The sequence below is a fragment of the Myxine glutinosa genome, chromosome 1 (genome assembly GCF_964187855.1).
Source record: "Myxine glutinosa chromosome 1, kmMyxGlut1.1, whole genome shotgun sequence".
In the NCBI taxonomy this organism is placed as follows: Eukaryota; Metazoa; Chordata; class Myxini; order Myxiniformes; family Myxinidae; genus Myxine; species Myxine glutinosa.
This window is the reverse complement of record NC_136261.1, coordinates 444,341,390-444,485,568: the sequence shown is the minus strand read 5'-3', so window position 1 is coordinate 444,485,568 and position 144,179 is coordinate 444,341,390. Positions and strand designations below refer to the sequence as shown.

At 45.1% G+C, this 144,179-nt stretch overlaps 2 protein-coding genes across 8 annotated transcripts in view; one reads left to right on the top strand and one right to left on the bottom strand.

The window, feature by feature from the left end:
* The window catches only part of LOC137418418 (E3 ubiquitin/ISG15 ligase TRIM25-like), a 189,338-nt gene extending 162,673 nt beyond the window's left edge, over positions 1-26,665 (bottom strand). For 4 of the 7 annotated variants that reach the window (XM_078770814.1, XM_078770816.1, XM_078770817.1 and 1 more), the window contains exons 1-4: positions 26,542-26,646; positions 25,749-25,908; positions 12,750-13,427; positions 7,062-7,157 (exon numbers count right to left, since the gene is read on the bottom strand). In XM_078770814.1, coding sequence (XP_078626940.1) covers positions 7,062-7,157; positions 12,750-13,382 — 729 coding nt within the window. In that variant the 5' untranslated portion in view covers positions 13,383-13,427; positions 25,749-25,908; positions 26,542-26,646. Of the gene's footprint in view, positions 1-7,061; positions 7,158-12,749; positions 13,428-25,748; positions 25,909-26,541 lie in introns of all 7 variants that reach the window. The other 3 variants (XM_078770815.1, XM_078770818.1, XM_078770820.1) reach the window with 1 other exon arrangement.
* A 31,187-nt stretch (positions 26,666-57,852) lies between these two features.
* Positions 57,853-123,811, top strand: LOC137418565 (uncharacterized). Its single transcript, XM_078767173.1, has 6 exons — positions 57,853-57,904; positions 58,281-58,370; positions 58,858-58,870; positions 78,801-78,808; positions 97,273-97,288; positions 122,819-123,811. The coding sequence occupies exons 1-6, from the start codon at positions 57,853-57,855 to the stop codon at positions 123,585-123,587; spliced, it is 948 nt and encodes a 315-aa protein (XP_078623299.1). The 3' UTR covers positions 123,588-123,811.
* The last annotated feature ends 20,368 nt before the right edge of the window (positions 123,812-144,179 follow it).

Genomic DNA, 144,179 nt, shown 5'->3' with positions numbered 1-144,179 from the left:
CACCATTCTGCAACCGCACCACAAATGCCAATATCCAACCACAATTTACCTGCACCCTCTACCTAACACTTACACTACCCGCCCCGGGTACTCGTGAAAGGGGGTCCACTCTTCCCCCATCCACACCTTCGCACCATGCACACCACTCCGTACCACTTACTCCAACTCTCTCCACACACCTGTACCTGCACACCTGTGCTCTCACACCTGGTGCCACCTGCACCCTTCTCTCCCCAAGCGCATTCGCGCTGATCCACAACACTCACTACTCATACACTGCTCCACACACCTGTCCAGTTGCACACCTGTGCAATCACACCTGTTCAATTCTCACACACACAGCATCATCTCAGCTAACTACTCCCTTCTGAAACTTGCGCTTCCCAGTCGTCCCTTTAAACTATTGCGCTCCCACGTCATTATCATCCATACTAATCTACCTGCGTCCCCACTACAGGTATCAGTCACTAACTAAACTTAACGTTACCTAATGTCATCTTTCTAGATCCCTACAATATAACCTAACCCACCCGGGCTAGTTTTCACTGCCATACACCCCATAAACTATTGCTCCTTTGCCCCCACCTGTGAGGGATGGTGGATTTGCCATCCCACCACATCGGGGGTCTCTCACTACCAATTTTGCACATCAAATTTCAACAAATTAAAAATTTGCCAATCACTGCCCATCATCTGCCAATCACTACTGCCAATCCCTTGCCAATCATCAAATTTTGTTTTTCTCTAATTTTGGGTCCAAAACACTAACCTCATCACCCAGTCGACTCACTAATACCTCTCGGTGCGCCACTCCCTGTCCAAAGCCCGGCTTCGTGAAGCCAAGCAATGGATGCTGGTTGTTTTGTGCCAGCGGCTGGATGCATCCCGCATTCGGTGCAGGGAAGGAGGTTTACCCGGGCCGAGATCCCACGCACCATCTCGGCACGGAGCCATCCCATGGCTCGATCTCGGCCTGCCGGAATGCCTCACCAAAAAGTGGTCGCCATGACGACCCTTTCTATCGGGCTGCCCGCTCCGCCTAGTGGAGCACGGACGCGGCCGTTCAAAGCGAGGCCCAGCACGCACCGAGGGCCCGACTCGGCTATAAGTCGTTCTAAACTCTACCCCGTCTAACGTCGATGCTTCACCTGCATGCTTACATCCCGCAGCCCGTTCCTTGCTCACACATCCAGCCGTGCCCATGCTCCTCGTACCTTTCCTTACACACCCAGGTACACTCATTCCACTCACAGCCTTGGTCACACACCTGACCACCGAACATTTTGGCACACATTCGTTCGTAGCACACCTCACCAAAACACCTCTTCGCGCCCCCTCCTCGGTCACCTCCTCTGTGACAATCACAGGTGTGCCCTCATTCACACACCCAACCACGTGCCTCACCACCAACTCCAGCGTGCATTCCCACTCACGCTCGACCATTCCAGGTGTGCACCCTTCCATCCCAGGTGTACATCCTCGCTCACCTGTCACAACAAACTCACTCTCCTTGTCACTCTCACTACTCTCACCTCCATTCTTGACAGCGCACTCACCCTTACTCTCGACAGCGCACTCTTTCCTCGTGCACCTGTCCGTCACACACCTTTCTCGCGCACACTCTCCCGTTACACCCTCTGTAACACTCACCACAGGTGGACACTCTTCCTTACTTCTGACAGCGCACTCTTTCCTCATGCACCTGTCGGTCACACCCCTTTCTCGCGCACACTCTCCCGTTACACCCTCTGTAACACTCACCACAGGTGGACACTCTTCCTTACTTCTGACAGCGCACTCTTTCCTCATGCACCTGTCCGTCACACACCTTTCTCGCGCACACTCCTGCGCCCACTCTCCCGTCACACCCTCTGTAACACTCACCACACCGCGCTTCCACGTGCTCCCTCGCACACGCGCTACGACCGACTCACTCTCGCCAGCACACTCACTCCTTGGCACGCACTTTTTCCTCACACACCCCAGAGTCGGACTTTCTCGCACACCTCCTCTTTCGCACACCAGACCTGTCGCACACTTCACCAACGGCCTCTCACGAACACCCGGGTCCATCTCGACCCCCAAGCTTCTTAAATCCCCTGGCGCATCATACGCACGACCATATTGGTCACCACTTACACCGGGTCCTCTTCCTCTTCGCTTCTCCTCCATCACCTGCGAATCCCTCATCCGGTTAATGAGCACATCATCACGATCCAAACACAGACTTTGGACCAATTCTTTTATCTCCTCTTTTATCTCTTTCTTATCCCCTCTCCGTCGCTTCTTAATTTCGCTCATCCCTTCTTCCACTTCTTCTAATTTGTGCTTCACCTCTTTTATTCCCCGGTACGTCTCCTCAAGCTCATCCTCTAAGGCTACCTTGACCGTTTCCAGGTGCGTCCTCACCTGCCGGTCCTTCGTCTCCATTACCTCTATCACCTCGTCCAACCTCATTGTCAGTCCCTCACGTACCATCTGACATTCCCTCTTTGTCGCTATCAAGTCGTTTTTTATGTCGTTTTGTGTCGCTTTCAACCCTCCTAATACCGCAGTGTTCCTTTGAACCTGCTCCACTAACTCCGTTTGTCCCACCGTCAGCTGCTCCACCTCCTGCGTCAGGTCCTCTATGCCCCCTTGTAACTTTACAGTCCCCTTTCTCACCTCCTTCTCCATGTGCTCCCTACAGTGCCTCACCTCCTCGCGCACTCCTCCGACCTCCTCACTCACTCCTCTTCTGATCTCCTCTCCCATCACTTGCATCTCCTGCCCAGATGCCACCCTCATCTGCTCCATTTCCTCCCTGTGAGCATCCAGTTTGGTTTCTACCCCCATTCTGACCCCCTCTATCTGCTGCTCCATTTGGTTAACTTCCCTTTCCGCTTGGTCCCTCATGTCCCTCAATTTGCCTTCCATACTGTTTTCTAACCCCTCTAACCCATTTTTCACTCCCTCTATTTGATTCTCTTGAGCGGCCATTCTGTTTTCTACCCCCGTTAACCCATGTTTCACTCCCTCTATCTGATTCTCTTGAGCGGCCATTCTGTTTTCTACCCCCGTTAACCCATGTTTCACTCCCTCTATCTGATTCTCTTGAGCGGCCATTCTGTTTTCTACCCCCGTTAACCCATTCTTTACTTCTTTTATCCCGTTGTCTAACCCCTCAAATTTCTTTTCTAATCCCTCACCGGTACCCCTCATTTGGCCCTCCAATCGCTCACCCTGAGCATCCATCCGGTTTCCCAACCGCTCATTATCAGCCCTCGTTTCCTCCCTCATTTTCTCGCTATTCTGGGCCATAAGGGCCTTCATTTGTATGAAAAAAAGGCCCCAATCCATCGGGGGCGCTGCCACGGTCGCTGGCGCGGTGATCAGCGAGGCGCCATTTTGCGCGCCCGCTTCTTCGTGCGTGACGGCGCTATTTTGCGAACCTGCCGCCCTCACTGCTTCGCTCTCCTCCTGTCCCTCATTTTGGTCCTGGATCGACCCTACCTCACTCTCCTTTACCGGACCCCAGCTGTCTTGATCCGCCATAGCGCGACTTTCAAAATTCGGTTTTTTTTTTTTTTTTTCGTAAAACAAATTCAAATTTCGCCGTTATAATTTCGCGCGGGAAACGCGCTCCGAATCGATTCGGTCGAGCGCCGTACGCGCTCCGGCTCGATTTTCCCTCCCAAAATTTGGGCCTAACTAATTTAGTCCCGGGTTCGAATTCCACTCCTCGACACCAATTGTTACAGACGTGGCTTGGATGTTATTTACCGAGCGGTTTTATGGTATGACCACGTCTGCACAAGTTACCCGATTGTGCCCGAACGTTGACTAGTCGCGCGATGCTGGCTCAATAAGAAAAAGAAGACACCCGGCTGGATTACAATAACACAATACGACACCAAGGTTTCGATTCTCAAGACCTCCGGAGGAGATTATATTCGTACGGAAAGGTCAGATTACAGGGGCCAGAAGTATAATCACAGAAAGACAGGCACTTAGACACACTCTTATATTAACCCCGGACAGACGACAGCCAAACGGGACAACGGCTGACTCACACGGGGGTTTGATGGCCAGGAAAGGCAGGTATCGATGGCTCCAGGTCCTCCTGGGCTCGGGGCAGGGTACAGTACGGTCCGGTCCGGTCCAAAGATGCGGGGAGGTATCGTCGCGCTGGGGGTGGCGGTGGCTTCTCTCTCCAAGCTGAGGCGCATCTGACGTCACATCCGGCGCGGGGCCGCGTATATCCGGCGGGGAGTGACACGCCCTCGGCTCGTTAGCTCCGCCCCAGATGGAATCGGCACGTTGCTTCTTATTGGGTGCGTGGGGGGGTTACTGGCTCCGCCCCTGACGAGGAGCTGACAGCCAGCCCCTTCGGGGTAACGCCGTGGAGCGCATGGTCATGGCGGGTAACCGAGCCGGTGTGAGGACGCACACTCCCCGCCCCTCTGTTGTTGTAGTCGTAGTTGTAGTTGTAATTGTTGTTGTAGTTGTTGTTTGGGGAAGAAGATGGGAGGAGGTATGGGAAAGGTCCTAAACTCACTACTGATGCCATATAATCACATTCTGGTGCAACGAAGAGTCATAATTAATGGAAACGAGGCCTTAACTGACATAGATTAAGAATAACTAGGAAGATGTCCGAAAGTTGTCTACGTGTGGTGCGGTGGACCTGGGCACGACATTTAATGGGGGAATAAGGGGAAGGTCGGCTCTACTGATTGTTATTTACATGCAATGGGACTAGGGAATGGGGGATTGGGGAAAGTTGGGGAGTATTGGAGAAAATAGGGGAATATTTACAAGCGGATATGGAGGCCAAATTCCATATTCGCAACAATATATATATATATACATATATATATATATATACATATATATATATATATACATATATATATATATACATATATATATATACATATATATATATATACATATATATATATATATATACATATATATATATATACATATATATATATATATACATATATATATATATACATATATATATATATACATATATATATATACATATATATATATATACATATATATATATACATATATATATATACATATATATATATACATATATATATATACATATATATATATATACATATATATATATATATATACATATATATATATATATACATATATATATATATACATATATATATATATATACATATATATATATATACATATATATATATACATATATATATATATACATATATATATATACACATATATATATATATACATATATATATACATACATATATATATACATACATATATATATACATACATATATATATACATACATATATACATACATATATATATACATATATATACATATATATATACATATATATATATATATATATATATATATATATATATATATATATATATATATATATATATATATATAATGAATCGGTGTTGTTTGTTATTTTAGTGCAAGCTAAAGTAACTGGTGTTGCACGAAGAAATTCAACGAAATACTCTCATAATTAAATTTGTGTTGTCAACAACAACTCACTGCAACTTCAACATACGATCTTCACAATACAAATTAATTGATCACTCCAGGGAGAAAATCCCAGGCAGTGTATAAGTACAAGACCCAATTGACGCCTGTAGGTCAATTATCGGGGGTCAACTTTTTATCCAAACATAGCCCTCGACCTTCTCTGGATGAAAGAGGCCATATAAAGTTTGGTCGCACTGATTCCTACAAGGTCAGAATCCATAAACAAACAAATAAACAAACTTTCTTTATATATTAGATATAGCAGAGTACCCTCACTCCTGGTGGGTCGAGTTTGCACATTACTTACAGGAAAAGTATCGTCTGTGTTTTTCAAGAAGTCAACAGATGTTTATGTGGTGTGTGCTTTAAAGATTCTAGATAGTCTAAAGGGTATATTCCAATCATAGTTAGTGTCTAAAGGGTCAAAAGGGTCTAATCCCTCAAGCATGCAAAAAGGGCCTAAAAAGGTCCAAGTGGTCTAAAGCTATAAATGGTCAAGGGTCCAATATGTCTAATCTGTCTGAAGGGTGTACGGGGTCCAAATGGTGTTGAAGTCCAAGTGACTTAGGGAGTTTAAAGGTCTTCAGGTTCTTGGAGTCGAAAGGGTATAAAAGGTTGAAAGGGTGAAGGAATCTAAAAGTGTTGAAAGGGTCTCAAAAGTAAAAGTATTCTTAAGGGTATTTCAGGGTCTTTGGGATCTAATTTTTCAAGCATGTAAAAAGGGTCCTTGGAGGTCTTTAAAGGCTAAGGTGGTGCATGAAAATACAATGAGGACAATCCACAGGTCGGACTTTGTCTGTGTGCCAAATTTGGTGGTTGTCGGCACAGCTGTCTTTGCAAAGAAACACCAACACACACAGATAGGACAGACAGACAGACAGACAGACAGACATCCAACGAATTTTTTTTTTCGGTTATTATTTATTATTCACATTTGGTATTATTAAAGGACCTGGTTTTTTTAAAGACAGAAGTGATTATATTTATAAAGGTGCCCACAAAGCCAAATAAATAATAACATACACCCTAATTAGGCGTTGTCTCCTCATCCTCATGGTGCCGGGTGAAAGGGAAGGATGGGAGGGGAGGAGAGAGATTTCTGGGAATGGAGGAATTATTTTGCACATTATCTGCCCATGGTACCCCGAAAACGACAAAACATGACAGGAACACAGGGCAAGTCGTTCACTCTGAAACACACATACACAAACATACATACATATGTACATACCATTGTCGGATTGTTTGTTTGTTTATTGATATAATTCGTTGACTAATTAATTGTTCCCTTGCTGCATTTTTTTTTTTTTTTTTTTTGCAGAGTTCGTTAGTTCACTTCTAAAAAAGTTATCATCGTACATTCCTTCACAAAACAAGGATGACTTATTCGAAGAGAAATAAAGGTGTGAGTGAGCACCTCCCTCGAGTGCATTCCTTTTTTAAATGGGGTACCAGGTGGGGGACATGACCCTTTCCAAGTTTCCAAGAACACCCATTTCTTGATGATTCCTACCTCTGTTTGATCTTCCTCTTCCTGAACCTGCCGTAGTTTGGATGCAACGCTCTGCATTGACTGTGACACATGAGGATACTTTGCAGCCAAAACATCCTGCACAGAATAAAGAAACAACAGAATGAAGAATCGTGAACCTGTGGTGGATTAAAAAGGAACATCCTGCACAAAATTAGATGAATACTAGCAGAGGTAACCGCACCTTGTGTGGAAGGAATTTAGAAGATACAAGATGATTTGTAATACGGGCTAACACCGGGTGGTGCTATACGATACACATTTACATAGTAAGAATTGGGGTCTTCGCCCCACCCTGAACCCCTTAACCTGAAGGATTGAAAATGTGTTCTTGCATTTCCATTTGCCAAGAGGATTGCTATGCGATATGATGGGGTTATAATTATATATATGGAGTATACATTTTTTTTTTTTTTTTTTTTTTTTTGTATACAAGATCGAGGCTCGTGAAAGAGCTAACAATAATCACAAAAAAGACAAACCGACACACAAAACACAAAAAAACAAGGGGAGCGGCAGACAAGATGGGGAGAGAGGGGGAAGGACACAAACACAACATTTGAGAGCAGGGACATCGGGAGGACTTGGGGGGAAGTGGGAGAGGAATAAAACATATGAACGCTGCAAGGACTCTGGGGTGAATTACCGGGGGTAGAAAAGATCAAGGTTTTCGATGGGGGAAGATAAGAGATGGTGGTGAACAGCTGTTTTAAAGACCTGGAGGGAGGAGTGGGATTGAATGGAGTGGGGGAGTTTGTTCCAGAGGCGGGAGAAAAGGGGAATGAAAGAGTGAAGGTGAGCAGAGAGCCTAGACTTTGGCAGTTTAACCATAAGAGGGTTGCAGGCAGATCTTGTGCGACCTGAAGGAATATTTGGGGGACAGAGCACAGAGAGAGCTGGGGGAGCAAGGCCAGAGAGGAGTCGGTAGAAGACAGAAAGACCACCAACCTGCCTGCGGTGAGTGAGTGAAAGGCCCTCGGAGTTGACTACATCGCAGGAGATTCCAATGATTCTGAACGCTTTGGCCTCAACAGCGTGAAGCCGAGCAAGGTGTGAGGCAGTAGCACCAGCCCAGAGGGGGGAACAGTATTCCATTGAGCTGCGGATGAAAGCCTTGTATGTGGTGAGGAGCTCAGGTGTGCCAAGGAAGGACTTCGCACGACGGAGGATGCCCAGTCGGCTACTGGCTATGGAGGCCAGCTTGGAAATGTGGTTTTCCCAAGAAAGATCATGGCAGATAGTGAGACCCAAAAGCTTGAGCGACAGAACTTCTTGGAGAGGATTGTTGAGAAAGTAGATGGGAGGGTTGTCCAGTCGGTCCTTTCGGAGAGACATTGTAAGAGTGTGAGATTTGTCAGGATTGAAAGACATGTTCCACTTGTTTGACCAGTCTGTGATTTTGTCCAGGTCTGCAGAGAGTGAGGAGGCTGCAGACTGCCGATCTGATGGATGAGGAATGGAGCGGCAGATAGTGGAGTCATCAGCAAAGAGATAGAGAGGATTTTCCAGAGAGTCGGAGAGGTCATTGATGAAGACCAGAAATAGCACAGGGCCCAGAACACTGCCTTGGGGAACTCCAGCCAGAACAGGAAGGGAAGATGAGAGAAATCCATTCAGGGCCACACGTTGCCTACGACCAGAGAGGAAATCCGCAAGCCATGAGTGGAGATTTCCCTGAATACCAGAGGAGGTGAGTTTGGTGAGCAGAGCTGGGTGCCAGACTGTATCGAAGGCACATGATATGTCAAGTGAGACAGCTTTGATTTCCTGTTTGGCATTGAGGACCTCCATCCATTGTTGAGACAGCAGAAGCAACATGTCCAGAGTAGAATGACCTGGTCTGAATCCAAATTGATGATCAGAGATCAAGCCATTGGAGAAGAGGAAGGATTTGATATCTGAAGCAATGATGGATTCCATGACTTTGCTGATAATTGGGAGCAGGCTGATTGGTCTGTAGTTGCAAGGATCTGTTTTTGCACCTTTATTGTGTAAAGCGGTAATGTTTGCTGATTTCCAAGATGCTGGCAGATGACCTTGTGCAAAAGAGAGGGTGAAAAGAACAGAGAGAGGGTGAGATAGAGCGGCAGAGCAGGATTTTAGGACCCGAGGGCTGATGCCATCTGGGCCAGTTGCAGAATCAGAGTCGAGGTTTGATAAAAACTTCTCCACCTTGTCAGGAGAGAAGGACACAGAGTCCAGGAGCAGTTGGGTTCGACTGGGAAAGGTGGGAACAGAGAGAGATGGGTTTGGGACACAAGATTTTGAGGCAAACACAGAGTTGAGGCATTCGGCTTTGTCACGTGCGGTGTCAACTGTGTAGCCATTTGAGGTAAGGGAGGGGATGGAGGGGGAACAAACACCAGAAACGGATTTGACCAGACGCCACCAGGATTTGGAGGAAGGAGACAGGTTTGAGAGTTCAAACTTGAGTGTGGAGAGATAGTGCTTCCTGGCACTCCTGAGGGTAGAAACACACTTGTTTCGAGCTTGGTGGAAGGAACTGAGATTGCCTTCAGTTGGAAGAAGAAGAAGCACAGTCAATGTGATGGGAGTTTTATTAAAATTTATAAATATTCTCTTCTCTTTAACTCCGGAGCTGAACGAGAAAAAGTCCCAGGACGCCATTAACCACTAAAACAGTCTCAGCTGTCTTGAAGGTCGATGTTTGGTGAAGCACTGAAGCCGTCATGATTACATCACTCTACATTTAAATAATTATATAATTATATCAGGGGTAGCTGCACTGACATTACGTCATCGTGACATGTTGGTGTGAAGGTAAAGATCGATATATTTTGTAATTTAAATTGCTGGAAAACGTTTGAAAACCTAAAATGTCCAATTACAAATATCGAACCATTTGGAAAGTTTTCTCTGGGATTGAACAGTTTTCAGGATGTGGTTTGAATGGGATTTTTATATTGTACGCTGATTTGATATAAAAATACGAATTTAATCCAAGGGATTTTTCAGATTGGGAAGAAGATGAAGATCCCCTCAATTGAGGTCTGGATGATAGATGGATCACCTGTTACCTGGGTTTGAATACCTTAGTGGTTGGTCCAAGATGTGATGCACAGGTCTTGTAATATAGGGGAAAGACCATGAAAGGTATAGAGTGTATAAGGTTATTCAAAATGAATTCTTCTTCTTCTTCTTCTTCTTTCATATGGAGCACATTTCTGCAGGTTATACCATTTGCTGGGGGTGCAGGTGTGTCACTGATTCAGTGCCCTCTGCAAGTCAGAGCGTTAATTTTTGATCCGTTCAGGGAGCTGGCGATCAGGAAAAGTTGATTTGTACCGATTTGAAATATTCCAAAGATAGTTAGTTCAGTAAGTTGTATAGTTGGGGTGCTGGAAACAACTTACCGACATCTCTCTGATTTATTTAAACACACATTTTAAATGAAAATTCTGTGATGATGAATCTTTATTTAACCTTCATTCGTCTTTAAGTCCGAGGATTGTAAGTAGCTCAGGCCGTAAACATTCTTCCTTATTCCAAAATAAACTTATTTTGGTGAACTCTGAACCCTTGTCACATCAACAAACAAACAATTTCACCTTTTATCAGATGGTCACCTGAAAAAAACTTATTCATTTCCCGTCACGTCTTGTACAGGTGAATGATCAACAACAGCACATGATAAATAATTCTGATGATAAACTCATTCCCAGAAATCTCACGCTTATGAGGAATATTCCGCTACGATGACGTAACAAGCTGTACATAAATGGATAATGGTCAATCGGAAAGTTAAAAATATTCAGACCTCCACACGAGCCTTCGTCATATAAATCTAGCCCCGTGGGGGACTGACGGTTATATCCCCATGCCCCACTCTACATATGGAAGTTGATAAAGGCGACATTAAAACAAGAAAGAGCAATCAGAGATCGCAGACCCTCGCCAAGATGTGTTTGTGAGGTGTATTTTGTGGGGTGTTTTTGTACATTCTTTCATTATTTTGTACAACCACACTTTCATCAGACATGCGTGACACATGACATCCTCTTTATAAAACTGAATTCAGTGTTGTATTTTAAATATATATTTTTTAATGAGGCTGTCCTCAGGGTCATTGGAGTTCCCAGGGTCTTTCGCATCCATGGAGTCTTTTGGGTCCTTGGGGTCTTTTTGGGTCATTGGGGTCTTTTGGATCTTCGGAGTCTTCATGGTATTTTGGGTCTTTTCCGTTCCTCGGGGTCTTTTGGGGTCCTTGGGGTCCTCTGTTTCTTCATGGTATTTAAGGGTCTTGATGGTCTTGATGGGGTCTTAAAGGTTCTTCAAAGGTCCAATGGGTCTCAGCAGTCCAAAGTGTCGAAAGGTACATTCCGATATTACATAATTAATAGACAGGATGCCACTGACTTCAAACAGAACATAATTAACAGACATATTGAAAGCTCACATGGCTGGAGAAGATAACAAAGTGGTGCTTCTTCTTCTTCAAACAATAACTTCTGGCTGTCAGACCGTAAGACCAATCATATTGAAATTTTAAACACGTGTTCTGCTTTGCGACTTCGTCATTATTTTGAAGTTTCACATCGATCAATGAAGCGGTTCTAGAGGTAGAACTTTTAAAAGATTTTTGTTCAATCCAATATGGCCACCAAACCATGTGACGTATGAATTCTTCAAGGGCAGCAGCGTATACACAAGGCACGGGGAACATATGTTTGAAGTTTCCGTTCGATCTGTTGAGCCATTCTGGAGGAGTGGCTTTTTACAGTTTTATTCTTCAAAAAATCATTGCCGCCAAACCATGTGACCTATGACGTCATGGTTGTCCTTCTGGAAGTTTCTCCCATCTCTACACAGGATCTCTGGAGCTCAGCCAGATTGACAATCGGGTTCTTGGTCACCTCTCTTATCAAGGCCCTTCTCCCACGATTGCTCAGTTTGGCCGGGCGGCCAGCTCTAGGAAGAGTCCTGGTTGTTCCAAACTTCTTCCATTTAAGAATCAAAGAGGCCACTGTGCTCTTGGGAACCTTCAATAAAGCAGAATTTTTTTTGACGGCTTCCCCAGATCTGTGCCTCGACACAATCCTGTCTGAGCTCTGCAGGCAGTTCCTTCGACCTCATGGCTTGGTGTTTGCTCTGATATGCATTGTCAGCTGTGAGACCTTATAATCTTATATAGCCAGGTGTGTGCCTCTCCAAATCATGTCCAATCAATTGAATTTACTACAGGTGGACTCCAATCAAGGTGTAGAAACATCTCAAAGATGATCAAGAGAAATGGGAGGCACCTGAGCTAAATTTCAAGTTTCATAGCAAAGGGTATGAATACTTCTGTCAATGTGATATTTCAGTTTTTTCTTTTTAATAAATTTGCAAAACTTTCTAAAATCCTGTTTTCTCCCTGTCATTTTGTCATATTTTGTTTTTTGGCTAACCCCCGCTCTAGCAGGCAAAATGGCCTTAAAATGCATGTTGTTGTTGTTGTTGTTGTTGTGTCTTTGTCATTATGGGGTATTGAGTGTAGATTGATGAAGGAAAAAATAAATTTAAACGATTTCAGCATAAGGCTGCAACATAACAAAATGTGAAAAAAGTGAAGGGGTCTGAATACTTTCTGAATGCACTGCATTTCAGCTAAATAACCAAAAATAATATGGATATAATACATACAATAACCATTTTCACTGATTTACTCACCTTCAGTTCAGCATGAGCAATCTCCAAAGCAACAACGTCGTGGTCCCGATGTTCTTCACCCATGCACATGAGGCACATCAAGCTCCCATCATCCTTACAATAGAGTAGGATTGGCTTTCCATGCTCAATGCATCTTAGTTCCTCAATCTTCACTCCCGGATCCACCAGTTTGTGCCCTTTCTGTTGATGAGGCTTCAGGTGTTTCTCACAGCAGAGGATCTCACAAGGTACACACCTCTTGGCTGCCTCTCCATTACAAACCTCACAGAAACTCTCACTGCCCCCTGATTTCATTCCTTCCTTAACATTCACATCACCATGTTCTGCATCTTCAACCTCAACCCCCAACCCAACCTTTCCCTTTTTCAACTTCATATTTTCTACCAAGTTGGCAATGATCACATTCTTCATGAGCTTTGGTTTTTGTGGAAAAACCTCACGGCAATTTGGACAAACATAACCTGCATCCTCTTCCCTTTTCTCCCAGGATTTCTCCAGGCACACACGACAAAACGAGTGGCCGCATGGCAAAGTAATGGGCTCCTTGTAGAGTTCAAAGCACACTGGGCATGTGAGTTCATTCAAAATAACTCTCACATCAGAGGAAGAAGAAGAAGAAGAAGAAAAGGCCATTTCCTTGGGGTGAGAGAAGAGCGTGAAACAGGGTTGAATTGAAACCTGCAAATGGAGATTGATAATTAGAAAATCGTAAGGCAATTAAAGAGCAAGTATATACATATATATTGTTGCAGCCACAGGTTCCGGGGCTTGCTAATAGGGGAAGATTCGGTTCCCCCCGGACCTGAGTCAATCGGGCATGGATAACTTCATGACTTGAGCAGTGCCAATCAATCTACCAGGTTCCCAAGGGTCCCCAGTCCAATTGTTGTTTACATTTGGGTCACGTCATTTTCCAACCCATTTCCAACCGGGTCTCGCACCCTCGATATACACTGCTCTTATCTTTTAAATCTTAATGAGATGCAGCTTTGCAAAATCTTCCAGTGCACATCGGACATGGACTGGAGCCAATTAATTCGTTGTGGTAGAAAACCTCCCAGGCTAACACCACAGGTGGACTGCGCTCGACCAATAGAAGAAAGGACAGGCACAGACAGATCGCGAGAACAATCAACACGAGGCGGTTTATTTATAAGGATGAGGGGGCAAGGGGGAGGATATAAGCAACAAAAGCAATTCAATGGTACAAGCAGAATCAAAATGGACAAGGGATCAATAATGCACAAGGGATTAACTAGAAAGACACTCTTCCGCATCACAACGTCGACTGATATGCCTCCAACCACATCACTACATCATTATAGATACATGTACCAAGTTTGAATTTAAATCCCTTCAGCTATTCTCAAGTTATCACATTTTACCTGACATGACCTCTGACCTTTGACCTCTTGACCACAAAATCAAATCAGTTTATCTTTGCATCGTACTATAATGATATGAAGTTTGGTGAAAATCCCATGAGTGGTTGACAAGTTAGCCTGGTAGTATAATTCTTACCTGACCGGACATCTGACATTTGACCTTTCAACTCTTGACCCCAAAATATAGTCAGTTGATCTTTACATCATTATACATACCTGTACCAAGTTTGAATTAGATCCCTTCAGCAGTTCTCAAGTGATAAACCTATTACAGACTTTGACCTTTTGACCCCCAAAATCAAATAAGTTAATCTTTGCATCATAACACATACTTGTACCAACTTTGGTCAGAATCCCATCACTGGTTCACAAGTTATCGCGGTAACATAATTTTACCTAACATGACCTCTGGCCTTTGACCTCGTTACCCCAAAATCTAATCAGTTCATCTTTACCTTATTATACATACCTGCACCAACTTTGACCGTTACCCCATCAGCCGTTCTCAAGTTATCGCGGTAATATAATCCTATCACGGACAGATGGACGGACAACCAGACGGACAACCAGAAAACATAGTGCCTCCGGCGACTTCGTCGGCGGAGGCATAAAAATGGACAAAGCACAGGGACAAAGAGCAGAGTTATCCTGATCGACATAGTTTATACTGTACATATTCACATTACAAGGGCGCCAATCAGACTCATCACGAGGAAGAGGAGATGAAGAAAACAAAGATAGAGCAGTCGCTAAGGTGAGGGGTAAAGAGGAGGACTACTTCGTTGGGATGGGTGGGGAGGAGGTGCAGGTGTGGTGCAACCAGGTGTGGTGCAAGAAAGAAAATGGAAAGAGGTGCGTATCTGGAGGGTCCCTCTAAAAAGAACGGTTGGTAACTTTGTCTTGGGCTTTTCCTTGTTGAGCTTATTGTGCATCCAGAGTGGATGTTTGAAGAGAGAAAGGTTTGGTGTATGAGGTGATAATTAATCGACCTGCCCTCCATATTGGAATGGGCCCGGTATGGTGTCTGGATTGCTCGCTTGCCCAGAGCTCCATCCTGCCAACTCCATTCCGCAGCTCTCTCCAGCTCGCACCGCTCCAACAACCCCGATCCGCCTTTCCCAGTATCATTCAGGGGGTTTTCAGCCAGGAATATTAAATTAAACTAAAGTAGTACACCGACTATGACATCACACTGATGTCATGTACATTCATTGGTTTATTATTGAGCCTAATATAGTTGCTGGATGTTGTAATATGGTTGCTGCATGTTGTAATATGGTTGCTGCATGTTGTAATAGGGTTGCTGCATGTTGTAATATGGTTGCTGCATGTTGTAATAGGGTTGTTGCATGTTGTAATATGGTTGCTGCATGTTGTAATATGGTTGCTGCATGTTGTAATATGGTTGCTGCATGTTGTAATATGGTTGCTGCATGTTGTGATATTGTTATTGTATGTTGTAATACAGTTACTGTGTGTTGAATTATGGTTGTTGTATGTTGTAATATGGTTGCTGCATGTTGCAATATGGTTGCTGCATGTTGTAATATGGTTGCTGCATGTTGTAATATGGCTGCTGTATGTTGTAATATGGTTGCTGCATGTTGCAATATGGTTGCTGCATGTTGTAATATGGTTGCTGCATGTTGTAATATGGTTGCTGTATGTTGTAATATGGCTATTGTATGTTGTAATATGGTTGCTGTAATATGTTTGTGCCCTAGTCGTGCTGTTAAATAACATCAGGTGGGTTGATTCAGCCTGTCATCCTTCTGATGTCGGCAAAATAAGAACCAGGCTAGTATAAACAGGGGGCACTGCATCAGGGGCACAGTCGGCACATCTTAACATCAGCGGCACAACTAAACATACACCAACCATACACTCCCAGCAATGATGCAAACATCCGCCATTGGCTGCTTATGGAATATAACTCTGTGTGTGTGTGTGTATGTGTATGTGTATGTGTACGTGTGTGTGTGCGTGTGCGTGTGCGTGTGTGTGTGTGTGTGTGTGTGTGTGTGTGTGTGTGTGTGTGTGTCGTTGGCTGCTGCCTCCACAGTTTAAACATGGTTGGGTTTCAAGAGATGCAACGGAGACCTCGCAGTGTCCACTTCCGTGTGTGCAGGTGCAAGTTTGTATGTGTGTCTGGATGAGTTAGATGCCTTTACCCTCCTGTTGGTGGGGGTTATGGGGTTGGTATGCCCAAGATCACCTTACCCTCCCGTTGGTGGGGGTGAGGGGGTTGGTATGCCCAAGATCACCTTACCCTCCCGTTGGTGGGGGTTAGGGGGTTGGTATGCCCAGGTTCACCTTACCCTCCTGTTCGGGGAGGCATGTTGAAGCTGCAATGCTCTCATTCCAATATGGAACGTTTTGACAAGTTTCTCCTCTCACCACTAATCCTCCCCAGGTAAAGTCTCATTTATTGAACTGTATTATTTATTGTAAATCATTCATTGGATGTAATCGATAACTTTGTATCAATTGTAATCCCGTGTGTTGTGTTGAGTTTGGTGAATCCATCATTTGACGGGATTTTCCTTGAGGATTCACTTAAAAAAAAAATCCCCGAGTATTAACATTCAGAATAATCATTCAGTGTATTAAATGAAATGACAAACTGGACAAGAAGATCATCAGAAGGACCGGGAGCCCGCACCGGGAGACTAGGAGCCCAGGGGGGGTCAGCCTCGATGGAAAGTTAACCAATTTTCATGTATATAGCAATGGTCCATGTACATGTCCATGTAAGGAAATGGACTTTCTGCCGGGCACATTCTGGTGGGTGTGGTCAGAAGGGCCATTCGAAAGGGACCCAAAAATTGAGCTCGATCAGCTCTGTGAGTTAACCTGATGAAACCTAATGGAAAATGTTCGGCATAGTCCCAAATATCATGTATGACCACTGCCAGACATTTTCAGTGGTGGGGTGTGCCTGCCAGATTACATAACCGGATGCCCAAAATTGAGCTACATCAGCTCGTGAGTTAACCGGGTAAAACTTACTGGAAAATGTTTGACAGAGTCTCAAGTACCCGGAATGGTCACTGCCAGACATTTTCAGTGGTGGGTGTGCCCGCCAGACACCCCCGAATACCTCCACCCCAAAAATTGAGCTAAATCAGCTCGTGAGTTAACCCGGTAAAACTTACTGGAAAATGTTTGACATAGTCTCAAGTACCCGGAACGATCACTGCCAGACATTTTCAGTGGTGGGTGTGCCTGCCAGACACTCCCGAATGCCCCCACACCCAAAATTGAGCAAGATCAGCTCGTGATTTAACCCGGTAAAACTTACTGGAAAATGTTTGACATAGTCTCAAGTACCCGGAACGATCACTGCCAGACATTTTCAGTGGTGGGTGTGCCTGCCAGACACCCCCGAATGCCCCCACACCCAAAATTGAGCGAGATCAACTCGTGAGTTACGCTGATGAAACCTCCTGGAAAATATTCAGCATAACTCCGTGTATCATGAATTTTCAGTGGCGGAGTGTGGCTGCCAGACACCCCAAAATGCCTGCCCTCCATTGAGCCAGACGGAATTCTGAGAAAAAGCCCAATGTATCTCTCGATTCTGTGGCATTGTAATTTACTCACAATTATCAATATAGCATGTATTTGACCAAGCCTGAACCTAGACAACATTAAGGTGCCAGGTGTGTTACTTTACATGTATTACATTTTGTGACACTTTTACCGGTATATGTGTCAGTTTTAAAATAGGAATCAAGTAGTCAAGTTCTCTTTGCACTGCAACCCAACTTATTTTATTGAGGATCAGAGTCATCAACACATCCAAGAAGATATTCGACACAGTCTGAGGTAAGTTTTGTTACTTAAATTTCTCACCCATAGATATCATGCTGCCACCTATTATCTCATTAATCAAGCTTTAAAACTTTAAAGATTTAAGAGAGGTCTCTCCTTTGTAACTATACTCAAAATCAGTGTGTTTATGGTGGTGCAAAGCGGTACATGTACATGTACATCCCTTTGAATCCATCAGGTACGGGTATGTTACCAGAATAGCGCCGAGGCCTAATCACAAACTGCATAGGATTCACCCAACCCTCACCCTCCTGCTGATGCTGTCCATCCATCATATTGAGGGCTACTTGTCCATTAATTAGGCCTACTTTATCGACTGATATAGATATTTCAATGAACCTTATGCAGCCAAGGTTACTCACACTATATACTGCAAGTGGAGCCTATATGCTTAGGTCTACGGTCATTAATTTCAAAGCGAAACAATGAATGTATACTCTTTTCTTGATTGAGGGAAATGAAGGCGTATATTTTTCGTGTCTGACTGGACCATTATGATAATTCTTGTACATGTTAATGAACCATTTCCCTCAAGGTAAGCCAATGCCCATACTACGATAAATGTCAATTTTGATTCCTCTCAATTAATATTTAATATTACTGTCGTCATTTCTTTTAATAATGGGTGTTAGCAAAAGTGTGGCTCTGGGGATTTTTTTAATACAATGCATTATTCTATTCTTTCAGCTTTGGATTATCGACGTCAGCCAGGAGGATGACTGCAGAAGAGCAAGGTTCGGAAGAATCACCCAGGAGGATGGATCCAGAAGAAATATGTGTGACTTCAGAAGAGCAATGTTTGGGAGAGTCAGCCCAAGGATCAAATCGTTCATCCACTATTGTCAATCAAGAGGTAAGGGTAATGGAACTTAATTTGCACATTCTAAAGCACTGACAAGATACCACTCACCAAGCCACCGGAGAAATCTCCTCTCAAAACGTCCACCGAGTTAGCATAATTTTGTAACTACAAGGACAGAGGAGAAATTCGGAATTCCCATAACCAAATGTCAAACGTCATTATGCCTCCGCCACAAATTTATGTTTTCGGGTTGTCTGTCCGTCCGAGTCTCGTTATCGTGATGTCTTAAGAACCGTTGAAAGGATTTTCGTCAAACTTTTTACATGTCATGTACGCACTTGGAAAAAGAGGCAACATGATTAGATTTGGGGTTATTAGATCAAAGGTTACATGTCAATTTATTTGCACAGAATATCGATTCAAACATTATGCGGTTGCCAAGCTGACAGTTATATCCACATGTGATCATATGGTCCCTGGACCATTTAATTTTTACTCCACATTAACGGATCCTATTTTCATTCCAGAACAATGACGCTGAGGGTGTTTCAAGCTGCTATATCTGTCACAAATGCACAGAAGAGGACGGCAAGCTGATAAAGTTCAGTGACAGGACATGGACAACAGTAAAGAATGCTGCTGCCTTGCGTAAAAATTTTAAATCTGACATACTTTGAGGTCACACACAAGATTCTGGTAAGCATTGATCACGAATCTACTGTCAGCTATCACCTTCCTGTCATAAGCATTACACAGCAGTGAAGCGTCCCAAAGAACCCCTGCCACCTGATGATGAACCAACCACCAAAAAGGCTTCGATCCGAACAAGACGCTGCAGTGTCCTTCCCAAGTCTGATCAGCAGGGCCTGTTGAAAGGGACTTGTATTTTCTGTGGCAAAAGCCATATGTACGGACAAAGCAAGACTCAAGATGTCAATGAAGCATGATACAACAAATTGATGCAAATGACTGGCAAAGTTGATCAGGTAATTAAGGCACGAGAAACTGAGAATACGATCATCTATCTATAATTCCAGCAATCTCTGTGTGTATGTTTGTATGTTTGTATGTTTGTATGTTTGTATGTATGTTTGTCTGTGACCGCTGTTTCTCGACAACTACCGGTCCGATATACTTGAAACTTGCCAGGTATATTGCTGGGGACCCGAGGATGTGCCTTTTCAAGGTTTCATATTAATCGGAGAAGTACTTACCGAGCTATGTCCAAAAAACGATTCAACCAATCAGAGAGCAGCGAGCTATCACGTGTGCCGAACGTGGCGAACAGACTCTGCCTCGGACGGCACATTTGAGAGCGTATTCATTTATTTCCCGTCGGCAAACTATGTTGGCGCTATGTTGGCGTTAAACTATGTTTTAAAACTAATTAAAACTAATTTGCGATTCTTTCGCTTTGCGATGCGATGCGATTTGCGATTGCGTTAAACTGGCTCGGGCGTTAAACTATGTTTTAAAACTAATTAAAACTAATTTGCGATTCATTTGCTTTCCTGCGCATTTGTGCACGCGATGGCGATTTCTTTACCAAACTCCGCAAGCCGTTAGCTTTGGACCAAACCATTTCATGTAAATAGAGGGGGGGGGGGATTGTCACCGTACTCGCAAGCCGTTCGCTTTGAACCAAACCATTTCATGTAAATAGAGGGGGGGGGATTGTCACCGTACTCGCAAGCCGTTAGCTTTGGACCAAACCATTTCATGTAAATAGAGGGGGGGGGGGGGGATTGTCACCGTACTCGCAAGCCGTTCGCTTTGAACCAAACCATTTCATGTAAATAGAGGGGGGGGGATTGTCACCGTACTCGCAAGCCGTTAGCTTTGGACCAAACCATTTCATGTAAATAGAGGGGGGGGGGGGGGATTGTCACCGTACTCGCAAGCCGTTAGCTTTGGACCAAACCATTGCATGTAAATAGAGGGGGGGGGGATATACTTTTAGATATATATATAGTACGGGCATGCCCTAGTCATTATAAAATTAGAATACCTTACAACATCTCTAATCATGCCTTTTATTGACATTCAGGAGAACCCATTAGCAAACATCAAACGGATCGACTGTGCGCTGCTGCCACCTTCTCGTCGGACCCTTGACATGAAGATTCGACGAATGCAGTATGTAACAGCATTGTGGACACATGCCGTGACAGCATCTCCTGGGGACGGTTTGTCATCAACCGATTATGGATGGTCTGTGAATGACAACATCCTGAAGACAACCTGGTTTGAAGGGCCAGCCATACCAGACAGTTTGTTTGCGAATGGCAGTAACAACGCAGAGGACATGGAGGTCGAAGGTGACAGCGAGTCGGAGTTGGAAGTAGAAAATATTGATGGATTATTGAGCGATTCAGATGGCGAAGCATGGAGTGAAGACTCAGAATCAGAGGAGGAAGACGGGGATAACTGATAGGAGACCAGCTCTACAGAATTTGAATTTGTTTGAATGAATGGCTGACATCTGCTTGTGGTCATTCATGTGGGCTATGCAGTACCATGTTATGCTCAACATTTTCAGTCACTTTCATCAGGATTGGTAACTCATGAGCTCAGATCTAGTTCTGTATTTTGGAGTTGGGGAGAGGGTTCCAGGTGTCTGGCAGGCATACTCCACCACAGAAAATGTCAAGTGGTCATTCATTATTTTAGTGGTCATTCCGTGGTCACATTTTGGACCTTGTCTGCTCTACTGGACTAATTTTGCACCATCTCTCTGGCTCCGACCTCACTCTCTCTGACCACCTAGCCATCACTCTGACCATCAACATCCCCACCCCAGCACCAAGGCATTATCGCACTATCAACTTCCGTAAGCTAAACGCTCTTTCACCTACCTCATTCTCATCGACCCTCTCTGAAAAAATGTCCACTTCTCCCTTCGTTGACATCCACACCCCTTCTGACCTCACTGACTACTACAACCACACTCTCTCCTCCTGCCTTGACCAACTTGTGCCTATAAAAACCAAAACAGTTTCTTTCACCCATTCTGCTCCCTGGTTTACCCCTGAACTCCGCCTGATGAAAACTCTTGCTCGCCAACTTGAAAGACTCCGCAATAAAACAGGTCTCACAGTTCACTCCCAGGCCTACAAGGACCACATACAACACTATAAAGATGCCCTCTCCCGCGCCCGCTCAGCCTACTACTCTCAAATTATCCACTCTGGCTCCGGAAACCCAGAAGCACTCTTCTCTACAATAAACAAACTCCTCAGCCCCCTGAACACCACCACCCAGTCATTCACAATAGACAACTGCATCTCCTTCCTTTCATTCTTCCAACGCAAAATTGAAAACATCTACAACAGCTTGACCACCGCCGCACCCGCTCCCCCTCAAACCACCTGCCCCCCCTTATCCTGCCATCCCCTGTCTAAATTCTCCCCAGTCTCCCCTACTGACCTCTCTGAACTCCTCATCAGAATGAAAACTGCCACCTGCACTCTTGACCCCATCCCCTCCAGCTTTGTCAAGGCCTCCCTTCCTGCTCTCTCTCCACTTATCATTGCAACAATAAACTCCTCCCTGTCTACAGGCATCGTCCCACCATCCCTCAAAATTGCTGCTGTTACCCCCATTCTGAAAAAACCTGGACTAAACCCTGACACCCTAAATAACTTCAGACCCATCTCCAACCTACCCTTTCTGTCAAAGGTTTTGGAATGTGCTGTAGCCACTCAACTCAAACATCACCTCTCTGCCAATAACCTGTATGAAACATTCCAATCCGGATTCCGCTCCAACCACAGTACTGAAACTGCTCTCCTCAAAATCACCAACGACCTTCTCCTCTCCTCTGACGCTGGCAACCTCAACATTCTCATCCTCCTCGACCTCAGTGCCGCCTTTGACACCATCGATCACACCATCCTCCTCACCCGACTTGAAACCACCTTTAACATTACCGGCACTGCCCTCTCTTGGATTAAATCATACCTCTCTGACAGACGTCAGTTCATCTCCATCAATAACTGCAAATCCCCTACTGCTCCCCTCCCCCAAGGTGTCCCCCAAGGTTCAGTTCTTGGCCCCCTCCTCTTCATCCTTTACCTGTCCCCCCTCGGTCACTTAATCCGCCGTCATGGTCTCCAATTCCACTGCTTCGCCGATGACATCCAGCTTTTCATCTCCACCAAGTCCATCTCCACCGCCACCCACTCTATCCTGACAAACTGCATCACTGAAATAAAATCCTGGCTTCAAATCAACTTCCTCAAACTTAACTGTGATAAATCTGAAATAATCATCATTGGCCCAAAAACGCTCACCAAGTCCACCCATAACTTTGCCCTCAACATCGACGGTTTCCCAGTATCCACCTCCCCTCACATCCGGAATCTTGGCATCATCTTTGACCAAACCCTCTCCTTCGACAAATACACTAAACAGATCACAAAGACAGCCTACTTTCACCTGAAAAACATCGCCCGTCTCCGTCCATCCCTCTCCTCCGTGGCTGCAGAAACCCTCATCCACGCCTTCATCACTTCCCGTCTGGACTACTGCAATAGCCTCCTTTATGGTTCACCCTCAACAATCACCAATAAACTCCAATACATTCAGAACTCCGCTGCCCGTCTACTAACCCATTCCCGGACCCGTGACCACATCACCCCCGTCCTTTACAAGCTTCACTGGCTCCCCATCTCCCAGAGAATCCAGTACAAAATCCTCCTCTTGACCTACAAAGCCCTCCATAACCTGGCCCCATCCTACCTGGCTGACCTCCTCTCCAGACACACTCCCACCCGCAACCTCCGCTCTGCTGGTACCAACCTCCTGACCCCCCCCCCATCCGGACCAAATTTAGATCCTGGGGGGACAGGGCCTTCTCCATCGCTGCTCCCACCCTCTGGAACGCGCTACCTCACACCATCAGAGACTCCTCCTCACTCACCACATTCAAAACAGTACTCAAGACCCACCTGTTCAACACTGCATTCAACATTTAACCCACAGCATCTAACCCCTGACTATCTCCTCTCCTTCTCCCTCCTTTGTGCTTTGAATATTTCAATATTGATTCTTCTTTTTTTGCAATTGTTTTTATGTTTTGCTATGCATTATGTTTTGCACTCTGTCAAAGCGTCTTTGGGCTTCCTGAAAAGCGCTATATAAAATAAATGCATTATTATTATTATTATTTTTTTTTTTCTTTCGTTGCCTCATTTGAAGGACTTTATTGTTTCATCATATGTAATCACATTACAAAACATAAATGTGCAGAGAAATGAAATAAAATTCTGTAGCGTAGCATGTCAAACAATCTTTCTACCTGACTTCTGTCATTTCTTTCATTTGGTTTACTGTTCAAAAAAAAATCAGTTCAGATTTCAACTCGTGCAAAAGAGCTCTGGCATGTGTTTTAGTACCACAGCTCATCTTTGTGTTTTAGTACCACAGCTCATCGTTGTTGCCAAAGACTAAATACATCAGGTTCTATCTGCTTTTTTCTCTCTACAATCAATGAGTAGAAGTGTTTTGTTTTCATGTTTAAAACATTGATAGCATCTACTGCAGTTGACATTTCTATAAATTGTTTCCCTGATTAATCCCCACCTGTTTCATAAAGTACGCAATTTATCCAACCATAATCTCGGAATTTTACGAACTTAAAGGGAAATAAATGTTTCGGCAATGTATTACATTTAACAGATAACGTCAGCGTCTTTACAACACCCACGACAAATGACGTGTTACACCTTAGAAATCCCTTCTTTTCCCATGACTTGAAATAAAACATCTGATTTTCAAAAGTTATGATGCTGTTATTCCATTGTATTTTATTCTCAATGTTATTCTCATCAGGTTAAATCACAAGCTGATCTCGCTCAATTTTGGGGTGGTGGCATTCAGGGGTGTCTGACGGGCACACCTCACCACTGAAAATGTCTGGCACTGGCCATTCATGATACCTTGGACTATGCCAAACCATTTCATGTAGGTTTCACCGGGTTAACTTACGAGCTGATCTAGCTCAATTTTGAGTGTGGGGGCATTCGGGGGTTACTGGCGGGCACATTCCACCACTGAAAATGTCTGGCACTGGCCATTCATGATACCTTGGACTATGCCAAACCATTTCATGTAGGTTTCACCGGGTTAACTTACGAGCTGATCTAGCTCAATTTTGAGTGTGGGTGCATTCGGGGGTTTCTGGCGGGCACATTCCACCACTGAAAATGTCTGGCAGGGGTTACTCGTGATACCATGGACTCTGCCGAACTATTTCCTGTAGGTTTCACCGGGTTAACTTAAGAGCTGATCTTGCTCAATTTTGGGTGTGGGGCGTTCGGGGGTTACTGGCGGGCACACCCCACCACTGAAAATGTCTGGCAGTGGTCATTCGTGATATCTGGGGCTATGCCGAACATTTTCCAGTAGGTTTCACCGGGTTAACTCACGAGCTGATCTAGCTCAATTTTGGGGTTCCGGTTATCTAATCTGGCAGGCACACCCCACCACAGAAAATGTCTGGCAGTGGCCATTCATACCCTGGACTACACCGAACATTTTCCACTAGGTTTCATCAGGTTAACTCACAGAGCTGATCTAGCTCGATTTTGAGGTCCCTTTCTAATGGCCCTTTTGACCACACCCACCATAATGTGCCCGGCAGACGTCCATTTCCTTATATGGACATGCACATGGACCATTACTATATACATGAAAAATGGTTAACTTTCCAGCTAGGCTGACCCCCCCTGGGCTCCCGGTATAATTCGGAATAATCATTCAGGGTATTAAATGAAATGACAAACTGGATAAGAAGATCATCAGAAGGTGCACTCGATCATCACAAACACAGGTAGCACAACAGAGCGCCAGGTGTCCCATGACAATGTGCTTGTGTCGACAAAAACAGAAACAGAGATTATAATGAGATTTCATGAGTGAAACATCTGATCCATCACTCAATGGGAGTTTTAGTAAAACTAAGTTCGAAAGGTTCACCTGGTATCATCACTTCCGGTTCCAGTCTCTGAGCAGTGGACGTGCGATTTTCACCTCTGCCAACTTCCTCAAAGATAAGTCTTTCCCGGTCGTTTTTGTTGTTTGCTTTGGTGTATAACTAGTATAACTAGCATAACTAGTCCCACTCCTCCCTCCAGGTCTGCAAAACAGGCGTTCACCACCATCTCTTATCATCCAAAATATCCCCATCCAAAACCTTGATCTTTTCTACCCCCGTTAACCTACCCCAATCCCACCTCCGTCAAATTCCCTGTTTTCTTTCCTGAAATCCCTGTAGCGTCCATCTTGTTTATCCCATGTACCCCGCCCCAGCGCTCTTTATCTCCCGATATCCCTGTTTTCCACTGTTGTTCTCTCACCTACATCCCTCTCACCCCCTCTCGCTCCCTTTATTATATGTTCCACATGTTAGCTCTTACATGAGACTCGACTTGGTATAAAATAAAATCGTCCGTGTCCCACAACCGGCGTCTCCACCATGTTTCGTCCGTATCCGTCCACAACTTTTCAGACATCTTGTTCACAAATAGATGAAGAGACATGAAAACAAAACCTCCATCGACCTTCGGTGGTGAAAGCAATGAACCTGGAACTCTGTGGTTCCTCTGAGGCCCTAAAACTGACGTCATCCTGCCGAACCACACGGATCTTCCCGATCGCACTCTCCACACACTCCTTCATTAGCAGAGTGAAACAAACACGATCATTGTATAACATTTCTCATTAATAACTTGATAACTCCTTAACCCGGGTACGAGTACGGACACGTTACCTCTCCTGCTGATGAAGTTTCAAACCGCGTAAGCACTTCCGCGAACTGAACTCATAGGGGTGGAGCCTCGTTCAGTGACGTCATGAACAACGTGATGACGCAGCCGCGTAGAACGAGGGCGTGTACCCCCGCACATTCGAGTCTCACAGCAGGTCACGTGGTTATTTGGAATGTCATCAACTCGATTTTCATCTTGTTTTTCACCTGAAGTTTATTTTCTTGTGAATGAATAACCGAATGAGGCAACATTCCGCGGGAGTTTAAACCCTTTCATGTATTGATAACGTTTACTTTAAACCCGTTATCTCTGATTATCCCGTTTAATAAACAAACTTGTTCTCATCTCGTTATCATTTATCAAAACAAACATCATTACCGAATCCCGATCCACGGATTTCTCCGATCGATGTTCGAGTTCAGAAAGTTCAATCGGAGCCTGAACCGAACTCATTCGGGAGAACGATCTTCAACATGTGTTTCAGGTTCAACCCTGGACGGCTGGGTTCGAATGCCGACCCAGGTATAAACTGCCGTCCAGGTGTTTCGCAGGCAGGTGATTCATCAAGGTGTTCATCTTCGTCCCTCGGATGGACGTAAAGTCGGACGTCCTATGTGCTAGCATTAGTTGGTGAACGTTAAAGATCCCACGGTGTCATTCACGAGTAGGCAAGTTATCGCCGGCATTCTGAACAAATTACACATTCCTACTGAAACCCATGAGCAGTGGCGTAGTGAAGGGGATGGGGGGAGGAGGAGGAGGATGAGGCGAAGGAGGGGCAGGAGGAGGAGGAGGGGGAGGAGGAGGGGAACGAGGAGGAGGATGAGGTGCAGGAGGAGTAGGAGGCGCAGGAGGAGGAGGAGGGGGAGGCAGTGGAGGAGGAGGGGAGGAGAATGAGGGGCAGGAGGAGGAGGGCGGAGGAGGAGGAGGAGGGGAGGCGGAGGAGGTGGGGATGAGGAGGAGAGGGGAGAAGGGGGGGATGAGGAGTAGGAGGAGAAGGAGGAGGAGGAGGAGAGGAGGAGTGGAGGAGGAGGGGAGGAGGAGGAGAGGGGAGGAGGAGGGGTAGGAGGGGAAAGTAGGGGAGGAGGAGGAGAGGGGAGGGGGAGGAGGGGATGTGGTGCCAAATTACTCCTCAAAAAACCGTTTCGATGCTCCATTTGTTTGTATTGTTTATAAATTATAACACAACAAACTCATGAGATCAGGAAAAGCAACTTTCAGAACCGCGTTTTACAGTTTAAGAGTAATCATGAAGGTAAGACTCATGAGTTTTACCCTTTACCCTTACCCTTTATCCTTCACCCGATTCAAAGTTAGGGTTGTACCATTACAAAAATGGGGGGTGTTGTGTGATTTATTTGTCGGTAAAATGCGTAATTACGCGAATGCGTAAATAGGGTAAATTATGGACGTTGGTAATCCGATTATAATCACTGGTACAATTTCAACGCTCTTCTTCTTTTCTCTTCATTTTTGCGATCTTGGTATTTCATCATTTTCTTGAGTCTTGTGCTGTTGAGGCCAATTTGGCTGGGTCCTGACACCTCAAATAGCAGTGCCTTATTTTCTTTTTTTGTACCCAAGTTTGATACCCGGGAACAATGCTTTGTTTTCTATGCTCGATGGGATCAATTAGGTTGTATCTCATCCAGGGATTACAATTCAATTCAATTCAATTCAATTCAATAACCTTTATTGTCATCCCATCCATATACAATTTAGTATAAAATGGAACGAAATGACGTTCCTCCTGGTCCTTGGTGCAATATAAACATTGAAGCAAGACTACACATAGAGCAATTGGACATGACAAGTGCAGCGCAATACCATAAATACACAGAACAATACTATAAATACACAGGATAGTATACAGTAAATACACAATGAATATCCATGGCAATATGAGTATATCCAAGACAACATAAAAAAAATTTTTTTTAACAAAAATGTATAGAGTTGAACAGTTGACTGTAGGTTACATCTGATAAGTAAAACATTTATGTTGCAACATTTTATGTATAGCAGTATATGATACATGCAGCGCAAGTGGGTGAGGGGAGAGGGGAAGGGGAGGGTGTTTAAACCCTATTAGTTAAATTAAAGTGGGTGGTGGAAGGTAAATTGGTGTTGAGGAGCCTGACAAATAGGGGGAAGAAGCTGTTATAGAGTCTGGCAGATCTGGCTCGGATGCTGCGGTGCCGTACCTTTTCCCAGACGGCAGATGGGCAAAAAGTCCATAGGATCGGTGAAAACGGTCGTCATCTATTCTGGCGGCCTTGCGTGTGCAGCGTTTGTAATAGATATCCTGCATGGAGGGGAGAGAGGCCCCAATGATGTTTTCAGCTGTCTTCACTATCCGCTGCAGAGTCTGGCGGTCCGAGACATTGCAATTCCCGTACCAAACAGTGATACAGCTGGTCAGGACGCTCTCAATGGTACCCCTGTAGAATAAGGTGAGGATGGAGAGGGGAACGCTTGCCTTCCTCATGCGTTGCAGGAAATGGAGACGCCCCTGTGCTCTCTTGGCTAGGGAAGTGGTGTTGAAGGACCATTTGAGGTCATTTGTGATGTGCACAATGTAATGAAATTGTGTCTAAGTTGAACCCAGGTGCTATGCTGCTTCTGTCCGCTGCGTGGCAGTTATAAGAACTCGGACAGTCAGCGCTACGACCATTCCTGTGACATTTATTCTGTGTAATGTTGTGCATACTTAGATGGTGCGTATTACTCTTTGTTCCAGGCTTGCTTGTACTAATTGCAAATCCATTACTGATTCCAATGATTGCTGAATATTGATATTGCTATGGTTCTCCGCCACCCTTCCTACCCTTACCAAGGGGGGATTAATCCCCTTGTTCTTGCTGGGCTTGGCGGAACCGAGACTTGAAACACACCTTCCGGGCGAGCGCAAAGTAGGGTTTCGGGACCAAGTCTCGCTCATACCTAAATACCTGAGCCGCCACGGAAACGAGGAAGCAAGCCTCGCATGAGCCATGTGTAATATGAGCACGCCGAGCGGATTGGGTACACATGGTCCGTGCAGTTACCTAGATATTGGAACCCGATTCAAGCGGTTTTCCTCGTTCCACGCTTAGTCAATGGTGGAAATCACAAGGACGATCGAATAAGGAAAAGGAAGCACACCGGTTTAATTATCAACCCCACACGTATGTACAATTTGGTAGCAGCAGAGACACAGCAAAGAACTTAAACAGTCTTATTCTTAAAGTCCAGACGCGGGCCCGCCACACTCACACAGGGACTTGCAGGCAGGTTGATGTCCCGTCCAAACGCGTCGACGTGGTTGTTCAGGAACGGCCCCATCCGGCTCTCCACAGTCCTCGTGCAGCCCATGAAGATGGAAACCAGGTGGTGGGAAGATCCTCGTAGCGCGTCACTCGTACAAAAGGGCAGCCGATTAGGTAGGAAGAAAATGCGTGTCTCTCAGCGTGGCTGGCGGTTACACAGCCATTATCACTCGTGTAACTGAAGGCACTGTACGCAGCTCGGCTTAAAGCTCAACTGAGCGTCGCTTTATACATGAGCGTGTATTCTGGTTGATGCGCATTTTCCGCTGATCGTGTATCTCTCAAAGTTCTCTTTGGCTCACCGCGCTCCTTCAATTCATCAGCCAGGCCTCACAAGTCCTTTGTTCAATGAGTCCTCCCCCGCTAGTCCTCCTCCACTAGTCCTTTGTTCAACGAGTCCTCCCACGCTAGTTCTTTTGTTCAATGCTCAAGCGCCTCTCATCAGTCCTCTCCCATCACTGGTTACTCATCAAGCTCAGCACCCATCTCATAACGTGTTCACTTGTCAAGCAACTCTCCCATAACTGGTGGGGGCTTTCGCACGACGGGTTATATCTGCCAAGCCCTAAGCCTGATCGAATGTTCCAACCACGCCCTATGATGCAGTGCTGCCACCACACACTGTAAGCCCTGATTGGTGGCTCGTGCTTACCGTCAGCTGCCCTGCCGCCCCTCATTCGGCTCCGCCCCGACCCTCCTAGGCCTGCCTCGTGTTAATTCGCCCAAAATGAACCAAAGGCAGTGCAAAGGGGCATGAGGCTAGGGAGGCTGGAAAGTCAGTAGAATTAGGACCTATTCTCCTTGCTCTAGTCAACGCAGAACTAACATAGGAAGAGGACTAAGCTCACAAATACTAATAAATAACTATACTACAAATGAGGCTACATGTTGCTTGTGTGACTAACTATGAGGGGGAAATTTTAACCTTTATTATACCAACTGTTACCAAAACTCTAAACCGCAACACTACCCCCTCTCTCTCGTCAGACTCGTCCCCAAGTCGAACCTACAACAATTGGAACGACCAGTTTTGAGAAAGATCTGGGAACTAACTTTTACTTTTACATGTGACATATAGATGTGGTTCCCCCTATTGCGTTGACTAGCTACTCTCACAGAATCACGCCCACAACTAACTGAATTGTGGAATTTTTCCAAACTAAACATAAAGCCGGTGGGCAGCATCTTGTATTTACAAACACAGGAAACTTACTTATTTACAGTTCTATGACCCAGGACCTGTCCTTTTTGGAAAGAAGATTTGAGGGGAAGAGAAAGCACAGCAAAGCTCCCTCAGTCTCTTCAATCCCACTCCTCCCTCCAGGTCTTTAAAACGGCTGTTCACCACCATCTCTTATCTTCCGCAATCCAAAACCTTGATTTTTTCTACCCCCGCTAATTTCACCCCAAATCCACTTTTTGAGGTGACTTTTGAATTCTTTCCTGGAAGTCCTTGGTGTCCTTGTGTTTTATACCTATCCTGCCTCCCCCCAGGCCCTCTCCCTCCCACACATCTCCCGATGTCCCTGCTCTCAAATGTTGTGTTTGTGTGCTTCCTCCCCTTCTCTCCCAATCTTGTCGACTGCTCCCCTTTTTATATACTTTGTTTGCTTGTTTGTTTGATTTGTTTGTTTGATAAATGTTAGCTCTTTCACGAGCCTCGACTCTGTATACAAAAAAAGAAAAGAAAAAAAAAGCACTAAAACACACTCATAAAGTCACAACACTTGCTGCTTGCTTCTTCTTCTTGCATCTTGCATCTTCTCCTTGCATATTCTGTGTGCATAAACCTTACAATTCTTCTTGCCCCTAGCACACCATCATAAAAATGTACAACAAATGTATTTATTGTTTGTCTTGGCCAAGCAGGGCCAACCTTATGTGGTCCGACTGCGTGACATTGATGCCACTCAAAACAAGTGGTCCGAAGATGCAAGGTGATGCTGCAGCAAAGTGCTACACAGCAGAGGTGTAAGGCCACAAAAGACTTGTGGTCCATAAGTGTATAATGTGTGCAGCAAAGTGTTTGTGGCAGCAAAGTGTTTGTGGCAGCAAAGTGCTGCACAGGTGCAGCAAAGTTACAACAAAGGATTTGGCAGCAAAGTGCGGTGCAGTTTGGCTGCACAGGTGTAGCAAAGTGCAGCAGGGGTGCTGCACAGATGTAGCAAAGTGCAGCAGGATGCTGCACAGGTCGCTGGTGCTGCACAACTCCTCCTCCAAAATTGGTCCTGGGGTGGGGGGAAAGACAAAGCACAACCGGCAAAGCGGAAAGGGCGCAAAGGTACACAGCAAAACAAGATGATGCAACGCGAGGGGCGTGGAGGAGCGAGCAGAGCAGACTTGTCCCTAACCGCCCATACCCCCCAACGTCGGCTTACACTACAGTAACCTAGCCCTTCCTTATATTTACAAATTCGTCTCTAAGTCTTGTCTCCCATATCCCCCTCTACTTCCAAATTCGTCTTCCAATCCCTCCCAAGAAGGAAGAGATGGAACAAACACACAATGTCACTCTAGGTCGTGATGCGTCTCACTTACTCAAACAGTTTACCAGCATCCTGGTGTGGAGCTTCGTCTCCTCGGTGAATGGCTGTGGATGGCACGAAGGGATTTCTCTTCCTAACTACTCTAGTAACATTAACTTATTTAAACTACCAGGGGTCGAGCCCTGCCAATCGGCCATCTTTAAACTATGTGGTTCTAAAAACCGAATTCCCATTGACCACCCAGCGATGCCCTACGAATTTGGGTCTCACTCCCAAATTTTTCTTTCTCTGCCTTTGCACAATTTCGGGGCTGGGTCGTGTGGCTCCACTAGCAGGTCTAACTACGTGCGCACCTCTGCCACTGAAGTCGCAACCCGAGCTTACCTGCTCCTATGACTAACTAAACTGGGGAAGGCCCCTCCTCGCTCTTCACTCCCTGATGCCCTCCTTGGCATTGGGCTACCCGGGTCCTTCCCTTGGATCCTCGGGCCCCACTCAACACTACACAACTACCCTAACTGGCTCCCAGAGCCTACCTGTGGCCTCACCTGGCCGACAAACTACCAGCATCGGAGTGCCCCAATAACCATATGCACCAATTAAACCACACGCCCAGCCATTTCACTGACTCATGCACCCTCCAAAGCACTACTTGGCCACTACCTGCACCGCAGGTGTCAATATCCAAACAATTTACCTAAACCCACTACCTAGGTTTACACTACCCCCCCCCCCCCCCGGGCATTTGTGAATGGGTCCATCTGCCCCCTTTCACTCCTTCGCACCATGCATTCCACACCTTTTATTCCCACAACAAGCATTCCACACCACTTATTTGCACACCAAATTTGCACACCTTTTTATCTCACACACCAATTATTTCCACTGACCAAATATCTTGCACACCTCTTGTGCTCGATACAATTCCTCACACAATTCCACTTATCTTCCAAACACAATTCCTCAAACAATTCCACAAACACACAGCATCATCTATCTAGCTGCTTTTCCCCTAAACCTCGTGCTTCCCCGTAATCCCTTACACTAAGCACTCCCTTCATCATTATCATCCTTCTAAGCTACATACGTCCCCACTATAGGGACAATGTCACTACTTAAATCTCATGTCCTCTACAGTCTGCTAGATCCCTACCATTATCCTAGCCCTCCCTCGGCTAGCTTTCACTGCCATCCCCCTAAACTAATGCTCATGAGCCCTGGCGTGCAATGGTGGCACCACCATTTAATTTCCCATTTCCCAATTCATTCCCATTTCCCAACAATACTCTCATCCGTTCACTACGCTTGAGCCTCTCCATGTGGAAATACATCGTCGTCACGGCTCGGCCTCGGCGGGCCGAGCGATCCATTCGGGTGGTTTGTCACCTGTATGGGATGTCCGTCCACCATTTTCGATCCAGGGGAGAAGGGATGGACGGGCCGAGGTGCTGGGGCCCATCCCTGCGTGAGGCCTCGCAGTCCCACGCACGGTGACCCAACCGACCACGGTCGGAGCACCACACTCGCCAGGGTGCCCGGCTCCGAACTCTCCTACCTCCCCTTGAACCTTGCCGATGGCCTTTGCCACCACAGCACAGCACCAACCATAGAGGGCGGGGACTGGCACGAATCGTGCTCGCCAGTCTTCGCGGGACCGACGCAGCATGGATTCCCTCCGGTCTCTGCGGCACACAACTCACCGAGGGCTCACGTACGCTACCCGTCCCACTACGCGCTAACCCCCCGGTCGGTGCTGATGCTTGAGCCGTGTTCTCACCACTTGTGACCCACTCCGCACTCGCACACCCAGGCATCCCCGCAACTCTCATACACTCCGTAAACGCACACTCTCCTCACACACAGTCTGGTGTGCATTCTTTCTCACACACCATACTCGCACCCTTCACAAACTCCGTTACACACTCCTCTTCTACGCACTCTTCTCGTGCACACTCTGTAACACCCAAGGGTGTGCACTCTCCTGGTACACACCCAATCATTGCACACTTCTCTCTCACGCACTCTCCTCGTGCCCACTCTCTTGTTCCATACTCCGTAACACCCACGGGTGTGCACTCTCCTGGTACACACCCAATCATTGCACACTTCTCTCGCACACAGTCTGGTGTGCCTTCTCCCTCGCACTCTGTAACACACTCTCCCATTACACTCTCCGTCACCACACACTCTGGTGCACACTTTCCTCACACACACTCGCGCTCCGGTGCACACTTCTCTCTCACATGCGTGCCAGTCGCCCTCGTACACCGCACAATGGACTTTCACGACCGCCCGGGTTTCATCTCTGCCCCAAGCGCGCCAAAAACCCATTCGCGCCATGCACATTCGCGCCATTATATCTCACCTTGGGGAGCTTTTTTTCCGCCAGCAGCACCTGCAAACTTTTATTGGGGTTAGCAAGCACGACATCACGATGTGAACAATAACTGTGAGTACATTTCATTACTTCCCTCGATTTAATTTCTGATTCTGCATTCTCTTCGGCCCCAATTGTTTCCTCTTCAATTTTAATTATTTCCTCGACGACCGCCGGCGCGCATAAAATTTTTCTGTCCAATTCGGTGGCCGTCGGCTTTTCTACACCCTGTGACAATTACTCTATAGCCCCAATCAACTTAGCTGTGCTCTGCCCAAACTCGCTCCACACACGTTCCCCACACTGCTTCACCTCGTCCCATCCCAATGCGACCTCGGTTTTCGGTTTCGGAACCAAGTCTCGCTCATACCTAAATACCTGCACCGCCACAGAAACGAGGAAGCAAGCCTCGCACGAGCCACGTGTAATTTGAGTATGCCGAGCGGATTGCGTACACGTGGTCTGCGCAGTTACCTAGATATTGGAACCCGATTCAAGCGGTTTTCCTCGTTCCACGCTTAGTCAATGGTGGAAATCACAAGGACGATCGAATAAGGAAAAGGAAGCACACAGGTTTAATTATCAACCCCACACGTATGTACAATTTGGTAGCAGCAGAGACACAGCACAGAACTTAAACAGTCTTATTCTTAAAGCCCAGACGCGGGCCCGCCACACTCACACAGGGACTTGCAGGCAGGTTGATGTCCCGTCCAAACGCGTCGACGTGGTTGGTCAGGAACGGCCCCGTCCGGCTCTCCACAGTCCTCGTGCATCCCGCGAAGATGGAAAGCAGGTGGTGGGAAGATCCTCGTAGCACGTCACTCATACAAAAGGGCAGCCGATGAGGTAGGAAGAAAATGCGCGTCTCTCAGCGCGGCTGGCGGTTACACAGCCATTATCACTCGCGTAACTGAAGGCACTGTACGCAGCTCGGCTTAAAGCTCAACCGAGTGTCGCTTTATATATGAGCGCGTATTCTGGTTCATGCGCATTTTCCGCCGATCGCGTATCTCTCAAAGTTCTCTTTGGCCCAACGCGCTCTTTCAATTCATCAGCCAGTCCTCACGAGTCCTTTGTTCAAAGAGTCCTCCCGCGCTAGTCCTCCTGTGCTAGTCCTTTGTTCAACGAGACCTCCTGCGGTAGTTCTTTTGTTCAACGCTCAATCGCCACTCATCAGTCCTCTCCCATCACTGATTACTCATCAAGCTCATCACCCATCTCATAACGTGTTCACTTGTCAAGCGCCTCTCCCATAACTGGTTGGGGCTTTCGCACGACGGGTTATATCTGCCACGCCCTTAGTCTGATCGAATGTGCCAACCACGCCCTATGATGCAGTGCTGCCACCACACGCTTTAAGCCCTGATTGGTGGCTCATGCTTACCGTCAGCTCCTCTGCCACCCCTCATTCATCTCCGCCCCGACCCTCCTAGGCCTGCCTCGTGTTAATTCGTCCAAAATGAACCAAAGTCAGCGCAAAGGGGCATGAGGCTAGGGAGGCTGGATAGTCAGTAGAATTAGGACCTATTCTCCTTGCTCTACTCAATGCAGAACTAACATAGGAAAATGACTAAGCTAACAAATATAAAGAAATAACTATACTACAAATGAGGCTACATGTTGCTTGTGTGACTAACTATGAGGGGGAAATTTTAACCTTTATTACACCAAATGTTACCAAAACTCAAAACCGCAACAATATATTGCTTGTTTGATTTTCTTATAGGTATTGCTAGAGATCGATTCAGAAATAAACTCACTTTCTGGGACAATGTTGTAACTCTGGTTTTTACAACACACCAAGAAACTTGTTGCTCATAATTGTCTCCACAGTGGAACCGTTGATGTACATTGGGGAGTGGTCTGCGCGGGCCTTCCTGAAATCCACAGTCATCTCTTTTGTTTTATCCACACTAAGAGACAGATTATTGTTACAACACCAGAATGCTCGCCGCTCCACCTCCTCTCTGTATGCTGACTCATCATTGTTGCTGATGAGTCCCACCACTGTCGTGTTGTCATAAACTTGATGATATCATTTGAACTGTCCTTGGCAAAACAGTCATGAGTCAGCAATGTGAACAGCAGTGGACTAAGCACACAGCCCTGTGGGGGGGGGGGGGTGGAGGGGGGGCGGGCACCGGTGCTCAGTGTGGTGATGCCGGAGATGTTATTTCCAATCCGGACTGTCTGAGGTCTCTCGGTCAGGAAGTGCAGGATCGAATTACAGAGGGAGGTGTTCAAGCCCAACAGGCCCAACTTCCCTATCAACTTCTGGGGGATAATTGTATTGAATGCTGAACTGAAATCAATGAACAGCATTCTTACATTCTTGTTTTTGTTTTCCAGGTGAGACAGGGCCAGATGAAAGACCGAGGATATGGCATCCTTAGTATACCCGTTGGGACGATATGCAAACTGGAGGGGGTCTTGTGAGTTGGGGAGTCTGGTTTTCATATGGCCCATGACTAGCCTCTCAAGGCACTTTATAATAATTGACGTGAGTGCCACAGGGCGATAGCCATTAAGGTAGGACGCTGTTGACTTCTTTGGCACTGGTATAATAGTGTTGGCCTTAAAGCATGATGGGGCAACCGCCTGGCTCAGCGAAATGTTGAAGATGTCTGTGATGACGTCTGCTAGCTGGTCTGCACATTCCCTGAGCACACGACCAGGTATAATGTCAGGTCCAGCAGCCTTGCGTGGGTTGACTCTAGATAGGGTTCGACTAACGTCAGCTGTGGGCAGACAGAGTACCTGATCATCAGGAGCAGGGGTGGTCTTCCTCGTGGGCATGTTGTTCAATGCATCAAACCGTGCATATAAGTCATTCACCACATCTGGGAGGAAGGCATCACTATCGCAGACATGTGGTGTGGTCTTGTAATCGGTAATGGCCTGAATGCCCAACCACTTGCGCCGGGTGCCTCTGATGTCTCGGGATATAGCCATGGATTTTCCGTGCATACGTGCACTTTGCCTCCCTAATGGTGCAGGACAGGTTGGCCCAGGGCTGCCTTGTCACCTGATTTGAAGGCAGCATCACGGGTTTTCAGCAGCGCATGGACCTCTGTAATCATCCATGGCTTCTGGTTGGCTCGTGTAATGATGGACTTGGAGACAGTGACGTCATCAATGTACTTACTGATGTAACCATTCACAGATGCTGCACACTCCTCCAAATTAGTAAGATGACCATAGGTAGCAGCCTCCTTGAACAAACTCCAATCTGTGTGGTCGAAACAGTCCTGTAAGCTGAGGTAGCTCCTACTGGCCACACTCTGATCTGTTTCATAAACCGGCTTGGAATGTTTAAGCAACGGTCTTTACGCTGGGATTAGCATAACAGAGATGTGGTCTGAGTAGCCAAGGTGCGGACAGGGTACAGCCTTGTGTGCATCGTGAATGTTCGTGTAAACTAGGTCCAATGTATTCACCCCTCAAGTTGCAAAGTTAACATATTGATAGAATTTATGGAGAACCGACTTGAGATTTGCGTGGTTAAAATCCCCAGCGGCAATAAAAAAAAAGCCGTTGGGGTGTGCAGTCTGCAGTTTGCTGATGGCTCCATGGAGTACACACAGTGCCTCCTTAGCATTGGTGCTGGGAGGGATTCACACAGCCATGGTATCAATGGTGGCAAATTCCCTTGGCAGATAGTCGGGCCGACAATTAACCATCAAGAACTCCACCAGCGATGAGCAGTAGCTCGAGACTACCACAGCGTTTTCGCACCAATCTTTCTTAATATAAACACACAAACCACCTCCATGGGTCTTACCGGACATTGAAACTTTCCTGCCTGCATGGAAGGAGGTTTAGACCGTTCAATTGAATGCCCACATCAGGAATGTTGTCATGGAGCCAAGTTTCTGTAAAAATAAAAACACATCAGTCCTTCATCTCACCCTGGGTAGTTCGTTGTAATCTGAGGTAGTCCAGTTTGTTATCCAAGGAACGAACATTGGAGAGTAGAATGGATGGGAGAGCCGGTCTGTTGGAGTTAGCCTTTAGCCAAGCATGGATTCCAGCTCGCTTGCCGCGCTGCCGTTTTCTCTTGCACCGCTTGTGGCACCTTCTCATTCAGGCCGCTGCGACAGGCGGCGCCGCGGTCTCAGGGCCTGGTTCACGTAGCAAGCCAAGGCGACACAGCTTCTCCGTCAGAACAGTTAGCTGGTAAGACGAGCATTGTTTTCTGATTTCCAACAAGATCTGGCGGTCGTAGACACGTGCACGGGTGTTCCTGATGCACTTATATCTCGAAAAAACATTTGACCGAGAGACAACATTTAGCACCGTTTCTTCCGGACCCAGAGAGGTCGATGCGTCGATGCGCGCCGCCATTTCTCCGCCAATGATTACTTCATTGGTTTCAGTTGTTGCTTTTGGATCATGTTTCCAGGGGCGCCGCCGGGGATTTTGGGCCCCATGAAAAGATATCACAATGGGCCCCTATGAAGCACACGCGCACATTTTTCCCCCGACATTTTTGCCAGGAAGTTGAAACAATGCTTATATTTCTGCATACAGTATGGAATTCACTATTTGATGCAAGACTGATACCCACACAAGAAATGTGCTAAAGGCCATCTTTTACAGTCTAAATGTAATTTTAATGGTAAGAATTACAACATACATTAACCTCTTCAATTAAAATAAATTAACATTATCATCTGAAGAATGATATAACAAACAAAATAATAAAATCAGCAGCAGAGTATACATACAAGTATACATACAAAGTGTAGTGATCCAATATCCATAGCCATGCCATTTAGTTATCACTGGTCTATTAAAGATGATAGGTTAATAATTTCATATTGAGAATTTTTACCTAATGTTATAATAATTTTTAGGGCCCCTGTCAGTGCAGGGCCTTTGGAATCATCCAAACATTTCCCTCCCTTTCAGCGCCCCTGCATGTTTCCATGAGTTTTCTGGAACTGTAATGTTGAGACTATTGCGGATGGGTTCGTGGATTACTCCACATTCCTTGTTGTGTTCTTTGGTGTCGCCCAAACAGCATTTTTGTCTGTTGGTTGTTTTCTCGTGTAGTTGTGGTCTTTCCTCAAATGGTGCAATCTCATCTCCCCTATTTTGTTTGCCAGCTTTTATTCCAGTCCTCGCTATTCCTCATCATCCTTTTACTCCTTCAAGGCCCTGTTCCTTCTATCCTTCTGTGTGTTATCATCCACTGTTCTCATTTTCATGCCATTCAATTGTGTTGGTGTTTTCACTTGTTCCACAATTGTATGTGGGGTCTGTTTCCCCTCCCTGTTAGGGTGGTACTTTGTCTCCTTCACCTCTGTCTCACCACGCCTTCGCCGGTCCCTAGTGACGCTCTGCATTCCAAACCATTGCTTCATTGCGCAGTCCCTCCCCATGATATTGTGGCCACTTTTCCACCTCTCCTCTGTCCATCCCTGGCGAGTGCGTGGCTCTCATCCTCCTCATTTCATCTGCTTGTTTTCTTGTCTTCACCGTTATCTATTTTATTTAATTTTTATTTCAGGATTTAATGTGCCGTGTGTTTTTTTTGGAGGGGTGGAGGGCGCTGCAATCCATACACACCTCGTATCGGGCTTCGTCTCTCCTCCTTGATTATCCTCTCTCTCCCTCTCAAGTTACCAGCCACCTCATCCTAGAATCTCCCATCGACACTCAGGGAGCCTCACGGTTCTCCCGATTCACGAACCGCCTCGGAGTGTCGACTGTGGGATGGAGGGGAGGAGGAGGGATCGTGGGTTTGCAATTTACACGCGCCTCGTATCGAGCTTCATCACCAATCCTTAAATAACTCTCTCTGTCCCACTCACATCACCAGCCCTCTCTCAACTGCAGCTCCTTCCTTTCCTTCCCTTCGTCACCAGGGTCCTGGCTTCGGGACTGCCATCGGCGGGTCTAAGCCGTGCGTCTAAGTGAGATGGTGTGACGAGATTATGTGGCAGCTTCTTTGATGCCATCTTGTGTGTGTACATCATGGTGTATCCATGTCCTGGCTCATCAATGAGGTTTGTCTGTGTCTGTCCACTAACTTTTTTTGTACCATTTGAGCTTTGTCATCAAGTTTTCAACATAAATTTATTGTGAGAATATTGAGAAGACAAATTAATAATTTGGTGAAAAGGTCATGAAGGTAAATGTAAAATCGTAAAATCGTCAAGTTTTATCCAATTGACCTGAAATTTAAAAAATATGCATACTGGATCACTGCATTGGTTCACCAGTCAAAAGCTAGAAGCCCATTGTTTTTTTTTTGTTTTTTTTACAACAAACGGTCAAGGTTGCATAAAATCAACAATTTTCATCCAATTGACGTGAAATTTGAGCAGGGTTTGCATATTGGGTTGCTGAAGCCGATTGCCTTTGTAGTCAAAAGGTAAAGTTTGCCCAAAATTTTCAATTTTTTGGTATTTTCTGTTTGATATTTTCATCATGTTTCGCATATGGAAGACGAATAAGAAGTCTGAATGCAAAGTGCATGCAGATGGGCTTTACATTTTCAGATGTTTTCTCGTTTTTAAAAGTGATTCTTAACTTTTGAGATAAGCCCGGTGTTACTTAGCGGTTAATTTGGCTAGTTTCAGATCTTAGGGTCTTGAGTTTGAGCCCCAGCCATGCTGTTACATAACAGCAGGTTGGTTTATTCAACCTGTCATCTTTGGGTTAATGTCAAATGATGCCTGTCTTCCATGATGCCTGTCAAAATGAGTGCCAGCTTATTGGAAACAGGTGATTTGTAACCATTGAGAGGGAACAAATGGGGCCAAAAATGATGTATAGAGGTATATTTTCAAAAAGTTGTGGATGGATTGTGACAAAACTTGCTGGATTATTTGGGTAGGTGCCGAGAACAAGCCGATTAGATTTTGCTTTGACCTGATCTGCATCCGGATCTCATCAATGGGATACAAAAATGTAAACTGTTCAGCCTGGATGTCATTTGTTACATCAGCTCGTCAGGGGTGTTTTCTGGCCACCACACTTTCAGCGCTTGAATCGACTGGATTATTGGGATCATGTCGGAGAGATCTAGCTGTGCTGCATCGTTTGAAAATGTAAAGGTCTCTGACCTTTATTGCGCAGATGATCCAGTCATCTTTGTGCAGACTGGACATCCTTATGGGGTCGGTCCTTCAAGGTGATGATTGAGGAGTCGGGGCTTTTTTTTTTTTTTTTGTATACTGAATCGAGGCTCGTGAAAGAGCTAACATTTATTTCACAAACAAATCAACCAGACAAGCAAAATATACAAAAGAGGGAGCGGAAGCCAAGATGGGGAGAGAAGGGGAAGCACACAACCACAACATTTGAGAGCAGGGAGAAGTGTGGGAGGGAGAGGGCTTGGGGGCAGGAGGCGTGGGAAGGGGGGGGTGGGGGGGGGGGAGAGGTATAAAACACATGGGGACCGAAATTAGCAGGGGTAGAAAAGATCAAGGTTTTGGATGGGGGAGGATAAGAGATGGTGGTGAACAGCTGTTTTAAAGACCTGGAGGGTAGAGTGGGATTGAAGAGAGTGAGGGAGTTTGTTCCAGAGGCGGGAGAAAAGAGGAATGAAGGAGTGAAGGTGAGCAGAAAGTCTTGATTTTGGCAGTTTAAGCATAAGAGGGTTGCAGGCAGATCTTGTGCGAACTGTAGGAATATTTGGGGGACAGAGCCCAGAGAGGGCTGGGGGGGCAAGGCCAGAGAGGAGTTGGTAGAAGACGGAAAGACCACCAACCTGCCTGCGGTGAGTGAGTGAAAGGCCCTTGGAGTTAGCTTCATCGCGGGAGATTCCAATGATTCTGAACGCTTTGGTTTCAACAGCGTGAAGACGGGCTAGGTGTGAGGCAGGAGCACCAGACCAGAGGGGAGAGCAGTATTCCATAGAGCTGCGGATGAAAGCCTTGTGTGTGGTGAGGAGCTCAGGTGTGCCAAGGAAGGACTTCACACGATGGAGGATGCCCAGTCGGCGACTGGCTTTGGAGGTCAGATTTGAAATGTGGTTTTCCCAGGAAAGATCATGGCAAATAGTGAGACCCAAAAGCTTGAGTGACAGAACTTCTTGGAGAGGATTTTTCAGAAAGTGGATGGGAGGGTTTTCCAGTCGGTCTTTTCAGAGAGACATCGTAAGAGTGTGAGATTGATCAGGATTGAAAGACATGTTCCATTTGTTTGCCCAGTCTGTGATTTTGTCCAGGTCTGCAGAGAGTGAGGAGGCTGCAGACTGCTGATCTGAGGGATGAGGAATGGAGCGACAGAGAGTAGAGTCGTCAGCAAAGAGATAGAGAGGATTTTCAAGAGAGTCAGAGAGATCATTGATGAAGACCAGAAAAAGCACAGGGCCCAGAACACTACCTTGGGGAACTCCAGCCTGAACAGGAAGAGGAGATGAGAGAAACCCATTCAGGGCCTCACGTTGACTACGACCAGAGAGGAAGTCCGCCAGCCATGCGTGGAGATTTCCATGGATACCAAAGGAGGAGAGTTTGGTGAGCAGAGCAGGGTGCCAGACCGTATCGAAGGCATGTGAAATGTCAAGGGAGACAGCTCTAATTTCCTGTTTGGCGTTGAGGACCTCCATCCACTGTTGAGAAAGCAGAAGCAGCATGTCCAGAGTAGAGTGACCAGGTCTGAAACCAAATTGATGATCAGAGAACAAGCCATTGGAGAAGAGGAAAGATTTCATATCTGAAGCAATGATGGATTCCATGACTTTGCTGATAATTGGGAGAAGGCTGATTGGTCTGTAGTTGCTGGGATCTGTTTTTGCACCTTTTTTGTGCAAAGCGGTGATGTTGGCTGATTTCCAAGCAGATGGCAGATGACCTTGAGCAAAAGAGAGGGTGAAGAGAACAGAAAGAGGGAGTGAAAGAGCGGCAGAACATGATTTTAGGACCCGTGGGCTGATGCCGTCAGGACCAGTTGCAGAATCAGAGTCGAGGGTTGACAGAAACTTTTCCACCTTGTCAGGAGGAAAGGACACAGAGTCCAGGAGCAGCTGGGTATGACTGGGTATGGTGGGTACAGAGAGGGATGGGTTTGGGGCACAAGATTTAGAGGCAAACACAGAGTTGAGGCATTCAGCTTTTTCACGTGCGGAGTCAGCCGTTAAGCCGTTTGAGGTGAGGGAGGGGATGGAGGGGGAACAAACACCAGAAACAGATTTGACCAGACGCCACCAGGATTTGGAAGAGGGAGACAGACAAGAGAGTTCGGTCTTGAGAACGGTGAGATATTGTTTCCTGGCTCTCCTGAGGGTGGACACACACTTGTTTCGGGCTTTGTGAAAGGAAATGAGATTTCCCTCCATTGGATTTGCTTTCCAGGAGACGAAAGCAAGTTGTTTAAGGGCAACAGCCTCACCACAAGATTCCGTGTACCATGGACGGGAGGAAGGGTATGACAACTGAAGACGAGATGGGATAAATCTGTGCATGAGAGAGAGCAATTTACTTTGAAAGAATTCCCAGGATGAGTTGATGTTAGAGGCGGTAGAGATGGGAGACCAGTCCAGATGATTGATGGCTGCTTGAAGACCGTGCCAGTTGGCCTGAGTGAAATGCCAGACTCGTCGACGCTGAGGAGGCTCTCTGAGAATGGTCAGAGAGATGTCCACTTTGACAAGCACATGATCAGATGAGCCGATTGGAGCAGAAGAAGAGCAGCAGACATTTGCAGGGAAGTTTGTCATAATCAAGTCTAGAAGAGAAGATACTCCGTTGACTGAGATCTGGGTCGGGAAATTGACAGATTGTGTCAGTCCCAGTGAGTCGCAGAAGTCCTTTGCTGAAGAGCCGTGGCTGGTGAGAGAGGTACCCACACCCAGCCAACTGGCATGGTGACAATTGAAATCACCACATATGAGGAAGAGAGAGTTGGGATGGGTAGATAGAAGTTGGTCCATATTATCAGACAGCGAGATGTAGATGGAGTCATCGCTGTTTGGTGGACGGTACAACACACATATGAACAAAAGGTGGGAGCGAAGGGGAAGCCGGAGCCAAAGGTATTCCTGGGGGTGAGGTGGAGAGAGGGCAATGGAGGGCGAGTGAGGAAGAGAGTTTTTTATAAAGATAGCAACCCCACCTCCAGGACGAGGCTCAGGTCTATCATACCGGAGGAGGGAGTAACCTGGGAGATATACCAAGGCATCAGAGACATCATGAAGGAGGAAAGTTTCTGTTAAGCAGATCACATCTGGTTTGTCAGAAGCAACCTGTATGGAGAGATCAGTCAAGTTTGAGCGGAGGCCCCGGATGTTTGAGGTCCATACCGTTAATGAAGAGGAAGGGGGAGCATCGGGTCCAGAATGGGGGGGGGAGGGGTAGGGTAAGATGTGGAAGAGGAGGAAGAGGTAGGGAGAGCTGTTGAAGGTGTGTCAAAGATTTCAGAGATTTCAGAATAGCTTGGAGAAAGGGAAGAATGGGGCGGACAAAAGGTTTGATGGAGCTTGGGTGAGGCACAGTGAGGTGTTATTTGAGGAGGGGGAAGAGCGAGGCAGAAGGTTGGGGGAGATGAAGGCGAAAGTTGGAAGGGGGAAGAAGCAGGGAGGATGCTTTGAGGAGGGGTGAGAGGGGAGACTAGGAGGGGAGGAGCGAGGGAGAGTCTCGGAGGGGAGGGGTGTGGCGGGAGTTTAGGAGGGAGGGGAGGGAAGGGGCAAGGGGAAGATTTGAAAGGGATGGGTGATGGGGAAGATTTGGAGGGGAGGGGCAAGGGGGAATATTTGAAAGAGATGGGTGATGTGGAAGATATGGAGGGGAGGGGCAAGGGGGTGGATTTGGAGGGGAGGGGTGATGGGCAAGTTTTGAAGGGGAGGGATGATGGGGAAGTTTTTGAGGGAAGGGGTGATGGGGAAGTTTTGGAGGGAAGGGGTGATGGGGAAGATGTGGAGGGGAGGGGTGAGATTGGATTTTAGAAAGTGTACGATTCATGGGAAACGAACATTTTTTGCAAAATGAGTTTGAGACCTTCGAGTCAAAAATACGTCTGAGGACACTGAAGGAGGGGTGGAGTTCTGGATAGTTTAGGAAATGTAGAAAGGAGGAACTGTACGAGATGGTATTATATATATTTTTTGGAATGAATAGATTTGATGAGCAAGACGAAAGCATCCTTTTGTAGGAAAAGAAGAAAAGGGTGTTATAATATATGAGAGAAAATAGTTGTTCAGGGGAGAGATTATACATTTCTAATCACGTGATCGCATACGAAGAACGAACGAACATATAAGAACAACAAATAAACGAATAAGACCTGGGAAGGAAATATTTTTTTGGGGCTTTTTTTTTTTTTTTTGAGTAGAGATATTAAACAAGGACGTACGGGGTGAACGACTGGGACGAAACAGAGAACGAAAATAATTGCAGCGGATTCGACGAATCGCTGAGAGAAAAACAAAACCACAAGGTCGGAGACGGTACGGTAGCCAAGCCTACGAGTACTAGGCCGCAGAATACTCGATACGCATTCACCGACGATTGTGTATACATGTACGAAAAATTAGCACCGAAAATTTTCCAAAAGATACGCTATAGGTACATACACCGAAAGATAGATACAGTCTCGACAAAAACACAATTGAGAAAAATCACTTCGCTTCGAAAGCGTGAGCGCATGGGACAGCTTCGAAAAGACGTGACCTCGCCGTGATCTCCTCGATCACGGGCAACTGCGATTATGGGACTCCAGGGTCAATAGTAAGATCCAGTCTTTCAGTGACATCGTCGATGCTACCATCCGGTCCGTATCTCTCTGTGGCGAGGATGTTGAGATCACTTTGAGATTCACTTACCTTGGTAGTGATATTAATGTTTCCACATGTCGTGAATGAGATGTTTGAGCCCGAGGGCCGACCACATGCCTCGTCGTTGCAGTAGGTTGTTCGGTATCTCAAGGACATAGGAATGCGCTGCGCATCGTGCTGTTTGGGGGATGGCAGCATGGAGTACTGGTAGAAAGTGGGTGTGGCGATGGGCTTAGATGTTACTCGTATATTTTGAACACGAATTGGAACTTGAACCAGTAAACAAACCTGTTGTTTAACAGGACTTTGACTGAATTTTTACCGACTACACATGCGGAGAGAAGAGCGAGATAATATTGTGATGGTTGTGAAACCTCCCCCCAGTGCAAGAACATCTACAAACATGTAGAACTCTCTAGAACCGTGTTTCCCAAACTGGGGGCCATGGTGTATTTCTCGGGGGCATGGGGGCCATCACATAAAAAAAGGTTGGGAATCCCTGCTCGAGAACCAGTTATGCTGTTGGTTTACGTGCACAGATAGACCTCCATCCGTTGTCCAGAGGGAAATGGGACAAATGTGTTGGGTGGGTTTGTTAGGTTTTCCTCTTCTCTCCAATTCTCTTACATGATGCTCTTGCATCTTTCCAACACAACGACATTGCAGACAAAAACACTTCACTCACTCAAAAGTGCTGGGAGGGAAAGGTCGTTGGCCGTATGGGGAAAACCATGCCAAGAGTAACGGCCGACCCTGCGGACGAGCCGGACATTCGGAATGATTGTTGTTCCGGGAGTGTCAGCTGGTACATGCTGCGCCGAGTTAAAGCCCACACCACGACCTCTCCTTCCAGGAACTCCACCTCCCATGCCAATTGAAAGAGCTATCAACGATTGGCCTCTTGGTCCCTCTGTTCGAGGTTTGCATTCGCACGTGACACTCTTCTTCTAAAGTTTAAAGCTTACACTGCACACACTGTTCTCATTCGCACTCACTACATTCTCCTCTCATTACCCCTCCCTTTTTCCTTGTTTGGTTTCCCATTGCAGGATTGACACACGTCTGTCGATGCGTGCCGAGGGTGAGTCGGAGGTCTACCATATAATTTGCCCTCCATATTTAGCCTTTTTACCTCCTTTCTATATTTTTTCCTTAATGGTTCAGTTGGAGCCATGTCTTGTGTATAAATAAATGAAGTAAGAATGCCTGAGGGGGAAATAAGTGCCATGGGTAAGATCCGCTCTTTTGTGCCTTTCTGGATGTTTGGTTATTGTTTGATGTGCTTGTAAACACACTACATGGCCAAAAGTATGTAGACTCTCGAACATCACACCCATATGTGCTCGTCAAACATCTCGTTCCAAAATCATGGGCCTTAATATGGAGTTGGTCCTCCCTTTGATGCTATAACACTATAACAGCCTCCACTCTTCAGGAAAGGCTTTCCACTCGATGTTGGAACATTGCTCCAGGAATTTGCTTCCATTCAGCCACAAAAGCAGCATTGGTGAGGTGATGAGGCCTGGCTTGCAGTCGGCATTCCAATTCATCCCAAATGTATTTGATGGGGTTGCAGTCAGGGCTCTGTGTAGGCCAGTCAAGTTCTTCCACACCAATCTCGACACACCATTTCTGTATGGACTTCTCTTTGTGCACAGGGAAATTGTCATGCTGAAACAGAAAAGAGCCTTCCCCCAAACTGTTTGCACAAAATTAGAAGCACACACTCGTCTAGAATGTAATTCTATGCTGTGGCGTTGACACTTCCCTTCACTGGAACTAAGAGGCCCAGCCCGAATCATGAAAAACAGCCGCAGACAATTATTACTCCTCCACCAAACTTTACAGTTGGCACTATGCATTTGGGCAGGTAGCGTTCTCCTGGCATCCACCGAACCCAGATTTGTCCATGGGACTACCAGTGGGTGAAGTGTGATTAATCACTCCAGAGAACACACTTCCACTGCTCCAGAGTCCAATGCCGGCGAGCTTTACACAACTCCAGCGGACTCCTGGCATTGCGCATGGTAATCTTCGGCTTGTGTGTGGTTGCTTGGCCATGGAAACCCATTTCATGAAGCTACCGACAAACAGTTGTTGTGCTGACATTGCTTCCAGAGGCAGTTTGGAAGTCGGTAGTGAGTGTTGCATCCGAGGACAGATGATATTTACGCGCTACGTACTTCAGCGCTCTATTGTCCCATTCTGTGAGCTTGTGTGGCCTAACACTTTTCCACTGTGCTGTTGTTGCTCGTAGACGTTTCCAGTTCACAATAACAGCACTTACAGTTGACTGGGGCAGCTCTAGCAGTGCAGAAATTTGACGAACTGACTTGTTGTAAAGGTCGCATCCTACGACTGTGCCACATTGAAAGTCACTGAGCTCTTCAGTACGGCCAATTCTACTGCCAATGTTTGTCTTTGGAGATTGTATGGCTGTGTGCTTGATTATATATATCCCTGTCAGCAATGTGTGTGGCTGAAACAGCTGAATCCACTAATGAGAAGGGATGTCCGCATACTTTTGGCCATGTGGTGTATGTGCCCATTATTATTTAATATTGTGTGCTTGCAAATCCATGACTTTTCTTTGGTATATGTTTTTCCATCCTGCCTGTTTTTCTCATTTCCTTTAGTGGCTTGATTTACTGTGTACAAATAGATAGACAGGACCTTGTGCCTCACAGATCGCTCATGCCACTAGTCATCGTGCACTTACAGTTACACTCAACCGTATATAATAAATAGATATATTGGTTCTCTCACATAGTTCATTCTCACAGCACAGATCCTCCTGGTGTCAGTGCATTTAACTTTGCCATGTCACATTTCATCTCAGCAACGACTTGAATTCCTGAACGAGTTACTGAAAACAGGTATCTTTACTTCCACCACCAAAGGTGGATGGACGTTATGTTTTCACCACTTTCTGTCTGTCCGTTTGTTTGATTGTGAACAAAATATCTCAAAAAGTTGTGGACGGATTCGGACGAAATTTGGAAGAGATGTAGCGTATGTGACAAGGACGAAATGATTCGATTGTTGATCACTCCAGTTTGTGTTTATCCGCTCACTTATACTTGTGTACAGGAAACCATTTTAAACCGATCTTCGTGAAACTTCGCCAAACCATAGAGTTGGTGGTTCGAAAGAATCCTATTTATTTTTGATGTCAAAAGGTCATCATAAGCCAAAGTTCAACCGCTTATCTCAATTTTCTAAAATCCTCAATTTTCATCCGATTTATTTGAAATTTGAATGTAATTTTCATATCAGCTGATTAAATTCAACCACAAACAATTTTTGAAGTCGTAAGGATGTGTTACTGAGTCGCATTCTACTCTTTTTTTTTTTTTTGTTGTATGCAAAGTCAAGACCAAACTAACAGCGAATACATAAAACTCAAAATCAAGCAGAGACAAATTAAACATAAGGTAAAGGGAGCAGGAGACAAGAGGGGGAGAGAGTGGGAAGCACACAAGCACCATAGAGACCAGGGACATCGGTCGATCTGTGCAAGGGAGGGGTTTGTAGAAGGGGTGAGTTTAACGGCATTAAACATAGAGAGAAATAGACACTACCTGGGCTTTCAGGAAAGACATCGGAATTTGAAATAGGTGGATTTTGGGTGTATTAACGGGGAGTCGAAAAGATCAAGGTTTTGGATGGGGGAAGATAAGAGATTGTGGTGAACAGCTGTTTTAAAGACCGGAATGGAGGAGTGGGATTGAATAGAGGGTGGGAGTTCGTTCAAATGTGAGAGAAAAAAGGAATAAAAGAGTGAAGGTGAGCCGAGAGTCTTGATTTTGGAAGTTTCACCTCAAGAGGGTTGTTGACAGATCTTGTGCATCCTGCAGGAATATTGGGGGACAGAGCACAGAGAGAGCTGGAGGAGCAAGGCCAGAGAGGAGTCGGTAGAAGACAGAAAAACCACCAACCTGGTTGCGGTGAGAGAGAGTGAAAGGCCCTCAGAATCGGCATCATCGCAGGAGATACCAATGATTCTAAAAACTTTAGTTTATACAGCATGAAGCTGATCTGGGTGTGAGGCAGGTGCATCAGCCCAGAGGGGAGAGCAGGACTCCATCATGCTGTGGATGAAAGGTTTGCATGTGGTGAGAAGCTCAGTATTGCCAATAAAGGACTTCACACGATGGAGGATGCCCAGTCGGCGACTGCCTTTGGAGGCCAACATTGAAATCTGGTATTCCCAAGAAAGATCCATGGCAGGTAGTGAGACCCAAAATCTTGAGTGACAGAGGGTTTTCCAGATGGTATTTACGAAGATAAGTAGTGAGGGTGTGAGATTTGTCAGGATTGAATGACATACGTTCCACTTGTTTGACCAGTTTGTGATTTTATCCAGTCTGCAGAGAGCTAAGAGGCTGCTGCCTGTCGAACTCAGGGTTGAGATGTGGAGCGGCAGAGGGTGGAGTCATCAGCAAACAGATAGAGAGGATTTTCCGGAGAGATGGATAGATCATTAATGCAGACCATAAAAGGCACAGTGTCCAGAACACTGCCTCGAGTAACTCGAGCCTGGACAGGAAGGGGAGATGAGAGAATTTCATTCAGTGCCACACGTTGACTGCGACCGGTGAGGAAGTCCGCATGCCATGCGTGGAGATTTCCATTGATACCATAACAGGAGAGTTTGGTGAGCAGAGCGGGGTGCCAGACCATATAGAAGGTACGCAATAAATAAAGGGAGACGGCTCTCATTTTCCTGTTTAGCATTGAGGACCTCCATCTATTCGTAAGACAGCAGAGGCAGAATGTCCATATTGGAGTGGCGTTGTCGGAATCCAAAATGATGATCAGTGATCAAGTCATTGGAGAAGAGGAAAGATCTAACATCAGAAGCGATAATGGATTCCATGACCTTGCTGATTATTGGGAGCAGGCTGATTGGTCTGTTGTTGCAGAGATCTGTTTTTGCACCTTTTTGTGTAAAGCTGTAATGTTGGCTGATTTCCAAGCAGATGGATGACCTTGAGCAAAAGAGGAGTGAAGAGAACAGAGAGAGGTTTATAGCGCGGCAGAGCAAGATTTCGGACCCTTGGGCGGATGCCATCTGGTCCAGTTGCGGAATCATAGTTGAGGATTGACAGAAACTTCTCCAACTTGTGGGGAGACAAGGATACAGAGTCCGGGAGCAGCTGGGTATGACTGGTTAAGGTGGGTACAGAAAGCGATGGGTTTAAAATTTTGAGCCAAACATGGAGTTGACAATCAGCTTTTTCACATGCATTGTCAGGTGTGTGGCCGTTTGAGGTAAGGGAGGGGATGGAGGGGAACAAACACCAGAAACATATTTCACCAGACGCCACCAGGACTTGGAGGAGAGAGACAGGTTTGAGAGTTCAGTCTTGAGAGCAGAGATATTAGTTACTGGCTCTCCTCAAGGTAGACACACACTTGTTCCGAGCTTTGTGAAAGGAAATTTTGGGAAATTTATAACGCCATTAAATTTCAGATTTTTTTTTAGATGAATTCTGCAATCTTCATTTCATTGAAATGAAATTAAATACTTGAACACTGTTGAACACAAATGGCCTTCTTGTTACTTCCAATAACCTCCAGTTTAGCAGTACTTGGACATGTTAAATATGGCTGTGAATAAGGCTGATGTAGAAGACTGCTTCAATAATGCTTCACATCCGGAATTTTTCTTTTTAACAATCTTTAACTTCATTATTATCTTTAAATTAAAGTATATATTCCGTGATGTATCATGTTCTGTGAATTCTTAAGATGGTTCTCAATCTCATTTCCTGGATCGCGCCATTGACCGAGTGGTTCGCACCAACCGGAGATGTTTTCGGATGACGTGCTGATGTCCCTGGACTTCGCGCCAGGCTCTGGGCCGATCGAGCCGACGTGGTGTGTGGTGCTGATATTTTGAGAGGCTTGATTTAATACCCCCAACCTCTTAACCCCACCTCCTTTTCTGCTACCCCACCGTTATTATCTGCTAGTATTTTTAGTGAAAGCCCACAATATATCATATCCTTATATATATGTGCACATTATACATATGTGCTTATATATATGGACCCCCGCTTCCAGTGCGCTCGAGCAAGGAGGCTTGCTTCGATCTCTCCACACCATCGAAGTCCTTTCCCAGGGTGTGGTGCTGACCGGGCCGCCGTGGTGTGGTGCTGACTGGGCTGACATGGTGTGGTGCTGACAGGGCTGACGTGGTGTGGTGCTGACCGGGCCGACGTGGTGTGGTGCTGACCGGGCCGAAGTGGTGTGGTGCTGACCGAGCCTACGTGGTGTGGTGCTGACCGGGCCGACGTGGTGCGGTGCTGACCGGGCCGACGTGGTCTGGTGCTGACCGGGCCGCCGTGGTGTGGTGCTGACTGGGCCGCCGTGGTGTGGTGCTGACCAGGCCGCCATGGTGTGGTGCTGATGGGGCTGATGTGGTGTGGTGCTGACCGGGCCGACGTGGTGTGGTGCTGACGGGGCCGCCGTGGTGTGGTGCTGACGGGGCCCCCGCAGCCGTGATGCCCCCCCACACCCCCTCACCACTGCCCCCCCCCCCCGGTTTAATTTCCATGTTTTAAACGTTTCCCAGTGTGTACCCTGGATTAGAATAGGTACACCCTATCCCTGCATGTCGTAAGAGACGACGAAGAGGGTTGGCGTCAGGAAGGGCATCCGGCCATGAAAACATTGCCTCAAAAAGAGAACCATGACAATTACAACTACATATGGGTGGGGTACAGCCCGAAGTGGAGATCGGTTTCTGAGGTTTGGGACGTGGAATGTAGGGACAATGACAGGGAGATCAGGAGAAGTGGTGGAAGTATTGGTCAGAAGAAGAGTGGACATATGTTGTGTGCAAGAGACTAGATGGAAGGGAAGTGGTGTGAGAATGGTGAAGGGTAAGCAAGGACAGAAATACAAGTTTGTGTGGCAAGGGTGCCTGGGAGGGTGTGAATGGTGTTGGTGTCCTGTTTTCTGAGGAGTTTGTAGACAGTGTGGTGAGTGTGACTAGAGTGAGTGATAGGTTGATGATGGTGAAAATGATGATTGGAAAGCTCTTGGTGAACGTCATCTCGGGATATGCTCCGCAGGTTGGGCGGAGCGATGAAGAGAAGGACAAGTTCTGGTGTGCGATAGAGAAGCTGATGGAAAACGTGAAAGATGAGGAAGTTGTTGTGGTAGGAGGAGACCTAAATGGACATGTGGGAAGGAGTATGGATGGTTTTGAGGGAGTTCATGGGGGTTACGGATATGGTTTGAGAAATGGAAAAGGTGAAAGGATTTTGGAGTTTGCTGATGGAGCTGATTTGTTGATTTGTAAGACTCAGTTCCAGAAAGAGGATAATAAGCTTGTTACATACACGTCAGGTGGGTCGACGACAACTGTTGACTACCTGATGGTGCGTAGGTGAGATAGGGGGCACCTCCGGGACACAAAGGTGATCCCGGGTGAGGAGGCTGTTTCACAGCACCACTTGGTTGTCTGCGACATAAGGGTGAAAGGTGCAAGGAGAGCTCGGCGGGTGAAGTACCAACCGAGAATGAAGGTGTGGAGGTTGAAAGAGGTGACAGTAAGGGAGGCATTAAAAGAGAGGCTGAGTAGGGTAGAGGATGATGTGGTTGAGCTTGAAAGTGGTTGGATATCAATGAAAGCTAATCTGTTGGGAGCTGTTGGTGAGGTATGTGGATGGACAAAAGGACCACCGATGCACTCGGAAACATGGTGGTGGGATGATGAAGTTGGAAAGAGGATTGACGAGAAGAGGAAGAAGTTCAAGGAGTGGCAGAAAGCGAAGGGTACAGGAGCAGAAACAGCAGAGCATGAAAGTTATAATGCAGCCAGGAAGGCTGCAAAGAAAGAGGTAGCAAAGGCGCTGGAGGCATGTAGGAAAATGTTTGGAGAATGCTTGGATTCGGAAGAGGGTCAGAGAGCAGTATTCAGGATTGCAAAGCAGATAGCGAAAGAGAGGTGTGATATGATGGGGGTGAGTTGCTTGAAGGATGAAGTGGGACAAATCGTTGTGGACCCAGATGGAATTAAAGGAAGATGGAAAAGATATATGGAAATGCTGTTGAATACAGAGAATGAATGGGATGGCAACATAGAGAGTAAACCAGTTTTAGGACCGGCAGAGAAGATAACTGAGAAGGAAGTTGAGGAATCGATAAAAACAATGAAGAGTAGAAAAGCGGGAGGGCCGACGGGAGTTGTGGGAGATATGTTGAAGGCAGCAGGAAGTTGGGGTGTGAAGAGAATGACAGAGATCTGTAATCTGGTGGTGAAAGAAGGCCGCATTCCAGTGAATTGGGAACTGAGTACCCTCGTCCCTCTATACAAGGGGAAAGGTGACCCTCTATAGTGTGGCTCATACCGAGCGATAAAGTTATTGGAGCATGGAATGAAGGTATTGGAAAGGGTGTTGGAGAGGAGGATAAGGAAGAAAGTGAAGATCGACAAAATGCAGTTTGGATTTATGCCAGAAAAAGGAACGACAGACGCGCTTTTTATTGTGAGGCAGTTGCAGGAGAAGTACATGGAGAAGAGGAAGAAGTTGTTTTTTGGGTTTGTTGATCTGGAGAAAGCATTCGATAGGGTTCCACGCAAAGTATTGACATGGGCAATGAGGAAGTTAGGAGTGGAGGAATGGTTGATAAGAGTAGTGATGGCAATGCACAAAAGAGCGCGCAGAGCTGTAAGGACGAAGGACGGGAACAGTGGTGAGTTTGAGGTGAAGGTGGGAGTGCATCAGGGGTCAGTACTAAGACAACTACTATTTGCAGCTGTGATGGAGGTGCTGGCTCAGAACGTAAAGGAGTGTTTACCGTGGGGGTTGTTGTATGCAGATGATCTGGTGTTGATTGCGGAAAGTATGGGTGGACTGAAGGAAAAGATGAACAAGTGGAAGGAATGTATGGAGACAAAAGGTCTGAAGGTGAATATCGAAAAGACGAAGGTGATGGCAAGTGGTAAAGCATGTGGTGAGGTGGAAAGAACTGGGAAGTAGCCCTGTGCTGTGTGCAGGAAGGGTGTCGGAGTGAACTCCCTTCAATGTACAATGTGTGCTGAGTGGGTTCATCAAAAATGTAGTGGTCTGAGAGGGTCATTAACCAGTGTGGCAGCTACATTCAAATGTAAGGTGTGCACAGAGGGAGCTGCAGATGGAGGAAATGTTGAGTTGGATCTTGGAGACGGCGTGAAACTGGAAGGTGTGAAAATATTTTGCTACCTCGGAGACATGCTGAATGGAGAAGGTGGATCAGACTCGGCAACGGTTGCTCGAGTGAGATGTGCATGGAAGAAGTTTCGGGAACTGAGTGGCGTGCTGATGAGGAGGGGAGTGTCGTTGAAGCTGAAGGGAAAGGTGTATGCTGCATGTGTGAGCAGTGTTATGATTTATCGGAGTGAGACATGGTAATGAACGTAGAGCAGCAACGAAGGTTGGAAAGGGTGGAAATGCGAATGGTTCGGTGGATGTGCGGAGTATCGTTGAGAGCGAGGAAGACAAATGATGAATTGCGAAAAATGATGGGAATAGAGCCTGTGATTGATGCTGTGAAGAGGAACAGGTTGAGATGGTTTGGTCATCTGTTGAGGAAGGATGAAAGTGACTGGTTGAGAAGCATGATGGAAATGTATGTAGAAGGAAGTATAGGACAGGGAAGACCGAGAAAGACTTGGCTAAAGATGGTGGAAGAAGAAATGCAGGCAAGGGGTTTAACAAGGACAGAAGCAGAAATAGGGCAAGATGGAGAAGATTGTCATGGGGACCGCAAGGCTAACCCCCGCTCTAGCAGGGAAAAATGGCCTTAAAATGCATGTTGTTGTTGTGTTGTTGTTCTCAATCTCATTTCCCTGCAAATGGCTGATGCTGATTTGTACACAGGTGATGTCTGTCCCACAAATGTGGAAGGCAGACAACAAACACAACAATGATTCATCTGGCACAGAAGATTCAAAATGTGCTTCTGCAAAGGAAAGTTCAAATGATTCAAAGTTCAAAATTCAATCAATGATCAAAAGTTCAAAAACTGCACAAATGACAAACGGAAGTGCTTCCTGTTTTTCAACTGGTGAGTGGAAATGTACAAAATTAACGTTCAGCACAAAATGTTGTGTTGAGAAAATATATAATTTTCGGAAATTTGTTTTGCATTTTGATTTTGACATGACAAACGGAAGTGCTTCCTGTTTTTCAACTGGTGAGTGGAAATGTACAAAATTAACGTTCAGCACAAAATGTTGTGTTGAGAAAATATATAATTTTCGGAAATTTGTTTTGCATTTTGATTTTGAGCAAAAAAAATAAATGTTGTGTTCTTTATTTCTGTAGACCAATCCAGAAGCAATATGGGACAAATAAGGTCCAGTTGCAGCTTGACAGTGAAGAAGAAGCCCTGTTTGAAGAAATGATCACGACATCAAGATTCACTTCCTATTAAATACAAGTTCATGTCTGGGCCTCACAACACCAAGATTGATATGAAATTAAACAAACACAAAAAGGTTTTAGAAAGGCGAATACGTATTAAGTGTAATGTGTGCAGAATGGATTTTGCTTCAACAAGTTACATCAAAATACACATGAGGATCCACACTGGAAAATGCCCCCACAAGTACTCTGTCTGTGATAAACGTTTCTCTCGTAACAGCCATTTGAAAAAAACATATGAGGATCCATACAGGAGAGAGACTGCACAAATGCTTATTATGTGATGAAGGTTTCTATCGAAAAAGCAGTTTGAAAGTACTGTTGCGGCTCTCGAGCCCGTCGACGTACAGAGGGGGGTTAAACCCTTTTTCCCCTCTAGCTTCGAGTCCATGAGGCCGAGCCGTCACTCCCGTAGCGAGCGTGCGGAAGGGTATCGGGTCGAATCCCCTCGTACCTTCTATGCACACGCCGCCACGAGAACGGGGACTGCACCTCGCACAAATCACGCTGATCTGATACGCCCGAGCGGTTTGCATGTCACATGACTCGTGCTGTTAATCCTTATTGAACCCGATTGAGCGGTTTTATTCATGCAATGCGAAGCCAATGGGGCGAAATGACGTGGACGGCCAAATGGAAAGAAGAACACAGGTTTATTATACAATTTATACAATGATCAGGGTAAAGAGACACAGTGCAGATACTTAATCGGTCTTATCTTAAATTCCGGACAAGGGCCCACTCACTCACGTGGGGAAAAGAAGGAAGGAAAAGTACACGCTCCAATCGCTTCCTTGGTGCCATTCGCTCCGGTCAGCTCGCTGGGCGTGTCCCTCGAGGTGTTCGCGGCACATGTGCAGGGAGCTCGTTGGCGTCTGTGGCCCTGGGAGGGATCGTCCTCGCAAGTGCTAATAACAGGCAGTAGAGCGCGGGGCACAGGGAGAGTTCGTGCTATTCCTCGATCACACCTCTCTACGTCAGAGGGAGCTTAGCATGGGGGAGATCGTTCGGGGGCTGCGAGCAAGAGCGAGACCCTTCACAGAGAGTTCGTTCACACACCTCTTAGATAGAAACTCTGACTTGACCACACCTCTCTCCTTTCCTCTCTGGTTTGGGGAGCCCGGGGCAGGTCTTATAGCCCCTCCCAGAGTCCCATTAGAATGTTCCACGCCCCTCTCCCGGGTGCCGTTGTTAGTAACTCCCCTTGAGCGTTCATTGGCTGCCTGACACTTACTGGCCACTCCCCTGCAGCTCCTCCCAGACTTGTTCTGGGCATAGCACATGGCATTCTAGCCCAAATGAGGCCTACACTTACTGGCCTGCTCAACGCATATTAACACAGGAAAGGAGACGATGCTTACATTTAATAAGAAATAACTGAACTAAGCAAGGCTACATGTTGTGGTGCAAATAATTATGAGGGGGGTTATCCTTTATTCTCAAAACTGCAACAGTACATTTGATGATCCATATGGGAGAGCGACCTTACAAATGCTCGAAATGTGATCAAGGTTCCTCTCACAACAGCAGTTTGAAATCACACATGAAGATCCATACAGCAGAGCTGAAATCTGAAATACCAGGAAATGAAAAATGAGGTTAAGATTATTTCAAAATAGAAGAAACATCAAATTGTACCAGTGATAGTTGGAGCAAGAGGGAAGCCGGATGATCAAGAAAACCCGAACTGAATACTTAAGAAGCATTCCGTGGAATATCACCACAAACAATCTACAGGTGGAGGCTGTCAGAGTTTCAGTGAGGATTCTAAAACGAGCCCTCAGGAGAAAGCTATGAGAATGAAGTTTCACAAACTGGTTCATAAATAATAATCCTTGGAGGTGGAAATTTTGAGTTCTGGGCGAGCTTTCGACCACCTCCTAAAACCCGCGGATGGAGATAACAACCAAAGATAGCATCCTTACAAATGTTGTATTTGTTTCAAGGATTTCATTTCTAAATGGAGCTTGAACTTCCTTTGTGTAATCCACGTTGGAGTGTTCGCACAAAAGTGCCCTGACTGAAGGAAAAGTTTTGCTGATAAAGGTTTGTTAAATTCACATAGCATTACCCATACCGGGTGTACATGCCCCACTTGTAAGCGATCCTCAGCAATCGGCAAGGTATTCAGTTAACCAGAAGTAGAAAGCTATCGTGAAAGCGTACAGCCCTTTGGACATCTACCTTGTCAGCACAACGTCTCAGAGTACCATTTGTATCCCGTGGCAACCAGCCGGCACCCCGAACCCCTTGATGAAGCCACACATTTGGCTGTCACCAGAATGTCCACAACAATGACTGCAAACTGGTGTCAGAAGGCAACAATAATCTCAAAATGCTAACCCCTTCTGCGTCCTCAAAATAAGTTTAAAGAAAGTGACATCTTATTTAAAAAATGTAAAATTTATTAATTTGGTTCTCCATATTCTCATAATAGAGGATAGTTTTTAAAATGATTCCAAAATCTCAAATGGTAACAGAACTTCATCTCTCAATCTAATCTTGGATCTCATTGTGCTTCTTTCCGGTCTTCTTTAGGTTGCCAGTTTGTAATTCCTGTCTCTGTCCTTGCGATGTATCCAGCCAAGTTCCATTTGAGTTTTTTGATTGTGACCAGTGTTTAGGAATTTTGTTTTCTATCTAATTTCGTTGTTTTTCTTGTCCCTTTTTGTTTTTGCTCAGATGGTATCTTTCCATGGCAGTTTGAACATCAATTTTTACTCGTTCTAAGTTGCTGTCATCCTTGTTTTATTGCCATGTGTGATATGGGGAGAACACCCTTGTTGTAAAATTGTTTAACACAAGAAGACTTCTGCTTATGTTTTTCATGATACTTGAATTTGTGAAGGGTTTCTCAATAAAGAGAGGTGCTCGAAGTACAAATGCACTGTCTGTGGATCAAATTCAAATTTGATCAAATAAAAAAATGTTCAAAAACAGAAGAGTTGGCTTGCAACATGTTGACTGTGCAGGGTAGGTATTCTATGAATACCATCTAGTTGTGAATATGTAATGGCACATTATGATCAATTATAATTATCAGTGAGTGGTGAGTTTGTAGTTGTCCATATCCCGGTAAGTAATCCTGATCAAACCGAGTGATGACATCCCCACACCTCCTCCCCCTCTCCCTCCCCTCACCCATCTCCTCAAAATCCCCCTTCAACCATCACCCTAGCTAACAATACCTGTGACAACCCCACACCACACACCACTCTCTTTCCTCCTCTCTACCATCCTCTCCTAATCCCCTATCAACCATCACCCTAACTAACAATACCCACACCCATCTCTCTGTTCAACTTTGGTGGCCTTGGTTTTTGAGGCATCCCAATTTTCCAAAAACAAACAAACAAACAAACCATCAACCATCACCCTAGCTAACAGGACCCACAACCAACCTCCACCCTTCTCTCCCCCCCCCCCCTTACTCCTCCTTTTCCTCCCCCTTACTCTCCACCATGCCCTCGCAATCCCTCTACAACCATCACCCTAGCCAACAATATGCATGAATACCCCACATCATCCCCCAGCAAACATCACCCTAGCTAACAATACCAACGACGAACCCAAACACCCCTCCCCTCCAACATCCCCAATCATTATCGGAATCCAAGTAGCTTGGAATGCACTGTCTCTATGTACTGTCGCCAGCAGGATCACAGTGAGTTCACAATGTGATGTCACTGGCATATTCAAAAATCGACACTCTATGGCTTTTTCAGCACTTTATGATTCACAAATAAAATAAAATAAAACCCCCTTCAAATTAGACTGATTAATGATTGTAAATGGTTTTCCGAAGAAAAAAAAATTGCATTTGGGTTTCCCTGCAAGGGTATTTTGGGTCTTCGGTGTCTTTTCAGTCTTTTTGGTCTTTTTTATATTTTGAGTGTTTTTGTCTTTGGGATCTTTAAGGATATTTTGGGTCTTTGGGGTCCATTGGGTCTCTGGGGTCTTTTCGGTGTTCGGGTATTTTGGGTATTCAGGGTCTTTTTTTTTTTTTTTTTTTTTTTGTATACTGAATCGAGGCTCGTGAAAGAGCTAACATTTATTTCACAAACAAATCAACCAGACAAACAAAATATACAAAAGAGGGAGCGGAAGACAAGATGGGGAGAGAAGGGGAAGCACACAACCACAACATTTGAGAGCAGGGAGAAGTGTGGGAGGGAGAGGGCATGGGGGCAGGAGGTGTGGGAAGGGGAGGGGGGGGGGGAAGAGGTATAAAACACATGGGGACCGAAATTAGCGGGGGTAGAAAAGATCAAGGTTTTGGATGGGGGAGGATAAGAGATGGTGGTGAACAGCTGTTTTAAAGACCTGGAGGGTGGAGTGGGATTGAAGAGAGTGAGGGAGTTTGTTCCAGAGGCGGGAGAAAAGAGGAATGAAGGAGTGAAGGTGAGCAGAAAGTCTTGATTTTGGCAGTTTAACCATAAGAGGGTTGCAGGCAGATCTTGTGCGACCTGTAGGAATATTTGGGGGACAGAGCACAGACAGAGCAGGGGGAGCAAGGCCGGAGAGGAGTCGGTAGAAGACAGAAAGACCACCAAGCTGCCTGCGGTGAGAGAGTGAAAGGCCCTTGGAGTTAGCTTCATCGCGGGAGATTCCAATGATTCTGAACGCTTTGGTTTCAACAGCGTGAAGACGGGCTCGGTGTGAGGCAGGAGCACCAGACCAGAGGGGAGAGCAGTATTCCATAGAGCTGCGGATGAAAGCCTTGTATGTGGTGAGGAGCTCAGGTGTGCCAAGGAAGGACTTCACACGATGGAGGATGCCCAGTCGGCGACTGGCTTTGGAGGCCAGATTTGAAACGTGGTTTTCCCAGGAAAGATCATGGCAAATAGTGAGACCCAAAAGCTTGAGTGACAGAACTTCTTGGAGAGGATTATTCAGAAAGTGGATGGGAGGGTTTTCCAGTCGGTCTTTTCGGAGAGACATCGTAAGAGTGTGAGATTTATCAGGATTGAAAGACATGTTCCATTTGTTTGCCCAGTCTGTGATTTTGTCCAGGTCTGCAGTGAGTGAGGAGGCTGCAGACGGCCGATCTGAGGGATGAGGAATGGAGCAACAGAGAGTATAGTCGTCAGCAAAGAGATAGAGAGGATTTTCAAGAGAGTCAGAGAGATCATTGGTGAAGACCAGAAAAAGCACAGGGCCCAGAACACTACCTTGGGGAACTCCAGCCTGAACAGGAAGAGGAGATGAGAGAAATCCATTCAGGGCCACACGTTGACTATGACCAGAGAGGAAGTCCGCCAGCCATGCGTGGAGATTTCCATGGATACCAAAGGAGGAGAGTTTGGTGAGCAGAGCAGGGTGCCAGACCGTATCGAAGGCACGTGAAATGTCAAGGGAGACAGCTCTAATTTCCCGTTTGGCGTTGAGGACCTCCATCCATTGTTGAGAAAGCAGAAGCAGCATGTCCAGAGTAGAGTGACCAGGTCTGAAACCAAATTGATGATCAGAGATCAAGCCATTGGAGAAGAGGAAAGATTTCATATCTGAAGCAATGATGGATTCCATGACTTTGCTGATAATTGGGAGAAGGCTGATTGGTCTCTAGTTGCTAGGATCTGTTTTTGCACCTTTTTTTGTGGAAGGCGGTGATGTTGGCTGATTTCCAAGCAGATGGCAGATGACCTTGAGCAAAAGAGAGGGTGAAGAGAACAGAGAGAGGGAGTGAATGAGTGGAAGAAAAGGATTTTAGGACCCGTGGGCTGATGCCGTCGGGTCCAGTTGCAGAATCAGAGTCGAGGGTTGACAGAAACTTTTCCACCTTGTCATGAGGAAAGGACACAGAGTCCAGGAGCAGCTGGGCACGACTGGGTACGGTGGGTACAGAGAGGGATGGGTTTGGGACACAAGATTTAGAGGCAAACACAGAGTTGACATATTCAGCTTTTTCACATGCGGAGTCAGCTGTGTAGCCATTTGAGGGGTTAATGGAGGGGATGGAGGAGGATCAAACACCAGAAACAGATTTGACCAGACGCCACCAGGATTTGGAAGAGGGAGACAGATAAGAGAGTTGGGTCTTGAGAACGGAGAGATATTGTTTCCTGGCTCTCCTGAGGGTGGACACACACTTGTTTCGGGCTTTGTGAAAGGAAATGAGATATCCTTCCATTGGATTTGCTTTCCAGGAGACAAAGGCAAGTTGTTCCTGGGCAACAGCCTCACCACAAGATTCCATGTAACATGGATGGGAGGAAGAGTATGACAACTGAAGACGAGATGGGATAAATCTGTGCATGAGAGAGAGAGCAATTTACTTTGGAAGAATTCCCTGGATGAGTTGATGTCAGAGGCGGTGGAGATGGGAGACCAGTCCAGATGATTGATGGCTGCTTGAAGACCGTGCCAGTTGGCCTGAGTGAAATGCCAGACTTGTCGATGCTGAGGGGGCTCCCTGAGAATGGTCAGAGAGATGCCCACTTTAACAAGCACATGATCAGATTAGCCCATTGGAGCAGAAGAAGAGCAGCAGACATTTTCAGGGAAGTTAGTCATAACCAAGTCCAGAAGATAAGATGCTCCGTTGACTGAGATCCGGGTCGGGAAATTGACAGATTGTGTCAGTCCCATTGAGTCGCAGAAGTCCTTTGCTGAGGAGCCATGGCTGGTGAGAGAGGAACCCACACCCAACCAACTGGCATGGTGACAATTGAAATCACCACATATGAGGAAGAGAGAGTTGGGATGAGTAGATAGAAGTTGGTCCATATTATCAGACAGTGAGATGTAGATGGAGTCATCACTGTTTGGTGGACGGTACAACACACATATGAACAAGAGTTGGGAGCCAAGGGGAAGCCATAGCCAGAGGTATTCCTGGGGGTGTGGTGGAGAGAGGGCAGTGCAGGGTGAGTGCAAGGCGAGTGCAGGTTTTAAAAAGTTGACCTCAAGGTGACCATTGACCTAAAAAATCAATAGGTTTCTCAGTTGTGACTGCCTCTACAACTTGATAACGTTTCATGACTATCAGGTTGGAATTGTAACTTGTGGGCAATTCAAAAACAGAAACAAGAAATCTGTCATGCATGGAACGATAATTGGGAAATCCCTGAAATAGGTTGTTGGCCTTTGGCTGATGTTGACCTTTTGGCATATGTTGACATAGAAAATAGGTGGCTGAATTCATTCTCCTGGTATGCAAATCTTCTTTAAATTTCAAGTGAATCGGATAAAAATTGAGGATTTTTAGAAATCTGCTAATATTGTTGATCTTTGGCCTATCCTGACCTTTTGACCTCAAAATCAATGGGTTTGTTTTTCCTCATGGCCAACTCTATGATTTGGTGAGGTTTTGTAAAGATCAGTGGTTTGTGCCCAGGGTTTGTGCCCAGTGCCCCAAAAAATGTAAATCCACCTCTGCCTGACTGACCACACACTGACTGACTGACTCACTCACATATCCACTCATTCACTGTGAATCACTCACTCACCCACTGACTAAGTGACAACTCACTCACACAACAACTCATACTCACTGACACACTGACTGACTTCATCACATACTGTCTGACTGTCTCACTTACAGTCACGTGAAAAAGTAAGTACACCCCACGTAAAGTTTTGACTTTTTCAACATATTTCAACATACAGCTATTTCTTCTTCATTTCCACAATATTGATAGATAAAGGTGATATAATATAACAACTATCATGAAACATTTACGTTTTGTAGTCCATTGTATAATTTAAATAAACATAAATGCAAATTTCGCATGTGGAAAAAGAAAGTACACCCCTACATTTATCACTACTTCAAATACCTAAAATTAGAATCAGGTGCACCAGCTCAGGTGCAAATGATAAAAACATCGTCAGAGAGGATCTTGGAGGAACCTGTCTTATTTAAAACTCAGACATTTAGTTTGGTTTTCTCTTTGTTGTTGAAGTGTGCGGCATCACCATGCCCAGATCAAAAGAGCTCTCTGATGCCTTCAGAAAGAAGGTTATAGATGCCTACGAGTCTGCGAAGGGATTAAAAAAGATCTCCAAACAATTTGAAATCAATCATTCGACTGTCCAGAAGATCATCGACAAGTAGAGAAGATTCCAAACAACTGCCAACTTGTTCAGGCCAGGCCGACCCAGCAAGTTCAGCCCGAGAGCAGACCGCAAGATGCTGAAAGAAGTCTCTAAGAACCCCAGAATGTCATCAGGTAGCTCTTGCCACTGTTGATGTCAAAGTGCACGAGTCTACCATCAGAAAGAAGCTGCACAAATTTGATCTACATGGGAGGTGTGCCAGGAGGAAACCTTTACTGTCCAGAAAGAACATCAGGGCAAGACTAAAGTTTGCAAATGAACACCTCGGCAAAGACCAGCACTTCTGGAACAATGTGCTCTGGACAGATGAGTCAAAGGTAGAGCTATTTGGCCACAGTACCAGAAGACATGTTTGGCGAAAACCAAAGACAGCATTTGACCACAAGAACCTGATACCAACTGTAAAGCATGGTGGTGGAAATATTATGGTTTGGGGCAGCTTTGCTGCATCAGGGCCTGGGCAGCTCACCATCATATAATCCACTATGAATTCTTCATTGTACCAGAGGGTGCTTGAGGAGAATGTGAGGCCATCTGTCGGAAAGTTGAAGCTCAACCGAAGGTGGACCTTGCAACATGACAATGACCCTAAACATACCAGTAAATCCACCAAGGAATGGCTGAAAAGAAAGAAATGGAGGATTCTGGAATGGCCAAGTCAAAGCCCGGATCTAAATCCCATCGAGATGTTGTGGGGGGATTTGAAACGAGCTGTGCATGCAAGAAACCGCTCAAACATCGCACAGCTGAAAGAATTCTGCATGGAGGAGTGGGCAAAAATTTCTCCCAGTCGATGTCAGAGACTGGTAGACAGTTATAACAAACGCCTACTTGAGGTTGTTTCTGCCAAAGGGAGCAATACCACCTATTAGAGCCAAGGGTGTACTTACTTTTTCCACATGTGAAATTTGCATTAATGTTTTTTTAAAATTTTAATGGACTACAAAATGTAAATGTTTCATGATATTTGTTATATTATATCACCTTTATCTATCAATATTGTTGAAATGAAGATCAAATAGCTGTACGATGAAATATGTTGAAAAAGTCAAAACTTTACATGGAGTGCACTTACTTTTTCTCGTGACTGTACACCCACCCACTCACTCACATGCACACTCATTGACTCACACTGACTCACTCAACTCAATGACTAACTCACACAATGCACTCACTGTCTGCCTCACTGACTCGCTCACACTCACTGACTTCTCAATGACTGACGGACTCACTGATTCACTCTGAATGTCTCTTACACCCACTCACTCACTGACTCACTGACTCACTCCATTCACACACACACACACACACACACACACACACACACACACACACACACACACACACACACACACACACACACACACACACACACACACACACACACACACACACACACTTACCGATGGATGAACACTGCTCGATCGATAAGTTTACTGGACTGAGGTCCAGGTGAGCTAAAAACGAGCTTGTTACCTGGTAAAAAGGAAGGCAAGTTTTAGGAAGCCTTTTTAACATCACACGAATGTCGGTACACGTGGTCATCGGGGGGAGTGACATTTATTTTATATCAATAAATTATATTAAAAACGGGGAATATCAATTAAATATTTTAATTATAAAAGGACAAAATATCAATTAATTATCTCATAATTTCTACCTCAAATTCAGTGTTACGTCACATAATGTCGGATATGATTTTACATTGATCATTTCACAGGGAAGCACATGATTATTAGATTCGATGAAACTTGCGTTGTAATGCAAATATACAATGTATTATACAAATGTACAATGTACAATGCAAGTGTGCACGTCACGGACGTTGTTACGGATGTTAACTTGTTACATTACGCATACACCACCTGGTGGGTGATTATGGCATGCATGGTAATACGGTGGGGATGTACTTCTGGCGTCACTTCCGGGCTGCACGTGGACCATGGCTTGCTTGAACTGACATCGGCTCCGTGTTCTTTTCCACAAGCGGCTGAAACGGTGATCGGTTCGGATCTTCTGAGGAAAAGGTTTGTTCGGAGTTTCTCATTTTATTATTAATACTGAGAAAGATCTGTAAAACGATCATTTGAAGCGATTCTTCATAATATTAATAGAGATAGGGCGAACATTATGATTATACATAGCACGATATGACAAAGAGATGTGGATGGATTATGACGAAACGAGGGGATGAGATGGGTTGATCAGAAGAAGAAGAAGTAGCTGATTAGATTTAGGTTCAGGTCCGAATCCAGATCCGGTCTATCAGTGGATACAAAACGTTACCTGTTTATCCTGTTGGAGGTTTGTGCGATACCGAGTGTCATTATATTTTGTTACCTGTGCAACTAATCCTGTTGTTGGCTTAATCTCATGTTTAATGTGGCTGATTTAAGATGTTAGTGAAGCGCGGTGTTACGCGCGCTGCTTGTAAGCAAGGAGGAAGCGGACAAAGCGGTAAGTTGTAAGAGTCTTTATTCAAGAGCTCCACTGTAACAATGGAGCGTTCCGGGCTGCGCGCCAGGTGTGTATCCCGCGGCCACGCCTACCCCTCGGGCGTGGCCGCCGCCCACTTGGTGTGCGGTATAATGTCCTCGCGCCAGTGAGCTTTTGTGTCCGCCACATTAGGGTCACGCCGTTAAAATAACACCAGGTAGGTTGAGTCAGCTCGTCCTCCTTTTGAAGTCGGCAAAATGAGCACCAGGCTCCCGGAAACAGGGGGCACTGCATCAGCGGCGCACGAAACTGGAAGTGGGTTGTTTTTGAGGCAACAGGTCTTCGGTCACGTTGTAGGAGCTGTGCTCCAATGCAAATCGGAAGAATGGACGCGACAAAAAGCTGGAATTCGTCCGAGTTTCTTTATTGTGTAAAATCAACTCGGGTACTCTGAAAAGCCCGTTTATCGGGCAGCAATATATATACACATTATCCTGGAGCGTTTGCCCGGGAAAGGCGAGACCGGGCATGCCCGGGCGTCCTGGGCAAAACCTGGAAAGGCGAGTCTGGACATGCCCGGGCGTCCTGGACGAGCCCTGGAAAGGCGAGGCTGGGCGTCCTGGGCGAACCCTGGAAAGGCGAGTCTGGACATGCCCGGGCTTCCTGGACGAGGCCTGGCAAGTCGAGAGCGGGCATGCCCGGGCGTCCTGGGCAAGCCCTGGAAAGGCAAGACCGGGCGTGCCCGGGCGTCCTGGGCGAGCCCGGCATGGTGATCGCTCCGCATCCTCGGTAGGTGCAAGGCGATTGTGTATACCCAGCGGTAGCCGCTACACACGTCCCCCCAGAATTGACTTGCACCGGCAGGGTCAGTTTAAGGGGGGTCCTGATGACCCGGCCGAAGCGACCCCTGGCGGGTCGTGGGGGGGGGGGGGTCCGGTGTGGTGGTGGGTGGTCGAGTGGGGGGCACCGTGGATGGGGGGCGGCCTCACCGCGGCAGAAGGGCCAACCGTGGCGGTTGGTCGATGTCCAGGTGCGCCGGCTTGAGGCGGTCCACCGCAATACAGTCCGACCTGCCGCCAATGTCGATGACGAACGACTTGTCGTCCCGTCGCAGGACCCGGAAGGGCCTGTCATATGGTGGCCGGAGTGGCCCCCGATGTGCGTCATGATGCACAAAAACGTACTCCGCTGTGCGAAGCGCTGGGGGGACGTAGGACTGGGGGTCACCGTGGTGGGACGTTGGCACGGGGGCAAACCGTCGGGCGGTCTCCTGGAGGTCCGAGCGATGGTGAGCTGCGGACCAGGGACTGGTAGAGTCGGGCACGAATTCGCCCGGGATGCATAGCGCCTGGCCGTAGACAAGCTTGGTGGTGGACGCCCGGAGGTCCTCCTTGGGGGCCGTGCGGAGGCCCAAAAGGACCCACAGCAGCCGGTCGGCCCAACCGCCGTCCTGAAGGCCGGCCATGAGCGCGGCCTTCATGGAGCGGTGGAACCGCTCGCACAACCCGTTGGCTTGGGGGTGGTAGGCCGTGGTACGGTGGAGCTTGACCCCCAGGTTGCGGGCGACCGCGCCCCACAGCTCGGAGGTGAACTGCGGTCCGCGGTCCGACGAGATGTCCGCTGGTGCGCCGAAGCGGGCGACGCAGGTGGCGATGAAAGCCTTCGCCACGTCGGCGGTGGTGGTGGAGACGAGGGGAACGGCCTCCGGCCACCTGGTGGTCCTGTCCACCATGGTGAGCAGGTGTGTGAAACCCCGTGATGGGGGGAGGGGGCCCACCAGGTCCACGTTGACGTGGTCGAAACGTCATTCGGGCACGGTGAAAGGTGCCAGCGGGGCCTTGGTGTGTCGGTGGACCTTGGCCTTTTGGCAGGCTGTGCAGGTGCTGGTCCAATCACGGACGTCCCGTCAAAGGCCGTGCCAGACGAATCGCGCCAACACCAGCTTCTGGGAAGCTTTCCGGCCCGGGTGGGAAAGGCCGTGGAGGGAGGCGAAGATGCGGCATTGCCAGGTAACGGGCACGATGGGGCAAGGCTGGCCTTGGGAGACGTCGCAGAGCAGGACAGTGTCCGCAAAGGGGATGTCGGCCAGGCAGAGGACCGTGTCCGCCTCCCGGAGGGCTTGCACCGTGGTGTCGGTGGTTTGGTCAGCAGCCATAAGCGCGAAGTCCACGCCGAGGTGGACCGCATTCGCGCTGGCCCGAGAAAGACAGTCGGCCACGGCGTTGTCTTTGCCGGTGACGTGCCGGATGTCCGTGGTACACTCCGACACGGCGGAGAGGTGGCGCTGTTGGTGGGCCGACCACGGCTCCGTGACCTTGGCCATTGCGTAAACCAACGGCTTGTGGTCGACGAATGCCGTGAAGGGTCGGCCCTCCAGGAGGTGGCGGAAATGGCGAACGGCCAGGTGTAGACCGAGGAGCTCGCGGTCAAACGTGCTATATTTGAGCTCGTTTGGCCGGAGTTGCCGGCTGAAAAAAGTGAGTGGCTGCCAAACCCCGTTCAGGCGTTCACCCATTGCTCATGTACAGCGCCCACCGCGTAGTCGGAGGCATCCGTGGTGAGGGCGATGGGAGCGTTGAGCACCAGGTGAGCGAGCAGTGTTGCGTCGGCGAGGGCCCGCTTTGAGTTTTTAAAGGCCGCATCCATGGCTGCGGACCAGACGACGTCGTGCTTGGCCGGCTTGCCCCGGAGGGCTTCGTAGAGGGGCCGCATAAATTGAGCAGCGCGGGGCACGAAGCGGTGATAGAAATTCACCATTCCAAGGAATTCCTACAGGGCCTTTATGGAGCGGGGACGCGGAAACGTGGCGATGGCCTCGACCTTGGTTGGCAGCGGCACGGCCCCGTTCTTGGTGATGTGGTGGCCCAAAAAATCAATGGCCGTCGTGCCGAAGTGGCATTTGGCCGGGTTGACGATGAGGCCGTGCTCGCTGAGGCGCCCGAACAGTGTTCGGAGGTGGAGGAGGTGCTCAGCCCGGGACGTGCTGGCGACGAGGATGTCGTCCAGGTAAATGAAGAGGAATGGCAGGTCGCGCAGCACGCCGTCCATAAGGTGCTGGAACGCCAAAGCCGCGTTCTTGAGGCCAAACGGCATTCACAGGAATTCGAATCGGCCGAACGGCATGATGACGGCCGTTTTTGGGACGTCGGCCGCCCTGACAGGTACCTGGTGGTATCCCCGTATCAGATCGATCTTCGAAAAAATGACCCGCCCTGCCAAACGGGCGGAGAAGTCTTGGATGTGTGGGATCGGATACCTGTCGGGGGTGGTAGCGTCGTTAAGGCGGCGGTAGTCGCCACATGGGCGCCAGCTGCCCCCTGGCTTTGCGACGATGTGTCGTGGCGAAGCCCACGCGCTATCGGAGCGCCACACGATGCCGAGGTGTTCCAAATCGTCGAACTCGGTTTTGGCCACGGCGAGCTTGGCTGGGTCGAGGCGGCGGGCTCTGGCATAGACCGGCGGGCCCGTGGTTGGTATGTGGTGCTCGATCCCATGTTGTACTGCGATGGCCAAAAACATCGGCCGCGTGAGGGCCGGGAACTCCGTGAGCAGGCGAGCAAACTCGTTCGCCACCAGGAGGGCGCATGCCAGCTCGGTCGGTGCGGAGCTGCTCAATGTGCATGCCAGGGAGCTGAAGGTCTCGGCGTTGACGAGGCGACGCCATTTGACGTCAACCAGCAGCCCGTGTGCGCAGAGGAAGTCGGCGCCTAGCAGAGCCATGGGCACGCTTGCGGTTACAAAAGTCCAATTAAAGCGTTGGCTGCCGAAGCAGAGGGTGACGTTGCGTGGGCCGAAGGTGTGGATGGCCGATCCGTTGGCCGCAACCAAGGAGGGGCCGCAAACCGCGGACTGCCTGTCCTAATCGGAGGCGGGTATGACGCTCAGTTGGGCACCGGTGTCACACAGGAAGCGCCGTCCGGACGCTTTGTCCCTGATGAAAAGTAAGTTGCCCGTGTGGCCGGCGCTCATGGCTGGTAATGAACGCCGGCCCGGCAGTTTTCCCCGACTTGCCGAAGGTGCACGGGGGTTGGCATGTCCGAGCCTTCTGTCCGAACCTGGCATGATAGTAACACCACGCTTGGTCAGGTGGAGGCCCCGGTCGTCGTGCTGGAGATGGTCGGCGCGGCGTAGCGGCCGCCAATTGCGTCGGTAGCTCAGTCGTCGACCGTGCCGGGTGCTCGGGCGCCATGGGCGTTGCTTCGGACGGCGGTGGGCTCCAGGTCGCTGCTCCGATGCGTTGGCCTGCCGCGGAGATCTTGTCGGCTTCCCTGGCGAGGGCGCAGGGATCCATGATCGTCGTGCTTGCCAGGGCGAGGCGTACCTGGCTAGGCAGCTGACGGAGGAACAGCTCCCGGAACAGGAAAGCCGGAGAGTGCTCGCCGAGCAGCGAGAGCATGTAGTCCATTCGCTCGGACGGGCGCGTGTCGCCGAGCTCGGGCAGGTCGAGCAGGCGCCGTGCGCGTTCCGCCGATGAGAGGGCGAAAGCGTCGAGGAGGAGCTTTTTAATCACGTCGGGGTCACCAATGTAGGAGCTCTGCTCCAACGCAAATTGGAAGAATGGACGCGACAAAAAGCTGGAATTCGTCCGAGTTTCTTTATTGTGTAAAATCAACTCGGGTACTCTGAAAAGCCCATTTATCGGGCAGCAATATATATACACATTATCCCGGAGCGTTTGCCCGGGAAAGGCGAGACCGGGCGTGCCCGGGCGTCCTGGGCGAAACCTGGAAAGGCGAGTCTGGACATGCCCGTGCGTCCTGGACGAGGCCTGGCAAGTCGAGAGCGGGCATGCCCGGGCGTCCTGGGCGAGCCCGGCATGGTGATCGCGCCGCTTCCTCGGTAGGTGCAAGGCGATTGTGTATACCCAGCGGTAGCCGCTACAACGTGACATAAATCATCAATTTTCAACAGATTCACTTAATGTGTATTTATATTTATATTCTTGGGCAAAATGCAAGGGGTATAGAAAAGGCCCCTCTATATGGTATGTGCCATGTGGCAAACCATAGAAAAGGCCCCTCTGTATGGTATGTGCCATGTGACAAACCATAGGCATAGAAAAGGCCCCTCTATATGGTATGTGCCATGTGGCAAACCATAGAAAAGAAGGGACATTAAAAAAAAAATCGTGTACATGCTGGACTACCCTCATTTTAATAGGAGGAACCAAGTAATGCTCTCGTCTAGTGTCTAGACTAGGTTACAAAGTTCACATAAAGGGGAGCCCTACATCTGGCAAATAAAATACATTCATGTATCACGTCACTTCTTCATGCAGCTGCATGAATCAAATTGGCATTTCCCCCAAGAATGAATGCGAGCAGAACGGACAGCCCTACAAGTTCTTACCACATTGGACTAAATACAAAATAAAAAACAAACTTCTCTGTTTCTTAAAATACACAGTTTTGTTCAAAAAGGGTGACTTTTTATTAGAAAGGGGATTCTTGTGTGTGTGTGTGTGTGTGTGTGTGTGTGTGTGTGTGTGTGTGTGTGTGTGTGTGTGTGTGTGTGTGTGTGTGTGTGTGTGTGTGTGTGTGTGTGTGTGTGGAGGCAATTTTAAACAATCCAGAGACACGTGATTGTTTAAAGCAGCTTCAAACACAATATGTTATTGTTGCAATTGACAAAGCAAATAATAATATTGCATTTGTATGTAAAACATTCTACATTCAAACACTTTTGGAAGAATTGGGCTTGGACACGGGAATTTCAAAGACCTACAAAATAAGTAACGATAACAAAACAGACTTGATACAACACCATACAAATCACTCAACGGTGAGAAGACTGTTAGTTCCGGATAAACACCATAAATTACCATTCATTTACTGGATCCCAAAAATGCACAAACACCCTTGTAAGATGAGGTTCATCATCGCAAGTAGAGAATGTAGTTTGAAACCTTTGTCGGGCAGTATTACAGCGGCAATGAAACTAATCTATAAATGTTAAAAAAACTACCATGAAAAAGTGAAGGTTTATTCTGGTATTAAGAAATTCTGGATCATTGACAATTCCAAACCGGTAATCGACAGTGTCCACAACATTAATAACAAGGGTAAAGCAAAATGTCTTTCAACCTTTGATATTTCCACATTGTACACAAACATTCCACATGACAAGCTGGTAACCGCATTAGACAGAGTAATAGATAAAGCATTTGCAGGAGGTAATAGAGTATACATTAATGTATATCAAAACAGAGCACACTGGTCTGTAAAGAATAATCAATATTCATGTCGTTTTTCAAAAAGTAAACTCAAAGAAAGTATTCGATTTCTGCTAAACAACAGTTTCTTTGCATTTGGCAACAAGATACTCCAGCAGACAGTGGGCATACCCATGCGCTCAGATCCGGCCCCTTTCTTTGCAAATTTGTTTCTGCACATGTACGAGTTTGATTGGGTCCAGAACATGTGCAGGAATAAATTAACAACTGCACGAAGATGCGGAAACATCTTCAGGTTCATTGATAATTTGTTGGCAATTAATGATGGATTTATATTTGAGCAGCTTCATGATGACATATATCCAAAATAACTTGAATTAAAAAAGGAAAACCAAACTTCCACTTCAGTTTCCTTTTTAGAATTACAAATTGACATCCATAATAATAAATTTCACACCAAATTATTTGATAAACGAGATGCATTTCCATTCCACATTGTCCGAATGCCTTTCTTAGACAGCAACATTCCCAAAAAGCTATTTTATGGTGCGGTTGCAGGTGAAATAATTAGGACTGTAAGAGCAACCACACACAGCTCTGAACTGGTCAATAAATTACAACAACTAGTCAGACGTATGTTAGCGCAGGGAGCTACAGTCGGTCGATGAAAACAAGTTTTCTTTAAAATCACAAAACGACACCAAATCGAATTAGTGAAATACAATACGAATATAAAAAATATTATTCATGAGATCTTTATGTAAATACAGTACAATATAATAATTAAATATACTACAAATCAGTTGTTAGGAATCAGTGGTTGCTAGGATACGACAGCATGCCAAAAACCGTTATGAATGACAGTTTGAACATTCGAAGTGTACAATATAATATTATATTACAGTACAATATAATACAAGTACAGTACAATATAATATTATTCATGAGATCTTTATGTAAATACAGTACAATATAATAATTAAATATACTACAAATTAATGTTGCTAGGAATCAGTGGTTGCTAGGATACGGCAGCATGCCAAAAACCGTTATAAATGACAGTTTGAACATTCGAAATAGAGTTTGATCGAGAGGTAGGTGGTGTGGTCATGCTGTTTGGTCGATTGATGTATTTAATGGTAAGATGTGAATGATTTAATGATATTATCATATTATAGAGTGTGTAAGGAAAGTTATAAATATATGATAACACATTAAATCCTATTGTGAGTAAAGTTGGAATAAGTGATGTTGCATTGATGGGTTGACTGACTGCCTGGACGCAACTGAGGTTGTGGATCCACTGATTTACCATCAATTGATGTGGATCTATGATCGAGGTTGTGGATCCGCTGTTTGGAGAGGTGCTGGGCTGAAAGGATTGAAACCTCGAGGAAGAACGGTGCCCAGCTGATGATCCGTGCAGTCGGGAAACAAATAAATTGCTTACAGGTTAAGGTTCTTGCTTTAGGTGGAGAAACTATGTTTGAGGTTTACAATTTAAATAAAGTTGAATTGGGATGTTGTAAAATTAACATCATTTAAAACAATCCTTTAAATTATTTAAGTTTAGGAACAACCGATACTGTACAATTAATTGTGTGTGTGTGTGTGTGTGTGTGTGTGTGTGTGTGTGTGTGTGTGTGTGTGTGTGTGTGTGTGTGTGTGTGTGTGTGTGTGTGTGTGTGTGTGTGTGTCTGTGAATGAAAGAGAGGGATAGAATTGTGAGGAACAGAAATGAAAAAACGAGATGTTTGTGTGTGTATATATCTATGTGTGCGTGTATGTATCTATGTTTGTATGCGTGTGTGTGTGTGTGTGTGTGTGTGTGTGTGTGTGTGTGTGTGTGTGTGTGTGTGTGTGTGTGTGTGTGTGTGTGTGTGTGTGTGTGTGTGTGTGTGTGTGTGTGTGTGTGTGTATTGTTGCAGATCTCACCGTCGGCCCTTTTCCCCTTACCAAGGGGGGATTAATCCCCTTGTCTGTGACTGACCGACGTGAGTCCTGAAGCTGCCCAGCTCCCTCCAGAGAGGCAGGTGAGCAACCTCGTTCACGACCGCGGACAAGATGTTAATTGCCGAGTGGATTAGCAGCCGCGGCACGAACCATTAGCAAGTAACTAGACCCAATTCTTAAACGTTGGCCAAATCGTGCCACAGATATTCAATTGGGAAAAGACAAGGACAAACGGATGTGACGAAACCAGAAGGTAAGGGCGAACAAATATAATTTATTACTACTATTTACAAGACCAAAGAAACCAAGGAAGAAGGAAAAATACGAAAAGAATTTACAGAAGAAGAAGACACAGTGCAATACTAGCTAACCTATACAAGCTTACTTATACCCCAGGACAAGACACACAAAACAGATGACAACCAGACTTACACGAATGGGGAATGAAGGCAGGAACGAATGGCTGGAAGGGGGAGAAAGGTTCAGCTGGAGCTTGCTCCCGCCCGGGACGTCGGGCTGGACCTCGTCGGCCACCGATGCCACCGCAATCTGGTTCCCGCGTAGCAGTGGGTCGAAGCTGCGTGTCACAGGGGGGCTGGACTATGGTGGTCTCAACTGCGGTGGTTTCAAAGCTGTGGTTGGTTCAAACACGCATCCCAGCTCCTCCTCAACTGGACTCCGGTGGACTGCTCACTCATCTCCCTTTCGGTGGACTCCTAGCTCATTGGAGGTCGCTCGCTTATCTCGGTCATCGGTCATCTGACTCCCCAGTCCTTCCGCACCCCCTTTTATGAGGCGCGTCGCTATCAAGCCGCCGGCCTCTTAGAAACGCCCATCGGTGAGCTCGCCTCGGCCTTGATTGGTCGCGAGGGCTCACCGATCCCGCCCCTCGATGAGGCGCTGGCAGGGCCACGCCTTGTTCCCGGCACTTAGCTGACTCCTCCCACCTTCTTCTCCGAGCTGGCTGCGTGCTCAATGGCGGCAAATGCAGTTGGCAATGCGAATCGCTGGTGATGTTGCCAATAACCCCACCCAAAGTTACTGGCACTTTGAAGATGCCATGGGGGCGTCGGAGGGATCTATCTTATTTCATTCGATGCAATGCAGTGTCAACTAGTGGGAAACAGAGCCTTAAACGACATAGAATAAGAAATAACTATTTAGAAGGGTATATGATTCTCTACATGCATGCGATGGATTAACTAAGGGGACGACCTATGATCTTTACACTTAAACGGAGGTATTTACAACAATTCTCAAATCCGCAACAATATATATATATATATATATATATATATATATATATATATATATATATATATATATATATATTATATATATATATATATATAATATATATATATATGTACTAGCAGAAGTACCCGGCATTGCCGGGCGGGGGAAGGGAGGGTAGGGGGGAGGGGTAAAGGGGAGGGGGAGGGGGGGGAGGGGTAAAGGGGAGGGGGAGGGGGGGGAGGGGCATTAATTAAAGGTGAACGCTCTGACTATATCCCACAATGCCTAAGATTGGGGGTGTTGATATCAGAAATGTTTCAGCCACACAGAACTAAAACATAAAAAACAACTTTTGTACACCTAGACGCACCAATTCTGGAGATTCGCCTGTTTTGATTAAAAAGTTTTTCCAAAATAACGTTTTTTACAAACTATGAAAGAGCATCTGGTCCAATATGTGCCTTATACAAAAAAATATAGTCACAACTTACAGCGTTCGTCATCTGTGCCCTAGAGTGCCTCGGGGTAAACCACATTGCGTGTCTGATTGTTGGGTGCCAGGATGGTGAGGTTTACTGCACTGCCGGTCCAAGAGGCAGCCACATACAGCTGACCATGTGAGAAGCAGGGGACAGAGAGGTCGACCCCTATTGTCTTGTAAGTCTGACCTTGAGCCTTATTGATGGTCATCACAAAGCATGGCTTGCAGGGAAACTGGAGTCTCCGAAACTGGAACGGCAGCTCAGAGTCTGACGGAATGAGCGGGATCCTCGACAGAAGGACGACCTCTCCTTTGTATGGTCCACAGGAGATGGTGGCCTCGATGACATTGGCATGTAGGCGAGTTATGATGCAGCGTGTACCATTGGTGGTCTTGGGTGGTTCCATGTTTCGCAGGATCATGATGGGCACACCGAGTTTCAACTTGAGGAGGTGTGGTGGCATTCCTGACAGCTCGAGAGAATTGAGAAGCTCAACAGGGTAAGTGACTGCCTCCTCGTCGCAGATGGCACTATCCACAGACTTGTATATCCTCTCATCGCCGGGAAACTCTCCCATGAGCCAGTTGTTGAGCTGGTTGACATTGGTGTTCAGCGGAGAAAGAATTGCACGCTCAGCCAGCTATTCGGACCAGACTCCATTTGTGGTCAAGCAAGGGTAGACTTCAGCCTTCAGCTCCTCCATTGTGGAGACGACCTTGCCTATTTCAGGAGGAATCTCGATCGTGTCTGGTTCGGCCGAAAATGGTATCAGTCCATTGCCTATTTCCAGGAGCAGCTTAGAAAAGACAGTGGCCCCTTCATCGCTAGGCAGGTGAGCTCGCATGTTGGTGGTCAGGTGCTTGACAGTCACATGGCGCCAGAGGTGGGACGTCCTCAGGCTGGCGTTGACAATGTTAGATCTGGTACCACTCTTGACCACTGGGAGGATCTGTCGGAAGTCTCCGCAGAGCAGTGTGGGAATTCCTCCCATAGGTTTCGCTACTCCTGTGATGTCCTGTAGTGTGCGGTCTACAGCTTCATAGGCTGACTTGTGAGTCATCGGGGCCTCATCCACAATGATGACAGCAGCATCCTTAATGACCTTGGCCAATGCTGTTCCACGCTTGATGCTGCATGTTGGCTGCTCTTTGAAGTGCGTGTCGAGTGGGATCTTGAAGGTGCTGTGCAGCGTTCGTCCTCCTTGGAGCAGTGTTGCGGCAATTCCACTGGGCGCAGTAGCAAGAGCAATCTTGCCTCGTGAGCGAATTTTCTTCAGAATCGTGTTGATGACGAAGGTCTTTCCTGTGCCTCCTGGTGCATCTAGAAAGATGAGGTTGCTGCTCTTGTTGCCATTGTTGATGTTACCTTGCTGCCCCAGTTCAAGGACTGCATTGTAGACCTGATGGTGTTCATCTGTCATTTACTGTTGGAGATCATCAGCTTGGACAGCCAACTGCTCTTGGTTGTAGTCGACTTCCCTGAAGTATTCTCTCTCAAGCCTATCTTCTGTGCCCCTCTCTGGGGTAGGTAGGTCATACGAACTGAGATGACGACCGCCCATCATGATCACCTTGTCTTCGAGAGAGCAAAGCGCAGGGTTGTAGATGTGCTCGTTGTAGTCAGCAGCGGGATTGTCAACATTGCGGCGGTGCTGAAATAGGTAGTCTTCAGCAAGGATTTCACGGAACGTATCCCATAGCGTGCGTGGATTGCAAGGAAAACATGCAGTAAGGATGACTGCCATGAGACTCCGGAGGTTTGGTGCAGACTGGCTGATGCTTGCCTCATCCATAGCAAGGTGGAGGGGCTGGTCGTTTTCCAGGAGTCCCAATGCGAGACAGGCTTCACGGAAGGACAACTCTTGACCATCCACTGTCCTTAGAGCAGCGAAAGAGGATGGGCCACATACTTCAGTCAGAAGAAGTCGAACGTAGTAACAGTCTCCCTGTCTCGGACTGATGCAGTAGATGCAGCCAATTGCTGGAGTCTTCCGTATTGCATGTGGTCCTTCGACCACCACTTCTCCCCGCTTGCGGCGGGTCCACGTCTTGTGCATCTTGTCCCACGTGTAGTACTCGGGCACCTTGTGGTATTTCAGCATCTTGGCAAAATCGTCATGATTGCAGAGGTCGAAGAAGGCAGTCAGTGTAGTGGCTGGTGGTGGTTGCTCTGCTCTCTGTATGGCATTGTCCATATGGAAGTAGACTCGCTGGCCATTCTCGAGGTGGACAACTGGGCCAATGACTGGAGGGAAATGCTCGGAAATTGGGTGCTCTAGGATCGTCCAGACTGCCTCACTGCTCCCAACGTAACGTGCATTCTGCAACTTAGCTACCTCATCCACTTGACGATTTCCGGCCTCCTCATTGGCTCGCTGCAGTTCAAACACTGCCTGATCGGTCCCCTTGGTGACATACTTTGTGATATACTTGATGCTCTTGATGCTGGAGCATATCTCAACGTTGATGTGGCAGTTGAATTGGCGGAGGAGGAACGGGTTGTAGGGTACCACCCACTGATTGGTGACTACCTGTACCACCCGTTTTCCCTGCTGGTGCATCTTCATCTCCCCAGTGTAACCACCATCTTCTGGCTTCAGACGTCGGTATTTGGGGTAGCTGTCATTTCCTTGCTCAGTGCTCTGGAGGAATGGCTTTGGGAAATCTTTTGAACACTTCCGGTCCTTCATGCAAGGGCTGTTCTGGTTGAGGTTTCCGCATGGACCATGGATCATATGTGCCATAACCATCATGTGCAGCTCAGGATCTTGTTCCTTGTCGGGAATCTCAGCCCTGATGACCATATCAATTTTTTCGGCCTTGACGTTGTCCTCTGGAGCGACCCATATGAGGATGTGGGCATGAGGAAGACCACGCTTCTGGTATTCAATGGTGTATAGGAAGGCTCTCATCGTCCCAAAAGCTCTCTTCTTTAGTAGCTCCATGAGCTTCTTGTGCTTTTGTCGAAAGACACGGGCAATGATGTCTGGCCGATCATGAGCTTCTTGTCCGGGCAAGAGGTTTTGCTGGACCTCGACCCATTTGGGGTTTGTTGTCATTGTTATAAAGAAGTCCGGCCTCCCCATGCGATGCACATAGGTCATGGCATCACTCTGCCTCTCATGCATCCACCTCGGGCCACCTGAGTACGTCGCAGGAAGGACCACCCTTTGCCCAACTTTGCGAGGGTCACCATCGCTGGCCATGAGACTGTCACGGAGGTTGCCGTAGTTATCAGCGAGTAAGGTCTTTTGCTCCCGACGAATAAAGCCCAGTCGCTCTGCCTCAATTTTAGAATATACATCTACCAGAAACTGCTGAAAGAGTCGTCACATCTGCAGTATGTGATTTCCCTCTCTCACCATGATGTGGTAGCTGTAGTACTGCAGCTGTGAGTTTTTGTCCATCATTTCCAGTAGCAGTCCTGGCCACCAGGTGGATAGTGTAGCCATCTGTTCCATATGGGAACACTATGGGGTACTGTAGTGCATCATAAGATGCATGCAGCTCACTTATCCTTTTGAGTGCCCCATCGCGACGTTTAAGGACAATATCTCTGGGTTCTGTTGGCTCATTGTCCATTAAGATGGCGACTTCTGGTGCAGACTGGGCATTGTAGCGGCGTGCATGCTCACCACGTGGTCACTTGTTTTCGCGGATGATTATGTGGCGCTCTTCCGAGTTATCTCCTTCTGCAAGCATATCTCTTGCAGTCTTCAGCTCACGGACCAGATGGTTATTCACGTGGAACCACTTTGTGAGCATTTCAATGATGTGTGGTTTGAGGCCGCTGTGGTTCCTGGCAGTCAGCTCTTTGGCATGCGAGTCCAGGAAGTACACCTGTAAGAACTTTGGCTGACCTTCTTCAGGCGGGAGCAAGCTGCCAATGCGGTGGAACACTTGACCTTGGATACAGAAGCTCGGGTTCCAGCCATGTATTTGAGCTTCCTTATGCCCGAAGCTCGTCATCGCAAAACTGCCATTATACGTTCGAATGTTGTGAAGGAAGTGCTTGCTGAGGAGACCTTCACCAGAGAGAAGTTCCTTCATAGACTAGTCAAATTTCTGGGAAACGTGAATTCATGAGGCATTTTTGAGTAAAAGCAAGCAAACCACTTTTTCTGGGGTAGTTTTTCGTGCTGAATACGAATCTGTTGTTTGCCAAGCCCAAAAATGCGTAATTAGGTCACTAATCAAGGTCAAAGGTCAATGAGTGCAAAATTCAAAATTTTTGAAAAAATGTTTTATTTTACATCACCTATCTGTACATTTCAATTATTTTACAGTATTTTGTCTGGTAAGGTTACTACAGCTTTTCACAATTATGAAAGTAAAGGGAATTGTGAAGGGAAAAAATCAGATTTTTGTGAATATATCCGTAATGAAGCAACTTTTCGTTTTTTGACATACTGTTTTAATTCACTTGAATTGTTGCCTTAAATACCATCAGTGAAGTGGTTTACCTGAGTCCTATATAATAGCAAGATTGTTTTCTACACTAAATGTCAAATTTTTTTTTTTTTTTTTTTTTTTTTTTTAATACAAGATCGAGGCTCGTGAAAGAGCGAAATATTTGACTAATTAGCCACTTAATTAAGGCTAACAGTCACAAGGCGCAAAGTGCACTTACATGGCACAAGGCGCAAAATGCACTTCATGGCAAACATGTTTGGAGTGCAGGCAGTTGATCATTATCACATGTATTCTTAATTGGACATGGTGGGACATGTATCACATGGACATACTGCTTCTACTCTTTCAACAATGGCTTGATGCCCTTAATGTCAGATATGAGATCAGGGCCGTCTCTCTGGACATATCTCAAGCTTTTGATACAGCCTGGTATCCCACCTTACACTCCAAACTGTCTGCGTATAGCATCAAAGGCTTACTGACTTCTTCTATTCTCGTAGCCAACGTGTGGCTCTCAACAGAATCCTTTCATCTTCTCTCTTTGTCAAGGCTAGTATGTCCTCAGGCAGTGTTCTGGGCTTGGTCCTATTCCTGATCTTCATCATTGTTGCTCTCTAATAACTCTCTGGAAAATCCCCTTTATCTATTTGCTGGTGACATCCTTCAGCCTTCAGAGAGGCAGGCTGTAGCCTCTTCCCTCTCTTCAGACTATGACAAAATCACCAGCTGGTCAAACTGACATGGTCAGTTGGTTGTCTGTCCACTGTTTTCTGGTGGGTGTCAGTTGGGGATAATTTGACCAATTGGACATGTCAGTTGGGGATACAACCCCTGATCAACTGTTATCACAGCGTAGCGGTTATTCAGGGCCCTTGCGACATGTAGTGCCCTGCGCACCATGGTGTTCAAAGTGGAATGTTCATGAGCTGGGGCTAGTATGATTGGCATATAGCCAATGGTAGTTTTGGGTGGTTCCTCCTTAGTGCTGTGCAACTGGTTGAACGTGGTCCAGGAATATCTTTCGCTTTCTCCTTGGCGAGATGCTAAGAATGCCATGTCCCGATGTTCACTGTCTTGAAGAGCACTGCCAGTATCTTTCTCCCTAAGAAACCATCCTGTTTCAACCTCACCAAACTCGGGAATGAGGGTATCCTTGTTGATGTATACCTCATGGATCTTTTCAACTGCTGTTGGTATATCCAACGTTGACGTATTGGATGGTTTGATGTCTCCAAGACCGCTTTCAGCAGATGGCCCCCTCTGCCAGGCAGCTAACTGAGTAGCGTGAAATGTATTTTTGCCATCTAGGGTAGAGTCATTGATGTCAATATTGTCGCCAGAAAAATGCACAAATCGTCCCGAAACCAGGTTGCTGGTTAACAACTGCCCCAGTTTCTTGATCAAGCGCTTTCAGAGTGTTTTCAGCCATGGCAGTGTCATACCTAAGAACCCGGTTATAGCTGATTATGTGCCCAGCATTATGGAATAGCTCAACTAATTTCTTTGATCGAGTTGACTGGTGCAGCGTCATACCCATTCCAACGTGTTTAGGCGGTGCCTTCTTGTCTCCACATACACCATAGACCATGTCTTGTCCAATGCTAAGGACCCTTGTCTTCTTCACCCAACCAGTTTCAGACATCTCACTTTCGTCAAACTCAGCATCGACACTACTTTGGCCTCCAAGCAAGATATTCACAAACATGAGTACAGATGGTGGTACACTTGCCAACTCTGCTTTTTCGCTTACATCGCAACCTTCGAATGCAGGATGTGACATGATATCACTGCGGAGTTGCAGAGCAACGTGCACTAAAGACAGAAAATGATCATCCTGTTGTCTAAATATGGGAATATAGTCTGCACTGTTCTGACCGCACACCATTTCTGAAAGAGGTATGTGACTGAAATGTCGTGGAAGAAGCAAAGTTTGTTTCTCTGAAGGCGTCAAATTTCTTAGCACAAGAAATTCATAAATGTCCCCAATGCAATTCGACAAAGTTTCTTTAAAAGTCCCCAGTCTACTAAGATACGATGTAGGAATTGTGCCGTCGCACTCACTGGCTAACTCTTTGTACCTCTCGAACACTGCAGATAGTTCAAATACGTGCCCTTTCTCAGCAGAGTGACGCAGCTCTTGACACAACCATGATATCGCCATGTCTGCTGATTTGCTTTCAGTTTCCGCCCTTTTGACATCCCTAAAGAATTTACTAAGACAGTTAACATGGTAACATGCCTCAGCTGAGATTAAATCATTCTCATTTGCAGTACGGACTAAGATGTTATGTACGAATTTAGCTTTTTCCGTAATTTCATTACTCATTTTGAAGGTTGTGACACGACTTGTCTTCTGCTTCTTGTCAAAGTTCTGGCAGAACATACACAATGTCCAGTTCATCTTAGTAGTACTACTGCGTAAAAACGGACATGCTTCAGCCGAAACACTCTTTCTTTCAGGATCTTTTTCGTTTTTCGATTGTTCCTTGGCTAGCTTAGCATTTATTTTCCCCTTGTGTGTGTATGCAGAGTAACATAGCTTATGCCATTTAAGTTTGGGGAGACTTTCTGGAGGCTCTGCAAAGAGAGTCGAAAGCCTGTCCACGGCTGATCGAAATTCATAGTGTCTAAGTTTGCATCGGAGCTCGGTCGCCTCTCTGATGGCAGCAATACCCTGGTTTGTCTGGTTGAAAATCGTATCTTTGACCTGGCTAGTTCCCTGACAAATGATACAAAGTTCAAACGACACATCCTCACGCTGTCGCTTGAGGCTGGCAATAGGTTCCATGGTTGGCCTGAGGGGAGAAACAGAAACCAAACTAAGCACCAGGCACGCATGTTCTGACCATGAAAACTACAACGTTGTATGATATACTGCAACAGCCCTTAAATGATCGAATAAGCGCAGGCAGTGTTGGCCCGGGTTTTAATCTTGTTCTCAAAGACACAAAGTAAAGCTTCTTCAAGACAAAACATCTAACCGATATCACTAATTCATTAGTGGTAGATGCATTAGGCACTCATCGTCAATGCCCATGCCCTGCCTGTCTTTTTGCTACTGTTAGGTAAATGTACATGTATGTAGGCCTGCCTATGATGTGAGATGTCAAGCATACATTACACATTTGTATGTACATGTATCTCACCAAAGAAGAATGCATTCCTTTACTTTCATTTGATTTTATATTTCATTTTTTAACAATCTTAAAAAGACCCTTACCTGTACTCCTGAAATGTTTAATGCCTGATGCCTAGGGTACGAACTAGATGGCTTATGCTAGGCTATTAGATTCATTCTTCATCATTAAGGGTCTATTGAAGAACACCCTGCTCTGTCTGAATGGAAATGATTTGACAAACATGGCAAATGCATTGGGGTCAGAAAGATGAAGCCACTTTCACTGTTGAGTGAAAGGGATGGTTTCAAGTGCAAGTAACTGTTACGTCATTGCAAGACTTTCGCACTCATTGACCTTTGACCTATGTTGTTTACCGGTGACATTTAGATTCTGTCTTTATAAAATCTATCTCTAGACCATCAATAGGAGCATAAAAACTCTGCCCCATTGTGCATTTAGAGGTTAAACTGCAAGCAAATTACGCAAAAACTAATTGTCGCCCCTTACAGAGATAAAGGCAAATGAGCATAGATGTGTCCTCACGTTTTCCTTTAAAAATAAGATTTTGAAAAGCTTTAGCAACCTTACTAGACAAAATATTGTAAAATAATTGAAATGTACAGATAGGGGATGTAAAATAAAGCATTTTTTCAAAAATTTTGAATTTTGCACTCATTGACCTTTGACCTTGATTAGTGACCTAATTACGCATTTTTGGGCTTGGCAAACAACAGATTCATATTCAGCATGAAAAACTACCCCAGAAAAAGTGGTTTGCTTGCTTTTACTCAAAAATGCCTCAATCATTCTATAAAGGCACATTTTCAGATTTTTTGACTAGGCTATCAGGAAGGGAGGAAGGGAGGAAGGGCAGGGAAAGGCTCAAGGACGACTTTCCCATTGTTGCAGCACACACCTTTGGTCTCTCCTTCGAACTTGTAAGCAGAGCAGTGAGTGCAGACGTGGTCCATTCGGCCGATGTCTGCATGAGTTGTTGGGTCAGCTGGGTCATACGTGAATGCCTCCCTTTTGTTACTTGGTGTCCGGGCCCGAGCCCGAGTTCGTGCTTCTGCAGTGCGGTGACGGTTTGCCTCGTGTCTTGCATCACACTCTTCCTCAGTCACGTTTACTCGCTGTTGTTGTTGCCGATGAGCCTGCTCATTGAGCCTGGTTGATCGCTCATCTTGTGTCGCATTTACTCGCAGTTGTTGTTGCCGATGGGCCTGCTCATTGAGCCTGGTTGATCGCTCATCTTGTGTCGCATTTACTCGCAGTTGTTGTTGCCGATGAGCCTGCTCATTGAGCCTGGTTGATCGCTCATCTTGTGTCTCATTTACTCGCAGTTGTTGTTGCCGATGAGCCTGCTCATTGAGCGTGGTTGTTCGCTCCTCTTCGGTCACCTGTTGTCTCTCAGTCTGTTTTCGCTTAGCTGAAGCTGTCGTCGGACCAATGCAGCTCTTCCTTTTTCGGGGCATTTCGGAGATTTTGATCAGAAACTGCGTGGAATTAGGCCTGGGTCAAAAAGAAGAAAATAGAAAATCATGAAGTGGAATTTAATTGAGAAACTGCGGAATCAGAAAAAGCGATCAGAAACTGCGTGGAAGTGGAAGTCGGAAGTCGGAAGTCATTGAATGTCGCATTGACAAATAAATGTAACATGTATGTTTCACTCTCTGTCACATGCCATTGGTCCCATGTCAATCAGATGAAGTTGAAAATTAACGTTACAAAATACGCTGATGACGTCATAATTTTAAAACCCGGCGGTTTTTTAAACATTTAAGGTGTGCTGTAGTTTCTCTGGGACGTACTGATTCCGAATAGGCCTTTGGTTTTGCTCTGCGATGAGAGTTATAAGAGGACAAACATCCAAACATACTTTATGCTTACCACCACTTAGTAAACACTATTCGGGCTGCTTTTGCAAGCCATGGCGTTATAGTAGACAGAGCTGCCTTTTTGTTTTCACGTACCCATTTTTCCATTGACTAACATTTTTTGTGCGATATAGTCACTCACCTCCCCCTGCTTCCTCGCTCCTTTAAACATTTAAGGTGTGCTGTAGTTTCTCTGGGACGTACTAATTCCGAATATGAAGTGGAAAAAAACAATTAACAGATGACGTCACAATTTTTTAACGCGACGTTTTTTAATTTTAAGGTGTGCTGTAATTTCTGAGACGTACTGATTCCGAATATGCCTTTGGTTTTGCTCTGCGATGAGTAGTTCTCGAGTTATAAGAGGACAAACAAACAAACAAACAAACATACTTTACTGCTTTATATATACATATATATATGTATATATGTGTGTGTGTGTGTGTGTGTTTGTGTGAAAATTGGCGTATTATTTATTTATCATTGAAAAAGGAACATATTGCATTTATCACTCATTTTGGGAACTCAAATGGTTAGTGTCATGTTCAAATTTGATGTGATGGTCGATAACATCTGGTGATGATCTCACGGCCGACACATTTTTGCAGGGCTTCGGTACCTCAAAATTTGGCCCAACACAACTGTGGACATTACTCATAATGATGCTGAAAATCAGGTTGAAGAATTAATACGTTTTAAATACGAACAAACTGCATTTTGTTTATCGTTCAAGACTTCATTCAAGATGATATAAAAGATTTGAAAAATAAAGAAGAAAAAAATTATTCAACCCAGATGGGACTTGAACCCACAATCCCCATCTTGAAAGTCTGATGCCTCATCCATTAGACCAATAAAGGGGCGCCAATTTGATTCATACAGCTGCATGAATAAGTAAATCTATTTTATTTGCCAGATGTAGGGCACCTTGTACACAAGATCAAGGCGGGTGAAAGAGCGAACATTAATCACACAAAAAGTGACACATACAACACAAAATAAGGGGAGCGGTAGACGAGATGGGGAGAGATGGGGAGAGGGGGAAGGACACAAACAGAACATTTGAGAGCAGGGACATCGAGAGAAATGTGGGAGGGGGAGGGCTTGGGGGGAGGTAGGAGAAGTATAAAACATATGAACACTGCAAGGACTTCCAGGAAAGAAGTTGGAATTTTAAATAAGTGCATTTGGGGTGAATTAGTGGGGGTAGAAAAGATCAAGGTTTTGGATGGGGGAAGATAAGAGATGGTGGTGAACAGCTGTTTAAAGATCTGGAGGGAGGAGTAGGATTGAAGGGAGTGGGGGAGCTTGTTCCAGAGGTGGGAGAAAAGGGGAATGAAAGAGTGAAGGTGAGCAGAGAGCCTAGATTTTGGCAGTTTAATCATAAGAGGGTTGCTGGCAGATCTTGTGTGACATGTGGAAATATTAGGGGGACAGAGCACAGGGAGAGCTGGGGGAGCAAGGCTGGAGAGGAGTCGGTAGAAGACAGAAAGACCACCAACCTGCCTGCGGTGAGTGAGTGAAAGGCCATCAGAGTTAGCTTCATCGCAGGAGATTCCAATGATTCTGAAAGCTTTGGTTTCAACAGCGTGAAGCCGAGCTAGCTGTGAGGCAGGAGCACAGTCCCAGAGGGGGTAACGGTATTCCATTGAGCTGCGGATGAAAGCCTTGTATGTGGTGAGGAATCTCAGGTGTGCCAAGGAAGGACTTTGCACGACGGAGGATGCACAGTCGGCGACTGGCTTTGGAGGCCAGCTTGGAAATGTGGTTTTCCCAAGAACGATCATGGCAGATAGTGAGACCCAAAAGCTTGTGCAACAGAACTTCTTGGAGAGGATTGTTGAGAAAGTAGATGGGAGGGTTTTCCAGTCGGTCTTTTCGGAGAGACATAGTAAGAGTGTGAGATTTGTCAGGATTGAAAGACATGTTCCACTTGTTTGACCAGTCTGTGATTTCGTCCAGGTCTGCAGAGAGTGAGGAGGCTGCAGACTGCCAATCTGAGGGATGAGGAATGGAGTGGCAGATAGTGCAGTCATCAGCAAAGGGATAGAGAGGATTTTCCAGAGAGTCGGAGAGATCATTTATGAAGACCAGAAATAGCACAGGGCCCAGAACACTACCTTGGGGAACTCCAGCCAGAACAGGAGGGGAGATGAAAGAAATCCATTCAGGGCCACACGTTGCCTACGACCAGAGAGGAAGTCCACAAGCCATGTGTGGAGATTTCCATGGATACCATAGGACAGTGGTTCTTAACGTTTTTAAAGGTGCCGAACCCTAACGAAACCCACCAAAAACTCGCGGAACCCCTCAAATTTGACCAAAAAATTAAGAAGAATTGCATCTTAATGCATTTTCTGTTCTTCTTTTCGGAAAGCGATCTGGGAAATGCATGGTTTTGTTTTGGCAAGGGCCACCCTCAAATCATTTTCGCATGCAAGCCAACTCCTTTTCTTGGTTTTAATGTCCACCAGTTTCGAAAAGACATGCTCACAGAGATACGTTGTGACGAACGGCATGAGGATCTCAAGGGCAATTTTAGCGATGTGAGGATACCCTTCCATTTGGCGGCACCAAAACGTTGAGAACGTTGTTGTGCTGAAGAGTCGTTGTTGAGTCTGGCTCTGCTGAAGTTTGATGAGGTCATCGAGGTATTGGTCATTGACATCTGCCGTTGCAACTTCGAAAGTAAACGGCTGCCGCACCCATGCTGGGTATTGCTCTTGGTCGGGGAAGTGGCCGTCGAATGACTTTCCCAGCTGATCCAAGTGCATGGCAATCGCTTGCTTCAGCTCCCCTGGTACAGCAGTGCCTCCAACTTCAGACTTATCTTCGATCCCGCTCACGCACTCGTCCAGTAGCGAAAACTTCGCAAAGTTGTCGTTCTCTGTTCGCCGCCTCCACAACGGTAACTTCTTTCGGAAATCGCTCAGCTTTTCTTCAGATTCGATGACATTCACTCCACCACCCTGCATCTGGCAATTGAGATGATTGAGTGCGTCAAAGATGACAGCCAAGTACGCCAATGCAAGGATGAACTCTGACTCTTGGAAGTGTGTTGCATGGCAATGCTGGTGTTCTCCCAAAAACAGAGCTAATTCTACATGCAAGGCAAAAACACAGCTCACTACCTTCCCTCGTGATAACCATCGAACGTTAGAGTGGTAGAGAAGGACTTCAAATTCATAGCCAATTTCATTGCACAGCTCTTTGAAGATGCGATGATTCAGAGCATGGCTTCGCATGTAATTCACAGTTTCAACGACGATTTTCAGAACATTGGCCAGTTTTGGAGGCAGGGTTTTTTATGCCAGCGCATGCCAGCGCATGTCTGTGCAGGATGCAGTGCATGACGATGATGTGTGGTGCATCAGCCTTCACCAGTGCTCCAATACCGGAGTTGCGTCCCAGCATGGCTGGAGCTCCATCCGAGCAAACTGCAGACACCATGTTCCACGAGAGGCCGTTGCTTCTGAAGAAGTCGTCCACAAGCTTCTTCACATCAACTGCCTCCGTCGTTGTTGTGAGAGGTTTGCAGTACAGAAAGTCTTCCTTGATCTCGTCTCATTTGACATAACGCACAAATAAGATTAGCTGGCTCAAATTCGAAATGTCGGTGGTCTCGTCGAGTTGAAGGCTGAATTTTGTCAGGCTTGCGACTAAATCTGCAACTACCTGGGTGAGGATTGCGTCGCTCATGTCGTCGATTCTGCATTTAATGGTGTCATTTGAGAGTGGAATGAGAGACAACTTGTTTTCAGCAGCTTTCCCCAGCATGATGTTGGCCATCTTTAATGCGGCCGGTTTAATGAGTGTCTCGCCAACGGTGTGCGGTTTGCCCTGCTTTGCTATCAGGTACGCAACTTCATACGACGCAGTGAGGATCGTTTTGTCAATTGGAACGAAGCCGAGAGTGGGCAAGGTAGCACTTGCGTCGACTTGGACTCTCTTCAATTTGAATTCATCCAGCATTGCGTGTTTGTACTGCCCCTCGCCGTGCAGTTTTTTTTAAGTGTTCCCGTAGTTTTTCTGTTGCGAGGTTGGAGTTGCTCAACTTGACATTGCAAAGCATGCATTGAGGATGCTGACTTCCATCCCGTTCCGTCAAACACGTGAACCTGTACCGCACATAATCCTCCAACCACTTCCTTTTTTTGCTCGACATACTGCAAAAAAAAGAAAAAAGTAACAAACTGATCTTAATTGAGTTCGGGCAAATAATTATATGACAAAAATTAAAAAAGGAACATGCTTAAATATAATCAGTACCCCTCTGAAAACTGAGAAATTATAACGAAGAAAACATAACTTATAGTTACGATGACGCGATTTATTATCTACTCAAATCTGTCACCTCAAATCCCATTATAATATTACAAAGAAAACTGCGAATTGTTAGTTTTGAATTGCGACCAAAGGAGTTATATCACCTCCACCTAATTTTCTGAGTAATTCATACGTATTTTATAATCACCAGCCACTTTTGACTTTAATATAACTCTGAACCCGCCCTGCATATCCACAAACATTTCCAACTTACTTTTCAAATTTTAATCAGTAACTCCAAAGTAAGGCGCGACCAATGACGCACGGCACATGGCAAGCTAATCGAGGCTATTCACTGGAATTTCCGAACACTTGCAAAGTCCAAAATCCAGTAAGTAAGTAAGCAAGTAAGCACCATCAACAGAATAATTAGCAAGTTGCTCATTGATTCAACTTACTACAGTCAGTGTGAAGCAACTTATCTTAAACACAGACCAGAGAAACCATGAATGGGATGGGAATACAATTACAAATAACATTTCCATTCGTTCGTAACATACATAGCAAAATAATAATAATATTAATAATAAGCGTAATTACACTTAGATTCAAAATTGATACAAACTAGAAACAAAAAAAAAACAAATTGGAATGCTTTTCAGAGGACCTCCGCCGAACCCCTGAGACTGGCTCACTGAACCCCTGGGGTTCGGTCGAACCAAGGTTAAGAACCACGGGAGTAGTTAATGCATGGTATGGTCTCCTTGAAAGGCAGTGACAACAGAACCAAGAGATAAGTTTAAATTATGATTATATAGGTACCTGGAAGCTTTAGAGATAGAAGAGTATCGGGATATTGGCAAGACGTTTGTGACTTGAGTAGGGATTGGGTGATTGTGTGCATCTGAGTGAAGTGGAGTGACGTGTCTGTGGGAGGTCTCGTCAAGGGATTGTGTGTGTTTGATGTTGTGTGTTTGTCATCCAAGAACAGCCATCGCCAAAACCTATCCCCTCCCACATTGCTCCCCTGCCCCCACCCACCTCTGAAAAAATAACACAAAATATTGCTTTTTCTCTTTTTTTATTTAAACAATTACAATAATTGTATTTCCCCATTTGTATTTGATGCGCTTGGTATATCCCTGGTCGTGCCACATCATCTCAGGCACATGTCTCCCCTCATTCCCCAAATGAAATTGCATCGTTTTGGCAGATAATCTTGGTCTGGTGTTGGTGTGGTGCAGCATAATGAGCCGAATAGACTCCTAATTTACTCGGGGTTTATTTTTGTTTCTGTATATAAAAACTCACATTCATTAGATGCTGATTGATAAGAAAACTTACAAAATGGGACACGGCGGGTGATCAAACTATGCAAAAGCCCGCATTTATTGGATAATAATTGATTGGATTGTCAACGGAAACAACTCACAAAAATTCCAAACAGAGGAAAGAAAATAACATGTATAACTTTTCTGTGATTAACATAAGCATTGTATCCTTGGCAGGTTATCCGTGAAATGGAGAGCTTCTTCGAATGGCTCAAGTCCCGAGGCCTGAGAGCAGAAACAGCCCAAGCAGTGATAGATAAGCTTGGAATTGAGAATCGGAAGGTTATTCGGGCTTGCACTGAGTTGGATGCATTGCGAACCGAGATCCTCTCTCTCTCCAAAGAGAAATTACAATTTGCAATGTATGCTGACTTCTGTAAATTTATGAATTCTTTTTCGAAGCTGCAAGATGTCCAGATTGCAGGTTCTTCTCTGTTGGGAAGTATTTTCATCAACTTGGAGAATGTTATTCGGGAACTTTCCAGTTTCTGTGAAAAGATTTTTGGATCCCAAAATGTGCACCGGGACAACGTTTCAGGTTTCTCTGGAATCGGGTTCAGTGATGTCTGCAGCCTCCGCTCTCAGCCTGAAGCATCAATACCCATGTCTGGTATGTGACTTTTTTAATACAACATCGCATGTCAACAAATATCTTGATCTTCTCCCATTGTTTGTTTTTTTTGTATACTTTTAACTTGTGTAATCTCTTTTGGTGCAGTTTTATATTGTCTCATATTAATGGATTTTTTGATGTAGGGTACAAGGTAAATTTTAGGTCACCTGGAACATATTTCTGGGGAGCTTATGTAATGGCATGTCATCACTCCGTCCGAAAACGTGCAATCTCTTCTCCAAAACTGTTGATGGGATTGTGACCAAACTTGGCTAAAATTATATTTTCTGTGTTGGAACCCAAGTTTGTTCACGGCATTAAAAAAAATGGAGGTCTCAGGGAGTCTACCGTGGGTCAAAGAGGGTCCAGGTTTGACCCAACGCATCCCCCCAAATTAGAACTACACAGATGATTTCGATGAAACTTTATCACAACCTTCATCACCCGTGATGTACCAAAGTTTGTTCACGCCCTGAAGTGCTTACTTCAACTATTGATAAAGTCAACCTCTTTGCTGAGCTTTTGCTACAAACTCCACACTTGAAAACTACAGACAAACATTGCCTGTTTGTCCTTCCCGTATTTATACCAGGCTTTCCACTATCATCAGCACACCCAGGTAAGTTGCTAAGATTATTCAAAGGCCTGACATTCGAAAATCTACTGCATCAGATAGAATCCCGACAATTGCTTTGAAGATGTGTTCACTTGAACTATCTTCTGTTCTCTCAAAGCTCTATTGCTTGTGCATGTCAATGTATGTATTTCCACTTAGCTGGAAGCAGGCTTCTGTCGTCCCTGTCTTTAAAGTCTCCGGTGAGTAATCAGATCCTTCTAACTATCGGCCTGTTTAGCCTTCTACCCATTATGACCAAAGTCTTTGAGTCCTTGATAGAACAACTTATGACTCTTCTGGAAACCCACAACCTCCGAACTGATGTTCAGTATGGCTTTAGACAGTCAAGGTCTACTGGTGATGTTCTATCCTGAATCACTGAATAAGTGAATGGAGCTTTGGATAATTGTGGAAAAACCAGGGCTGTTGCTCTCGACATCTCAAAGGCTAAAATAATCTGGCATTTCTTTCAAATTGCTTAATACAATCACTGACTTCATTCTAAATCGTCAAATATCTGTGGTTGTGGTACATGAGGGACAGTAATCCCCTTTCCGTAATACGAATGTGAGTCCTCAGGTGTCTGTCTGTCTGTGTTGGGTCCAATATTGTTCATGTTATATACTGTTGCGGAATTCCAACGTCGGCCTTCCCCACTTACCAAGGGGGGATTGGTCCCCTCGCTTATATGACTGACCGACGTGGTCCTGGGGGATATGATGCCACGGCCGGTCGACGCTGGGTAGGGTATTAGGCCTAAACCGTCCTATTACCTATTAAAATACCAGCGCCCCCCGACACGCGAGGAAATACTCCCCCCGCTCACGGTCGCAGCCTAATGGATTAGTTGCGCCGAGCGAAGCGAACTGCACCGTGAGCCGGTTACCAAGACTGACCCGATTAATCTTCGTCGGCCGAATCGCGCCACGGGCCCTCAATGGGGGAAATCACTAAGGCGACCAAATGTGAAGAAGAAGACGAAGGTAGGAAGAACAAATATAATTTATTACTATTATTTACAAGACCAAAAATAACCAAGGAGAAAGAAGGATAAGAAAATAATGACAGAAGGGAGCAAGGAGACAGTGCAATTATTAGCTTACCTATTAACAGTCTTAATTAATATACCCCAGGACAACGTGAAAGACAGACGAACGGTCACACTTACACGGGGAATGATGGCAGGAACGGGTGGCTTGGAGATGGATGGCTTGGAGAGGCAAGGAAGGTTCAGCGGGGACTGGGCACGGTCGGGTCGGAAGGCACCGCCGTCAAAAAGTCGAGCCGTGGTCGTGCGAAATCCCGCGGTTTCAAACTGCGTGGGCGAAGTTCCTCTTTACGCACTGCTGCATCGCGCGCTCCTGGCGTTGCCTCAGTCCATATTTTCTCTTCTGCGCGGCACGTATCTCAGCTGCATGGACTCATCTGCTCATTTCCGTAGCTCATCCCATCTGCGTAGATCATCTGCATAGCTCATCTCATCTCAGGTGGGGGCGTCTCCCGCGGGTTATATAAGCCCCACCCTTGAACCTTCGCGAACCTCCCAGATCGTTCTCTCTCCGCCCGCTCAAGCCAAACCCCTTCGTGCTGGGTTGTTTGAGCGGGGCCGACTCACTCCTCCTTTCTATGATGAGGTGCTGAGACATGCCTTTCTTCTTCCCACCGACCGCGTGCTCAATTGAGTCCATTTGCGGCGAAAACCATCCAAACCTGACACTTTGCAGATGGGACCTACTCTTATTTAATTCGGTGCAATGGAGAGTCAAACTATTGGGAAACACAGCCTTAAACTACATAGAATAAGGGAATAACTATTTAAAAGGACATATGGTGCCCTGCGTATATGTTTATGGAATTAACTATGAGGACGACCTTCGACCTTTCTTTACATTACGGAGGGTGACATTTCCACACAACAAAACCATAATTCTCCCATTCCTTACACTTCCTCAAATCCGTTACAATATCAATGATCTGCCTGATTGTATCTTTTTCAATTAAGCATTTACGCAGATGACTCAATAGATGGACTCAACAGGTGGACCCAGATGGAATTAAAGGAAGATGGAAGAGATATATGGAAATACTGTTGAATGCAGAGAATGAATGGGATGGTAACATAGAGAGTAACCCAGTTTTAGGACCGGCAGAGAAGATAACCGAGAAGGAAGTTGAGGAAGCGATAAAAGCAATGAAGAGACGAAAAGCGGGAGGGTAAACGAGAGTTGTGGGAGATATGTTGAAGGCAGTGGGAAATTGGGGTGTGAAGAGGATGACAGAGATCTGTAATCTGGTGGTGAAAGAAGGCCGCATTCCAGTGGATTGGGAACTGAGTACCCTCGTCCCTCTATACAAGGGGAAAGGTGATTCTCTGGTCTGTGGCTCGTATTGAGCGAAAAAGTTATTGGAGCATGGAATGAAGGTATTGGAAAGGGTGTCGGAGAGGAGGATAAGGAAGAAAGTGAAGATTGACGAAATGCAGTTTGGATTTATGCCAGGAAGAGGAATGACAGACGCGCTTTTTATTGTGAGGCAGTTGCAGGAGAAGTACATGGAGAAGAGGAAGAAGTTGTTTCTTGGGTTTGTTGATCTGGAGAAAGAATTCGATAGGTTTCCACGTGAAGTAGTGACATGGGTATTGAGGAAGTTAGGAGTGGAGGAATGGTTGATCAGCGTAGTGATGGCAATGTACAAAAGAGCGCGCACAGCTGTAAGGACGAAGGACGGGAACAGTGGTGAGTTTGAGGTGAAGGTGGGAGTGCATCAGGGGTCGGTACTAAGTCCACTACTATTTGAAGCTATGATGGAGGTGCTGGCTCGGAACGTAAAGGAGGGTTTACCATCAGAGTTCTTGTTTGCAGATGATCTGGTGTTGATTGCAGAAAGTATGGATGGACTGAAGGAGAAGATGAACAAGTGGAAGGAATGTATGCAGACAAAAGGTCTGAAGGTGAATATCGGAAAAACGAAGGTGATGGCAAGTGGTAAAGCATGTGGTGAGGTGGAGAGAACTGGGAAGTGGCCGTGTGCTGTTTGCAGGAAGGGTGTCGGAGTGAAATTCCATTCAATGTACAATGTGCGCTGAGTGGGTTCATCAAAAATGTAGTGGTTTGAGAGGGTCATTAACAAGTGTGGCAGCTACATTCAAGTGTAAGGTGTGCACAGCTGGAGCTGCAGATGGAGGAAATGTTGAGTTGGATCTTGGAGACGGCATGAAGCTGGAAGGTGTGAAAACATTTTGTTACCTAGGAGACGTGCTGAATGGAGAAGGTGGATCAGACTCGGCAATGGTTGCTGGAGTGAGGTGTGCAAGGAAGAAGTTTCGGGCCCCGGATGTTTGAGGTCCATACCGTTAATGAGGAGAGAGGGGGAGCATGGGGTGCAGGACAGGGGAGGGGAGGGGTAAGTAGTATATAAATGTTGCTCCTAGGTCACTCTCTTTTTCCCATTGACTTACATGTTAATTTTCCTCTCCCCTCATTTACCCTAAACACCCCTATTTCTCTCACCCTCATTTTCGCATTGACTTACATGTTAATTTCTCTCTCACCCTGATCTTTACGAACCTTTTGGCCTTTTACTCTCATTTTCCAAAACACCTTTTCTCTCTCACCCTAACCCGCGTTTGCAGGGAAAATGGCCTTAAAATGCCTGTTTTTGTTGTTGTTGTTGTACTCAACACGATATACTACCGACTCAGGAACCTTGTCTCCTCCTACCCATGAGCAGTTGCGTCGAGAGCCAGCATGGGCCCCGAGGCAAATAACCTCGGGCTCCCACCCCCACCCTTTTTTTTTCGTTTTATTTTTGTATACAAGATCGATGCTCGTGAAAGAGCTAAGATGAATCACACAAAAAGTCAAACCGACACATAAAACACAAAAATAAGGGGGAGCGGTAGACAAGTTGGGGAGAGAGGGGGAAGGACACAAACACAACATTTGAGAGCAGGGACATCGGGAGAAATGTGGGAGGGGGAGGGCTTGGGGGGAGGTGGGAGAGGTATAAAACACATGAACACTGCAAGGACTTCCAGGAAAGAAGTTGGAATTTCAGAAAAAGTGTATCTGGGGGAATTAGCGGGGGTATAAAAGATCAAGGTTTTGGATGGGGGAAGATAAGAGATGGTGGTGAACAGCTGTTTTAAAGACCTGGAGGGAGGAGTGGGATTGAAGGGAGTGGGGGAGTTTGTTCCAGAGGGGGGAAAAAGGGGGAATGAAAGAGTGAAGGTGAGCAGAGAGCCTAGATTTTGGCAGTTTAACCATAAGAGGGTTGCTGGCAGATCTTGTGCGACCTGTGGGAATATTAGGGGGACAGAGCACAGAGAGAGCTGGGGGAGCAAGGCCGGAGAGGAGTCGGTAAAAGACAGAAAGACCATCAACCTGCCTGCGGTGAGTGAGTGAAAGGCCCTCGGAGTTAGCTTCATCGCAGGAGATTCCAATGATTCTGAAAGCTTTGGTTTCAACATCGTGAAGCCGAGCTAGTTGTGAGGCAGGAGCAGCGGCCCAGCTGCAAGAACAGGAAGGGGAGATGAGAGAAACCCATTCAAGGCCACACGTTGCCTATGACCAGAGAGGAAGTCCGCAAGCCATGAGTGGAGTTTTCCATGGATACCATAGGAGGAGAGTTTGGTGAGCCGAGCTGGGTGCCAGACCGTATTGAAGGCACGTGATATGTCAAGTGAGACAGCTCTGATTTCCTGTTTGGCATTGAGGACCTCCATCCATTGTTGAGACAGCAGAAGCAACATGTCCAGAGTAGAATGACCTGGTCTGAATCCAAATTTATGATCAGAGATCAAGCCATTGGAGAAGAGGAAGGATTTGATATCCAAAGCAATGATGGATTCCATGACTTTGCTGATAATTGGAAGCAGGCTGATTGGTCTGTAGTTGCAAGGATCTGTTTTTGCACCTTTTTGTGTAATGCCGTAATGTTTGCTGATTTCCAAGATGCTGGCAGATGACCTTGAGCAAAAGAGAGGGTGAAAAGAACAGAGAGAGGGTGAGATAGAGAGCGGCAGAGCAGGATTTTAGGATCCGTGGGCTGATGCTGTCTGGTCCAGTTGCAGAATCAGAGTCGAGGTTTTACGTAAACTTCTCCACCTTGTCAGGAGAGAAGGACACAGAGTCCAGGAGCAGTTGGGTTCGACTGGGAAAGGTGGGAACAAAGAAAGTTGGGTTTGGGACACAAGATTTTGAGGCAAACACAGAGTTGAGGCATTCGGCTTTGTCACTTGCGGTGTCAACTGTGTAGCCATTTGAGGTAAGGGAGGGGATGGAGGGGGAACAACAAACACCAGAAACAGATTTGACCAGACGGCACCAGGATTTAGAGGAAGGAGACAGGTTTGAGAGTTCAATCTTGAGTGTGGAGAGATAGTGTTTCCTGGCACTCCTGAGGGTAGACACACACTAGTTATGAGCTTGGTGGAAGGAACTGAGATTGCCTTCAGTTGCATTTGCCTTCCAAGAGTTAAAGGCAAGTTGTTTCAGGGCACTTGCCTCACCACAAGATTCAGTGTACCATGGATGGGAGGAAGGGTAAGACAACTGAAGACGAGATGGGATAAATCTGTGCATGAGAGAGAAAGCAGTTTGCTTTGGAAGAATTCCCAGGAAGAATTGATGTCAGAGGCAGTAGAGATGGGAGACCAGTCCAGATGATTGATGGCTGCTTGCAGACCATGCCAGTCAGCCTGATTGAAATGACAGATTCTTCGGCACTGAGGAGGCTCTCTGAGAATGGCCAGAGAGATGTCGACTTTAACAAGCACATTATCAGGAGAGCAGCAGACATTTGCAGGGAAGTTTGTCATTACCAAGTCCAGAAAACGAAGTTACTCCATTGACTGCGATCCGGGTCGGGAAATTGACAGATTGTGTCAGTCCCAATGAGTCGCAGAAGTCCTTTGCTGAAGTGCCATGGCTGGTGAGAGAGGAACCCGCACCCAGCCAGGTGGCATTATGACAGTTGAAGTCATCACATATGAGGAAGAGAGAGTTTGGATGAGTTTGTAGAATTTGGTCCATGTTGTCCGACAGCGAAATGTAAATTGAGTCTTCACTGTTTGGAGGATGGTACAGAACACATATGAACAAAAGGTGGGAGCGGAGAAGAAGCCGTAGCCAGAGGTACTCCTGGGGGTGGGGTGGAGAGAGGGCAGTGCAAGGAGAGTGAGGAAGAGAGTTTTTGATTAAAAAAAAAAATAGGCAACCCACCACCAGGACGAGGCTCAGGTCTATCATACCAGAGGAGGGAGTAACCAGGAAGAGATATTATGGAATCAGAGAAATCTTGAAGGAGGAAAGTTTCTGTTAAGCAGATCAAGTCTGTTTTGTCAGAAGCAACCTGAATGGAGAGTTCAATCAGGTTAGAGCGAAGGCCCCGGATGTTTGAGGTCCATACCGTTAATGAGGAGAGAGGGGGAGCATGGGGTGCAGGACAGGGGAGGGGAGGGGTAAGTAGTATATAAATGTTGCTCCTAGGACACTCATTTTCCCATTGACTTACATGTTAATTTTCCTCTCCCCTCATTTACCCTAAACACCCCTATTTCTCTCACCCTCATTTTCCCATTGACTTACATGTTAATTTCTCTCTCACCCTGATCTTTACGAACCTTTTGGCCTTTTACTCTCATTTCCCAAAACACCTTTTCTCTCTCACCCTGTTCTTTATGAACCTGTCCTTAATGTTGTTTATTAGACCACTCAAACAATGATCCTTCTACCCTTATGAACCTCTATTTCTCCCACCCTAATCTTTACGAACCTTTTGACTATAGCACCTATCCTTAATGTTGTTCATTAGACCACTCAAACAACGACCCCACAAATATTTGTTCATGTGTGGGAAATAATTTAATTCTCCTGCAACTCTCCTCGCCATCTAATACATTAACAAAGTATATGTTTGAGTTTGGTTCTTTATCAAGATATTTTAACTGAGCTCCGATAAAATGATAAACCTCCCTCAATGTTCTTGTCTGAGCGCCTCCAGTGCCACACACCATTTTTAAATTAAAGTATATATTTTCCTGACAACCATCAAAGTTTTTCGTCCACTCAAAAATATTTCCATCTTTTTTACCCATCTCACCGGTATTTAAATTAATTCTCTTATTTGTTTTGTGAACTTTTTTACCAGTTGCCTTTTCAATAAGTCTTATTTGATATTTTTCACATTCGTTATGTTTACCATTGATATACCAAGGTTGATTACACCTCCACTCTTTAGTCTGGTTGATACTTGGTTCTATCATTTATATAATAGTAAAAAAGGTGGCGGTAGCCCATTAAAATCCCTAACCCCATTATCTTATCACTTATTATATCTTATCACTTATATATATCTTATCACTTATATATATCTTATCACTTATATATCTTATCACTTATATATATCTTATCACTTATATATCTTATCACTTATATAACCATAAGGGAGACTATCAATTCCATTTTCTAAAATAAACCTCTTATTATCAAAAGCCCCCAATGCTTTCTTATTTATCTCTTCTGTATATAATTGATGTTTATAACTTCTTATTCCATTAATCTTTCTAAACTCTTCTTTCTTTGTTGTTAAACATGTATAATAATCATTAAAATTTATGGTCGCCTTTACCACCGACTCTTTTATACCCTTAAGTCTCTTTTTCTCTTTCACAACCTCCTTTAATTTCTTATCAATCTTTTTAACATTATTCACAATGTATTTATTAGCATAAGCCTTGGACCTCAATCCCACAAATTCACTCATAACATTTCCTTTCAATTCATCCTTAAACTTTCCAATTACCATTTTATTTTTATCTGAGTAGAATTCACTCTTTTCATTGTAATTACTAGTGTCATAAGTATCAATGTCTTCTTTCATGTCTGAATAAATATCATCAGTGTTAATCTTCAAAAGGAAACTATCAGTATCCATGTAAAGAAGACTAACATCATTTTTATATATATTTTGTAAGTTATTGTAAAGGTAATCATACATCAATGTCTTTGACAAATCAAGTATTGAGGTACCAATGTAAATTGGTTTATCCATCTTAACGCTTTCTCTCATCAAATGTATCGCACTAAAGTTTTCTGTAAAAACATCTTCTCTCGAGAAGCTTGGTCTGTTGATTAATTTTGATGCTTGTTTCCATGATGTTGATAGACGGATGTTTTGTCTCTTTCTAACATTCTCCATCGTTTTTCCAAATACAGAGTTAATCATCAACTTATAAAAGTTTTTCTCAAAATCATTTGTAGCATCTGTCCTCATTTTGGTGTTGTAGTCAATGTAAGGTTTTAACCAATGACTTTGATTAAACTTGAGAATCCTATGTATCTTTTCAACACAGAGACCCTTTGAAAGACATTGTCTCAAATTCCTCTGGTGAAGAACATAATTTTTCTTATCATAAAGTGTAGTAAGAAGTTTCTCTGTTGATTTACCCTTTACATTAAATGATTGTTGATAATCACTTAACCACTCCTTCTTTGGACTTTCCTTTTCACAAGCAAATGGAAGATCTTTGTGTAGGTTATGGAGTTCCTCTGGATATTTCAAATCAACTTCAAAATAATAACCAACATTTTCTTTATCTAATTCAGCTTGTGTAGATATACGTAGATTCTCAAAGACTTTGTTGAAATTCTTTTCTTTTACCCATCTAAGTTTTCCATAAGGAAGAGCCTGAGACATTGCCCAGCCATACAGGTTGTTCGCGTCATAGTGCATCAAGTAAGAACTGTCTTTCGTTGAATCATAATTCGGAAGATATTTGTTATTTGCTTTTGCAATTCTGCTCGAGCATACTTGTGAAATTCCACCTCTTTTTGCCTTTTCAATCATCAAAAGCATATCGACATCGGTTATCAAATCCAAAGCTTGTTTTGTCATTTTTAACATCGCACTCCAAGCCAATCCAGGAGCAGTGTAATAGTGAGCAGGATCCAATCCATATTCAGAATGACAGATTGTTCTGAAAGCCTCAAACACATCAGCCAACAAAAGCACATCAGTTTTGAGATACAAATCATGATACTCACCAAGATTCTTGATGTTATATATTTCCCAAACATTTTGCACATGCGCATAATCTTCATCCGATAAATGACTATTATTTAATTTGTTATAGAAATTTTCTTTTGAAGGAAGTTGTGTTTCATTGAATCTCTCAAATGAGCCCATATTGTCAAAGGGATAAATTCCCTTTTGTGTTAGTAAATATTTGTCTGTAAAATACATTGAAAGACATGGAAACTCTTTTAGATTTTTAACCAAGTCAGCCAATGGACTTGCCATGAATTTAAATGTGTCTAAAAATCTAATATTAGTTATATCATAAGTATTTTTTATTTTTTTAAATGTTAAATCCTGTTTTTATAAAGATTGTTTTTGTGAATGAAATGTATTTTTGGTCTGTGTTTGAAATTGCTGAGATACTTCCAGAAGTCTTTGGGAGTTCCTTGATAAAAAGATGAGTGTCATAATTAGCATTGTTATGAAGAAAGACAGGAATAAAAGAGGGAAGTTTATAATTAATATTACAACTTTGATGAGCCGGACCTCTATATTTACCAGTGAGATTACAATGATCTCTAACCTTTAGACCTTCACCAATATTCTCCTCACAAATATGACAGACATTGTTTTTTCGAAATTCCCTTTTCTCTTCACTCGTCAAGGACATTGCTTTATTGGTTTCTTTCAATATCTTGGCTAATCGAACACAGTCTTTTTCTAATAGTTTCACGAACTCCTCTGGGGCATTTGAGCCTCTATACTCCTCTGGCTTGTTATATTCATCACCAACGGATGATTTGATATCATAACAAAAACCGCAAGGAGTATGTTTTTGATATTTCATTGTGTATGATTTTTCAGTTCCATCTTTTTTCTTTGGATTTGGTTGACACGTGTCAATTTTTTCTAGAATACTTTCAAAATCAGCATATATTACAAATGGATGTTTCATCGTTTTATTTTGATCTTTGAAACCAATCTTTGATTTTTTTTTAGGCATATTGATTACTGTTGATTTATGTTCACCACAATACCCTGAGTGTTTATCCAATCTTTCTTGTGAATGGAAAAAGTTAAGACAGCGCGTACAAACAAATATTTTATTTGTCCTTTTTCATACTTGTGGTTTTATTAATTTAGAAATATCTTTGATGTATGCATAATGTGAATTTTTCTCTGAATTAGAATATAAAAGATTAATATGAGTTTGTTTACAATTGTCAGAAAGCTTTAAAACCTGAATCTTGTTTGTTTCTGTTAGACCATAAACATTAACTGATAAATTATTCATCTTTTCAAATTTAGGAATATCATTTAAAGTCATGGGAAACTTTAGATCTTTCATATTTAATGTATTCTCATATTCTTTATAATGAGATACTCTTTCATCATGAAAATGTGGAGGATGTAAATGTGCCAGAATAGACCAGAGAAAACATTTATTGTCTTTTTTTATTTTTGATATTGATAACTGCTTTTCTATTTTTGATAACACTAGGTAAATCAATGTAAGAGGAGGCATTTAGAGGATCTGATTTAAGAATATGAATGTCAATAAATAGTATCTCATCTATGTTCCAACCACTTCCAGTAATAGTATGCTCAAGTTCTTGTTCTTGTTGGATAAGTTCATCATGGACTCCCGTTGTTTTAAAATCTTCATATGAAGATATAAAGTGTGGCTTAGTTCTCATGTAAGCTCTTTCAGTGTAATAATCACCAGTGAATGGATCATGTTTTGAGATTTTCATTTTAATACCCATGTAGAACTTGATTGATTTCAACTCAATAAGAGTCTTTTCAATAAGATCTTTCATAGAGGGTTTGATGATCTCCACAGCCTCAACAATTGAGTTGGGGCCAGGAGGATCAAAGTCAAAGATTCGAATCCTGATATGTCCCTTGAAAGCACCATCAGTATTCCTAATAGTAAACAATTTTGACAAGTGATTGTTTGTTTTAAGATGGGCTTTAAACCCCTTCTTGAGGATGGTTGTTTTACAGTCCTTACAATATTTTGTTTTAGGTGGAAGAGGGGAAAGTTTGTTAAGAATGTTGTATGTATGTTTTGCGGTGAGAATATGTTGTTTATAATATTTAACTTCCTTGTCGCAAGTATCACAATAAACCATATTTATAGCGTTAGAAAACGTGGTGTTTTATATCTATATAACTTTACTTAAACTAAAACACTTTTTCACTCAGAATCATCTGAGTCATAACTATCACATGAATACTCAGAATCATACTCGGAGTCATCAATAAAGCTACTCTCATAACTATCATTTGAGCACAAACTATTGGTATCATAACTATCATCTGAGTTCAATTTTTTTTTTTTTTTTTTTTTTTTTTTTTTTGTATACAAGATCGAGGCTCGTGAAAGAGCGAAGAGTAATTACACAGAAAGACAAACAGACACACAAAACAAATAACATCGGGAGCGGTAGACAAGATGGGGAGAGAGGGGGAAGGACACAAACACAACATTTGAGAGCAGGGACCGAGAGACATGTAGACATCGAGAGAACTGTGGGAGGGAGAGGGCTTTGGGGGGAAGGCATGGGAAGGGGGGGGGGGGGGGGTGGGAGAGGTATAAAACATATGGACACTGCCAAGACTTCCAGGAAAGAAGTTGGAATTTCAAACAAGGTGGATCTGGGGTGAATTAGTGGGGGTAGAAAAGATCAAGGTTTTGGATGGGGGAAGATAAGAGATGGTGGTGAACAGCTGTTTTGAAGACCTGGAGGGAGGAGTGTGATTGAAGTGAGTGTGGGAGTTTGTTCCAGAGGCGGGAGAAAAGAGGAATGAAAGAGTGAAGGTGAGCAGAGAGCCGAGATTTCGGCAGTTTAACCATCAGAGGGTGGCTGGCAGATTTTGTGCGACCTGTAGGAATATTTGGGGGACAGAGCACAGAGAGAACTGGGGGAGCAAGGCCGGAGAGGAGTCGGTAGAAGACAGAAAGACCACCTACCTGCCTGCGGTGAGTGAGTGAAAGGCCCTCAGAGATAGCTTCATCGCGGGAGATTCCAATGATTCTGAAAGCTTTGGATTCAACAGCGTGAAGCCGAACCAGGTGTGAGGCAGGAGCACCAGCCCATAGGGGAGAACAGTATTCCATTGAGCTGCGGATGAAAGCCTTGTATGTGGTGAGGAGCTCAGGTGTGCCTAGGAAGGACTTCGCACGACAGAGGATGCCCAGTCAGCGACTGGCTTTGGAGGCCAGCTTGGAAATGTGGTTTTCCCAAGAAAGATCATGGCAGATGGTGAGACCCAAAAGCTTGAGCGACAGAACTTCTTGGAGAGGATTGTTGAGAAAGTAGATGGGAGGGTTGTCCAGTCGATCTTTTCGGAGAGACATAGTAAGAGTGTGAGATTTGTCAGGATTGAAAGACATGTTCCACATGTTTGACCAGTCTGTGATTTTGTCCAGGTCTTCAGAGAGTGAGGAGGCTGCAGACTGCCGATCTGAGGGAAGAGGAATGGAGCGGCAGAGAGTGGAGTCATCAGCAAAGAGATACAGAGGATTTTCCAGAGAGTCAGAGAGATCATTGATAAAGACCAGAAAAAGCACAGGGCCCAGCACACTGCCTTGGGGAACTCCAGCCTGAACGGGAAGGGGAGATGAGAGAAATCCATTCAGGGCCACACGTTGACTACGACCAGAGAGGAAGTCTGCAAGCCATGCATGGAGATTTCCATGGATACCATAGGAGGAGAGTTTGGTGAGCAGAGCTGGGTGCCAGACCGTATCGAAGGCACGTGATATGTCAAGGGAGACAGCTCTGATTTCCTGTTTGGCATTGAGGACCTCCATCCATTGTTGAGACAGCAGAAGCAGCATGTCCAGAGTAGAGTGACCTGGTCGGAAAGCAAATTGATGATCAGAGATCAAGCCATTGGAGAAGAGGAAAGATTTCATATCCGAAGCAATGATGGATTCCATGACTTTGCTGATGATTGGGAGCAGGCTGATTGGTCTGTAGTTGCAAGGATCTGTTTTTGCACCTTTTTTGTGTAAAGCGGTAATGTTTGCTGATTTCTAGGATGCTGGCAGATGACCTTGAGCAAAAGATAGGGTGAAAAGAACAGAGAGAGGGTGAGATAGAGCGGCAGAGCAGGATTTTAGGACCCGTGGGCTGATGCCATCTGGTCCAGTTGCAGAATCAGAGTCAAGGTTTGACAAAAACTCCTCCACCTTGTCAGGAGAGAAGGTCACAGAGTCCAGGCGCAGTTTGGTTCGACTGGGAAAGGTGGGAACAGAGAGAGATGGGTTTGGGACTAAGGATTTTGAGGCAAACACAGAGTTGAGGCATTCGGCTTTGTCACGTGCGATGTCAACTGTGTGGCCATTTGAGGTAAGGGAGGGGATGGAGGGGGAACAAACACCAGAAACGGATTTGACCAGACGCCACCAGGATTGGGAGGAAGGAGACAGGTTTGAGAGTTCATTCTTGAGTGAGGAGAGATAGTGCTTCCTGGCACTCCTGAGGGTAGACACACACTTGTTCCGAGCTTGGTGGAAGGAACTGAGATTTCCTTCAGTTGGATTAGCCTTCCAAGAGGCAAAGGCAAGTTGTTTCAGGGCAACTGCCTCACCACAAGATTCAGTATACCATGGACGGGAGGAAGGGTAAGACAACTGAAGGCGAGATGGGATAAATCTGTGCATGAGAGAGATCAGTTTGCTTTGGAAGAATTCCCAGGAAGAATTGATGTCAGAGGCAGTGGAGATGGGAGACCAATCCAGACGATTGATGGCTGCTTGAAGACCGTCCCAGTCGGCCTGAGTGAAATGCCAGACTCGTCGACGCTGAGGAGGCTCTCTGAGAATGGCCAGAGAGATGTCCACTTTGACAAGCACATGATCAGAAGAACCGATTGGAGCAGAAGAAGAGCAGCAGACATTAGCAGGGAAGTTAGTCATAACCAAGTCTAGAAGAGAAGATACTCCATTGGCTGAGATCCGGGTCGGGAAATTGACAGATTGTGTCAATCCCAGGGAGTCACAGAAGTCCTTTGCTGAGGTGCCATGACTGGTGAGAGAGGAACCCACACCCAACCAGGTGGCATGATGACAATTGAAGTCACCACATATGAGGAAGAGAGAGTTGGGATGAGTGGATAGAAGTTGGTCCATGTTGTCGGACAGTGAAATGTAGATGGAGTCATCACTGTTTGGGGGACAGTACAGAACACATATGAACAAAAGGTGGGAGCGGAGAGGAAGCCGTAGCCAGAGGTACTCCTGGGGGTGAGGAGGAGAGAGGGCAGTGCAAGGAGAGTGAGGAAGAGAGTTTTTGATAAAGATAGCCACCCCACCACCAGGCCGAGGCTCAGGTCTATCATACCGGAGGAGGGAGTAACCAGGAAGAGATATTAAGGAATCAGAGACATCTTGAAGGAGGAAAGTCTCTGTTAAGCAGATCAAGTCTGGATTGTCAGAAGCAACCTGTATGGAGAGATCAGTCAGGTTTGAGCGAAGGCCCCGGATGTTTGAGGTCCATACCGTTAATGAAGAGAGAGGGGGAGCATCGGGTACAGGACAGGGGAGGGGAGGAGTAGGGTAAGATGAAGGATGAGAGGGGGAGGTAGGGAGAGCAGTTGTTAGTGTGTCAGCGATTGCAGAAGAGTTCCAAGAAAGGGAAGGATGAGGAGGATGAAAGGTTTGAAGGTGAAGGGATGAGGCACAGTGAGGGGTTGTTTGAGGGGGGGCAGAGGAAAGAAGAAGGTTGGGGGGGGGTGGAGGTATGAGATAGAAGGGAGACGAAGTGGGGAGGAGGCAGCTTTGAGGAGGAGGGGGGAGGAGGGAGAATTGGAGAGGAATGGTATGGGGGGAGATTTGAATGGGAGGGGTTGGGGGGGAGTTTTGAAGGGGAGGAGTGAGGGGGGAGTTTAGGAGGGGAAGGGCAAGGGGGGAGTTCAGGAGTGGAAGGGCAAGGGGGGAGTTCAGGAGTGGAGGGGCAGGGGGGGAGTTTAAGAGTGGCGGGGCAAGGGGGGAGTTTAGGAGTGTAGGTGCAAGGGGAGGGATTTGGATGGGAGGGGCAAGAGGGGAGTTTAGAAAGTGGATGATTAATGAAAGACGAACATTGAAAACAAATTGGGTTTGTTGTGATTTTCAAGTTAGCAATCCGGTTCAGAATGATGGAGGAGGGATGGAATGAATGTGAATTTAGACCATGTAGTGAGGGAGACATATAAGATATTGAATTTCTTTTTTTTGAGGTGGAATGAGTTGGAGAGGAAATTGAGAAAAGCCTTTTAAATAGGAAGAAAAACAGCGTGTTGTAAAATACCACTGAGTAAAACACTGAAGGGGAAAGGTTATACATATTTAAATAATATTTAAACAGAACCGTGAACAATCTTATGTGCACAAAAATACCAACGGGGGAAGAGCCGAGAGGGACCACCACGAGTCACGTGAAGGGCAAACGGTGGATCAATGAAATACTATCGTCCGAGTTCAATGAAATAGTAAAATCTTCACTGCTGTAATGACTCATATTTAATTAGCAGAAAAAACCTTTCCATCTATACCAATATACTTTCTTTCATTAACGGATTCAATCTCTACATTTTTAATATCAAAAGTTATCTTTAAATAATCTCTATCCATCATAGAACAAAATGACATTTCACCAGAAATATTAACATCATTCATTTTACTTAGATTTACACTCTTTGGATTATTAAAGTAAATACAAATTTCTCCACGAGTATTGTTGATGGTCTTATCATTCTTTTTCAAAGTATCGTGGTCAATCACTTTTTCAAGCTTTGAATAAATTGCCAGGAGGAGAGGATAAACTTTTGTTAGATTTACTTTAATGGATGTCTTTCCAGGTATAGTTAGAGCTCTTCCTTTAAATGAAATAGAGGGACACATGTTATTTTCCATAACTGGTTTAATCCAAAAATTTCCATATTTATGTTTGTTCAATTTAACATCTTTGACATATTTTTCTATATCTTCCACCGAAGTAGAGATTGATTGAAATTTGTCTTTTGTGCTTTGAAACATTGTATTTATTAACGAATAAACTTGCATTTCGTTTAAGTAAATATTTACTGTTTAAATATGATAGAAGGAGATTTAGAATTTCTAGACTCTCCATATGATAAATTAGAGAATTGTCCGGCTTGTGATAGAGTGGGGCTTAATGATGAGGATTCATATAAACAATGTTTATTCTGTGATTATCTTCTCATTAATGATAATAAAAAAGATAAAAATATATATAACTCTTTTAAATTAGAACCAAAAATGAAGTACTTTACAAGATTAATAAGAAAGATGAATGTTAAGTATTATGATGATAATACACCATTTCTTTCAAGGGAAGAGACTATTTGTATTGAGAAAATGTATAAGGGTTTAATGATATTTATTATTCAAAGAATTTTAAAGGAAATGTTAACACAAGATACGACATAAATAAAATAATGGATTATTTTGAAATTAAACCTAAATTCAGGACAAAATATAGTGTTTCTAAAATAACTCAAAAAAAGTTCGATGACTTGTTTTCCAAATATATAAATGAATGATTTTTTACCCGTTTGGGAAAACAAGATAAAATTTAACAACCATAAAAATATTCCAAATTCATTGAGATGTCTAATAGTCAGATCAAGCGGATGTGGAAAAACCTGTTTACTTTTAAAGATGCTCCTTGGTCCTAATTTTTTAGATTATGATAATTTAATAATTTTTACAAAGTCAAGTTTTCAACCCGAGTATCAACTACTCTCACAGGGTTTTAATGCAGGTCTTAAAAAGGAAGACATTATCGGTTTATTTAAACTTCAAAACAAACTAAATGATTATAATATTGAAGATATAATACAATTATTTTGTGATACACAGAAATCAAAATCGAAACCAAAACCCATAACTTGTATTCTCAGTGATAATACGGATGATATACCTTCACCTCAAGATTTAGATAAATCAAAAAAGAACCTCGTTATCTTTGATGATTGTGTTAATGAGAGAAACCAAACAGTAATGGATAGCTACTATACAAGAGGGAGACATTCTTCTTGTAATTGTATTTATCTTAGTCAGTCATATTTTCAACTCCCTCGGCGCTCAGTAAGAAACAATGCTAATACTTTTATTTTATTTAAATTAAATTCAATAGATGTAAATAATTTTTGGAGAGATAATTGCCCTACGTTATGTAGTAAAAAAGAATTTGAAAATTATATGAAACACACGATTGGAAAATATAAATATATTGTTGTGAAACAATATGAGATACTAAATGATATTTTTCAATAAATAAAAACAGAAGATGAGTACCGAAGAAAGAGCAAGAAAGTTTAAAGAACATCAATAGTTGGTTTCAAAAGTTGTAAAGCAATAGGAAGAGATAAAGAAGACACGGAGACAGAAACTAACTGGTGAAGAAGCCTTTGAAAGGAAACGAGAAAATTTTTTAACCACTTTTAAAAACTCAACAAACGATTTCACCTACAGTTCCCACAGTAGAATTTACTCCGAAAAAACTTCAAATGCTCAAAGATTTTAGCCAAATGACAGAGCAAGAACTTGGAGAATTAAAATATGATGATGAAGGATTATTTCGGAAACTTGAGGAGGTAAATCAACCACCTAATTATGTTGTGGAAGCTCTTCAAAACAATGAATATTCGGTGGGTTCAAAAACCAGAGCAGGTCTCATTCCAACAGAAGAACCAGCATTGTTCCATCTTGTGGAAGAAAAGGTATTGATATTTAATGATGAATTGATGTTCTTAAGTTCTGCTCGACCAAATGTTGATTGAACTCCAAGATTAATGTTTCTTCTAACAAACTCTGGATTCAGCGGTTCAAAATATTTTGAGGAACCACTTGATATGGAAAGAGAGGAAGATAGGGTATATATTGATTTACTAAACTCACTTGATTATGGAATTTCTGTTGCTGGTAAAAGGAAGAAGAATGAGAAGGAGAAATATATTATTGATGCTTTAAGTAACCTTGGTTCAGGTGTTAGTTTTCTTCCAAATGACCCATCACAATTAGTTAATAGGCTATTATTGCTGTTAGGTCGTAAGAAAGCTGGAAACAACAATTGTTTTAATGAAACATCCGCCATTTTAGATCAGTTGATGAATATGAAAATAATTAATAAATGTCAATACAAAGATATTTTATTAGATATTAAATAAGATGAGAAGCACAATTTTAAGTTTTAATTTCACAACGAGAGATTACACAGCTTCATTCCCTTACCCACTACAACTTGACCCCACAAAAGAATATGAGGCTTCTTTGTTGTCAATGGAGACTTATAATACCTTGTTTAATATCACAGAGAAAAACAACAAGTTTAGTTATAATCCAGGAAGTGGATATAAAACTATAACCGTTTCACCCGGAGCTTACGAGATTTCTCAAATATCTTCTGAAGTCTCTCCCCTTGTGAAAGAACAAGGTGATGAACCAAAAAATATGGTAATAGATATTCAAAAACACACTTCAAAATCAACTATTAAACTTAAAAATAATTATAAAGTTGATTTCACGATTGAAAATTCGTTCAGAGATCTATTGGGTTTCTCTTCAAAAAAGATTGAAACTAATGGGATGTTTTACAGTGATAATGTTATTCAAATATCCTCCGGTATAAATTCGGTATTAATTCATTGTGATTTGATTGATGGTGCTTATAACGATGGAATAAGAACAAATACAATATCTTCATTCAGCGCATACTCAACCCCGATTGGTTATAAATTCAATATGGAACCAAAAAATCTTGTCTGTTTACCTGTGTCAGGAAAAACCATATACAGAGTAAGTTTTAGGATAACCGATCAAGATAATCGTATGATGTCCTTTAATGATGAAATTATATCCATCAGAATTCACCTACGTGAAGTTTTTCAATAAATAAATAATGGTTATTGTGAGAAAACACGAGTTGGGAAAATAAAAAATAATTACAGGGGAGAGGATGTTCCTTTCACCATACTATAAGGGTGAAGGCATGTTTCTTGGTAGAGGATACTATAAACCAAAGAGACAACGGGGTGTGGGAAATCAATTTAGAAATAAAGGAGATGGGATAATTGATACTCGAATGTGCATTGGTTCAACCATTCTTAAACATAAAGACCTAATTGGTTCAACTGCTTCTGCCATGGGAAATGTAGTGGGTGCTATAAAGAGTACAAAAGATGCTCAAAAGGAGTCTCATAAATTACAAGCAATCAAAGAAATAAAAAAAGGTAAAACTCAACTATCTTCACAAGGACGACAAAAAATCATTAAACTACTTGGGTCAGGGTTTCAACGATTTGAATGCTATATAAATACAAGTATGGAAGCGATTGATAGTATCTATGATTTGGATGATACGATTATCATTTCAAACTCCACGAAAAGAAGACTATTTTAAGGTAAATGCTATAACAGGAACAGACTGGAATTCAAATGGAACAAAAAGTTTTGAAATAAATAATCAACAAACTTACTTGAATCTAGCTGATAGTTTCTTGCTGTGTAAATTTAAATTCACTAAGGCTGCAAATAATACTAATGCTACACTCGTAAATGATTTCTTCTGGAAAATGTTTGATAGTGTCCGCCTGTATATTGGAACACAAGAGGTTGAAGCGTTTGATAATGTCTCTGCTACATCTGAAATGATGAAATTTACACTATATTCGTTTGGTGATAGAATGGGTAAGGAAGCTGTAGAAGGTTTTATTCCTGATATGTCAACGGGTACAAACGCAGACCCTGGTTATAGTCAAAGGAAGGCAATGTATAATGATGATACAAAAGCAGAGAATAGTTTTTGCGGTAGCAGTACCTCTGAAAGGTATATTTGGATTTTGTGATTATGATAAAGTTTTGTATGGGCTTAAATTTAGATTTCAACTTCAAAGGAATGATAATGTAAATAGATTGCTTTTTGGGGCTCAAAATGCTTTTGGTGATGATAATAAATTTGATATTAATGATTTGTGTTGGTATATCAGTGAATATACTCTTAATCTTAAAACGGAAGAGATGTTAAATAAAAGACTTAACTCAAAGACCCCGCTAAATGTATCATACCTTAAAAGAAGATCTCAACACGTTAAACTGGAACACACTACCTACACTTGGAATTTGGGTGTTCTTCAAGGAAAGCCACGATACCTATGGCTCGTTTTAAAAAAACCAGATGGAGAGGAGGGTACTGATAAGAATAATGCGCTGAGTGATAATGCTAAGGTGAAACAACTTCGGGTTTCTCTTGATGGCACATTTTATCCGCGAGATAGATTGGAAATTGATTGGGAAAAAAATGATTATGCGGAAGCCTACAAGTCTTACCAAAAGGTGTGTGAAAGCAACGGTAATAATGATCCCATTTTGGATATGGTTGCGTTTCAAAAACTTTATACGATCTACGCAATTGACCTGAGTTCTCAAAAAGAAACTATAAAGTCTAATAGAGTGGATACTTCTCTATACATTGAAAGAGGGGAGAGTGAAGGGGTTAATACATATTGTTTGCTTTTGGAAGAAACAGAATTACAGATTAATACAGATAATGGTGTTATGATTAATATCACATAGATTTTTTCTCATAAATAAATGAGTAGGAAAGAACCGGTATATGTTCATCAAATCAATCTTCATAAATTAACATCTTGTATTCAAAATCAAAAGCCTTGTATTATTAATGTTAATACAATTCAAAGAAAAGGAGCAGTAAGAATTGATGTTTTACTCAGAAGAGAGCAGGTAAAAACACTAAATGATGCTGGTTCACTTAAAATTAAAATAACAAAACCTATGTTAAAGAAATATTCAATACAAGAGGGAGGATTTCTCCCGTTTCTAATTCCTTTATTTGCTGGTTTAAGTGCGGCGGGAGCATTGACTGGTGGTATTTCAGCAGCGTCAAAAACTGCTAACGAAAGGAAGGCACAACTAAAAGCTCAAAAAGAATTGGAAAGACATAACAAGGAGTTGGAGAAACAAATTAGTGGAAGTGGTGTAATTGTAGATTTTGCTGAAAAGCTTGAAAGCCTACCTGATAAAGCTAGATTGTTGGTTGGAGATATGCTTTCCTCTGTCACTCAAGCGGGTGTTAAACTAACTAAACAGGGTAATGGATTGTATCTTTCTCATAAATAAATGGATAAATGGTTTAAACAATTTGGAGAGAATACAACATCAAATATTGAACTTGCTAAGTATTGTAAAAAACTAAAAATTGATAATGTGGTCATCTGTATGAGAGATGAATTAACAAAGTTGTCCAAGAATACAAAGAATATTTTTATGAATTTAGACACACAGAATGGTTCTCATTGGGTTTGTATTCATAATAGTCAGGATAAATATTATTTTGATAGTTATGGTATGCCACCGCCTGTTGAAGTAATACAATTCTTACAGAATGGTGTTTATCAAACATTACAAGTTCAAGAAATTAATTCTAAATGTTGTGGTCAATTATTTTTATATGTATTATTTCAACTCAACAATAATGAAAATTTTTATGATGTCATTTTTAATCTAATATAAATGACATGTCGGAAAAGATGGTTCTATCTTTGGAGAATCCTCTCAGGATATTGATTTATCAAATTATTATACAAAGGCACAGGCTGAACGACAAAAATATAGTATATGTAAAAATATTAATATGAAGAATTCTTATAAATTAATCAATTATCCAAACCCAACAGATGCGAATGACTTGATTAGATTCAGTGATTTATCACAATATATATCTTTAAATAAAACAGCACGTTTTGTTAAACAAGTAAAATTTACAACCACAACACCTGGTTATACTGACCATACACCTTTCCTCATTCAATTTAACTATCTGCTTACAATTGAATTTTATAAAGAAGGACATATAGTTAACATGCGAATTAATAAATGGGGGTATGATATGCCTGATTTAGGGTATAATTGGTCTTTTTCAATAAACTTAGAAGACCCACATGATTTGAATCAGTCTCGTAAAGAAGAATATTATCCACTTGGTGAGGATAAGGATTTATGTGGAAGTACAATTAGTAAACAAGAAATACATGATTTTAAGAAAAGAAAAATATATGATAGTATAGCGATGGTTAGCATGACAAAGAAGGATGGTAATGAGATAAGGATAGAAAGCCGAGGAATACAAACCGATTTGGTCGTGGGAAGATGGGGTGGTATTACCTGTCATAATATTAATCTCACATACATTTCTGATACATAAATGGCAGAAAGAAGACTACAAGAGAATTATAATTTTTGTATTCAGGGATACCTACAAGAAAAGGGTGCTCGGTATTACATACCTTATGATGTGGAGCATATACATGGAAAGTTTGTCATTAAAAAACTGGCCTTATACTGATATTGTTAAACCCACAAATAGAGACTTTTTTAAAATATTAAATAAAAATGAACTTCTCAAAGTTATGAAATATAAAACTCTTTTAGAAATCGTCAACAAATCTTATTGGTATCCTATTATGAGAAAAATAATTATAGATACAAGAATATCTCAAAATCCAGATGAGTATATGAATAATATTCTTTGGGACCCAAACTCAAGGGTAGCAAGGGATGAGGAAGGAGTTGAAGAAGAGAAGGAGGAAAGAGAGAAAAAGGAGAAGGAGGAAAGAGAGAAAAAGGAGAGGGAGGAGAGGGAGAAAAGGGAGAAGGATGAAAGGGAGGAAAGGGAGAAAAAGGAGAAGGAGGAAAGGGAGGAAAGAGAGAGGGAGGAAAAATATAAAAAGATGGCCATTCCTGAGATTATTGAAAGATTGAATGTATTATGGCAAATAAATCAATCTGAACACACCAAAGAAGAAAAAAAAGAATTAATGACTCTTATGAAGATATTGATTTCAAAAATGGCTGAGATGAGTTCAGGGAGGAGATTTACATGAAGAAGAAGAAGGAAAAGATTATGTGGTTGATGATGTTGGTGTTATTGACTTAAGTTCGTTTTATTTGTAAATAAATGGAGGAGAGAGTGAAGACATTCCTAAGGATTCTTTATGTTTTAAAAATCAAGATTGAAATGTATATGGTGAAAGCCAAAAAGGTTTTGGCACTATGTCACACTTTTTCTCATAAATAAATATGAGTTATTGCCTCAAATGTAAAAAGAAAACTAAATCTAAAAATATCTCTTATGTTAAAGCTAAAAATAATAGAGTTTATCAAAAAGGAATATGTCAAGTGTGTGGCTCTAAAAAGTGCCAATTCATCTCTCCTAAAAGTGGAGGAGACATACAAAAGTTTCTGTCAGGAAGTAAATTTACAACAACTGGAATTCCTGGGGAACTACATCTACCTGGATATTCTTTCTGTGGTCCTGGAACAAACCTGGATAAAAGATTAGATGAGGCTGACAATCCTAAACCTTGGTCTAAACCTATAAATAGGGTTGATGAAGTTTGTATGAATCATGATATTGCTTATGGGGATACCACCACATTGGATGAAAAACATGAAGCAGACAGAGAAATGTTGTATAATTTGTCTTTGATACGAAATCCTACATTGAGAGAGAAAGTTGAAAGGTTTATTGTGAAAAAAATGATAAGTGCTAAATTGAAACTTGGTCTTGGTTAATTCCTCAAAAAACTATTAAACTCCAATGATGTCATCAAGACTGAGGAGCTTTTGGCTAATGAATTACACAAACCTATAATCACCAAGTTTAAAAGAAGGAAGGTTTATTCCAAAGACACTGACCACATATTGTCTGCTGATTTAATTGAATTGAATAAAGACAGGGGATACAGGTATGCTTTAACTATTATTGATTTGAGGAGTAGATTTGCCTGGGTTGTTCCTTTAAAAAACAAAAGGGGTGATACTTTAATGTTAGCCTTTAAACTAATATTTGATAGGGATAAAAGGAAACCAAAGAAGTTATGGACTGATGAGGGAACAGAGTTCTATAACAAAATATTTATGAAATTTCTTAAGGGGGAAGGTATTAAATTATATAGCACCTTTAATGAAGGAAAGGCAGTTGTTATTGAGCGTTTTAATCGCACTTTGAAGGAGAAACTATATTAAAAATTCACACAACTCGGTTCTCAACAGTGGGTATATTTAATTCAGGATATTGTAGATAATTACAATAATACAGTTCATTCATCCACAAAATCAAAACCGTCAGAATCATTTACAAAATTAGAATATGAAAAGGAGATTAATTTGAGAAAACCCAAGTTCAAAATTGGTGATATTGTAAGAATATATAGATGGAAAAGCCATTTTGAGATAGGTTATACAAAGAGATGGACTAATGAATTATTTAAAATTGTTGATGTAATGGATACAGTCCCTTGGACCTACAAATTATTTGATTTAAATGGAGAAGAAATCTTGGGTGCATTTTACTCACAAGAATTACAAAAAACACAAGTAAGCAGATGATACCCTTGAAAATAATAAATAAATAAATAAAATGTAATGGGGATACGTTCTTGAGATCTGTGAACCCCAAACACAGAATCCCTCAACTTTTCAGTTGGGGCTTAACTTTTGTGTGTGTGTGTGTGAGTGAGTCATAATAACATACAAACCCTAACCCAACCCCAACTGAACCCTTAACCCCCCCCCCCATTAAAACACCAAATTTGTAAGTCTAAACAACTGTATCCATTACATCAACCATTTGAAATTATTCATAAGTTCATCTCTGTATAACCTTCCAATTCTATTCATCTTTTTCCAACTTTTTTGAAACAATTCAATGATAATGTTAGATAAATGAGTCTGTGAGGTATGACATTCCTTTGAAAAATTCACCTCACATCCAGAACCCAACCCCATCCCTAACACAACCCATCCCTTACCCTCACTTTCAAAATCCCAACCCTAACCCCAACATAATCTTTGTTTTTTTTGTCTTCTTTTTTTAAAAATATGTATTTCTTTTTTTTCTTCCTCTTCCTACCAATTCTGTCTTCCAAGGCTTTCAAGTTTAAAGAAGTAGAAATGGGAAGAAAGAATTTTCCAGCATTTTCTTCCCCGAACTTTCTTGATATTACTTAAATCAGATGTTATTAAACAAAGAACATTGTTCATTGCTTTGGTATCCAAAGAGCCTCCAAGGTAAAACTCTTTCATTGGATTATCAAGGTAGAACTTGTTCTGTTGGTCATGGTTGCTCAAAAGGTCTTCAAACAAATCGATCATTTCACCCCAGGTTGTGGTAAAAGTGGTATTTCATTTTGTACCTCAGATACAATTTCCTTCATTGATGGGAGATTTGAATCAAGTTTATCAAGGTGAAGGTTGAGCTCCACACAGGTAGAGTCTCCAAAATGAAACCAGTTTTCAAAGTCTCCAAGGTAAAACTCTTTTCCTGATTTTATTAAATTTAGTGAGTCTCCAAGGTAGGTATTAAAACCATCTCGGCAGAACTCATGATATTGTTACGGAACCGGAGTACGGCACTCCACTTAGGGGGGGGGGGGTTAATCCCCCCTTCTATTTTCACTGGCCGTCTCCGCTCCTGACGCTGCACAGCTACCTCCGGAAAGGCAGGTGCACAGCCCCGTTCGTACCGCGGACAGATATTAATGGCCGAGCGGTTTTAGCAACTGCGGCATGAACTATTAACAAGGACTATACCCGATTCTTGAACGTTGGCCAAATCGTGCCGCAGGTATTCAATTGGGAAATCACTAAAGCGACACGGATGTAAGGGAAAGAAAGGCAAGGTAGGAAGAACAAATCTAATTTATTATTATTATTTACAAGACCAAAAGAACCAAGGAGAATGGAAAGATAAGAAAATAAAGGCAGAAAGAGGGACGGACCAGAAGGACACAGTGCAATACTAGCTTAACTAAACGGTCTTACTTCACCCAGGGACAAGACACACAAAACAAACTCACGTACACAAAAGGATGGAAGGACAGGAATGGTTTGGGACGGCAGAGGAGGGTCCAGGTAGATGGTGGCGTCGAGGTCCGGCTCCAAGTGCACGCTCCGATCCAAGCTTTGGGGTCGAGGCGAAAACCCGGCAAACACAGCTCCGCTTCGCGTCTCACCGACCGGCAATAGGGCCTAGAGGGTCTCGGCCTATTGCCGCAATACAGGCACCCCCTCACGTCTCTCTTATCTCATCTCTGTGGGGGCTTCCTTGGTCAGCCGCTCCACTGGCCTCTCCGCTCCTCCTCAACTGGACTGGGCTCCGGTGCACTGCCAACTCTCTCACGCATCTGCCGACTTTTCTCAAAAGGCTTGCGCGCGCTCTTTTATTGTGCCTGGGGCGATCAAGCCGCCAGCCTCAGGACACACCCATCGGTGAGCTCGCCTCGGCCTTGATTGGTCGCGAGGGCTCACCGATCCCGCCCCTAGAGGAGGTGTTGGCAAGCCCACGCCTTGTTCCTGGCACTGGGCTGACTCCTCCCACCTTCTGCTCCAAGATGACCTGGTGCTCAATGGAGTATTGCGGCGAAAAACACGGTCCCAAAGCAGCAGGGGAGAATGCAGTTGGCAATCGCTGACAAAAGGGGAATGCGTTTGGAAATGGAGGCTTTGGGGAATTTGAAAAGGGATTCTACCTTGTTCCAATTTGATGCAATGCAGTGTCAACTAATGGAAGACAGAACCTTAACCTAATACACAGAATAAGGAGATAACTACAAAAAAAGGAAATCTATGATTTGCTACGTGATTGTATATGGAATAACTGAGGGGACGACCTTTGACCTTTATACACAAACTGGAGGGTGATATTTACAACAAGCTTCATTACACTTACAACGATATTTAAAAAAACCCACAACACAATTCTCAAATCCACAACACTGCACCCTCCTCCTCTTAGGCACGTCCCGGGCCTATTAAACTTAGCTTTAGTGTGGCACGTAGGTGTAGTTCCCTCTACATTAAACCTGACCCTGAGTGTGACAGTTTTAAAACACAAATAAATATGTCCCGCTGCTGCATTGCACCCTATCTAACAGATTTACGCCCACACCTAACCGAATTGCGGAATTGTCTTCAAACTACAACATGAACGATGGGGGGAATTATTTACAGTTGATGCTACTTGTATTTACAAAACTAACCCAGGACCTGTGATTGTTCTTTTGGGGGGGGGGGGAGACAGCCTGCCCTGCATCGACGCACCATAAAGCACCAAAAATGCACCAAAACACCATAAAGCACCAATCACCCTGCTGGTGGTCTTGCTCTTCAGCCCCCTCTGCTGGCTAATACTCTTCCAGATGTTGTCAACTTGCTCTTCTTACTTACTTGTCTTACTTCTTACAATTTTGAGGCAGAATGGACACTTTCTCAGAGGGTTTCCCAAGTTAAAATGTTTTCTTATACACATATGTACAAAATAAAACACAGAAACCTAATATCTAAGAGATGCAGACGAATTTTGTTTGTTTAAGGGATCAGCCCACGGACTACACAGGGGGAGCTTACATTGGATATAACTTTTTGTGCAGAAGCGGGTTAAAAGCTGGAACGCCAGAGCAATCGCTGCTGTTTGAACGCGCTGATCACGCGAGGAGAAGCTGCCGACCTGTTCATGCCATGGAAGGATCACCTGCCGAGATCAATTGTGTTGCCAGGTTTGGCGGTCTCAATCGGTGTCAGTAGTTGCTTAACTTCCCATGAGGCCGCGAACCTATCCACGGCATGGCGACCTGCAGGTTCAGAGGTTGGGGAGGGCCCGAGAAGTCCCACTCATGATGCACCCCAAACCGCAAACCTCAAACTCAAAACCGCAAACCCCGCGTCTGCAACAATATTTTCACTCTGTCTGCTGCTTGGGAGTCAAACAAATTAGAAATTCATTCCAAACAGGAGAATCACTGTTTATAATGACATCATAAAGGACACAAACAACAGGCACAAATAACTAAAGTGACATGTTCGATAGAGTGATGTAATATACACTGTGCAATGCCAGTAAATTCCAGAAATTTTTTTAAATGAATTTTCCAATCTTTATTTTATGTAAATTGAATTAAATACTTGAACACTGTTGAACACAAATCAACTTCGTGTTACTTCCACGAACTTCCAGTTTAGCATGACTTGAGCATGTTAAATAGGGTGGTGTATAAGGGTGATGTGGAACACTGCTTCAAAGACTGCTTCAATAGTGCTTAACATCCGGAAGTTTACTTTTTAACAATCTTTAACTTAATTATTAACAAACCTGGAAGGAAGTTCTGGGGACCTCATGTGGTGGCACGTCCATTCGTCTGTCACTCCGGAAACACTTCTCCGCAACCACTGATGGGATTGTGACCAAACTTGGCACAAATGATATTTGTTATGTTGTGACTAAAGTTTGTTCATGGCATTAAAAAAAAAGTCTGCCCTTTGGGGTTGAACGGGGGCGGGGAGGGATGGGGGGGTTAGGGGCCGCCCTCCAAAATAGGTATTTGCTTTCTTCTCAGAAACTAAACATACAATTCCAATGAAACCACAACATTTTGTTCATGACCCATGAGGTACCAACGTTTGTTCACAGCATTTACAAAATGTTAATCAATGGTGGAGGGGATCAGGGGGGCAAGGGGATAGGTTTCCCCCCAAAATAGTTTTTTTTGTTTGTTTGTTCAAATTCTGTGATTACGTTAGTATGATTGTAGATGGTGCCGTGTCTTCTGGCATCCATTGAAATTGGTTAAAAACGCCATGATATGGTTTAAAATACCTTTAGTCAGTGTAGTATATGGCTTTGTTCTACCAGGTGAGCACACAGGGGTATTGCCCCAATGTTTCTATTTAAATTTAAGAATACATTCATGATGTAACATGTTCTATGAACTCTCAAGATGGTTATCAATCCCATTTCCCTGCAAACGACTGATGCTGATTTGTACACAGGTGACGTCTATCCTTTAAATGTGGAAGGCAGACAACACAAGAATGATTCATCTGTCACAGAAGATTCAAAATGTGCTTCTGCAAAGGAAGGTTCAGATGATATTCACATGACAAACGGAAGTGCTTCCTGTTTTGCAAATGGTGAGTGGAAATGTAAAAAATGTAAAAAAATATATAATTTTCGGAAAAGTGTTAAATATTTTGCATTTTGATTTTGACAAAAAAAAACAACATTTTTTTTTGTTTGTTTCTGTAGAACAATCCAGAATTAATATGGGACAAATAAGGTCCAGTCGCAGCATGACAGTGAAGAAGAAGCCTTTTTTGAAGAAAGAATCACAACATCAAGGCTCACTTCCTATAAAATGCAAGTGCATGTCTGGGCCTCGCAACACAAAGATCAATATTAAATTAAACAAAAACAAAAAGGTTGCAGAAAGACGAATACGTCACAAGTGTAATGTGTGCAGAATGGATTTTGCTTCAACAAGTAACATCAAAATACACATGAGGATCCACATTGGAAAACACCCCCACAAGTGCTCGATATGTGATGAAGGTTTCTCTCAAAAAGACAGTTTGAAAAGACATATGAAGATCCATACAGGAGAGCGACCTCACAAATGCTCGATATGTGATAAAGGTTTAGCTCACAAAGGCAGTTTGAAAAGACATATGAAGATCCATACAGGAGAGCGACCGCACAAATGCTCGATATGTGATAAAGGTTTATCTCACAAAGGCAGTTTGAAATTACATATGAGGATCCATACAGGAGAACAACCTTACAAATGCTCAATATGTGACAAATGTTTCTCTCACAAAGGCAATTTGAAATTACATATGAGGATCCATACAGGAGAGCGCCCCCACAAATGCTTGATATGTCATAAAGGTTTCTCTCAAAAAGGCCATTTCAAATCACACATGAAGATCCATACAGGAGAGCAACCTCACCAATGCTCGATATGTGATAAATGTTTCTCTCGTAGCGGCAGTTTGAAATTACATTTGAGGATCCATACAGGAGAGCGACCTCACAAATGCTCGATATGTGAAAAAGGTTTCTCTTATAAAGGCGATTTGAAATTACATATGAGGATCCATACAGGAGAGCAACCTCACAAATGCTCGATATGTGATGAAGGTTTCTCTCAAAAAGGCCATTTGAAATCACACATGAGGATCCATACAGGAGAACATCCTCACAAATGCTCGATATGTGATAAAGGTTTCTCTCAAAAAGTCAGTTTGAAAACGCATATGAAGATCCACACATAAGAAATGAAATCTTAAATACCAAGATATGACAAATGACGTTAACAGGATTTCGAAATTCAAGAAACATGAAATTGTACCAGTGATAGTCGGGGCAACAGCGAATCCGGAGGATCAAGAAAACCCAAACTGAGTAGGTAATTTATTTATTTTTGTATACAAGATCGAGGCTCATGTAAGAACTAACATTGATCACAAAAAGACAAACTGACACATAAAACATGACAAAGGGAGTAGCAGACAAGATAGAGAGTAGGGACATCAGAAGATCTGTGGGAGGGAGAGGGCTTGGGGGGGGGGCAGGCATGGGAAGGGGTGGGGGGAGAGGTAAAAAAAAAACATGGACACTGCAGGGACTTCCAGGAAAGAAGTTGGTATCTCAAAAAAGTGGATCTGGGGTGAAATTAACGAGGGTAGAAAAGATCAAGGTTTTGCATGGGGGAAGATAAAAGATGCTGGTGAACAGCTGTTTTAAAGATCTGGAGGGAGGAGTGGGATTGAAGAGAGTGAGGGAGTTTGTTCCAGAGGTGGGAGAAAAGAGGAATGAAGGAGTGAAGGTGAGCAGAGAGTCTTGGTTTTGGCAGTTTCACCAGAAGAGGGTTGCAGGCTGATCTTGTGCGACCTGTAGGAATATTTGGGGGACAGAGCCCAGAGAGAGCTGGGGGAGCAAGGCCGGAGAGGAGTCGGTAGAAGACAAAGCCCACCAACCTGCCTGCGGTGAGTAAGTCAAAGGCCCTCGGAGTTAGCTTCATCGCGGGAGATTCCAATGATTCTGAAAGCTTTGGTTTCAACAGCGTCAAGCCGAGATAGGTGCGAGGCAGGAGCATAGGCCCAGAGGGGAGAACAGTATTCCATTGAGCTGCGGATGAAAGCCTTGTATGTGGTGAGGAGCTCAGGTGTGCCAAGGAAGGACTTCGCACGACGGAGGATGCCCAGTCGGCGACTGGCTTTGGAGGCCAGATTTGAAATGTGGTTTTCCCAGGAAAGATCATGGCAGATAGTGAGACCCAAAAGCCTGAGTGACAGAACTTATTGGAGATTATTGTTGCGAAATTAGATGGGAGGGTTATCCAGTCGGTCTTTTCGGAGAGACACAGTAAGAGTATGAGATTTGTCAGGATTGAAAGGACATGTTCTACTTGTTTGACCAGCCTGTGATTTTGTCCAGGTCTGCAGAGAGTGAGGATGCTGCAGACTGCCGGGATGAGGTACGGAGTGGCAGAGAGTGGAGTCAGCAAAGAGATAGAGAGGATTTTCCAGAGAGTCAGAGAGATCATTGATGAAGAGCAGAAAAAGCACAGGGCTCAGAACACTTCCTTGGGAAACTCCAGCCTGAACAGGAAGGGGAGATGAGACAAAACCATTCAGGAACACACGTTGACTTCGACCAGACAGGAAGTCCGCAAGCCATGCGTGGAGATTTCCATGGACACCATAGGAGGAGAGTTTGGTGAGCAGAGCATGGTGCCAGACTGTATCGAAGGCACATGATATGTCGAGGGAGACAGCTCAGATTTCCTGTTTGGCAATAAGGACCTCCATCCATTGTTGAGACAGCAGAAGCAGCATGTCCAGAGGAGAATGATCTGGGTCTGAATCCAAATTGATGATCCGAGATCAAGCCATTGGAGAAGAGGAAGGATTTAATCCCATGACCCATGCGATAATTGATTTGAGCGATGATTAATTCCATGACATTGCTGATTATTGGGAGCAGGCTGATTGGTCTGTAGTTGCAAGGATCTCTTTTTTGCACCTTTTTTGTGTTAAGCTGTAATGTTGTCTGATTTCCAAGTAGATGGCAGATGACCTTGAGCAAAAATGAGGGTGAAGAGAACAGAGAGAGGATGAGATAGAGTGGCAGAGCAGGATTTTAGAAACCATTGGCTGATGCCGCCTGGTCCAGTTGCAGAATCAGTTGCAGAATCTTTATTGGTTTGCCAAAAACTTATCCACCTTGTCAGGAGAGAAAGACACATAGTCCAGGAGCAGCTGGGTTCAACTGGGAAAGGTGGATACAGAGAGAGATAGGTTCGGGACACCAGATTTTGAGGCATTTGGCATTTTCACGTGCGGTGTCAGCGGTGTAGCTGTTTGAGATAAGGGAGGGGATGGAAGGGGAACAAATACCAGAAACAGAATTGACCAGATGCCACCAGGATTTGGAGGAGGGGGACAGGTTTGAGAGTTCACACTTGAGAGTAGAGAGATATTGTTTCCTGGCTCTCTTGAGGGTAGACACACTTGTTCCGAGCTTTGTGAAAGGAACTGAGATTACCTTCAGTTGAAATAGCCTTCCATGAGGTGAAGGCAAGTTGCTTCATGGCAACTGCCTCACCACAAGCTTCAGTGTACCATGGATGGGAGGAAGGGTACGACAACTGAAGATGAGATGGGATAAATCTGTGCATGAGAGAGAGAGAGAGAGAGCAGTTTACTTTGGAAGAATTCACAGGAAGCATTGCTGCAAGAGGCAGTAGAGATGGGAGACCAGTCCAGATGATTGATGGCTGCGTGAAGACCGTGCCAGTCAGCCTGAGTGAAATGCCAGACTCGTCTGCGCTGAGGAGACTCTTTGAGAATGGCCAGAGAGATGTCCACTTTAACAAGGAAATGATCAGAAGAACCGATTGGAGCAGAAGAAGAGCAGCAGACATTTGCAGGGAAGTTAGTCATAACCAAGTCTAGAAGAGAAGATACTCCATTGACTGAGATCTGGGGTGGGAAATTGACAGAATGTGTCAGTCTCAGTGAGTCGCAGACGTCCTTTGCTGAGGTGCCATGGCTGATGTGAGAGGAACCCATACCCAGCCAGCTGGCATGATGACAGTTGAAGTCGCCACATATGAGGAAGAGCGAGAGTTGGGATGAGTGGATAGAAGTTGGTCCATGTTGTCAGACAGGGAGATGTAAATGGAGTCATTACTGTTTGGAGAACGGTACAGAACACATATGAACAAAAGGTGGGAGTGGAGGGGAAGCCGTAGCCAGAGGTACCCCTGGGGGTGGGGTGGAGAGAGGGCAGTGCAAGGAGAGTAAGGAAGAGAGTTTTTGATAAAAAAATAGCAAGCCCACCACCAGGACGAGGCTCAAGTCTATCATACAGTAGGAGGGAGTAACTAGGAAGAGATATTAAGGAATCAGAGACATCTTGAAGGAGGAAAGTTTCTGTTAAGCAGATCAAGTCTGGATTGTAAACCTCCGAACCCCGAGGAAGTCCCCGGCAGAAAAATGTGTTGTCCTTGGTTGAAAACAAGCCAATCAATAATGAGTCCACACCAAGGCTTACGAACAAACCACCATATATTATAAATCCCACACAGGAATCACGACCCAATTTATAGTACAGCACTTCACAATATAATCCTTATCTACAGGTGGCGCCACCTTACCGAGCCCCTTAACCCCCCAAACTCACGGGCCTTGCCCCAATGTCTCTGTAGGCCTCCAAGGCGACGTCGATTCGCTCCAGCAATCGTGGAGTCAATTTCCGATTCCAATCAGAGGAAGCGGCTTTGATCGAACCAATCTCCAGCACGATGACGGTAGAATGGGAAACTTCCCCAAAGACGATTTCGGGTACGTACCCGGTTGCGGTTCAATCCGCAAGTCGCCTCAATAACCCTCCCACAGCCACTGGCTTGCACAGCCATCCCTGGCAGCCCGCCGGAGAGTAACACCTGGTCGACGCGCCGCAAAAACCTCGTCACTGCCGGTGGTGCGCGTGGCAAAGATGGCGGTCGGCTTTCTCTTTCCCCGGGCTTGGAGGTGAGGATACTCGACAACCTCAATGAGGATACCCGACTACGCAGGCTCCGCAGCAATCCGGCGATCTCCTATCGCACGGACTTCTGTTCAAGGAGGCAAAGTTCCCTTGTCCTGCACGTTCGGCTGCTCGGTCTGGAGCTGCAATTAGAACACATCTCCTTACGATCTTTTCCACTCCTCCTCTTCCTCTCCCTATCTCTTCCGGGGCACGATCCTATTTCTGGCCACCTTTTACCCGGAGCGCTTTTAACCCTGTTAACCACAATAAGCATTATCAACATCCGCATCATCAATAAGCAAGAAGCATCAACCCTGATAACAAGAAACACCATTATTAGGGCCGGTATCCGTAACACTTCCCCCCCTCAAGAAAGAAAGTTTGAACATAGGGAAAACTTTCGTTGTTGGCAAAATTCTTTACACAAACAAAAGTAAGCTCACCCCCAGATCATCAAGTCCTGTGAGCAACAACAATCCATAGTTCCCAAAAATAAAGCAACAATGTTCTACACAACCCACAGAGATTTCCAAAGTTAATTCCCTCTGGACAAAGCATCAGCAACGACATTATCCCTGCCCTTTACGTGCTCAATTTCCCAGTTGAACTCCTGCAAAGCCAACTCAATCTCATCCACCTCGGATTTTTTGTTTTTCATTTTTTGAATGAAGGTTAAGGGGTTGATCAAAAATCCCACGTTAAGCAACTGGATAGCACTTTTTCTGGGAGGCCAAGCCGAGTATTCTCTACATGGATGCCTTAGGAATGTGGAATTACGGTTAGTCTGGGGGGGAAAGCTCACTACATGGACGCCTTCAGGAACGTGGAGTTCACGGTTAGTCCGTGCAGGAAAGTTCACTACCTGGACGCCTTTAGGAACGTGGCATTCACGGTTAGTCCGTGTAGGAATCTGGGCTCGGCGGCTCCGCTGTATTCAGTGCTTCAACTTCTCCGGACTCCTAATAATTACGGTGGGACCACTTGTCACAGTAGTCACCTGACTGGCGGTTTCCTTCTCGGCCAGTGCTCTGATAATCATTCTTTCGGGAGATGCCGTAACTCTGGGACCCTCCATAGTAATGTCGGCTGCGGCCACCGCCAAAACTACTGCCAAGTTGTCCTCTCCTGTGGACCTCTCGACGCCTACGAAATGCCTTCCCTACTGTTATGGTCCGACCCTCCAAATCCTTGCCATTCCAATTCTTCTCTGCCTCTCTGGCATCTTTTGTGCTTGCAAACATGACAAAGCTGAACCCTCTTGACTGTTGCGTTTCCCTGTCTTTTACCAACCGCACTTCCACAATCGGCCCATATCTGTTGAAGACAGAGGTCAGAACTTCTTCCTCTGTTTTGAAGTTGTCCCCCGACAAATAACTTGGTACTTTTGCCACCATCCCGAGCTGGTGTGGTGTTATTTTCCCTGCTGGGCTCTTTACCAACCCTCGGGTTACCATAAACTTGACCCCCGGCCAAATCATTCCCGATGACCACAGATACTCCCTCTACAGGAAGCGTGGCTTGTAAACCGACGGTGACCGGTCCTGACACCAAATCTGACTCCAAATGGACACATGAAGTGGAGCACTAACACAGCCACCAATCCATTATAAACGAACACTATCCCCCGTTGCCGTCTCCTCAGACCATGGCAAGATGCCTTCAAGCATTAAAGATTGATGTGCTCCTGTGTCCCTCAATATCCTAACCGGTCTCCGGTTAGTCGAGGCTCCATCCAGTGACACAAACCCTTCGGAAATAAATGGTCAGTAACCCTTTTGAGGGCGATTTCTCACAATGGCCATCGCATTTGGAGTCGTACTAGTCGAAATCCGCTCCTGATTTTCCTCTCCCAGAGCATGACAGTTGGACCTCCAATGTCCAGGTTTATGGCAAAAAGTGCCATATTCCCCATTTGTCCGTGTTATAAGTCTAGTGTGAAGGATCCTGTAGGAATTTAGTTTTACCGTCGCGTTTTTCTTGTTACCGGAATTTTATTTTAAATACAAGTCAGGAGACGACGATGGTTCACGAGCGAGCGGTATTCAATGAGAAAGGTCAAAACCGACATTGAAAATATATAAATAGGAATGTATTATCTGTTATGAGACTAGTTAGCTACACAATACCGAAAATTCGGTTCGATTCCGACAACTTTGAAAATTTGACCTTTGTGACCTTCAAAGGTCGAAGATTCTGAAATTTGTTGGAAAACTTGTATTTCATGATGTATGTGATAATATAAGATCATGTATGACATTTCACCCTATCAGGAAGCGAACAATGTAATAAAACCATTAAAAACAGACTTTTCTGAATTTCGTGACCTTGTGACCTTGACCTTGGGGCGAAAATGAAAAATCGAGCTACTTGGGGCTAGACACATGACATTGGCCTAACCAAATACTGAAATCCCTGGCAGATTCCACCAACTCCCTCGGAGAAGCTGTAGCTGGAACTCGACTACCCCCTAAAAAGACATCTTTTTTGGGCGTGGCTCCACCCACAATGGGCGCAATACGCCCACTCTAGGCAGGACACAACTAGATCATGATATCAACCTCCCACCTAAGTTTCATCAAGATTGTATGATATCATTGGGCAGTTATGCTGCGGACAGACAGACAGACACACACCCATGACGAATATCGTGGTCACTATTTGATAACTCGTGAACCAATAAAAGAAAGTTTTGGTTTGTTTGTTTGTTTGTTTTTTGTTTGTCTGCATGCGCTAATCTCCTGTACGGTGAAAGATAGGAGGAAACCTCTGAAACAAAAAAATGTCAGGACGGGCCCCGGGGAGGTTATCGGCTGTGTGGTGAGGCCGCCTCGGCCGGGCTGGGCCCATTTCACATTAAATCTTCTTCTTCTTTCAAAATGCCCTTGAAGTACAACTTATGCACTTAATAGGAATATCTGATTGCAACACATGCTTTCAAAATTCTCTCTCGCGGGGCCCGACAGAAGAAAGAACAAGGAATCGTTGAGCACTAACTGACACTGGGCTCGCGTCAGACCTATGTACAGAAGATTAAATTCATTCATAAAGAAACCGGGGCAATGCCGGGTGCCTTCAGCTAGTATTAAATAAATCCTTTCGTTATTTTCCGTACATTTTAAATCCGTTTTTGTGCAAGTTATTTTCCGCAGGTTGAAGACTGCTCAGCGGGATCACTCAGGTAAAAGCCTCAGCCGATACGACTTTGATGGTATGGTGGGCCGAGCGGGATGGCCGCCGTATCCGTACAAGTTACCCCGATTGCACCCGGGGTTGACTAATCGCGCTATGCTGGCTCAATAGGAAAGAGAAGACACCCGGCTGGGTTATAATGACACAATACGACACCAGGGGTTCAGTTCTCAAGTATATTCGTACGGAAAAAGGTTAGATTACAGGGGCTAGAGGTATATTACAGGAAGACAGGCACTTAGACACACTCTTATATTATCCCCGGACAGACGACAGACACACGGGACAAAATGCTGACTCACACGGGGGTTGATGAAAAGGGGGGCAGGTCGCGATGGCTCAGGTGCACCTGGCTCAGGGACAGAATCACGTACGGTGGTGTCCAGAGATGCGTGAAGGTATCACAGCGCTTGTGGGTCGCGACTTTGGTCTCAAGCTGGGGAGGTCGCTCAGCGCTCGGGAGGGTGGCGTCTTTTTCCTTCCAAGCTCGGGGCGCATCTCTCGTCACATCCGGCCCGGGGCCACGTATATCCGGCGGGGAGTGACACGCCCTCGGCTCGTTAGCGCCGCCCCAGATGGCATCGGCCCATGGCTTCTCATTGGGTGCGGGGGTTACCGGCTCCGCCCTTGACGAGGGGCCGACAGGGAGCCCCTTCGTGGTAACCCCGTGGAGCGCGTGGTCAATGGTGGCTAACCGAGCCGGAAGGAGGACGCCCACTCCCCATGCCGTCACCGCGCCGCCCCCCTCTTTTGTTGTTGTTGTTGTAGTTGGCGCTTCTTCATGGGGAAGAGATGCGGAGAGGTATGGGGAGGTCCTAAACTTCCTAACAGGTGCCATATAATCACATTCTGGTGCAACGAAGAGTCATAATTAATGGAAACAAGTCCTTAACTGACATAGATTAAGAATAACTAGCAAGATGTCCTATAATTGTCTACGTGTGGTGCGGGGGGACCTGGGCACGACATTTAATGGGGGGATGAAGGGGAAGATCGGCTCTAATGGGTGTTGTTTACAGACAATGGGACTAGGGAATGGGGTAAGGGAGAGTTGGGGAGTATCGGAGAAAATAGGGGAATATTTACAAGCGGATATGGAGGCCAAATTCCATATTCGCAACATTGCACCCTTCTCTACCCTCGGGGCGTCCCGACCCGATAAATTTTTACCTACTTTAGTGTGGCACGCAATGTAGTTCCCTCTACTATTAACTCTACCCTGAGTGCGACAGTTTTACAGATATTCACAAATGAGTAAATATGTCCCCCTGCGACGTTGCACCCTTCTCCTCACAGAAACACACCCACAGGATAACCGAATCCGGAAAGAATTCTCAAACTAAACATACAGCCGGTAGGGAGCATTATTTACAAGACTACGCTGCTATTTACACTACGATCCAGGACCTGTTTTTGGAGGAACACATGCAGATGTTATGCATAGAGAGAGCGCGCTTGCCAACATCGATACACCAACCCACGAGTGCTCTGTGGCCGACGGCCTTTAATAACGTGCAGAGCACCCTTTCCCGAGCATCAACAGCACCACCCCACCACCAATCGGTGCAGTCACCATTGTTCATTGGAATAAAAATAACTTCAACAACCCCTAACCCTGCAGGTGTCTCTTGCTCTTCTTGTGGTGCACTTGGTGGTGTTAACTATTAGTGGTTCACCTGTATGGCATAGGTGCCACGTTGATCCATAGGTCCATCCCCGGGTGGTGCTTGGCCGCAAACGAACTGCGGTCCATTGTGGGTGGCCACAAACATTGCGGTCCATATGGTGTACCGATCCAGGCAGCGAACAGCGAAAGTGCAGGCCCACAACTGCGCAGCCAGCACCTCTCTCTCCTCTCTCTCTACCCCAAAGCCAGATCCTCGGAGGTGGGAGACAAAAGAAGCAGACAGTGAGTAAGGTGGTAAGGGCGCAAAAGTGCACGCAATGTAAGGTAATGCACACTGGGGGCACATGGGAACCAGGTGAGACAGGTACGTTCCTATCGTACGCCCCCCCCCCCACCAGGTAACCTACATGGCCCCTCCCTTACCCCTTACTGCATCCACACAACACAACACTACTCATAAACATCTACTTTACAAATCAACAAACATCCCTACTGTCTTCCCCGTTCCTCCCATATACCAAATTCGTCTTCTCTCCCTCCTAACCAATCAAATTTGCCATTTTCAACTCTCATCAAAATTTGCCATCTCCAACTGAACATCAAAATTTGCCATCACCAATTCATCATCAGTCCCTCCTAGGGAGGGAGAGATGGAATCACCCCAATGTCTCATCCACGTCGTGATGCGTCTCACAAATCCTCACAGCAATCTCATTTCCTGCAACAAACAAAGAAAACACAGGTGTGGAGTCATCATCATCACCACAGGCAAGTGGCTGCGTATGGTGCGACAGGTTCATCAATCCTAACTATCTCCTAAATGACTTTAACAACTTTACACTACCCGGGGTCTTTCTCCGGCCAAACCATTGGTCCTCTTACGCTATGGGTTCTAAAAACCAATTCCCATTGGCCAAACTGTGGTGCTCTTCAATTTGGGGTCTCACTCCCCCGATTCATCTCCCGGTGCCCTCGCACAACTTCTGGGCTGCGGCGTGTACCTCTCCCAGTGGGTCTACCCACCTGCACACCTCCACCACTGCAGTTGCCTCCGAGCTTACCTGCTCCTTGCCCTAACCTAACTACCTGGGGAAGGCCCTCTGGCACTCTCCCCACTCGGTGCCCTCTCTGGCACTGGGCTACCCGGGTCCATCCTCCGGATCCTCGGGCCCCATCCACAACTCTACCGGCTCTCAGAGCCCACCTGCGGTCTCACCTGGCCGACATCCTCACAGTGGTGGAGTGCTCAACCAACTACACACACTAACAGGCTACACGCCCAGCCATTTCCACAACACTAATGCACCCATTCACAACACCATTCTGCAACCGCACCACAAATGCCAATATCCAACCACAATTTACCTGCACCCTCTACCTAACACTTACACTACCCGCCCCGGGTGCTCGTGAAAGGGGTCCACTCTTCCCCCATCCACACCTTCGCACCATGCACACCACTCCATACCACTTACTCCAACTCTCTCCACACACCTGTACTTGCACACCTGTGCTCTCACACCTGGTGCCACCTGCACCCTTCTCTCCCCAAGCGCATTCGCGCTGATCCACAACACTCACCACTCATACACGGCTCCACACACCTGTCCAGTTGCACACCTGTGCAATCCTCACACACACAGCATCATCTCAGCTAACTACTCCCTTCTGAAACTTGCGCTTCCCAGTCGTCCCTTTAACTATTGCGCTCCCTCGTCATTATCATCCATACTAATCTACCTGCGTCCCCACTACAGGTATCAGTCACTAACTAATCTTAACGTTACCTAATGTCATCTTCGCTAGATCCCTACACACAATATCCTAACCCACCCGGGCTAGTTTTCACTGCCATACACCCCATAAGCTATTGCTCCTTTGCCCCCCACTATATGGGAAAGGTGGCAGGGATGCCATCCCACCCCATCGGGGGTCTCTCACTACCAATTTTGCACATCAAATTGCAACAAATTAAAAATTTGCCAATCACTACCCATCATCTGCCAATCACTACTGCCAATCCCTTGCCAATCATCAAATTTTGTTTTTCTCTAATTTTGGGTCCAATACACTAACCTCATCACCCAGTCGACTCACTAATACCTCTCGGTGCGCCAATCCCTGTCCAAAGCCCGGCTTCGTAAAGCCAAGCAATGGATGCTGGTTGTTTTGTGCCAGCGGCTGGATGCGTCCGGCATTCGGGGCAGGGACGGGGGCTTACCCGGGCCGAGATCCCACGCACCACCTCGGCGTGGAGCCATCCAATGTCCCGATCTCGACCTGCCGGCACGTCTCACCAAAAAGTGGTCGCCATGACGACTCTTTCTCTCGGGCCGCCCGCTCCGCCTAGTGGAGCTCAGACGCGGCCGTTCAAAGCGAGGCCCAGCACGCACCGAGGGCCCGATTCGGCTATAAGTCGTTCTAAACTCTATCCCGTCTAACGTCGATGCTTCACCTGCATGCTTACACCCCGCAGCCCGTTCCTTGCTCACACATCCAGCCGTGCCCATGCTCCTCGTACCTTTCCTTACACACCTCGGTACTCTCATTCCACTCACAGCCTTGGTCACACACCTGACCACCGAACACTTTGGCACACATTCGTTGGTAGCACACCTCACCAAAACACCTCTTCGCGCCCCCTCCTCTGTCACCTCCTCTGTGACAATCACAGGTGTGCTCTCATTCGCACACCCAACCACGTGCCTCACTACCAATTCCAGCGTGCATTCCCACACACGCTCTACCATTCCAGGTGTGCATCCTTCCATCCCAGGTGTACATCCTCGCTCACCTGTCACAACTAACTCACGCTCCATGTCACTCTCACTACTTTCACCTCCATTCCTGACAGAGCACTCACCCTTACTCTTGACAGCACACTCTTTCCCCATGCACCTGTCCGTCACACACCTTTCTCGCGCACACTCTCCCGTTACACCCTCTGTAACACTCACCACAGGTGGACACTCTTCCTTACTTCTGACAGCGCACTCTTTCCTCATGCACCTGTCGGTCACACACCTTTCTCGCGCACACTCTCCCGTTACACCCTCTGTAACACTCACCACAGGTGGACACTCTTCCTTACTTCTGACAGCGCACTCTTTCCTCATGCACCTGTCCGTCACACACCTTTCTCGCGCACACTCCTGCGCACACTCTCCCGTCACACCCTCTGTAACACTTACCACACCGCGCTTCCATGTGCTCCCTCGCACACGCGCTACGACCGACTCACTCTCGCCAGCACCCTCACTACTCCTTGGCACGCACTTTTTCCTCACACACCCCAGAGTCGGACTTTCTCGCACACCTCCTCTTTCGCACACCAGACCTGTCGCACAAATTGATGATCGCACAAATGATGATCGCACAAATGAATCCAAATTGATGATCCGAGATCAAGCCATTGGAGAAGAGGAAGGATTTAATCCCATGACCCATGCGATAATTGATTTGAGCGATGATTAATTCCATGACATTGCTGATTATTGGGAGCAGGCTGATTGGTCTGTAGTTGCAAGGATCTCTTTTTTGCACCTTTTTTGTGTTAAGCTGTAATGTTGTCTGATTTCCAAGTAGATGGCAGATGACCTTGAGCAAAAATGAGGGTGAAGAGAACAGAGAGAGGATGAGATAGAGTGGCAGAGCAGGATTTTAGAAACCATTGGCTGATGCCGCCTGGTCCAGTTGCAGAATCAGTTGCAGAATCTTTATTGGTTTGCCAAAAACTTATCCACCTTGTCAGGAGAGAAAGACACATAGTCCAGGAGCAGCTGGGTTCAACTGGGAAAGGTGGATACAGAGAGAGATAGGTTCGGGACACCAGATTTTGAGGCATTTGGCATTTTCACGTGCGGTGTCAGCGGTGTAGCTGTTTGAGATAAGGGAGGGGATGGAAGGGGAACAAATACCAGAAACAGAATTGACCAGATGCCACCAGGATTTGGAGGAGGGGGACAGGTTTGAGAGTTCACACTTGAGAGTAGAGAGATATTGTTTCCTGGCTCTCTTGAGGGTAGACACACTTGTTCCGAGCTTTGTGAAAGGAACTGAGATTACCTTCAGTTGAAATAGCCTTCCATGAGGTGAAGGCAAGTTGCTTCATGGCAACTGCCTCACCACAAGCTTCAGTGTACCATGGATGGGAGGAAGGGTACGACAACTGAAGATGAGATGGGATAAATCTGTGCATGAGAGAGAGAGAGAGAGAGCAGTTTACTTTGGAAGAATTCACAGGAAGCATTGCTGCAAGAGGCAGTAGAGATGGGAGACCAGTCCAGATGATTGATGGCTGCGTGAAGACCGTGCCAGTCAGCCTGAGTGAAATGCCAGACTCGTCTGCGCTGAGGAGACTCTTTGAGAATGGCCAGAGAGATGTCCACTTTAACAAGGAAATGATCAGAAGAACCGATTGGAGCAGAAGAAGAGCAGCAGACATTTGCAGGGAAGTTAGTCATAACCAAGTCTAGAAGAGAAGATACTCCATTGACTGAGATCTGGGGTGGGAAATTGACAGAATGTGTCAGTCTCAGTGAGTCGCAGACGTCCTTTGCTGAGGTGCCATGGCTGATGTGAGAGGAACCCATACCCAGCCAGCTGGCATGATGACAGTTGAAGTCGCCACATATGAGGAAGAGCGAGAGTTGGGATGAGTGGATAGAAGTTGGTCCATGTTGTCAGACAGGGAGATGTAAATGGAGTCATTACTGTTTGGAGAACGGTACAGAACACATATGAACAAAAGGTGGGAGTGGAGGGGAAGCCGTAGCCAGAGGTACCCCTGGGGGTGGGGTGGAGAGAGGGCAGTGCAAGGAGAGTAAGGAAGAGAGTTTTTGATAAAAAAATAGCAAGCCCACCACCAGGACGAGGCTCAAGTCTATCATACAGTAGGAGGGAGTAACTAGGAAGAGATATTAAGGAATCAGAGACATCTTGAAGGAGGAAAGTTTCTGTTAAGCAGATCAAGTCTGGATTGTAAACCTCCGAACCCCGAGGAAGTCCCCGGCAGAAAAATGTGTTGTCCTTGGTTGAAAACAAGCCAATCAATAATGAGTCCACACCAAGGCTTACGAACAAACCACCATATATTATAAATCCCACACAGGAATCACGACCCAATTTATAGTACAGCACTTCACAATATAATCCTTATCTACAGGTGGCGCCACCTTACCGAGCCCCTTAACCCCCCAAACTCACGGGCCTTGCCCCAATGTCTCTGTAGGCCTCCAAGGCGACGTCGATTCGCTCCAGCAATCGTGGAGTCAATTTCCGATTCCAATCAGAGGAAGTGGCTTTGATCGAACCAATCTCCAGCACGATGACGGTAGAATGGGAAACTTCCCCAAAGACGATTTCGGGTACGTACCCGGTTGCGGTTCAATCCGCAAGTCGCCTCAATAACCCTCCCACAGCCACTGGCTTGCACAGCCATCCCTGGCAGCCCGCCGGAGAGTAACACCTGGTCGACGCGCCGCAAAAACCTCGTCACTGCCGGTGGTGCGCGTGGCAAAGATGGCGGTCGGCTTTCTCTTTCCCCGGGCTTGGAGGTGAGGATACTCGACAACCTCAATGAGGATACCCGACTACGCAGGCTCCGCAGCAATCCGGCGATCTCCTATCGCACGGACTTCTGTTCAAGGAGGCAAAGTTCCCTTGTCCTGCACGTTCGGCTGCTCGGTCTGGAGCTGCAATTAGAACACATCTCCTTACGATCTTTTCCACTCCTCCTCTTCCTCTCCCTATCTCTTCCGGGGCACGATCCTATTTCTGGCCACCTTTTACCCGGAGCGCTTTTAACCCTGTTAACCACAATAAGCATTATCAACATCCGCATCATCAATAAGCAAGAAGCATCAACCCTGATAACAAGAAACACCATTATTAGGGCCGGTATCCGTAACACTTCCCCCCCTCAAGAAAGAAAGTTTGAACATAGGGAAAACTTTCGTTGTTGGCAAAATTCTTTACACAAACAAAAGTAAGCTCACCCCCAGATCATCAAGTCCTGTGAGCAACAACAATCCATAGTTCCCAAAAATAAAGCAACAATGTTCTACACAACCCACAGAGATTTCCAAAGTTAATTCCCTCTGGACAAAGCATCAGCAACGACATTATCCCTGCCCTTTACGTGCTCAATTTCCCAGTTGAACTCCTGCAAAGCCAACTCAATCTCATCCACCTCGGATTTTTTGTTTTTCATTTTTTGAATGAAGGTTAAGGGGTTGATCAAAAATCCCACGTTAAGCAACTGGATAGCACTTTTTCTGGGAGGCCAAGCCGAGTATTCTCTACATGGATGCCTTAGGAATGTGGAATTACGGTTAGTCTGGGGGGGAAAGCTCACTACATGGACGCCTTCAGGAACGTGGAGTTCACGGTTAGTCCGTGCAGGAAAGTTCACTACCTGGACGCCTTTAGGAACGTGGCATTCACGGTTAGTCCGTGTAGGAATCTGGGCTCGGCGGCTCCGCTGTATTCAGTGCTTCAACTTCTCCGGACTCCTAATAATTACGGTGGGACCACTTGTCACAGTAGTCACCTGACTGGCGGTTTCCTTCTCGGCCAGTGCTCTGATAATCATTCTTTCGGGAGATGCCGTAACTCTGGGACCCTCCATAGTAATGTCGGCTGCGGCCACCGCCAAAACTACTGCCAAGTTGTCCTCTCCTGTGGACCTCTCGACGCCTACGAAATGCCTTCCCTACTGTTATGGTCCGACCCTCCAAATCCTTGCCATTCCAATTCTTCTCTGCCTCTCTGGCATCTTTTGTGCTTGCAAACATGACAAAGCTGAACCCTCTTGACTGTTGCGTTTCCCTGTCTTTTACCAACCGCACTTCCACAATCGGCCCATATCTGTTGAAGACAGAGGTCAGAACTTCTTCCTCTGTTTTGAAGTTGTCCCCCGACAAATAACTTGGTACTTTTGCCACCATCCCGAGCTGGTGTGGTGTTATTTTCCCTGCTGGGCTCTTTACCAACCCTCGGGTTACCATAAACTTGACCCCCGGCCAAATCATTCCCGATGACCACAGATACTCCCTCTACAGGAAGCGTGGCTTGTAAACCGACGGTGACCGGTCCTGACACCAAATCTGACTCCAAATGGACACATGAAGTGGAGCACTAACACAGCCACCAATCCATTATAAACGAACACTATCCCCCGTTGCCGTCTCCTCAGACCATGGCAAGATGCCTTCAAGCATTAAAGATTGATGTGCTCCTGTGTCCCTCAATATCCTAACCGGTCTCCGGTTAGTCGAGGCTCCATCCAGTGACACAAACCCTTCGGAAATAAATGGTCAGTAACCCTTTTGAGGGCGATTTCTCACAATGGCCATCGCATTTGGAGTCGTACTAGTCGAAATCCGCTCCTGATTTTCCTCTCCCAGAGCATGACAGTTGGACCTCCAATGTCCAGGTTTATGGCAAAAAGTGCCATATTCCCCATTTGTCCGTGTTATAAGTCTAGTGTGAAGGATCCTGTAGGAATTTAGTTTTACCGTCGCGTTTTTCTTGTTACCGGAATTTTATTTTAAATACAAGTCAGGAGACGACGATGGTTCACGAGCGAGCGGTATTCAATGAGAAAGGTCAAAACCGACATTGAAAATATATAAATAGGAATGTATTATCTGTTATGAGACTAGTTAGCTACACAATACCGAAAATTCGGTTCGATTCCGACAACTTTGAAAATTTGACCTTTGTGACCTTCAAAGGTCGAAGATTCTGAAATTTGTTGGAAAACTTGTATTTCATGATGTATGTGATAATATAAGATCATGTATGACATTTCACCCTATCAGGAAGCGAACAATGTAATAAAACCATTAAAAACAGACTTTTCTGAATTTCGTGACCTTGTGACCTTGACCTTGGGGCGAAAATGAAAAATCGAGCTACTTGGGGCTAGACACATGACATTGGCCTAACCAAATACTGAAATCCCTGGCAGATTCCACCAACTCCCTCGGAGAAGCTGTAGCTGGAACTCGACTACCCCCTAAAAAGACATCTTTTTTGGGCGTGGCTCCACCCACAATGGGCGCAATACGCCCACTCTAGGCAGGACACAACTAGATCATGATATCAACCTCCCACCTAAGTTTCATCAAGATTGTATGATATCATTGGGCAGTTATGCTGCGGACAGACAGACAGACACACACCCATGACGAATATCGTGGTCACTATTTGATAACTCGTGAACCAATAAAAGAAAGTTTTGGTTTGTTTGTTTGTTTGTTTTTTGTTTGTCTGCATGCGCTAATCTCCTGTACGGTGAAAGATAGGAGGAAACCTCTGAAACAAAAAAATGTCAGGACGGGCCCCGGGGAGGTTATCGGCTGTGTGGTGAGGCCGCCTCGGCCGGGCTGGGCCCATTTCACATTAAATCTTCTTCTTCTTTCAAAATGCCCTTGAAGTACAACTTATGCACTTAATAGGAATATCTGATTGCAACACATGCTTTCAAAATTCTCTCTCGCGGGGCCCGACAGAAGAAAGAACAAGGAATCGTTGAGCACTAACTGACACTGGGCTCGCGTCAGACCTATGTACAGAAGATTAAATTCATTCATAAAGAAACCGGGGCAATGCCGGGTGCCTTCAGCTAGTATTAAATAAATCCTTTCGTTATTTTCCGTACATTTTAAATCCGTTTTTGTGCAAGTTATTTTCCGCAGGTTGAAGACTGCTCAGCGGGATCACTCAGGTAAAAGCCTCAGCCCCCTCTTCCCCTTTCTTTCCCAGCATATATAAAATCTGCATTTGGGCATTGCCTTCGGCTCGCTATTGGATATCCGTGATTCCCCCGGTAACAACCAAGGGGAATCACACGACAATATTCAAACCAAACCGTGAAAAACGATCTGGGAAAAGTCCCTGAAGTGAGGGCGTGGATCAGAGAAAAGAGAAAGGGTTAAATGAGATGGAGGAAACTAGAATTTGAAAGGCGAGTTTCAGCTAGAGATGGAAGGAAGGGGTGGAAGAAAATGAGATAAAGGGGTGGGGCGAGACAACAAGCACATGTGCCCTCAAGGATAGAAGGAAATTTTTGGGTGTGTTTATTTAAAACGTTAGACAAAGGGTAGATGTTCGGGGAAGTTAGGGGGAGAAGAGAAAATCTAAGAAATAAGCAATACAGCGAAGGAAAGAACTTGAATTCACAAAACACCGATGGGGGGAAGGAAGCCTCAAGTAACAGGCCATGCCGAACATAAAATCATTAATTATTCACAAATTTGCACGAATTGCAAACCAACACTAACTAGAAACACACAGTAAAACATACACAATAAAATAACGAGTGGAAATTTGGCAAAGACACGAATGGGAAAATACTTTAGCTTTGATACCGTGCAGAGGTAAACTTAAAAAGCATTCCATGAATTAGTATGACAAACAAGCTGCAGGTGGAGGCTGTCAGAGGTGCAGTGAGGATTACAAAACGATCGCTCAGAACAAAGCCATGAGAATGAAGTTTCACAAACTGGTTCATGAATAATGATCCTTTACTGAAAAAGGAGGTGGAGATTTTGAGTTCTGGGAGCACTTCCTCCCACCTCGTAATACTCACCTTTGGAGATAACAACCAACGAGAGCGTCCTTACAAATATTATATTTGTCACAAGGATTTTATTTCTAAATGGAGCTTGAACTTGCATTGTGCAACCCACGCTGGAGTGCTCGCATAAAAGTTGCTCTGACTGTGGGAAAAGTATTGCTGATAAAGGTTTGTTAAATTCACATAGCTTTACCCATATAGGGTTGTACGTGCCCCCCTTGTAAGCGATCCTCCACAGTAGGCAAGGTATTCAGTGAACCAGTAAAGAGAAAGCCATCATGAAAGCATACATCACTTTGAGCATATACCTTGTTAGCACAACTTCTCAGAGTACCATCTGTAACCCCTGACAACCAGCCAGCACGCTGCACCCCTTGATGAAAGCCATATGGCTGGCTGTCACCAGAATGTCCACAACAATGTCTGCAAACTGGTGTCAGAAGACAACAAGAATCTCAAAATTCCAACCCCACCTGCTTCCTCAAACGAAGTTTAAAGAAAATGACATCTTGTTTAAAATGTAAACTTTATTAATTTGGTTTTCCATTTTCTCATAATAGAGAACTGTTGAAAAATTGTTGCCAAAAAGTCAAATGGTAACAGAACGTAATCTCTCAATCTGATCTTGGATCTCATCGTGCTTCATTCAGGGTCTGCCTAAGTTTGCCAGATTGTAATTCTTGTCTTTGTCCTTGCCATGTATCCAGCCATGTTCCATTTAAGTTTTTTGATTGTTACCAGTGTTTAGGAATTTTGTTTTCCATCTAATTTAGTTGTTTTTCTTGTCCCTTTTTGGTTATGCTCAGATGGCATCTTTCAGGGGCAGTTTGAGCATCAATTTTTCCTCAATATTTGCTGTAGTCCATGTTTCATAGTCATGTGTGATATGGAGAGTACACCCTTCTTGTAAAATTGTTCAACAGAAGAAGACTGCTGCCTATGTTTTCATGAAAATTGAATTTGTGAAGAGTTTCACAATAAAGAGAGGTCTTCAAAGCACAAAAGCACTCACTGTCTGTGTTATTGTGAATATGTAATGGCACATTATGATCAATTATCAGTGAGGGGAGAGTTTGGAGTTGTCCATATCCTCATAAATAATCCTGATCAAATCCGTTTCTGGTGTTTGTTGCCCCCTCCATCCCCTTCCATTACCTCAAATGGCTACACAGCTGACTCCGCATGTGAAAAAGCTGAATGCCTCAACTCTGTGTTTGCCTCTAAATATTGTGTCCCAAACCCATCCCACTCTTGAGAGCCTCCCACTCCCACCGTACCCAGTCGTACCCAGCTGCTCCTGGACTCTGTGTCCTTTCCTCCTGACAAGGTGGAAAAGTTTCTGTCAACCCTCGACTCTGATTCTGCAACTGAACCTGACGGCATCAGCCCACGGGTCCTAAAATCCTGCTCTGCCGCTCTTTCACTCCCTCTCTCTGTTCTCTTCACCCTCTCTTTTGCTCAAGGTTATCTGCCATCAGCCTGGACATCAGCCAACATCACGGCTTTACAGAAAAAGGTGCAAAAACAGATCCTTGCAACTACAGACTAATCAGCCTTCTCCCAATTATCAGCAAAGTCATGGAATCCATCATTGCTTCGGATATGAAATCTTTCCAATTATCAAATGGCTTGATCTCTGATCATCAATTTGGTTTCAGACCAGGTCACTCTACTCTGGACATGCTGCTTCTACTGTCTCAAAAATGGATGGAGGTCCTCAATGCCAAACAAGAAATTAGAGCTGTCTCCCTCGACATCACGTGCCTTCGATACGGTCTGGCACCCAGCTCTGCTCACCAAACTCTCCTCCTATGGTATCCATGGAAATCTCCACGCATGGCTTGCAAACTTACTCTCTAGTCATAGTCAACGTGTGGCCCTGAATGGGTTTCTCTCATCTCCCCTTCCTGTTCAGGCTGGAGTTCCCCAAGGCAGTCTTCTGGGCCCTGTGCTTTTTCAGGTCTTCATCAATGATCTCTCTGACTCTCTTGAAAATCCTCTCTATCTCTTTGCTGATGACTCCACTCTCTGCCGCTCCATTCCTCATCCCTCAGATCGGCAGTCTGCAGCCTCCTCACTCTATCCAGACCTGGGCAAAATCACAGACTGGTAAAACAAGTGGAACATGTCTTTCAATCCTGACAAATCTCGCAGTCTTACTATGTCTCTACGAAAAGACCGACTGGATCACCCTCCCATACACTTTCACAACAATCCTCTCCAAGAAGTTCTGACACTCAAGCTTTTGGAGCTCACTATCTGCCATTGATCTTTCCTGGGAAAACCACATTTCAAATCTGGCCTCCAAAGCCAGTCGCCGACTGGGCATCCTCCGCCGTGCGAAGTCCTTCCTTGGCACACCTGAGCTCCTCACCACATACAACGCTTTCATCCACAGCTCAATGGAATACTGTTCGCCCCTCTGGGCTG

Bases quoted from the DNA above. Each gene is read 5' to 3' on its own strand.
- LOC137418565 (XM_078767173.1), top strand. From the start codon at position 57,853: ATGGGGGAGATCGTTCGGGGGCTGCGAGCAAGAGCGAGACCCTTCACA. The intron at 57,905-58,280 runs GTTCGTTCACAC...AATAATTATGAG, and splicing joins AGCGAGACCCTTCACAGAGA to GGGGGTTATCCTTTATTCTC.